Below are 144,179 nucleotides of genomic sequence, written 5' to 3'. Positions count from 1 at the left end.
CTCTAACTCTTCGTATTTCTATTCTCAGTTAGCGATTAAGCATAGACTTTGACTTCATAGATTACATAGCTTATACCTCACCTAACGGCTGAGGGTATAACAAGGTTATTGCCATCCAAATAAAGACTCAATTTGTTATAACCTACCTTTACACACATATGACGAAGATCATTTTCATCACCCACAAATTCTTAAATTAGCCTCCGGCACACATACCGAATGGATTTTAAATAGAGATAAAAAACACAATGAAATTTACTAAAAAGTAACAAAGAAATTGTTACAAAGGCAAAACATTAACGAACAAATTAATTCACGCTTTACACCAGCCACAGATTTAAAAATTGGAACATTTGTCCTAATACCTAACTTTAATACACAAAAGGAATCTCTAAAAAATTTTAACTCCTTCGAAAAGGACCATACCAAATAATTGCCAAACCCACTGACGTAAAGTATAAACTCACCGATTCGAATCAAAAGGAAATTGTTCAACATCGTAACAATCTATTGCCCTACTACCCAAAAGAGTACGCGCTACGCGAATTAATTCAATTATATTCTTTCACAGGTTTAAAAATTATTCAGAATCATTCACAAACAGAAAAAGAAATAGATGAACATCACAACGTTCATCACGAAAAACAAAATCCAAAACAAACCACAACTCAAAACAATACAAAAACGCCAGACCAAAAAATACCTCAAAAAAAAGAAAAAGTAGGAAAATGATAGAAAAAATTCTACCACAAGAACAAGTAGAAAAATCAGAACATAGAGAATCATCACGACTTAGAAATCAACCACGTAAAAACTACAAAACATTCATCATACAATCTAAAATACTAAAGAAAGTTGAATTTCAAAAACAACTTTAATTTTAAAATTAATAATCTTTGCACCTCTGAATTATTTTGAACTTTCATTTTTCAAAATAACAGGCTGACAAACACGCAACAATTCTAGTTCAGATTCAGTCAATAGGATTCACTTAAATTTGTCACCTTCTATAACTATAACACCAACTTATTAGACGAAAGATATTAAACTCCAGGCATATCTATAACTATGTTTTTACAACCTCCAGGTCAAAGCAACCCGCTAAAGCTTGACAACTAAAATAAATACCACCATAATATCATAACCCTCCCCTATCTAATAACTCAAAGATCAACAATATTTTCCCAACTCAGACCTCAAAAACCCTCCAACCAAAAATGGTAAATTAGCCTAAAGTAAAAAAGGACCATATTCATTTGGCCTAAAGTACAAATATCTCAAAAATACCCCAGTTCACCCAACAAATGAAAATACAGCAAAGAAGACCTCCCGAACACCATAAAATTAGCCCCCAACAACTTTTCATAAAACTCAACCCACTTGTCAAAAAATCAATAAATAACTCGACCACACTTGAATCTCGCCTCAAACAACAAAAAATATTCGACAAAGAAATCGTTTCTTAAATGCTCTTCTCTCGATCAGTCAATATCTTTAAAAGTACAATTTTAAACATTTTCATTAACTTTTTCATACTACTCAAACTTTTATTCATATTTCTATTTGATACTTTTGAAGCTTTTATAATAATTTTAATAATTTCTTGCAACATTTTTTTAATTTTCTACTCTCTATTCGAAATATATCTCCAACTTTCCTAAATCATTGACCACATTCACAGGTACGATAATCCAAAAGTTATTTAAATGATATGAACAATTTTTAACAGAACAGATATTTTTTTACTATTTATAATTTTCATTATATTTTTATCATCCCTAATATTGACAATGTGCAAATGTATAAAAAAGGTAATAATCACATTTGCTTTAGCAACAATCCTTTTATTTCTTTTTATTGAAGAATACTACAATAAACATAATTTTTTCCACTAGCAAAAATCAATCAGAATACTTTCAAAAATTGCTAACCAACAATCACAATATCAGTCTTCACCGACATCATCCCAAGAAAACCCGACAATACCTACAACTACCCAAAACCCCCACACATCCACACGAATTTCTTTCCAAGATAATCCATACACTTTTGAAGAACGACACGCCCGCTTATCCGAACCATTAGAACCAGTTCAGCGACAGGCACCCCTAAGTGAACCAACATATAATTTGTACCCAAAATTACCACAAGAATTAAATAGAATAAGAAACATTAGTCAAAACCAAAATACAGTCGAAATAAATAGACAATTTATACATCCACGACGAAACAGAAGTTTTCAAACCCCCAGAGTTCATTTTGATATACCCCAATCACCAACACCAACAACTTCAGAAAACCCAAATAGTATATTACCAGAAACTCCCCCACTTCTTTCACAACTTAGCACCTCAAGACCTCAAGTATACCCTCAGATTATTTAGGTTCAACAACAACATCTGAACAAATACGTGAAAATCCCTTTAACCACCCCCCCCCCCCCCCCCCAATCCCACAACACGACTACCATATTGGACAACGCACTCATATACACAAGGTGAACCAAACTTAGTAAACGACCCAATAGACATTTCTACAGATACAACAACATCATAATCACTACCAGAAACATTGTCACTACCGTCAACACCATCATTAAGCCAGATTTCACCAACGCTTTTCCCTTTAAATTTTCCAAATAACCTCGAAGCTAGATATCGAGAACAATCATCAACAAATATCCCTTTAAGATTAGATTGGAATACATTCGTAGCACCCCCACCATTATTTGGACAACATCAAGATAGTAACCGACTCCACAGTTGGGCACTCAATAGACTACAATATAGACAAAATATCCACGAAGATATTTGTGAACACAATATTCAAATACTCCAACAAAATAGTCTCCAATTGAAATTCGAAATCACGATCAAACTTAATAATATTGTTCAACATCCTTACCCATTAAATCCCCAAAATATAACAGCTCAATCGCTACCACCACCATTTATAACAACAGAAGTAATACATAAATACGATAGATATATCAAAAACACAATTGGCTATATAACATTTTATAACCCATATTCAGGATTATCATACACATGTATATTCTAAAAATATTAACATTTCAACACATCTTTTTTCTAATATTTTCCGACCAGAACACAAATCCTTCTCCTCGCACAGGACCCCAGGATTTATTAGTAACACACTACGATTGTGAAGAAAACGAACAAAAAACACTACACAAATATGCAATAAATCAAGTATCACTATGCGAAACAGAACCACAAGCTATAGAAACTACAAATGTAATAGCGACACTATTCAAAAACCCGAGCAACAACAGTCAAAGGAAATAAATTTACAGCAACATTTTCCGAAAATAAAGTACATTGTTCACAAGTTTCAAACGGAAATAAAAACCGACTCGATCACGAATCATTCTATCACAGTAATATAGAACGACTTCTACATCTAAATCCCGACGATTGTAAAAACGAACTACTCGGACTTAAGATCACAAGAAATAAAAACACAGACAGAAAAATAGTAAATTTTCAAGTCTTTGCCGATTCTGTACATCAAGCAGAACTTGAAAGATATCAAGGACATATAAGAGGAGACGAAAAATACCCATACAACGGCGCACACGGAAGATTAACTTATGACATACATGATAAAAACTGGATGCCACACATTGGAATTAATGACCCCTCAAACTGCAAAGCAGACACAAAAAATAAAGGATATCAAGAAATAATGTTCTTTGATTGGAAAATACAACTCGAAAAAGTACAAACTAACACGAGATTTATCTGATAACACAATGATCTATCAAGGAATTAGATTACCTTGCAAAAATGATCAAGGTTATTTTGACCCTACAACAAGGATCCAAGCAACAATTGCTTGGTTTCCCGAAGATACATGCACAACATTCCAAGTAGCAAAAATACACGCTCGAATGTTAAAATTTCATGAAAAATATTGAAAAGAATCAATTCCATACGAACAAGAAAATACATCCCGAAAACAAAGTAATGATTTTAGAAATATTCATGATGTAGAAAATAAATTAACACGTTTCCAAATCTATCAAGAAACAGAAATTGCAAGTAATTACAGAAATCCACAATACTCTGAAATAAGACACAAAACTCTGAAATACTTGTCGAATACAAAAAAAAATTCGACATGACCACTGGAAAAAAAATTTGACCCTTATGCCACAAGTCACCCTATAAAGGAAGGAACATCATACATTGCAGTTAACTTTCAAAAAAGCACAGGTCAACCTGGTGGAAAACTAAAGCCACATGACAGTAGAAGTACACGCTTACAAGAACTATCACTAATGAATAACACCTACTTTGGTAATATCCATTATGATATATTTACTTAGATATGAATATAGACTACACAGTTAGTCGAATTTTTCAAGAAATGTCACTCTCCGAATTAGAAACACTTCACCAATTATGCGAATTGGACAGGACACAAATCCTACAATCACTCGCACTAGCAGTATTAAAAATACCCTACGCAGGATACTTATTGTTAGGAAATAGATCAAATTTTCTAGACTACGAAGGAAATAGTTTATGGTTTTATACTTGTACCAAAAATGTATCACCACTATATGTTTTTGAAGATAAACGCTGTTATTAAAGAATCCCTATATTCTATAAAAATAAAGTACATTTTATCGACACACTTTCAAGACGAACATATTTTTGGGATACCGCAGTCCCATGTGGATCAGAAAATAGCCACAATAAAGTATAATTGAATCCTGATGAAGATAAATACTATCTCCTTACTCCATACCCTACGTTAATGCAATCGCTCAAAAAATTTTCACCCGAAAGCATCAGAGCTATTGCTCGAAATCCAAATATTGATTTACAATCAATTGGAATATATTCTAAATCAGATATCCAACATCACATTAGAACACAAAATTTTCAAGAATTATTAACACAAATGAACACTATACAAAGACAGTCAATTGACCAAAATTTAAGAAAACTTGCCGAAACCGCAGGATTTGCAGATATTTATACACAAGATTATAGCGGATATTTTAAAGACATTAAAGACTATATATATTTAAACGGTGAAAAATACAGACAACAGGATATTTCACCTATGAATATTTTCAATTTTGTCACCCAAAAAATGAAATTTTAGCTTTTCTAGGATGAGCCTATTACATCTTAGAAAAATTAACTAACTTATACGCAAGGCTTAACTTTATAGGATTTCTTTTCTCACTTTTAAAAGGAATCTATAAATCATGCGCTATACACACACAGGTAAACAGACAAGCAAGTGTAGCACGCATACTGTTTGCAGGATTTTTTGGAATTTTTTCATCATCAATAAACAAAATACTTCTAGACGCACAAATAAAAGAATATATCACGAAAATATCCACAAGACAGAACACTTACGACGAAGAACATAATAATATAGATATAACACCTACCGCACCACAGTTGCCACCCCTACCACAAAACCATCCATTATCATTAGTCCCACGTATTTTCCGAAACCTAGCAATCGCAAATAACCCAAATTCTAGACCAAATATACCACAAAGTCCCATCCAACATATAATGACACATCATTCACAAAATGATAATACATACGAACAAATTATAGAACAACCCCACACCACCACTTTTCAGTCTCAAAGTAGTCATTTTTTAGCCCACGATGAGCCGACAACTTGGAGCCCTACACCGCTCAAACTCCCACCCAGCCAACCTCCAAACTCCAATCCCAATAATCCCACTTTTTGCTTTCCCACCACCCGATTTTCCTATTATTAATATATCATCAAGCACGAATTCTGATACTAACTTAGATATTTCAGTTTTATGCTCTATCTCACAACTTAATAACCCTAATATAGAAACCCCTGACGAATTTGTAGACTCCGAACCATCTTCATCAAATAATTTTCAGACCAACTCCTCAATTTTTTCAAAACCCCTTTTTCAACCAATCCCATCAAATAATTCACTCCCATCCGTTTCCACTCCTTCTTATGCTTCGCAAGTGACCCCAACCTACTCTCCACTTCACTCCGACCGATTATATAATAATTCTCCAGATACTCCCCAAATTTCCCAGGAACTCGATAATTTTATTACCCTACAACAACAGTTAATACACCCTAACACCCTCACAAAACATCAATTTCATCCACAATAGAATCCTCAAACCCAGCTACTCCTACACCTTCCTCAGCTTACACTGCATCATTAACCCAATCATCCACATCCACCGAAACACCTAGTAGCACTAACCGAGCTTATCGCACTTTAAAAAGAAAATTCCCGAATCACCATTCCCGACCATACCCGGAACAGCCTGCGAATATATTAATCACCCGCAATACACCAACACGCCGAAAAATTTTCAAGCAATCACCTTACCCTCATTTCCACGATATACATTAAATACACCTAACGACACTAATGACACGCGTAGTTTCGTAGATGAACATGTTTTAATGCCCACACTTCATTGGACAGCTTATTATCATTTTACTAACCCCCTTTGCCTACCACTAACTAATACTCATGACGACATAGAAAAGAACAAAGACATGTTATATAGACTCACTACAACACTAACACCTAGACAATTTACTTACGTAGGATATAAAAAATTATTAAAAACATTCACTGCACCAAACATTCACTAACGAATTTACAATAGAAGATTACGACCATAATATCATCCGACCTAATCAAGACCAATTTTTGGATGAAGACCCCTTCGCTAACCCACAACTAACAGAAAAAAATTTCATCAAAACGTCATACGTATTCACACTTAATATTTTTGATAGAAAATATGATCACACCATTTCTGAAGCACTAGCTGATATTCAAGCTTACGAGAGTTTCCATGACAAGTTTCAGTTATTTTCACTAACTTTTCACTTTCTTGCACCACATGAACGCAATTTGCGCTTTTCCCACGACATTATGTTACGCACTAAACAAACTCACACACATACATACTATCGTTTCATACAAAATCATTTTGATTTGCATACCCCATCAAGACAACCACACCATCGTTTTCAGTTTCCTAACTCAAAATACACATCACCATTTTTCCTTAATTTCACATATTGCATCAAAGATAACAACCTCCACGGCATCCTTCGCAACTATGACCCACTAACCCAAATATATATATTTTGTCCCATCACGAAGACCTTTAACGCCGAAGAATCCAGACCCTTCCTTATCCCGCATGAATTTATCCAGCCTATAGAAATACCAATATTAGAATTCATTCACAAAACTAAATATAATCACAAAATATATAACCCCATTCAAAACACACCTTACGAGTTTGCAGTAGGCACCGAAGAACTAAAAACCATTAAAGCACTTCAATTGCTTTGGCCACTGCTCCAAACTAAAAACATCATTCGCATACTAGCCAAATTACTAACAACATCAGATATGGTACACGACATTTTCCCCCACGGCTTTTTCCCAGACGATTAACAGTTCAAAATACTCTTCATTAATAAATTTAAATTAGTACTAACCTTTTTTTATTAATGATTCACTTATATTTCTAGTCTTCACACCACAATCACCTACAAAACAGAAAAGAAAAATAAAAATACAAACTTGTTAAAATTCTCTTAAAATTCATTAATATCTTGCACTAAATAATGTAATAAAATTCATACCAAATGTAGTAAATTAATCTATAAATTATTTCCCCATGAAGCAGTAAAAATAATTACGATGAAAATTTATAATTTTAAATTTCCCCCAAACGCAGTAAAATTCAAATTCTATGTAATAAATTGATAAAATGAGAATGCAGTACTAACCTTTTGATATTTTCATTCAATCGCACAAGAAGTCTATCCAAACTCGCACAGCTCGCCCACGAAGAATTGTTTAAATAATGATTTTAAGTTTCAGACTCAAGTTTTCAGACTCAACAACTCTAACACACGATAACAAGTTTCAAACTTTCCTTTAACCCGGTTGGAAAGGAATTATATACTAAACAAAACTAACCAACGCATCTTACTAAACACCACAAATCACAATATAACAGCATGACTAAGAAAAGAAAACCAACGGTACCCAAACTGGATTAACCCAGTTTAAAACCGGATAATTTATTCTTTTGAAGACTATTATAAAGTCTAAGAAAGAAAAAATAAAACACAAAAAAGTCGCAAGACAAACCCATACCAAAAACAATTTGATTTTGAAAAAAGGACACGACCAAAGTAACATAAGAAAGACCAACATAAACCCAGCATAAAACGTTATCACATAACAGGACCTCTCAAAGAAACAGCACGAAATCATACTCCCACTCCTGGCCTAACCCACCAGAGAGGACGTCCTGAGCATGCTCTATAGCCGGCCAAACCCACCGCGCTACATCCACGTTTTGTGACCACACTTCTATTTTTAATAAGAGGTACTCAAGGGTGAGTAACTCTTCAAAATAACCAAACTAAAACAAAACGCTTTTGTGAAAACGATTAACTAAAATCATGATTAAAAAATTGGACTAACATAATTTTATAAAATGTAAATCATACTTTGATAGATCAATACACAACAACAAAGACGAACATCCAAAGACTAGATGATCCCATTGCACTCGAACAAAAGAATGGCTAAGCACAACCAATATGCCGGCCAGAATCACAACTCAAAGGATTTAGAGTACGACTTGACTTGGCAGAAAAGGACTTCATTGAACTAGACCAATGACCACCTCGATGTTCAAGTATACGTACAGATCCGAGTTACGAGGCATCCCTTCCACACACGATCTCCACGCCATTCCCAGACGAGGTTGAACACAAAACAAGTTCTCTACATAATACAGAAAAACCCGTCATCGCAAATCATTTTGAAATCAGATTGATTTCATTGGGGATCACAGTCGTTGTCAAAAGACGACGCAACGATTGTATGTCCCTAACTCCAGCGTCCTTGAACTTCTTCGACAAAGAGGAATCGGACTTGAATATGATGTTCGCCAAATACCAACGTTCATCATCCATCCTTCAAATTGCAGAAAGATAATTCTAAAAAGATCTGTAAAACCCGGATGGGTGGAACCTGATCTAAACTACATTTTATAATTGGATAAATTGGATATTTTACCACTGTAAAATATTTAATATTAACCAATCATAATCCATCTAACTAACAACCCACTTATTTGTAAGTGCTGAAATTACTTGTAATTTCAGCACCAGAGAGATTTGAATTTAACTTAAAAATTAGTTGCCTCTCCAAGAGAACTTCAGCAGCCGCAATAAACCAGTATACCCTACATCTATTGAGCCTAGCAGAGATTAGTTAAACACCCTGAGACTAGTAAGTATAAGAGTAAGATTAGGACCGGTATTAGACTAAGAAGTTGCACGAATCTATCCGGCCGAAAATAAGATAGCGTGACGAGCAGACGGTGTACCCTATCCAAAATTACTCTATGAGTTAGCCACATCGGCGATAACTCAACAAGATGAAAAAATTATAATCCACTATATTTGATTATAAACGAATAAAATGGATTTAATTGAATCGACCAAAAATTCAACATAAAAAAAACAATTTTTAATCGATTGTAATTTAATGATTTTTTTTTGACAATGAGTGACAAGTAGAACGCAATATAATTGAATATTATCCCCTAAAATCCAGTGCTGGGGGTTTATTAATTGATTATTCTGTTCTTTCAGCTTTCAAACTGTTTTCCGCTTATGCATCTTTTTCAAACAAAAATTTAAACTATTATTGTTTGCTCTCAAAACTAATTAAATTGATCTCCGAGGAGTTTTAAAATTGGTTGGGCTCAATGCATTGCATTAAGGGAATCAAATTTTTGAAAAAATCAACTATATCTTTAAGAAAATGTTCTATGTCAAGCATTTTATTGTAAAGAAGTCAGGATGAAATACTTTACCTCAGATAGCATGGTACAATCAGATCAATTTTTCGGCGAACAATTTTTCTGGTCTTCTTAAATTCATCTGAGTCCTATTTTTGATCTGTTTTCTGTTTTCTTCAGTTAAAAAAGCCTTTAACCATTTTTTTATTCGAGCACATCTCCAACTCATGCAATCTGCTTGCGATCGATTTTTTGGGCAGATGCTTGGGTGGTGAATTTTTTCTCCTGGAGGTTTTTATCGTTTTTGCGGTACAGCAAGAATAGATAAATGTACAGCAAATTTTTTAAAATGTTTGCATTTTTATCGAACAATTTATATCTATATATTGGTCCGTTTCAATATTTCAACAATCCTATTAAAAGAGTGTGATTGAAGTGTTCCTTAAAAATATACAAAGAAACAAGACTGCTCGTATCAGGGCGAAGTCCTGAATGTTCCGACTGCCTTTTAAGGTTTATGGAGCAGTTTTAACATTAAAAAAGTAAATGTAATTAAACAAAATGAAAAAAAAAATTTCTGAATTTTGATTTTTTTTGTCAAAATCATCCCCCCACACGCCATATAAACTATAAGATAGATTTTGCTCCTTGTAACAAATCAATGATGGCAAATAAGCTTCTTTCAACCAATTTGGAACGATTTCTAAGAGGGATTAAATCTCCGCTTACGCGTTAATAGCGCGAATTATATCGCGCGTTAACTGTCCCAAATTGGCCAAAATGGCAATCTTTCATCAACCCCCGTAACCTAACAAAAAATAATCACAGGTGAAATATCCTTTCAAATCTAAGCTCAGGACAACAATACCTTTTGAATGATATAAATAATTCCGTCGAAAATGGCTAGTTAAAAAGTCGAAATTTGTCTGAAGAAAAAAAGACCCACCCCGAGCAAAATTATTCCGCTACTTTCGTATCGAAAGTCGGATTAAAAAAACCCACCCCGAGCACAAATATTCCGTTACTTTCGTATCGAAAGTCGGAACAATAACTTTTGCAATGTTATCGAACAATTTATACCTATATTTTTGCCGTTTCAATATTTCAATAGTCCGATTGAAGTGTTCCCTAAATAGATACAAATTGTTGAAATCATGAATAATATTCGAAAGTAGTCAACACAGTTGATGTTAACCGAAATCATTATTCATTTTTAACCCTTAATAAAAGTTTTTTTTTCTTATCAACAAACACTGATTTCTTTTGGAGCTGATTGGCTAAATGTTATAACTTGAAACTATCGAATAGTATTGTCAACTTGTTAGTAACGTTGGAATTAAACGTCTGCCGTTTGTTATTCAATATTTTTTTGGTTTTCTAGGAAAACAATTGACATGCTTAGTTTTTAGGAGACTATCTAGGCTGCATTCTAACTGCATGAGTAGGAGAATTAAGGAGCAATGCTCCTTACTTCAAGGTTTATATGCTATTCTTACTTCAGATTATATAGGGGGAGGGGGATGAAACCTTAGGGGGGGGGGGGGGTGGTTAACTTAGGAGGGGATTAAATTGAGGGGGATGACGGAGGGTGTAGGGGAGAGGGATGGAAGCGTGTTTGTGTGGCCGGTGAGAAGTGGCGAGGTGGAGGGGATGGTAGTGTTCACCAGGATAAACATGTTCGTTCGGGTTCTTGTTTTGCAGAACTTTCGCAAAAAATAATCATTTTTCATGGTTTTAAGAACAAAAAAAATCGATTTTTTGAAATCAAAAATGGACTATATATAACGATCAAAAGCCACTAAAAATCCATTCTCATGGATAAAAGGGTCATAAAAATTGCTTATATTCTTTAAATTTTATGCCAATAAATCCATTAAAATCGCTTATTTCACAAGAAAATCTAGTCCGGAACATAATCAAACAAAAAAATTCATCATAGAAAAACAACATCGTAGAAAAAAATAAACGGTTTTATTGAGAACACAAACGGTCTGAAATTGATAATAAATAGTTTCATTGGCTTTTGATGATGAGAATTAAATTGACTAGTGACCAAGAATAAAAGTATTTGCTTTCATTTTATAAACTTCCACTAATAATTGATAACTTTGGGTTGAAGATGAAAAATCCATCTGTGTCTAAAACTGATGAGCAACATTTACAATTAAAATCAAATTACTTTTTGGCAAGACTATCCTCCCAATAAGCTCACAGGGGAAATGAAATGCGTATAAAACAGATATTTTTTCATGATTTTGGAAAAACATTAGATGATTCTTAACGAAGGATTTCCTTTTTTTTAAAAGAAAAATATGCAAGCTTAGCTACAAATCTTCACTTTGTTCATTCAACTGAAAACTTTGCAAAAGTTGCTGCTAGTTTTTGAATAAAATCAGCAACCGGATCAAAATTTGCAAATTACGTTTCGACAAAGGCAGCTCGTAAAGGCCAGTGTTCGACATTAGTTCTAGATCAAGAGGTTTTTATATCCGACTTAAAATCGACACATAAATTAATACACAAAATTGAAATAAAAGTTCGAGTCGAATGAAGCATAAAGACGAATTTACAGTCAAACAAGAGTGCTCATTCATCATAGTGAAGCCCTGAATGTTGCGTCTGCACTTTAAGGCCAACAAAAAAAATTGGTAAAAAAATTGACGGATAATTAAAACAAAAAAAGTTGCTTTTCCACCTTTTTTTTTATCCCCTTATACGCTATGTTAAATACAAAGGGTACGCTAAGCCTCTCGTATTCTTTTGATAGGACATTATTGCTGCCCCCAATTCAATTTGCAACGCAATAATTAGTCGCTAACGTGTGCTATAAGAATTCAATACATCACGCGTTAATTATCCCAATTTGGTAAAATTAGCAGCTTTACTCGCATAGGTAATTTTTTTGAGTTTAAGCTCAGGAAAACAATTTTGTTCAGATGGCATAAGATGTTCCGCCAAAAAGCGATAGTTAAAAAACCGAAAAATGACTGAATGAAATAAACCACCCCAAGCGTAAATAATCAGGACTTTATTTGAAAGTCGGAACAAAAATAACCGCACGCAGAGTCACAACACCGTCGACCTCAAAAAAGGGGCTATACAAAATCTTAGAAAAAATGAACAGGTTTGTTTAGCGGGAGAGTGGGAAATAAAACTTGCAAATTGGGTGCAAAACAAAACAAAACCAGACTGCTCATATTAGGGCGAAGTCCTGAATGCTCTGACTGCCTTACAAAGTATTTGGAGCAGTGATCGCCTAACAAAAAATGAATTGAAAAAAATTTAGCTCCTAGTGACGTAGAATTTATGACAAATAGCCTGCTTCAACGATATTTAAACGTTTTCTATGACGGGTTTAATCGCCGCATGCAATTCAATATTGCAAAATATATCACAAGTTAATTGTCCCAATTTGGCCAATTTAGCCGTATTTGAGCCCATATAATTTTACGAAAAGAGATCGCAGCTGAAGTTTCTTTTTTGATTTGAACTCAGGACTACAAAATCTTTCGGCTGATTTTAAAAAAACCTATCCAAATTATCTAGTTAAATGTCGAAATTTGACACTAAAAAAACACCCCAAGCATGGATATTCCGCATTATTTGGGAAGCGGAGGGAAAATAATCGCATTATGAATCACAACGCAGTCGAATTCAAGAAAAGGGCTGCACAAGATCTTAGAAAAGATGAGCAGGGTAATAATAAGAGGCAGAGTGGGAAAAAATGGGAGGTTTGCGCAAAACAAATCAAAACCCAACTCCTCGTATCAGGGCGAAGCCCTGAATGTTCCGACTGCCTTATAAGATCTATGAAGCAGTGTTCGCTCAAAAAAACACTGATGCATTAGAAAAATCTCAAGAAAAATTTGGAAAAATATTCATTTTTTTGATGCATCAGTTTTTTTTGAGCCAACACTGCTGCATAGATCTTATAAGGCAGTTGGAACATTCACAGCTTCGCCTTGATACGAGGAGTCGTGTTTTGGTGTTTTGATTTGTTTTGCACAAACCTCCCATTTTTTCCCACTTTGCTGCTAAATAATATCCTGTCCATCTTTTCTAAGATCTTGTGCAGCCCCTTTCTTGAATTCGACTGTGTTGTGATTCTCAAGGCGATTACTTTCCTTCCGAAGAAAATGCGGAATAATCAAGCTTGGGGTGTTTTTTTTAGTCAAATTTTGACTTTTAACTAGCTAAATTGGATAGATTTGTTTAAAAATCAGCCGAAAGGTTTTGTAGTCTTGAGTTCAAAAAAAAAATTTTGCTGCGAACTTTTTTGTAAAATTTATATGGGTTCAAGGGCGGCTAAATTGGCTAAATTGGAACAATTAACACGTGATATATTTCGCAATATTAACTTGCAAGCGACAATTAAATCCGTCTTAGAAATCGATTAAAAATGGTTGAAACAGGCTTTTTGGCATAATTGTTAATTTTCCGTGATGAGGAGCGAAATCTATCACTTTGTTTTGCTGATGGCGCGTAGGGGATGATTTTAGAAAAATCTGAAGGTTATGGAAAAATTTTTATTTTTAAAAAACTCATCCCCTACGTGCCATCAACAGTACAAAGTAGTTCGCTCCTCGTAACGGAATATTAGCAATTATGCCAAATAGCCTGTGTCAACCATGTTGAATCGATTTCTTAAACGGAATTAATTGTCGCTTGCAAGTTAATAACGCGAAATATATCACGCTATAATTGTCCCAAAATGACCAAATTGGCCATATTTAAACCCCTTTGTCTGGAGAAAAAAATTACTCCGAGCTCAAATATTCCGTCTTTTTCTTCAAAAGTCGGAACAATAAAGTGTATTTTGATCCTCTCTCTGATATTATTGGCTGCTTGAAAATTTTTAGCCATCGATTGGATAAACAGACAAACAAACTCGTCTATTTCAAAATATTCAACGACATTGCTCTGATTCTCTTGGAAAAACAAACCAGAGCCACACCCACAAGACTATGCACCGGGAGTGACCTTCAAATTAAATCTCTTTCCTTGGAAACAGCCGGGATACTTTTAACCAGTTTTCTTCTCTGTGTAACAAAAGATTTTGAAACAATAACTTAATGATTATTTATGACAGAATGTATTTGACTGTTTCAATGAAAAAATCTTACGCTATCGAATTTTTTGATATTCGTAACTGGTTTTGTTCTAAATGTTTTCTTTAAGTATAATATGCATAGGTTAAACAGTTTATTTTCAATTTGAAGTGGTTTTTTTATTTTGTAAGAAAAAATGCAAAGTTATTTCCTGGAAATCGCATTTGACAGTCTTATTTTTGACTGTTTCATTGTTCAGACACCTTTTTTGGTATAAACGTACTCAAATTGTCATTCTAACTATTTAGAAGGTCTCACAGATAAAAAAAAAAGAGGACATAAATGAAACCTTTCACAGTATTCCTAAAGATAGCTAGATATAACCAAACCATAATATGAGAAGCGCGCACTATGGGAGATAAAAGTTGAAACACCAGTTTTTATGAAAGATCGAAATCTGGAAAAAGTAATCCAGGAATGGGCCGTCATGAACCTGGCAACTCGACAACTCTACAACGTCCGCCCAAAACACTTCCAGATCGACTGCAAGAAGTGTATGTGAAGCAGGTGGAAATATCTGAGTGTGAGAAGATCTTCAGACAGGTGAACAATATCACACATGATATAGGCATCAATCAGATATGCGCAGTTGATCCAACTCTCAACAGAGGGGCGTTTTTAACCAATTCATCGGAAAAAGTCTATGTTACAAGAAATATAGTTCACTTTATCACAAGCTACACCCCCACCCCCCTAAAATTAAAATTAGACCAAATAAAAATAAACCTCAAAAAGAGGCCCCAAGTTTTAACTACAGATTTTTTCTATTTAGAATTTTTTTTACACATATCCAAAAAATTTTCTTTGTTATAACAGTGTGTGAAGTATGTCTTAATTTAACTTACTTGGCATATCTCAAAATTTAGTTAAGTTGCGTTATAATTTCCATTTATTCTTCTCGTTTTCTCATTCGAGACACTTTTTGAGTGTTGTGTTTTAGAACAAAACACAAAACTAAAAGGCGAAACACAAATTAAATTATTCTTACATATGGAAAAATTCTATCATAGATTTCCATAAAGGGAAAATAGCTGGTCATACAATTCCATAAATATGAAAAAAGCTAGTCACGCTTTTTTCATACATTTTTCTTCTAAGGATTGGTATGGCACTTTCTATTGATAAAAATTGTATGGCTTGCCCAGTTCAAACACTTTTTTCATTAGTTTTTTTTTCTGAACAAAGCATTTTTGAAGTCCTGTGGATTTCAGCTATAAAATTGTACATCACAGATAGCTGGCAAGTAATCTGAGCCATGTGTGGTGATTTATTGTAAGAAACACGCTGTCCTATTAATCTTTTGAAAAAATTGATTTGAAAAATAATTTAAATTCACTAAGTTCTATAAGTTTTAGAAAGTCAAACTTAACTATTGCTTAAAAATTTTAAAAACGTCTATAGGGGGTGTCTGTCATGGTGACAGCGGGTCGGGTTTGTTTTTCACATTTCTGGGCGGCTACGTTCTTTGTCTGTACGGCGTTACCTCAACTCAACCTGGTTTATGTGACACTGGCTACTCCGTCTTTTATAACGTCATGTTCTACAAAAGCTGGATTGAGAGTTACACCATTGGATGGTTTGAAGGTTACAGAGCTCCTGAGAGATCATTCTACGTGCACATTTTTATCAAAGCACAGAATGGTTCCTTAAGTCAGTGTAGTGGAACTTTGGTTGCTTTAAACTGGGTTTTAACTGCGGCAAGATGTTTTTCGTCATCTGGAGAAGTTGAGTGTTTTAAGTTTTTAGTTCTTTTCTGTTTTTATTGATCTAGGGTGTAGTTTTTTTTCAGGGTAATCACTTAAAAACTCAATTCGAGATCAAACGCAAAACAGTGATGCCAAAATTACTATTATTATACTTTGCCACTAGAATTATAAATCAAACCGAAATACTTCAAGCCTATATAAAAAAAGCTCTCCGGGACTTTCCTTTTATTGCTCCAAATTTTGAAAAAGGTGACAGAATAATTGCTTGGGATTGTTAAGGATTATTTCCCGTACGAGCGCCCATGGATCATAATCAAATATGTTGGCAAAATATGGTCAGTTTCCATAAAAAAATCAAATAATCGATTGTAAACCATTAAAAAAGGATTATAATCCTAGTATTTATTATGCCAATTTAATAACTTATAGTTGATTATAATCAACTATAATGGATTTTTTCGAGAGGTTAATCATGAAATTTACAAATTTTTTGAAGTTATCTCATTTCCTGTTTGGTTATCCAACGTAAGCTAAGTTGGTTCATGCTTTCTTACTAAAAAAAATAAATTCACAATTTGTCAAATTATCAAATTCAAAAACAGATCATTCTATATCAGCGGCAGAACACAGAAACACGCAAACAAAAACAATCGTTCCAGATGCAGCAGACAAGCGGTCGCTGCTGAGCAAACTACTCGTGCGCAAAGTACCGAATGCGTGAAATTTTACTCAAAAAACAGAGCTCAGTATTCAGGAAATTACAAAAAATAAGATTTTTTCAATCAGTTTTGAACAGTTTACACAGTGTTGATTTGTTGAAAGTTTTCGCGCATTTGTGCACGAGAAAAGCACCGTCGCTACTTGTCAATGCCGCTTTCAATGTTAGCTTTTTTTACTTTTTTTTTGCTTGGAGTCTGCTTATGGTGTGGTCTGGTCACCCTTTGTGTTAAATATAGCGTGTGGCAGGATGTTTTTTCAACTTTGAAAATTTTTTTGGATCTTGTTAACTATTTCCCCCCTTTTTCAATTTTCAGAAATTCAACTTTGGCGGCCATATTTTCAATTTTCAATTTTCTTAAAATAATTTTCAGAAAATTTATTTAAATAAAATTTTGTACGTGGGTATTATATAAATAGTGAGTAATACAAATACGAATGCACGAAAGTGAAAAGCAATTTTATTGTTGACATTTTTGAAATGCATATTTTACATAAAACTGTTTGTCAAAAATAAAACATGCATAAGGGGATAGTTTACAAGGTCCAAAAGGGGGAAAACAGTTAATAAAATCCGTTTTCTTTTATTTAATTGTGAAAACGTATTTTTTCTGGTTTTTTCATCAATTTTTTTTTCACAGTTAACACTAATCCCTAGTTTTTGCCAATTTTAAAATGTTTTCACTTATTTTCTAAAATTGTTTTAGATAGAATTTGGATACAGACATACAACCGGACTAGTATCATCGATTATTACTGGGCTAAATTGGTTCCTTTTGATAGGCAAGTAACTCACGGGATAATTTGGGAGAAATATATAACAATTAACCAACTCCCCTTCCTTCAATTCTTGATGCTGAAATTTTCCAAAAAATGTTTATTTGTTGGCACTATTTTTAGATATTGATTTTACTTCAACCAGCCTTGAATTTGTCCAAAGGCTCCTTTTTCGCCAATCTAAAACAAAATTGAGAATGTGGGGTTGGAGATGATTGCGTTGAAAAACTCAGTTTTTTGTCATAACCTTATAACAAGAACCCAATAATGTACTATTTAACCGTGTCCCATTATACTGACTTTTTTAAAATATTTTTTTTTCCAAAAAAAACTATCTCATTGTAAAAAAAACCCGAATATGCCACTGGCAAGATCAAAAAACTGACAGTTATGCTCAAAATCTCTAACTCGATCATTATAGCCTAATTATTAGGTGGATTTGAGAAAAGATTGATGTTAAAATTGCTTTGAATCAAAGTTGACGCGCTTTCAAAAACCCTAATGATTCAAATTATCTGGACGTAAAGCATGAAACTTGAAACTGAAAAAGCTGTGTTTCTTTTCTCAAAATGGGTTGACTTTAGTTAAAACATGATGAAAACATAACTTGCTTGGCAGAATTAATATGGTGCAATTTGTTATTCAAAACTCGAGCCTAAATTTTTATCCCACGAAGGGTGCAAACTCCAAAAACTGTATAACTTCAAATTGCTTTTGCTTCATAGCCAAAAAACGTCCTTTTCACTAAATAAAACACCAACCTTTAAGTTAAAGTTTTTTTTTGAACGTTTCCCACAGCTTTTTAAAAAAAGCACGTTTTTTTCTACTGGAATTTAACAGATTTCTGGAGATTGTACTTTCCTCAGGTTTTGTTGTTAAGAGATTCACATCGGCATAATTTTAGATTGACCGGGTACTTATAGCGTAATTTTTGTTTTACAATTATCCAGCAAGTTTTGTCTCCATCATTTTTCACCTAGTGTCAACCCGTAAGGCGTTTTAGTTTTCAAGTTTTTGCTTTTCGTCTGGATCACTTAACTCATCATTGTACTTTTTTTTCAAAACTTAAAAAGGGGACATCTCTGAAAGTTATGCGCCTCAGCGGCAAATTTTTCAAAAAAGCCGATGAACGTTTTTTCGACTTTCCAAAAGGTCGGGATGGTTTTTTTTTTCATTTTATTATCACAAAAAAAATTTTGTCAGGTTCAAATTTTTTTTCGGGTTGGACTTCTTTTTAAGTTCAGTTCATTTTGATAAAAAGGAGGCAAAATCCCTTATCAAACGTGATCGATTTTCTATTTTGAAAATTGAATTAAATTATCAGTTTTCCCAGCGAAACAGAAATTCTATCTATTGAACCAGTTTACTCAAATTGTTTAAATTTATTAAAAAGGTATCAATTATATGTTGCTCTCGAATTTTCAAAGAGTTTTAAGGCTATCTATTTTTTTTTCTTGAAAAATCAAAAAAAAGGAGATTTTTTTAGATATCAAGTCAGTATTTTTTGTTCCGATTTTTTAAGGGTGGTTTTGTGGACCGGTTGATTTTGTAAATACTTTTGCTCGAGTTAGTTTTTTTTCAAGACAAAATTTGAATTTTTAATAGCAATTTTTGGCGGAATTTTTTACAATATTCGAAAACTATTGTTGTACTGAGCTTACAATTGAAGTAGAAACATTTAATTGTGATCAATTACTAAGTCATGAAAGATTAAAGAGTACCAGATGGGCCAAGTTGCCAAGTTGCGACACCTAGCGGGCCATATAATTCGCAATATTAACACGTAATCGGAGATTTAATCCTTCTTAGAAATCGTTCGAAATTGGTCAAAGCAAGCTATTTGTCACAACTGCTACGTTAACACCAGTGGAATTTATCATGTTGTACTTATAAGGCGTGTGGGGAGATGATTTAAAAAATGTCGAAAACTTTTTAATATATTTTTGAAAAATTGACAATCACTTTCAAAAATTATCTTTTTTTTTAGAGCAAGCACTGCTCAATAGACCTTGAAAGGCAGTCGAAATATTCAGAGCTCCGCGCTGAAACAAGTAAACTTGTTTCCTTTTACTTGCGTTCGTTGACTATTTTCCAACTGTATCTTGGCTATGTTTTTTCTGCTGATCAAATGCAAAAACAGTTTACTTTCGAAATGGCTCGTTTCCCTAACTAGCAGAAAAAAGCAACTTATTTGACTATTTGAAAAGCGTATTCACCGATCAAAAGTCAAAACAGAGGTTTCAAGAGTAACATATAAACCAACTTTTAATTGACTGTTTTAGAAAAAACACCTCTCAAAAGTATATTTGCTTTTTATTTTAAAGAACTAATTAATAAGTGCACTGAATCTTCAAAAAAATTAAACAAAACCTGTCTCAGGATCTGATCGATAAAATTTTATTTTCCAACTACAAAGCATTTTTGCTAAATTCAATTTATAATTGAAATTAAATGTTTGATTTTGGCAAAATCCTTCATGATTCACTAAAAGCTGATTCACCAATTATAAAACAGTTTTTGCGTTTGCCTAAAAATACTCTTTGGCGATGTAATGACTGATATATTTGATTTTTCATAGAAATAATATCATCCAAGACACAGGTGCGGATCAAACGCTTCTCGAACACATTGCGCTTCTCGAATTAGACCAAAGAGTTGACTCTGCTAACCAAATCATTGAACCGTGCAGCTCCTTCTTTTCAACTTGCGCCCAACAATATAGTTTGAAGGCTGTTGGTAAAATAAACCACACTGATCCACAAAACCCGAGGCAGCGAGAAATTATATTTCGAGAATCCACTAATTGTGATTTTAATAACGATGCGTCAACTCAACAATCTTTCAAAGAACAATTTTGCAATTCTGACCTTGAGAAGATAAAATTATCTGGAAGTGATTATGGCACTGCACTTTTTGCAACAAATCAGAATGACAGAGCAGTTTGCATGTACGGATTGGCTATTGGGGCAGAGGATAATGGGAGTGAACATGGTCGAACGTACTTTCTCCGACTAACCAAACTTAGAAATTGGCTGGACAAGTTTTTGACCGAGTATTTCATCAGCATCTAGATCGCTGAGTATTTATTTGGTAATGGTTATTATGCAATTTTAAAAGACAATATTTTTCATTGTTATCTATTTTCTGGTGTGTGTTCTAACCTTTTCTAAACAGTGTCACTGATAAACAGTGTTACTGTGTTCAAAACAACTATTTCAGTTCACGAATTTTCTAGCAACTTGCAAAACATTATTTGTTGTTTTTTTTGCGAGACTAAATTTAAAAATAAAAATAATTTTTAATCATTTCCAGGCTTATAAGTTTTTGTATTGCAAAAGCAACGTGTGATAAAACTATCCCCATATTTTTGTAACTTATGAAACAGTAGGGAAAATTTCATGCTGTTTTGGCGATAAATGGTTGATGCAGATCATAATTTCTGCAGGCCAACGTACAAATCAAAAGATGAAACTTTTTTGTCAAAAAGTTTAAGCTGTATGCGAATGATTTCATGCTTATAAAACTGCGATAGATGGTTTTACAGAAAATGATCAGTCAAAATTCTGAGAAATCTATGAGCTTTTTTTGTTTGAGCGCGGAAAACTTTGGTTGATTCCTGGGCTAAATTGTTGCATACCACTTTCTGGAACATTAAGAAAGACGTTCTGCTGACGATGGGCGAAAGTAAAAGGGTGCACAACTTTGCGTGAAATTGCTTTTTACAACAATACGAAACTAAAATTGAATACTAAGAAGAACAAAAACGTGCATATATAATTCCGGAATCTGCCCTGCCCGTACTCATTAATTTCTGTGAGAAAGGTCTGGAATTTTTTTCCTGCACATGCTGTTTTTCAGACCTGAAAACTTTTTTTTTAATTTGAAACGTTTGTCTAACACAGTTCTGAAATTATATCTACAATTCTTGTAGTGAAAACATTTCCTTTTATATGAGTATAGTATCAAATAATATCAATTACAATAATAGCCTTTCAATCAATTTCTCAAATTTACATTTGGTGCTTTTTTCTACAAAAACCAACAAAAGATACATTAAATTAGAGGACTTGTTCGCCTCAAACCTTTGGTTTTAAGGGGGTTCCGCTAGTTCTAACTACTCATGGATTCTCGCGATAATGAAAAGTCAAAGACAGCTTTTTAAAGGCAATTTTTTTGAAGATCAACTTTTTTGCGCTAGTTTCTGAAGGAATCGACAAAAAATGAAAAATTTTACTGGAAACAATCAAATTCGTTTCCAAAATTTAGGTTTTTTAACTTCGCAAAAATATGAAAAATTAGTTTTTTCTAATAGCTTTTTTTTCAGGTCAGCTTAAAAGTTATTTGAAAATTTTACGTTTAGAACTTTTTTCAACTCACTCACACTTATTGAGAGTCAGACAAGTCAAGAAAACTTGTGTATGATCTGTAGTAAAAATTGTTTTGAAAATCATCTCAAAGTGCAAAAATTTTGCTTGCATAAACAAAATTTATCGACAAGATTAAATTCGATTTCTTTGGCTTCTAGTCAAAACCAATTTTAAAAATTTTGATAATGATAATTTAATTTCAAAAATGGTGTCTTGATTTCTTTTTAGTTATGAGTTGTATCGATCTTATCCTTTGTTTGATATTACGGATAGTGGGTTTCCCTATTCAATTTGAAAAATTTGGTAAAAGTTACTCACAGATTAACCCTTTAACAGTCTCAGCAAAATCGGAACCTCCATTGTGCCAGAGTGGGCAGTCTTTCGATAGACTTCAGAGTATTAATCAATTGCAGTTCTCATTACTTTCTTATTCTTTTTATTTAAGACTTTTTTTTCAAATTAAAAAGCTTCATTATTGAAAATTGCGATACTAATTGTCACATTACTTGACTTGATAGTTAAAAAAAATGCCGAGCGCGAATCAAAAATATAACCAACGCAGCAGTTTCCACGTAGAGATTTCATACTTATATGTGTTGCAATTTTCAAACTTGAAGCTCTAAAACTTTTATTGCGACTAGAATTATTTAGAAAACAAAAGTGCTTTTTTAAAATCATCTCTCGTTTCACAAATATTTGGATTAGTGATGTTTCTTACAGTTCGCAGCAGAAATTTTTTGATGATATAATTCAATAAATTTGATAGCTTTTTTTGACGCATTATTATCTCAATTTAAAGAATTTTTACTGAAATTTGTGCTGATTTAAAGCAACCGGATAAAATTAAAATGAATTTGTTGCCAGCTTTTTTATGGTGCAGTTTTTTGCAAAATTTTGAACCAAAATTACGCCCTTAAACGTACGTGTCAATTCTTTTGGTTAAAAACTAGGAATGTAAACAGGGTCGATCGATCTGACAATAACTTTATTTGACCCAGGTTACCTGATGAATTTTGAAACAATTGAATCTGCCATTGACACGTTTTAAGGGCAATATTTTAGTTCAAAATTTTTCAACAAATTTGCGCCCAAAAAAGCTGCCGCCTAATTTGTTTTTTTCCGCAAAAACGGTTTCTTTTTTTTACTTTCATCAAAAGTTTCAATTTTGTGAATTAAAAAATAAATTTGTGAGTTATATTTGATTCACTTCCTTAAAAAAATCCAAAATATAATTTTAAACAAAATCACCATCAAAAAAGACGGTCCTTAAATCACCTCGCGGAATAATCTAAGAAAAAACGTTATTAACGCTGAAACTAGAAGTGAACTGACTTTGCCACTTCTTGTTTGGTAATTTTTTTTGCCCAAAAGCTTGAATTATGTAAGCCTAACAACCATATCTCCTAACCATTACCATCAAAACTAATCATTCAATTTAGAATCTGTTTGTCAGACATTGAGGCTGAACATTGAGTTGAGTGTTGCGCTAAGAATGTTGTTGGGACATAATTTTTTTGGTTCACAAAAGTATTTCCGGAATTGTAATTTTTTGCATGTATTGACTTTTATTTGCTCGACAACTAATTTTTTTCACAAATTAAATCCATTATGAGGCCAAACTGAGCATTCTGTGCTTTGTAAGCGGATTCCGCAACATGCAACAATCTGATTTGTCGCGGAATCGGCAAGTTTGTTACTTTTCTGTGATCTTATTTGCTATTTTGGACTCCTCAAACAAAAACCGTAAAAACTCTACCACTCAAAATTGCTCCAAAAATAGGCGATTTTACGGAAATCGCAACCATTTTTTGGAATCCAGACCAGTTTGTGGAATCCACAAACTTATAATAAGACATTTGTATGAGTAAAATGAGCTGTTGCGGATCCCGCAACTGTAAGCTGAATCCGGAAATTGTAAGTGAAATCCGCAACTTGTAAGTGGAATCCGCAATATGTTTGCGAATTCCGTTTACATATATGTTTATGCCTAGTGTAGCATTTGAAATAATATTTTTCTTATTACTGGTCACGGACTCCATGGAAGCCTTGTAAGTGGAATCCACTTACATTTTGGAACATGTTTAAAGGTTTGTCTTTGGAATCCAGGAACATACAGACACAAAAATATGCGCTATCCAGTGCACAGTTTGTCCTCGTAATGTCGTGATTTTTTTAGAATCATTGAAGGGCTTCATTTTGATAAGAACTTTGTCGTGTTTGATGAGAAATGAATTTTTTTGAACACAGACAAAAATTTCTTAGTTGGGAGTTCTTGCGGGTAAAACCACAAATCGCTGTACTTTCTTACCAGCAAGCTGCTTGTTGCAGCTGTTAGACAACTCATTACGAGGCCAAATTGTGCACTGGATAGGCGCACAATTTTGTGTCTGTATGTTCCTGGATTCTAGAGACAAAGTTCCAAAGTTCCTCAAAAAAGTTCCAAAATTTAAGTGGATTCCACTTACAAAAGTTCGTAGATATCGCGTACAAATAGCTGTAACGTGGTTTTTGTCGGCACAATTACTTTGTTGCAGAATCCGCAACAAGCAAATATAGCTAGTTCTTCTGGATTCCGCAGCTGTAGGTCGATTCCGCAAAATGTAAATGGAATTCGCAAAATGTAAGTGGGATCCGCAACTTTAAGTGGAATCCGCAAACAAAAAGCGGATCTCACTTACAATTTGCGAATTCCATTCCGCTAACAATTTGCGGGTTCCGCTTACAGTTGCGGTTTCTGCAACAGCTCAATGTAACTCTACCGATGTCTTATTATTTGTTTGTGGATTTCACAAACTGCTCTGGATTCCGCCTATTTTTTGAGCAGTTTTGAGCGGTACAAGGTTTCATGTATTAGTCTATGGAATTCAAAACAGCAAAGAAGATCAAAGAAAAGTAGGTTTGTTGCGGATTCCGCAACAAATCTGATTTTGGCCAGGTTCGGAATCCCATCGCAAGGCACAGAATGTACAATTCTGCCTCAAAATGCTGGAATGGCTATTTCTTGGTATAAAGTTTGCTCCAAGAGTCCTAATCTTTTGAAAATTAAGAATTAATGTGAATTTCGGCATCATTATAGTTTTTGTTTGTGAGCTTTTTTCAGTGTGTTTTTTTAAAAAGTTTTTTGAATCTCAAAAAAAAATCAAATCATTCTTTTGTCGGTTTTTTTACGTATTATGTATGCAAAAAAACTGCGATTTCAAATTAATGATATTTTTTGTTGTTATGAAAAGTTGTCTTTTTGATATTGGTTTACAAAATCACAAGGAATAAACATAGGACACGAGGTTAATAAGCAACACCTCGTATAACTGCCTTGGATGGGCTGTGAAGCGAAAGTATAAAGTGTGTTAAGATAGGGAATAAAATTGGTAAGGTTTCAGTGTGATAGTAAAAGAATAGTAAGAAAAACAGTGTTTTTTTTTGGATTTTGTGAATAAAGGTCTAGTTTTTTCGGAAAAACTTCGGCGTGCGTTATCTTATTAGTACTCGATGAAACAAACATCATAACATCTACAATTAGAGGATTTAGAACCGTAAGCCATTGGTGCTCACATATGAGCAAACAAAGAAAGGACTATTTTTATCCAAAAAAGCACGTGCAAAATGATGGAATTCATACAAAACCCTTGCACTTATAAGAGCCGATGCAATGTCATAACTTTTTAAGAAATGATGCCATGTTATAAATATGTGTACGATGCAGTATTTTGTTGGTTTTAATAATAACTATTATTTAATAAAAAATAAATCATAATAATTATTATATTAATGCGGTAAACTTAAAATACGACGCGATGATTTCTTTTCTTTCTCTGTAATTAAATTTTTTTCCCACAGCTTGAAATTTTTTCTCGATGCAGATTTGAGCTAAGTCGATTATATGCATATTATATTAAACAAATCATAGCTTGAATTTGACCAAATATTATCGCGTTTTGAAGATTTTTAGAAAGAATTTCAATTTTTTTGATAAAATTTCTGAAATTTTTTGAAACTCTTAGCATTGACTGACCATGAACCAAAAAACATAATACGTTCATTTCACAACCTACACGTAATTAACCATTGATATTTACCAATTAGATAACACGCGCCGAAATTTTCCGAAAAAACTAGACTTTTTCACACAAAATCTAAAAAAAATACCAATTTTCTTACCATTCTCTTACCGTCACACTAAAACTTTACCAATTCTATTCCTTATCTTAATACATTGTAGACTCTAAACCCAATGTTAATACATAGTATGGCAGACCCGAAGTCTATAACGTCTCTTAAAACATGAAGTCTTAAAACAGCAGCCGCACCAGCTCTGAAGAAACAGCAAATACAAATACTGGAGAAAAATTCCTGGTCGACCAAGTTTCGACACCGAAAAGAAGCAGACGAAAAAAAGTCGAGCGAAACAAAAAGGCAGCAGAAATGCCGGACATAAAAGACACTTAACAGACGACGACCAGCAACCAGGACCGTGATCCAAACAGTTCTTTAAGGCAAGAACACCTAGTCCGATGTTAGAATTAGTTTCGTTCGACACCGGCATGGAGCCAAAACTAACTGGACGACAAAACTTGAACCTCTCAAAATAATATAAGCGAGTAAAAAAGGCAACAAACAGGCGGAGCCAACAATCTAATCCGGACATAGCACAAAAAACTAATTATTTAGCCCAAGTAATTTTTTGTAAAGTGGTCCAACTCTCTGAATTTTCTTTTGTGTCGTTAAATCTATTTGAAATTTCAAATGATCTAATTTATCTTTTTCACACTGAAGTCACTTTCTAATACACTAAATCTCTGCTTTATGCGACTAATGAAATGCTATCGCGAAAAGGCCACACCCTGCCTCGCCTTCGAATTTAGATGACGCTCTTTAAACACCTCGACACAAACGACTAAATTGAAATTAGATTTACACGAGACGGCGACCTGTAAAAAAAATTGCTAAACGTGTCGTTTTTTGGTACCATTTTTTGAATGCTTCACTCTTAGGCAAAAAAATGATATAGTCAAAAACTATGAGCAACAAACTGTTTACAACGTATGTTTAAAAATCAAATGATTTTCATCGGAGTGGAAAAAAAGAGCGAATTTTTTGCTGATCTTTCCCAAAATGCTGGAGTAAAATAAACAAAAAGATTCACTGAACTGACGGTCCTTTGTATATCAGTCTCTACTTCTTTGGTTATTGAGTTTTTGCGATGCAATCAGAGCTCGGTTCAAGCCACTATGGCTCGGTGCTGTGTCTGCCAACTACTTTTGTATCAAGTAACTTCAAGTTTGATTTATTCCAAAGTTTTGTGGCTTTAAATAATAGTAATGAAACTTATACGCAATAGGTAACCACACACTGATACGAAGATTTTTCTTACCGCTGGATAATGAATCAAAAGATTGAAAAATAGTGCTGTAACTGAGGAAAGTCCAGCATTTCAGATAACCCTTTGACTTCGATGAAAAATTTTCAATAACAAAATAGTTAAGCCAGGTGTGTTTTTGTTTTCCTTTTAAATTTTTGAATGCTATCTTCTTATTCCCCCATACGCCACATGATACGTCCTGTTACGGTTTCCTAAGAGTGAATTGCGCGCCTTAATTCATTTTTATTGATTCAAAACACCGCTGAAGCTTTATTTGGATATTAAGTCCCGCTTGTTAGTTTTCACAAAGTGGCCGTCTCATTAACTTACGAAAGATTGACGCAGGGAATTAATGACTTCCAGATGAAACCTCCGTCAGAACTGTGTTGTTCAAAAATCAAAACTAAGTTTGGAGAAAACAGACCGTAGTTTTTTTTAAAAAATCGAAGCCTTGAGGCAAGCTATTTGGCCCAAATAACGCTTCATTAAACTCAGAAGCGTATAAATTTGTATTTCGTGTGTATATATAAAAAAAAAAGAAATTTTCGAAAACCAAAATTTACTTCTCTTACCTCAGAGGCTGGTTAGAATTTTCAGGCGTTGTCTGAAGCGACCGCTGATTTTCATGTAAGAAACCGCGCAGAGAAGCTCAACAAATGTATCTAATCTAATTTCTGGTCAGAAATTCTTTTTGAAATGTTTTGATAAAGCAGTGATTTTCTTTAATTTCTTTTCTCATCTAAATTCTGATCAGATATTAGCTAAATCTAGGCTATTTCTAGCTAGAAAAAAGTCACCTGGTAGGGTTCGAACCCTTGGCCTTCAGTTTTCTACTGTCTTGTTGAAAGGCCTTCAGTCTCCTACTGCCTTGATGAAAAAACTACAGGCTTTGATGAAAGTTTATAGTTCTAGCAAAATGAGACCTGTTATAACAAGTGTTAGCTTGCATTGTTTTGCTACTGTTATTGTGTATACTCAAAGATGTTTATCTCGTTCCCGCACTGAAATTTCATGGATAATAATCGATTATATTGTATTTTTATTGTCAGTCTCTACAAAATAACAAAAATAATCGATTATAATCGGTTGAAAATGGATTATAATATTATTTTTTAAGCAATAAAATCCCAATATAATCGATTATAATCGATTATAATCGTATATTTTCAAAAAAAATTTCAAAAGAAAAATAATCTATTTTAATCGATTATAATGGATTATAATCGATTTATTCAAATCTTTTTGTGTGTTGTTTTCTTTTTTTTTAATAATTTTGTTGAACTTAAGTTAGTTATTTTGTTCTCTCGCTTAATTTCATTTTTTCCTATTTTCAATCGAGTTGAAAAATTACAAAAAGTTACCTATAGATCCCACACCAACTGCCCCCCCCCCCAACGTTGACGTGAGGTTGACGTGAGGAGCTAGTCAAAATGCTGTTTTTGGGCTTTTTTTTGGAAAAATACTACATATTGGTCCCCCTTGAATGAACGTGTTCGTTCGAGTTTTGCAGAAAGTTGCAGAAATTAGAGTCATTATTTACAAAATTTAATCAATTTCCATGGATTTTATGTACCAAAAATAATCCATTATATTGAAAACAAAAATGGATTATAATCGATTATAATGGATTATAATGGATTTAAATTTTTCCAAAATAATCGATTATAATCGATTAAAAATCCATTATGTGGTCTAAATTTGACATGATAATCGATTATATTGACAACATTTTAGTCAATAAAAATCCATTATAATCGATTATAATGGATTATAATGGATTTAAATTTTTCCAAAATAATCGATTATAAATGATTAAAAATCGATTACGTGGTCTAAATTTGACATGATAATCGATTATAGTGACAACATTTTAGTCAACGAAAATCCATTATAATTGATTATTACCCATGAAACTTCGGTGCGGGTTGTGGTTGAGCAGTGAATTGATTTCTGGTTATTTCTTTCGTGAAACTGTTTATTTCTAAACCAGAAAAAAAAAATAGATCACTTCTGGACAGAAAGTAACAGAAAATTAGGCTTGATAATCTATAAAAATTTTCTATCTAGAAAAACAGCCTCCGTTGGGTACAGGTCATTAATGTCATATCCTAAATCGATTGGCGGTTCTCTTTTGTTGTAATTCAAACTTTCATTATTCAAGGCTCCCAGTTCTGCAGCGTGCTCACCGAAAGCAGTGAAATTTTTAACTAACAAACAAATATTACCTCTATTCACAGTAAAATGACTAAATTTGCGCTTACGCATTGTTAGGACAATATAGATTGCGTGTTACTTAACTCAGTTTGAATTTCAGCGGTCAATGCAGTCCGAAAATCAGTCACTCATTATTATAGAACAAACAGTATAATTTTACTTCTGTGTTAATTGTTGGCATCAACAAGCTTAATCCATCAATTTATTCCATGGTGCTAAACATTCCGTCAAAATTGGCATGTAAGAAACTTAATTTTTTTTAAAAGAAAAAAGCACATCCTTCAGCGCAAAAATGCCTTCACTTTTTCTGAATTTCAGAACCTTAAAATAGGCTAGTAGTAGACTTTGCTTTTGTTAAGATTCATAATTATTTAGAGAAACTTTGGACAATGAACCAACAATCAGAGAAGCGCTTGAAATTGTGGCAAGAACGTTTAAATTGAAAGAGTCAGATTATTTTATCGGTTCCTGCTATTCTCTCACTTGACCTGTAGCTTCAGGCCTACCATGTTCTGATCGATTTCGGCTGCAATAGTGGTACACAAGATGTGAAAGTTCTTGACGCATAAAAGCAAATGAGTCGCAAAAAACTAAGCTTCACTGAACAAAAAACTTAATCTGCAACGTGGGGAATTAAGAAAAACGGACTCTACTGCTTAGACATACAGGGTAGCCTTCAATGAAACGATCTTCTTTGCATTGAAGCATCTCACAGTTTTACAATTATTAGGTACACCCTTCTTGAAAAAAGAAATAACTTACCAGGTATAACTAATCGGCCGGAATAAAATTGTTAAGGTGGAACTTAGAAAAAGAACTTAGAAAAAGACAAAGATGCGGGCCAAGCCTGAAGAAAAGCCGGAAAAAAACTACTCATGTACAGACTCCCCCATTGTACAGATTGGCCAGGTTGGCCTCTCCTCAGTATTCGTTTGCCCCCCACAATTGGTGAATACAATTTGAACTTTATACCAACATAAAGCTGATAAACCAGTGGGAATCTGCTGCATATGGTATTATTTAAATACTTTTAAAAATTTTGTCAAAAACTGGTAGTTACGCAAAACTATTTTAGAAAGTGTTGGGAAAAATTACAATTGAGATTAAAATTAACTCCAGAATAAAAAAAAGCGTCACAAAAACATTCACCTTGGGTCTGTTGGCATAGCCATACGTTGGCTAAGCGACTAAAACCTAAGCATCATCATTGCATCCTTAAACAATGAAACTTTTCAAAATTCAAAGTACACGCTTTTCTTCGTTTTTTTGAAGATTTCTTCTGCTTGGATTGTTGAGTAGATACAAAACGTTCGCTGGCTGGTAAAATCTTCAAACCGCTCATTTTTGTCGTAAAAATCAATTTTGAAATCAGTAGCATCAAATTTTACATCTAAATTGATGGCACCGTGCTTCAAAGACACACAAAACATGGTCTTTATATTATTGATTGTCATTTTCGAGTAGTTTTATTGATTTAAATACTTTTTAATGATTTTGTTCCAGTAGTTTGTTCCAGTAGTAATTTACGATACTCAACAAATCGCAGAAAACTTTTGCCAATTTTCAATTCCGTAAAAATTTCATTCAAGATTAACCATTGGAGATTGGAGAAACATAGAAAACGGCAAATGCGCCCGAGGGAGGGGGGGTGGTTTTTTGTGGGTGAAAATGTGGGGGCTTTAAGCCCGAGAGGGATGAATGTGAACGGGGGAGAAGGCAAAAATTAGAGTTAAACGGGCGTTATAAAAAATAGGTTTATAGATGATTATGGGTTAACCGAAACGGGCGTTAAGTTATCTTCTTATTTGCACGCTTGTCTACAGGTCTTCACTTCGCAAACGTCAGCAGCATACATATCCAACTGGGCTTTTTCAAGGCAAAACTAACTGACAGCTAGGAGCCCAGTTATGCATTTCTGGTCATTATCAGCTGAAGAAGAATTTTACACCGTCTATCCATTCCTAAGCTGGTCTATTTTCTTCCTCTATAGAAACAAACCGAGCATCATTCGTGTCAGGAGGAGGGGGGGTGGTTCGGGCGCCTTTCCCCTCAGGGGTTCGACCCGCTGCCGACCCAAAGGTCCCCCTTTGTGCTAATTTTAGACACCTTCAAAATTGTCCAAAAAGTAAATTGTCCAGAAATTGTCCAGAAAATTTGGCCAAAATAGGGTTTTTTACGTGCTTTGGGAGAGTTTGGAAAATCACCCATTCGCCTCAAATTTTTTTTGCTGGTTTTTCTACAATATGCAGATTGCGGTAAAAACAGAAAGTTTAATTTACCAACAGCTTCTTGAAGTCTGTGAGGAAAACTTGATACGGTATATAACTAACTTAGTTTTCAGTCGTGCAGTCTTACGACCTGTTGATTTTTACGAGTCAAGGGTTTATACACGCAAGCCTAATCATTATATTAGCAACCTTCCTAATTTACTCCTTTCAGGCACCCCATCACTCAGAAAGTTCGATTATAAAAATAAATATTTTCAAAGTGAGGGGAAAAAAGGATGACAGATTTGTATGGAGTATTTATAACGAAAATTACAATCTCAGTTACACTAATTTGTCATCACCAAAATACACGCCAATGAATCATTTTCTGAGTGTAGAAAAGTCCATCAATTGGAATTCCGAAATTCGTGGCAGGTAAAAATGAATAGATGTCCCTCACTTTTCACACCCGATTTGGGAAAACCCGGTTCTGAGACAAGTAGTAGTACTCCGCAATGACCAGAAAATTTACCCTTCAATCCGCTATATCGAAGTGCATTCAATCATGTTTGGTCAAAACACAACAAGTTACCCAAGTTTCAACAAAGGCGTTCCTTTTTTTGATATAGGGACCAGTTTTGAGTTTATGGAATGTTTATATAAGTTTTGATCTTCGGTCTGGGGGCCTGCTGCTGTGACCTTGCGATCGCTATCATCCGGCACAAGCTAAAACAAACAAGTGCAGTAAAACTAGGTTTCATACCATTCAGTTGCCTTATCTATTTAAACTTACTTCAACCTACGTTTTGGATCTTCAACATGGCGCAGCCAGATGAAAGAAAAGGAGGAGAAAAATTCTGCTAAATATATTATCGTTCTGGGACGCACGCACGCCGGAGCCTGCAAGCTATTGGGTATATTGGATCATAAAATTCTACTGGAAATTGATAAAGAAATATGATATCGATCCTGATGATTTTTATTTTGCTAACAATCTAGATGAAACGGCGATAGCAGCGTTACCGGGGGAAGTCAATTCGAGTCGATGCGAAGAAAAAGCTAAAATCAAATCTGTATCTCTGTTTTGGAAAAGAAGCGCAAAGGACATTTAAAACCCGAAAACCGGTGGTTAGTATCAAAACAGAGAGGTACCCACGAGTGCTAGACGAGATGCAAAACGTATTCAAACGAGAACGAAGCGTAACAGATTTGCGAGGACTATTTTAAAGGAGGAAGCAAAAGGAGAACGAAACTTTTGAGAAATTGCATGCGGAGTTAAGGGCTCTAGTCGGAAGGTGTGATTTTGCTAACGCGGCCGAGAAAATTCGTGATATTTTTATTATGATTATGCGTGCATCTGACTGTCAAAGAGATTGTCCCGGTCTACCAAGTTACCATTGGAGATATATAGGATAGCATTATTGTATGAGAGAGGTGAATGCGCTCATAAGTCCTATACTGGAAAACCGGCCGCGTCCGCGCCGCAGATAACCATAAAACAGGAGCCAGTTAGTAATACCAGAAGTTGACAAGGATATTTTAGAGGCCGAGAACGCGGGGGAAGCGGAGGATATACCCCAAGGCCTAGCTATGGGGGAGTTAATAACCGTAGGTGTTATAATTGTGACGCACCAAAATTTACATTGGACTATGTCGCAAGTTGTCCTACGAAAGGAGTAACGTGTAATGCGTGTCAAAAACTAGGGCACTTTGAATGCACATGTAGGGTTTTAGACGAGTAGCTAACCAGTGTCGAGGGACCAAAATGAGCACTACCAAAGCACACATAGTGTAGAAAATGCATCGGAAGATCAAGTGGTCTGGGTGAACCACCAAGGATGCGGGGAGAACAAATCAATGTCGTCGGGATCCGTTGATTATATGGTGATGTCAATAAAGAAGAAGAGGTGATGAAGTTGAAGATTCCAGAGGCCAGAGTTCAAGCTGTTAAAGTGTCAGGAAAGAAATGTGGCTTCGGGTGGATAGCGGATCTCCTGTGACAATTTTCAGCATGACGGACCTGAAAACAACATTAGGTAAAACTAATTATCAATTACAACCATCTCAAGAAGAATTTTTGAACTACAATAACAACAAAAATGGTTTAAAATCGACGGGAAAATTGACGGGAACATGTTGGTTTAAAAACAGATTTTACGGGCTCATATCAATGCTGGCGTAGTTTCAAAAAGTTATCGATAAGTAACTCAAGTAACTCCCCAGGCAAATGCTTTCATAGATGACATTCTGATTGCGTCAAAGAAAACCAGAATAGAACACATTGCATTAGTGGAGAAATGTTCGAAGAAACTGGACGTATCAAACGTTTCTAACATTACGAAAATGCGAGTTTGCGAAAACAGAGTGTGACTGGTTAGGTTACAGAATCAGAAAAGATGGCATCGCACCGTTCAAGCAGTAGAAGACTTAAAAACTCTGAAATCTAGGTAGCAACTAAAATCATTCAACGGTTCTTTGCGCAGCTTGCATAAATTTTTACCAAAACTCGCTGAAGTCAGTGCACCGCTACGACCTTTACTTAGTCAAAACAGTGAATTTGCTTGGACGCCAGAGTGCGAGAACGCCTTTCAACAACTGAAATCGCTAGTTAAAAACATAGTAAAACTTAGACACTTTTATTTTCACCGAGAGACTAGAATAGTATGTCATGCTAGCCACGAGGGCCTGGGGGCCATGTTAGAACAATTCGGTACCAACGGTTGCCATCCCATCTCATTTGCGTCACGCTATCCTAATTAAGCCGAGATAAAATATTCGACAAACAAATTGGAATAACTCGCGGTAGTGTGGGTGACGGAACATTTCCGAAACTATAATCGAGGACGTTATTTCACTGGTATATCGGATCACAAGGCGTTACTTACATTATCAAACTCATCACCAATAGAAAATAAAACATTTTTTAGAAGAGTGACTCGATGGTGCGATCGTTTATTACCGTATGTTTTCAAAGTTGAACATAGAGAAGTGTCAAAATGGGGATGGCAGACTATTTGTCTCGTTTTCCATCTGCAGCGGCACCCGAAACAAATTGAAGTTCTACAGTTGCGAAAAAAAACAAATGATAAACAGTGCATTAAAACCTACGGAACAGTTAAATCCTAGGGGTCAAAAAGTGAAACAAGTTTGAAAAAATCCGACGGTAGAGGGCGGACGATCATGCTCGTACTCAAAGAAGAATGTCGTATTCAATAAAATTCTAGGGAAATTAGCATATGCAAATAGCAACCATGAGCGCAAGCGCTCACTAGAGGGCGTGGTTACATGCAAATGATGGCTAGCCAATCAGAAACTAGATATCTGTATACCGAAGGAAATATGCAAATTACGATGCAAGAAAATCAGACGTCGTTGTTCTCAATTTGTCAAAACAAGTCGCATATTGAAAGAAAAGAAAATCAACAAAAAGTATGTCATCAACTAATAACTCTCCAAAAAAAATTAATACCCAGGCTGTTGTTGTAAATAATTCTACCCAATCCGGAAATGTAAATTTTAATGTCGTATCTTCTGTTGTTGTAAATAATTCTACCCAATCCGGAAATGTAAATTTTAATGTCGTATCGAATCGAGTCAAAAATCAGCCATCCAGTCTCAGTTCAGATTAAGACATAGAAATTATTTTACCAGAAGAAGTTGTACGTAAAAGAAATTCCTCGAAAAAAGTAAATACTGTCATTTAATTCCCCCATCAATTCCCTGGCCGGTCTAATCCCTTCAAAAATAGTGAGATATGTGTTTATTCAATTGACCCAACTGAAAGCAAAATAGTCAAGAATATCGTTTATCCTTAAATTCTCAACTTAAAGCGCGTGGAGACAATTAGAGACGCAATACGGGACAGGAATCCACGTGCAAAAGAAATCATTTCTAAGATCGGACAGTACTACGCTCAACATCAAAACGACTTTGCAGTGCGCGAGAATTGCTTGTGGATGGACGGCCGTTTGGCCATACCGCAGGATATGTCCACCTCAGTTTTGAACCGACTTCACCACAATCACCACGGTCGGGACAAAATGTTCGCGCCGGCGAAGGACGTCTGGATCCCGCTCATTCATCGGAATCTCGCGGCAACGGCAAAGTACAGCAAAAGTTGTTTAGAAGCAGGTAAAAACCTTAAGCTGGACATCCCTAAAAGTAATACTGGGACAACGTATGAACCCAAGGATTCTAATGACTTAGTCCAATTGGATTTCTGAGGTCCGGTAAAATCTGTACAGGGTCGGAAGAAATACGTTTTAGTAACAATAGATACTTTTTCACATTGGCCGTCGGCAAACGTTTGCTCAAGTAACAAACCGAAAAACGTACTCTAATTCCTAAGAAATTATATTGATACACATGGTCACCCAAGGAAATTACATATGGATCAAGCGGCCGGATTCTTTTCGAATGATTTCCAAAATTTCTGTAATTACGATGGCATTGAACTAAAAAAATCCCCAGTTATCGGGGACAGTCGAAAGAACCATCGGCTCGATAACAAACTACGTCCTAACATACCTACAGGAAAATAAGAACTATAAATTTGGATTGATGATATCACGAGCATTAAGCGCTTTTCGATTTGTGCCGCATTCTAAAACTAAACTGACGCCATTTGAGCTTATCACGGAAGAGGAGTTAATACCGCCCTTGGGAAACTAACGAAAAAACCATCGCTTAAAAATCTAACTTGCAAGAATGTAACTTACCAAAAAATACAATGCTTAGATGAAGCGAGTGGTCTACACGAAAAGGGAACTAAACCTCAATTGGGAGAAACGCAGCGACTTAGTGTATGATCCAGAAAAACTGAAAAACGCCTAGGGTCGTGGAAGAGCACGAGTTAGCTGAAGCCGAGGTGGAACTGACACATTCTAAGACACCGGAGTGACTAAAGCGCCACAAGATGAGCACTACAACTGCTTACCAACGCAGAGGGAAAACGGATCCGAAGGACCCAAGTAGGTATAAACGTTTACCATTAGAAATAGTAAAATTAACGCCACATACGGTGCAAATGAATAAAGGATCATTACTTAGGAGAAGTGGGGTTCGTTTAGATCAGCGGCTGAAGAAAGTAGAGTTGAAAAGGGGAACAACGCAAATACCCCGGTGCTGAGTAAACCGAGGGAACCTAAAAGTATTGCGGGGGACACTGAAAAAGGGAACTCATCAATGAAACGGGCGCAGACGAACAGTGAGGAGCGAAGGATAAAGAAAAGGCGAATATTAGAGAGCAGAGACGAAAAGAGCGACGAGGAGGATGAGAGCGAACGGACGAACGTGAGACGAGAATGCGAAGCAACAACAACTACAACGACGAAAAATCAGGGTAGCGGAGCGGACGAACCGTCGGGGACGGAAAAAGCGATAGTACCGAAAACCGTCGGCCATAAGAGAAAAATGAGTGGAGAAGCAACGCGCCGATTGACGCGACAACGAAAGGGAGTGGACAAAATGGATGGAGTGATGGTTCATCGTATCGAGTATAAATGAGTGAAAGAAGAAAAGGACCCAGGGAGAGGATTGGCAAGTGTGCCGAAAAACTCAAGTTAACGTTAAACTAGAATTTAAAATTTTTGTCATTAAAAAGAAAACTGCTGATTAAAACTACGGAGTGAATTATGAGTATAATAAATTTTCAATCTGAGATTTAAATTTTTTTTTTGTGGTTGCCCAAATGAAACAGGGACCAAATTTGAGTTTATGTAATGTTTATATAAGTTTTGATCTTCTGTCTGGGGACCTGCTGCTCTGACCTTGCGATCGCTATCGTCCGGCATAAGCTAAAACAACCAAGTGCAGTAAAATTAAGTTTTCATATCATTCAGTTGCCTTATCAATTCAAACTTTCCTTAACCTACGTTTTGGATCTTCAACATTTTCCTTAAACATGGTTGACATTTCATAGAAGAGTTCTGCTTCAAAAAGCTCCCAGCGCTTCGCAGCATTTCTCAATCATGTTAACAGCATCTTGTAAAATGGAATTTAGCAGCTCCAAATGAAGAAGCACGACAATTAATCGAAGCTCAAATGACTCAAAATCTTTTTTACAATCGAATTGACAAAATGTTGCAGATTATGTTTGTAATTATACAAGTTAACACACAGTAGAAGCTGAAAACAGTCCTCGAAACTAGAGAAAGGCGTATTTGGATTCACTTTTTATAAAATGCAAATTAGTAAACAATGAAATTTCAAGAAATTAAAAAGTCAATTTTTGCCATGAAAAAAACTTGAAAATTTCAGCTGCATATGAAAAAAATCATGGGATATAATTTGAGTCTTTATTTAGAACATCTTCCAAACAAAAACCGACATCGCCAAAGTTTTTGATAAAACCTTTGATTTTCTTGATATTCTGGAACAGTTCTTATTAGGTGTTCAGGCCTGGTTTTTCAAATTTTTCCTCTTTCTTAAAAAAATAGCGTTGTTTCGTTCATTTTTTCTACATGTATATACCAAGATGAAACGTCAAAAAGTTTCTAAAAACCATGAATTGCTGCCAAGGTTCCTAAACCATTCCTTCCAGGATCTCTAGGATTGCCGTGGACCCTTTAAAATTCTGGCAGAAAGTCTAAGGTTCTCCCCTGGTTAGTTAACCCGGGTGACCTAATAACAAAAAATATTTTAAAACCAAACTGAAACTTTGATGCACTCGCATTGGACTATTAACAAAAAAGTTAGCCATCAAAATAAAAAAAGCGTCAATAAACTCGAAACCAAAAAAGAGCTAATTTTTGTTTAAAAAAACATTTTCATACTGTCGAATTTCCTTAAGGATATTTAATGTTACAGAGGCGTTCATGGTTAACTTTTTTTAAATAAAACTAATCCAATTAGAAATAACTGGGTGAATAGGTAAGAAATAACTAGGTCAATAAGGAATAGGCTAGCAGCTGAGAAATTTGAGAGTTTAAGTGCGATTTCGAAACTAAGTTATCGATTATCAACTTTTTATACAAATACATTAAAAAAACCATGCGACCTTGATAATCTGGGAAAAATTGATGAAAAAAATTGATGGCTAAATAAATCTTTGACGTGACGCAACTTTTCGGCGTTTTTGCCGAAATCAGCAATACCTGTTCATGTTTGAATCTAAAAGTCAACTAGAAATAGGTATAGGTTCAACCTCGTAAGGCAATATGGGTCACAGAAAACAGAAAAATAATTTAGTCCAGCATATTGAAAAGTGAATTAATCGACAAATGAGATTTCTCAGCAAGAAATCAGTATTCTAACCAAAACATACTTTGAATTCACCAGTACAGAAACTATAGGTGGCACTCAACAGTGCCGAAGTACAACTGTGCCGAAAGGGGCGGGAAAGTTTCAAAATAATTTACACGCATTTTCTAAAGAGCGGGAAATTACTGGTGCTAATTATCAAAGAAAACCACTCCAACTTTGGCGCCAAATTGTCTGCAAACGCAAAATAAACAATTATTTTGGCGCCGAATGTCTAAATTTCAAATTTTTTCTCTCAAAATTTTTATGTGTCACTTAAGATTGCAAACGTTCGCAGTTTAATTTTTGATTGCGGCGCTGATTATGTTGAAATTTATTCATTTTTTCGGCACTGTTGAACAAAGTTTTCATTATTAGCACTGTTAAACTATTTTTTTTGGCACTGTTGTACTTCGGCACTGTTTAACTGCCCCAAACTATGTGAGCAAAAAAAGCAAAAACAATTTAAATTAGAATAAATTCTGTAAAAACCTAGAAAATCTGTTGGTGCCTTTTTGTATACATTAAACCTTTCAGACTTACAAAAAAAGTGATTTACAAAACTGTTATTTCCTAGAAACTTCTAGATCATCACAACAAAATACGAAAAATTGTAAGAAATACGTGATTGGCTTTCATTTTTGAAAAACTCAAAAGAACTTGAAACAAACAGCACGAAAAAACCAACTTCAATTAAAAAACTTTTTCAATCAGGATAACTCAAATCTTGAGTTTACTAGATAAATTAGGCATAGAATTAAAGACATTCAAACTGGCAACATACATTCGAAATGGTTTTTATACAAAAAGATACCTTTTTTTAAAAATAATTAGAAAAATTTTACAAGCTTGAACAACTTCTACTAGCCATTTGTTAATTTAAAGTCCTGACACTTAATATATTTTTAAAAAATTTTGGAGTCTTTTTCAAATTTCGGTTCTCGTTAGTAGCGTGAATCAGCGATTCGTAAAATGTTATGAAAAGTAGAAACAGAAGTTTGATTCCACCAGAACTTTTAATAAGCAGTTGAAATGGATTTGAAACATTAAACATTGTATACAGTAGACTTTTCATGTTGACACAACAGCTTAAATAGTTATTTGATGGCTTGTATGTTGCTAAAAATCCTGAGCACAAACGCCGAAAAAATTTTGAATTTCTTCGGCACAGCTATATGAAATCATTTGACGCCATTTTTTTTAGGTGAGTTTTTGTCTCTCCTCCGTTCATGTAATAATTTTTCAATATATTTTTTAACAAAAAAAAAACTGATTCATCTTTTAAAATTATTACAGTCAGTTTTTTTGTCATTTTCAATTAGACAAATTAATCAAATCTAGCTAGTTCAAACCTTGATTCAAACATATCTTTTAATTTAAATCGAATAGGTTCAAAATGTTTTTGCATAACTTCGAGTTGGTTTTTTTTGCAAACTGAAAACTTTTTTACATGAAGTTTTTCTTACATGAAAACCTCACTATAATGTGATTTGCCTTCACTTTTCAATAATCGATTTATCCTGTAGAAAAACTGAAAACCATTAGTTCAAAAGCATAGCTAAAATTTATCTGTTGTTACCCAAAGTTTCATTTAAAAAAAGCCATCAGACAGCGGTAAAAAACAAAAAAATGAATTATCATAAACTGCACGCGCGCTACCCCATTTGAAAAACAAGATCAATTAGATTTTTTATTATGCGGCAAGCAAAAATACAAATTAAAAATAATTTTGTTTCCCGCTGTGTGGAATTTTGTAAAGATTGAATTGTGTACCTTTTTGCAAATAAATTTGAATTTAAATTTCAAAGAAAAAAATGATTATCGAAAAGTCTAACTTAAACGTGAACAATCTGTAAAAAACTTGTCCGTGATAAACTATCGCAATTTTTTTAGCTGACACTTAATCAACTAAAGAAGTCTATTTCACGACAACAAATTCAGCCCTAATTGATACAGTTGTTACCGGAGAATACATTTTGTGTTTTTTAGCAAACAAAACTAAATAAAAAAAATTGAACAATCACAAACTTCAAAACTTTTTCCTTTTTATCCAATCAAAGAATACGTTTTTACCTAGCGAAGAAAAAGTATGCAGACTGAATTGAAACAATTTGTCATGATATTTAAACTTTGAGCGAATAAAACATCGATTATCATCGACAAAGCATAAAATCATTTCACAAAAATAATTCGCATTTCTATGAAACCTATTGTTATTTTATAGTGGAGAGTGGGGAACTGAGAACACAAAAAAAGTCGCAAATGTGTAGAATCTAAGATAAACTGATGCGACTGATCCCACTTAATCAAAAAAAAAGAAAAAACTTCATACGCCTGACAAAGTTTTATACGCTTGTCTTACACGCTTGTCGCTATAAAAAATAAGCGTCAAATCTACCTTAACAGCCTTCTGACGAGAGGCTAATAAGCTGACAATAATTTTTAACTTAAATTTTTTAGCTGTAAGATTTTGAATGTAGTTTTTCTGCCCCACCGCTCCTGAAATACAAAAAAGAAAACTATCAGAAACCTGTGTTACTCTTCAAACGACGCATATAAACCGATATAACAATAATCAAAATTTTTAAGCAGTTTACCACATGATTCATCGCTAGACCATATGAGAAAGGGTCCGGCCTCAAAACTTGACCAAAAAACTTTAAGCAAAACACAATTGCATATTATAAAGTTTCACAATGGTGCAGTAAGCAATCCAATTTTGAGTACTAACATCCATGGTTGAGGTGTTCGATTTATGTTTTGACTGAACTCGGTAGAGCACCCGGATTTTGCTCGACCCGAAACTCGTGGTCAAAAACAGCCTTTTGGTCCAACGCAAAATCGAAAGCAACTATGCCTTTTCGGCTCAACACAACTAAGTTTTGACCATATACAAAGTATGGTCAAAACATATTCAAACCCAAAAAGTGGTTGAATAATAATCGAGTAATTGTGCACATAGTGTTGTCGAAACAGAGTCAAACACAAAGAGGAATATAGAGTTTGATCGGAACATAACCAAACACAAACATAGTCGAACATAAAGAGTGGTCGAAGAATAATAGAACAGATAGCAAAGTCAAAACATAGTCAAACCCAAAAAGTGGTTGAATAATAATCGAGTAATTGTGCACATAGTGTTGTCGAAACAGAGTCAAACACAAAGAGGAATATAAAGTTTGATCGGAACATAACCAAACACAAATATAGTCGAACATAAAGAGTGGTCGAAGAATAATAGAACAGATAGCAAAGTCAAAACATAGTCAAACCCAAAAAGTGGTTGAATAATAATCGAGTAATTGTGCACATAGTGTTGTCGAAACAGAGTCAAACACAAAGAGGAATATAGAGTTTGATCGGAACATAACCAAACACAAACATAGTCGAACATAAAGAGTGGTCGAAGAATAATAGAACACATAGCAAAGTCGAAACATAGTCAAACACAATGTCGAGCACACAGTGTGGCCGAAACATAGTCGAAGGCAGATTCGAACGCGGTTTCGAAACATAGTCGAACTCAAAAAAAGGCTTCACTTGATCTTAGAAAAAATCCGAGTTGCGATGTTTCGCCGATAAAAAAACGACATAGGAAAATTTTAATGAACTGATTTTTTTTATTTTTGACAAGTCCAGACTCAAGATGAATTGAATTTTCTATTCAACATATTTTAATAGTTAATGCTGAAAAATATCAGTGTTGTTCCATTTTTGTGTTGCGTAAATAATAGCGAGTTTGGAAAAGTGTTTGGTCAAAAATATTAGGCATGGGTTGAGTCGATCGAAAGGTAGCATGCTCGGGCCGAACAGTGTCGAACGTAATTTTACTTGCGATCGTGTCGGTAGAAACATAGCCAAGTTTGGTTAAATTGGTCAAAACATAACACCAAAACGTCAACACGGGATGAACTGGTTTCCGGCCGTTTCTATGTCTTGTTCGCGTATTTCTCTTAATAGCCGTATTAGCGCACAGACAATTCGGCCAAAGACAATTCAGCCAATTTGAAATTCAGACAATTCAGCCAGAAATATAAAGTTAAATCAGCCTGAGACAATTCAGCCAGTTTTACAAAACGCTAGATTCGGAAGAAAAAAAATTGAAATTGGAGTTATTTCTCGGTTTAAGGTCGCCGGTGGGCGCGATACGCGCGCGTCGCCGCTTTGCGGCGATAACCGGCTCTAAATTTCGTATAGATTCCTACCCTTTGGTGGCAAGCTCGCAACACGTTGGCGCGACTGCGGCGGTCACAATTATTGGCTGAACTGTCTTTGGCTGAATTGTCTGCATAATTTTGGCTGAATTGTCTGAATTTCAAATCGGCTGAATTGTCTGTGGCCGAATTGTCTGGACGCGGCCGTATTATCTCTTCGCACTCTCATCGCTGAACAGTTTGGCAGCTGTGAACAGATTGGCTCCAGTTTACGCGGAGGCCCTACTACACATACTCATGGCTCTCCTAGCTAAAAACAAAACAAGACTGCTCGTATCAGGGTGAAACCCTGAGTGTTCCGACTGCCTTTTAAAGTTTATGGAGCAGTAATACTTTAAGAAATTCAATGAAATAAAACAAAAGAAAAATTCTTTTTCTTCTAAAATGTGAAAATTTTTATGAAAATCATCTCCCCACACGCCATATAAAGTACAAAAGGATAGATTTCGCTCCTATTATTATATCAATTATGGCATATAAGCTTTCTTGAACCAATTTGGAACGATTTCTAAGGCGGATTAAATCTCCCGCTTATGCGTTTATAGCTCGGAATATATCGCGCGTTAATTGTCCCAAATTGGCCAAAATGGCAATCCTTAAACCCCCGTAACTTTACGAAAAATGATCACAGGTGAAATATCTTTTCAAATTTGAGCTCAGGACAACAATACTTTTCGAATGATATAAAAAAATTCCGTCAAAAATGGCTAGTTAAAAAGTCGAAATTTGTCTGAAGAAAAAAAACCACCCCGAGCACAAATATTCCGTTACTTTCGTATCGAAAGTCGGAACAATAAAACTTTTCCAAATAAAACGGAAGCGGGTCGAAACGCATGTCAGATTTCGACCGAAAATCTACAGCGGATAAGTTTTTCCTCAATCAAACTTGCTCAAAATATTTTTTCTCGGTCGATCTTAGACAGCTTGGGTTGAGACGATTGAAGCATACCAATTTTTTGTCGAGTCGGTCGAAACATAAATCGCAAACGTCGACCCGGGAAATGGTATGGTAGTTCTTTCAGTAGCCGGTCGACATACGAAGCAGAAGTTCACATCAGAGAAACAAACGATCACATGTTACATTCAGCTATTTACCTTGCGAAAGACCAACAATTGAGCTGATAAGGGCTTCTCGGACGTTACACGTGCAGGATATTTTGCAAAAAAAACCTTATTTTTGTTTCATCTTGCAAGATTTTTGCAAGATTTTTTTGCCTTGCAAATATCTTGCAAGAATTGCATTCCCTCACAAAAGTTTTGCAATATTGCATTCCCTTGCGAGAATCTTGCAAGATTTGCATTACCTTGCAAGAATCTTGCAAATATTGCTTTTCCTTGCAAGAATCTTGCAAGATTTGCATTACCTTGCAAGAATGTTGCAAGATTTGCATTCCAAGTACACTAGGGAAGCGCGTAGTATGACTCAATGGCCATATATCGTATCTGAGACAAACTGTGTACGTAAGTCAATCAGATACAGATGCCTTGTCGTTCTGTTGCCATACAATCTCGCCATTCGGCTCATGAGGTGGCTATAGACTCATGAGTTAAAGGCAGAAAGCGCGAAAAAATTCAACCAATCAGCGTCTTTAGGAAACTCCATAACTGGCTTTTTTCCATTTGTTATTTCTCTCCGCTTTTTGAATAGTGCATTCTAATTGGCTGACATTGTTTTCGCTCTTTCGGTCCTTCACGCACGAGGGGTTTCCCCGTAGATGAATCTGTTTCAAATAGTGCTCTGCAAACTTCGTCTTCATTTCATATTCACAGCGCAGCGCCCCACTACGTCCTTATTGCCATTAGGGCAAGCTAGTTGTAGCTTCTACAATTACAAATAACAGTGATTTGGATGCTCTCAATTATTATTTATATCATATTTCATCAGTAAAAAAAGCCTTGACACCCAATTCGATAGATGAAAACACCTTATCTAAACTGAGCTGAAGTAAACCCTGCCTATTTTAGCGGATTGAAATTAAGATGGTTCCACAATCTTGCTTTTCACGGTCAATATAACTTATCTGGGCGAATAAAGGGGAACTCCTCTGGGGATTCGACCGATGGCCTCACCACCCAAAAGGTAATAATTTACAAGATCCACATTGACCAACCAACTTTTATTTAATGATTTCGAGTCGGGAACGCACACCAAAAATTAGTATCCAACTCACGCATTTTTGTTGGTCAAAACAGTTTTTGACCGGTTTTTCTCTAAAATTCTAAAAGTTTTCATTATAGAGACTTTATACTGTTTTTAGAGAGCTCAGCACTTCAATTTAGTCAAAATATGCTATGAAAAACATTCGCCATAATTCGGAAAAGACATAGTTTTCTTGAAATTTTTGATTTGCTATGGAACCCAACTTATGGTATTAAGTTTCTAGCCCCTCTGAAGGCATAGAAAAAAGCTCAGAAAAAGAGGATCTTCTTGACAATTGCCCCCTTCTAAATTATCTTTTTAAGAATTGCGACACCTATGAATAGAAGCAGCAATTCAGCACTAGATCTTTTTGTTTATAATTCAAATTTTGCTGCAATTTGAATATTCGAAAATCCGGTTAACTTTTTCTATTTAAGAATTACCCGAGATAATTGCTGAGTAGATCCAAAAACTTTAAACGTTTTTACCAATTCAATTGTCAAAACTTTTCAACTTGAATCACTTTTTAACTTGAATCACTGCACACCAAAGAAGGATAGAAGAGACAGTTACGCAGCAGTTCATAGACAACCGCATATCCATCCACCCCAAAAAGTATTGATGGCAAAATCAAGCAGTAAGGCTTATATGTACTATGCTCAAAAGTGATAATTTTTGATACAGTGCTGACTTAACTTACCCGGAAAAAACGAACAAAACTTGAATTTTCAAACAAGTTTTCTCAAATTGGATTAAGATTAGACAAAAAAGAAGGAAACAAAATTTGCTTAGAATTTCATCAAAATTTTTAAGGTGCAACTTTTTCTCCGAAATTCGCAACTAAAATTTTAACCCAAAAAAGGGTCATTTTGGCTTTTTTTCAAATAATCAAAAATTACGCTGAAACTACTTTGTTAATTGATGAGGAAGTTAAATCACAAGAAACCACTTACACAGTTCAACAAAGTTAAATATGCAGAAAAGTTAAATATGCAAAATTTGAGTAAAGGGTTTAAAATTAGTTTAAAGATAAGAATTTGGGTTTTAATAAGTAAAAATGACAGTTCTTGACAATCAAGCAGGAATATTTTCTCTTCGTCATGTTTTTTGTAGATTTAGCACTCTAGAACTTTGTTGGGCCGTGTAAGAGGCTTCTTGTGATATACTTTCCTCAACAATTAACAAAACAGTTTTATCATATATTTTGATTAATTGAAAAAAGCCAAAATGACCAATTTTTTGGGATAGATTTTTGGTTGAGAATTTCGGGAAAAAAATTACACTATTTTAATTCTGATGAAATTCTAAGCATTTATTGTTCTCGTCTTTTTTGTCTTTTCTTAACCCAATTTGAGAAAAACGTGTTGAAAAATTTAAGTTTTGTTCGTTTTGTCCGGATAATTTGAATCAGCACTGTATAGCGGAAGATTGTTTACTTGGTCCAAGTTGTCCACTTTTTGACCATACATCAGAATGAGAACAACCAATTATTGACTGGATTCTTTTGTCAGCAACAAAACCTCTGTTATAGTCTCATGAAGTCGTGGGATCTTTTAACCCACTACTCTCAAACCTCCTAATTTTCGATTTTTTGATGGTGGTGAAAAGTAAAAAGTACAAATATAGAAAATAGATAGCATTGAATAGTAATGGTCGACACAAATCCGTTTATTTTTAATTATTAGACAAGACCTATCAAGTTCAAATGTTAAGCGGATATGAAGGTTCTCTCTTTTTTGGGTGTGCGCAAAACTCTGCAGCTTATTTGAGATGAAATTGAATAATGCTTTTGAGATGTTGCTAAAAATTAATTAAATGTTTTTTTCCCATCAGATTTGACCCTCGAAAAAGCTCAAAAATAGAAGATCTACTTGCCTCCTTCTAAATTATCTCTTTAAGAATTGCCCTATAACTAAGAGTAGTAAATTAGCATTAGAGCTTTTTTTTATAATTTGAATTTTGCTGCAATCTGAATGGTCGAGATTTCGACTAGCTTTATCTACCTTGAATTACCTCCTTGATTGAAAAAGGGTAAATATTTGGTAGATCCAAAATTTATACCGAATTTGAACCAATTGAATTATGAAAATTTTTGCTGTTCATTTTGCATCATTGTACGACAATCATCAACAGAATATTTTGTTATGAAGCATTATGTAGGCAACCGCGTTTCGATACGCGTCCGTTAATATACAAACTTGAAATTACCCAATCAGAATCCAGACAAGGAAAAAAGTAATAATTATTATTCATTCACTTCGTAAGTTTGCTTGCTCATCTCGATTTTGATTAGCTAAAATAGTATTTGCCCACTTACTAGCGAGTATGAAACAGAAATTGTCGGCTCTCGGCTCATATGAAAAGTCCCCCCAATCGACCAAGTGAATTTATCTTGACCTAAAATAAAATGGCAAACTCAAGCAGTAAGGCTGCTAAATTATTATTGTCTGAAAAACAATAATTTTAACCAAGTAAACAATATTCCACCTTAATTAGAATAGATGGAAATTTTTCAATCAGTACAAAATGTACTTTTTTTTACCACATTTCAGGAAAAAAATCAACTAAAGTATTGAAAAAACAAAATCAATGATTTTTTGGCGGAATAAATAAAAATACCCAAATTCTGTGTAGCAGCTATAAATATGCATGCTTTTGACCATTCTTGGAAATAGACACATCGAACGCAATTTACGTTAATAGACGTCTGGATATTTGAGGGGTGTCTGCAACTCTTTAACAAATTAAAACTAGAAATATATACATTTTTTTTCAATTCAACACCATTTAGCTATGTGAAAAAGAGGTTTTCTTTAGGATTAACCGCTCTTATGTGGCTGCTTAAGAATTGCATGTTTTTTTGTTTTTTTTTTTGGAAAAAAAACTGATGTTTTTTTTTCAACCTGGCAGTCATGGATTTGAGCCGCTTGACTGCCACTCATCAAAAACTCGGAAGAAAATATTTAACAGCTACTTAAGTTATAAAAATGGCCAAAAATTTTGTTAGTTAGCTTCAAAATTTTTTTAACATCCATTGGATGTTATACTTGAGACACGCAGTTCGTGATGTTTAAGATAGATAACTTGGCCTGTAAGCAACACACTTGACCTGAAGTTTAAAGAAATGCTACGATTCTAATAAACTCGACTTGATCTACACTTTTCAGAGCAAGCGAACCGCCCTGCAGCCCAGTTCAACCAAAAATACAATTTTTCTGGTAACCGCGTGTGTTCCAGTATCTAGTGAACTTTAAGGGGTGCGCGTGCCAAATAAACACAATTGTTTAGTCAAAACAGCCCAAAAAATTTTTTAAAATGTCAGCTATGGTCTGTTGTGGCAGAAATGAGTCTGCCACACAGAAAAATTTGCCGAGATAATTTCTTAATAATGTGTTGGCAGAGCTTGTAAATCAATGTGGACGACTTATAAAAATTGTCGATAAATTAAACTAGGTTAAGACCATTATCCACGATTGAACAGACCACCATACGAGTTGTACAGCTCATCACGGCAAACATGTCCGTTGGAGAAGGTGACCTTCTGTGTTCGTTGTAGACCAGAGGCTTGATGATGGATAAGTGTTGCACATCACTGACGAAGTAGGGCACTTAATTTAAGAATAACTTCGGCCTTGATTTAATGTCGAAAAAATGAAGCTGCCAATGTCTTCACTAGCACATACTAGATCCTCTTCCAATTCCACCCCGTTATCAACATTTTATTCGTCTCTCTATTTCGACAGTAAGGTTCTCGAAGAGCGCTGAAAACTGTGAGTTTTCCATTTGTTAGATATTGAAGACTTTCCAATAAAATACTATTACGAGGCCAAACTGTGTATTCTGTGCATTGTAAGCGGACACCGCAACAGGCCAAAACCAGATTTGTCGCGGAATCCGCAACCTTGTTACTTTTCTTTGATCTTCTTTGCTGTTTTGAATGCCACAAACAAATACCTAAATCATTGTACAGCCTAAAATTGTTCCAAAATTAGGTGGATTTGTCAATTCCGCGTTTGCGGAATCCAGACGAAACAGGAAAACCCCAAACAAGTAATAAACTTGTGTATAGTTAAATTGAGCTGTTGCGGAATCCGCAACTGTAAGTGGAAGCGGCAAATTGTAAGTAGAATCCGCAAATTTTAAGTGGAATCCGCATATTGTAAGTGGAGTTCTGAAATTCTTCAATAATTTTGAGCAAGGTATTCGGGAAGATGCAGCATCATATCTTCAAACAAAAAATACCCCAAGGGTTTGATTTCACTTTCGACTTATCTCAAAAACTACCTTCATGAATTAGCTAGAATCGTAATCTTCTACATCATTATTTGGGGTTGATAGAATCCCTAATAATGATCAGTATTTGGGTTTCAGATTGATGCAATCCCAAATACTGACCTAATTTGGCGGTATGATGTTCGTTGTGTTTCCAAAACACAATTTGTTCTGTGTTGTATTTATTCGGTGTTGTGTTTCCAAAACTAGTATTTGAGATTGATGTGATCCCAAATACTGACCTAATTTGGCGATATGCTGTGCGATGTCTTTCCAAACACTCTCAATCCAATTACTCCAAATTTTGAATTTATTCGTTGGGTTTCCAGAATACTGAAAGGTGACATTCACCGATTTAGTTTACAAATGTTTTGAGATTCGCTCGTGGATTCCGCTGGCAATGTTTAAGTCCTTACTTTTAAATCCCGCGTTGCGATAGATAAGACTTCCAGCTCTAGCTTTTTATATGCAGGGTCAGTATTAAACAAAATTCGGAATCTACTAAGTTTGTGGAAACCGTCTAAAAATTATGCGGATTGCACTTTCATTTGCCGATTCCACTTACATTTTATTGAATCCGCTTACAGTTGCGGAATCCTGAACAGCTATCTATACACACAACAAATTTGGCGACAAAATTGCGTTACAAGTTTTAGTTAGCGGACTCCACGGAAGTTTTGTAAGTGGAATCCGCTCACATTTTGGAACATGTTTAAAGATTTGTCGCTGCAACCCAGGAATATTTAGACACAAATTTGTGCGCCTCAGTGCAAAGTTTGGCCTCGTAATGAAAAGTTTTCTAAAACCTAGAATTTAAAAATAGCTGTTTGGGTGAAAACTTCAGCGCTATATCTATGATATCAATAGCATTTTTTTCTCCTTTTTTGATAGCTTTTTTCCAAAGTTAATTCAACCGGCACAATTTGGAAGTGTCGATACGTAATGATAGTGATCGACAATACGGAGATCCTTCTCCATTGAAAACTGTCAAGTCTATGTCCAGAAGATTCCAATTCATAGCTTACAGCCCAATGCGGTTGATGAAGGAATCATCGATCTCGTCCAAAAACATGAACAAAAAAGGTAAAGGTATATCTAAAACTTGGCAACTACTAGTCTACTTTTTTTAGGGTTGTTTTTTATTCATATGAAAGTTTGGGGGTGGGAGAAATGTATTTTTTTTGGAGGGGGAGAGGCAAGCTAAGAAAAATAAATGTTGTGGTCTGAAATGTGGTTGTTTAAAATGAGGAGAGGCGTGTGGGTTATGATAGGTCAAGTTTGACCTGTCAAATTCTTTTTACAACTTTCTTTTTCTGACGTAGAAAATATCAATGATTTCTTCATAAAAAGCTTTTCTTTCACAAGTCACTCAGTTTTCAGAAAAGAAAACAAATTAGAAAATGAAAAACAAGACAAAGCTAAAGAAACTAAATTCAGAGTAAGAATTGTTTCGCTTCGAAAATAAATTTAGACTATGGATTTCGTCACCTGATACTGAAGTTCAACCTCACAGCCGAGTGAACAAAAGCGCTCCTATTTGATTAAAAGAGTAGGTTGGTTACTTGAACTTGTGTGACTCGAGGGCTTTTAAAAGATCGGCATTAAAAGTACCTGTAATGGAAAAAGCTTCGACCTGCTATTGGTTGGGCGGTTTAAGCAGTAACTCGAACATTCTGATAAAATGCTACCAAATAAAATCAACACAAAGCTAAAATTTAATTTAAAAATTAAACGTAGTCTTCAACAAAAAAACTCAAAAGAGACGTGAAATTTTTTTTCTATATAGCAAAGTTTACCCAGCAAATCAACAAAAATTTTAAAAAATGAAATTCAGTTCCACAAGTTTTCAGCCTGCGCAGAAAAAAAGAATGAATTCATCTCTCATGTGAGTATTGATAAGTTTTTTTTTCAAATAGAGTTTGTTTGCTATTCGATTTCCTAAGTTGGAGGATTTCACCAATTGATCAAAAGTGCGCCAGCTGCAAAAGTCCTGGTCGAATTTGAATGTTGGTTTCTGGACTTCGTTGTCTTCGTTGTCCGTTGGATTGAAGCTTGGAAGTCAAAAATTATGCATGCTCCGGTTGAATGTGCGATTTTATCCAAAAAAGAACCTGTCCATAAAAACTAGAGATACTTATAAGTCATTTTTAGCTTAGAAATTAAGCTTTCAGCGGTTGAATGAAACTATCTTAATGTTGTTTTTGAGATTTTTCAGTACTGATGCAGTGCTGTTACAGTCCTGATTTAACTCTGATCAGTGATAAATTGACGCTGGCGAGTTCTGAAGCAGTACTGTTTTTATTTACTGTAACAGAACGGCAGTAGCACTGATTTTCTCGCAAGATCAATCCTCCTAAGAATGAACAAGTGAAGAGCTTTCCGCAATTAAGATTCGCTTAAATTCCTCGGCGCTCTGTGTAGTTGTCGATTTCACTTATTAAAAAAAACTGATTTTCCTTTCATTACAAATTTTTTTGTTAAAATTTGGGGGTCTGAAAACCCACAGATTTTAAACTTTGTAAGTCGCACTTGATTTTCAATCAGAACAAAATGGTAAAAGTTAGGGGCGAATTGTAAGCAAAAACAAAACAGCACTTTATTGAGGCTAATTTTAGCAATCAAAATCATCGCCTTCAAATGAAAATTTTTTAAAACTTCCAATGAAGTTGTCTCCTATTCAGATAAATCGAAAAACTACCCACAATCTTTTATAAATAAAATTCTACATAATTGAAAATAGCCAATTTGCCTATTTTTGCACTATTTCAAGCACGCTTCGAAGTATTTGTCCATATTACTTTTGACTATCAGTGCAAAACGCTGAGTGTTACGATTAATCCTAGCTAATCTCAGACTGGTGAGCGAATAGTTGTTCGCAAAATTTGAGGCGTAAAGGGTATTTTATATAACCAGTTACCTAGCGGGATAACTTTTTGAGTGCGTGATAGATTGTCTCGCTTGAATTTGTTGCACTAAACTTTCAGCAGCATAGATTAATCTTCAAAGCTTGCATAAAGTAGTTCAGAACAACAACAAATAGAAAGTTTTTGTTCCGACTTTCGATACGAAAGTAACGGAATAATTGTGCTCGGTGTGGTTTTTTCTTCAGACTAGCCGTTTTTGACGGAACTTTTTTTAATATCCTTCAAAAGGTATTGTTGTCTTGAGTTCAAATTTGAAAAGTGAGTTAGGACTGGAGTGTGTAACTCATAGAGTAATTTCGGATAGGGTACACCGTCTGCTCGTCACGCTATCTTATTTTCGGCCGGATAGATTCGTGCAACTTCTTAGTCTAATACCGATCCTAATCTTACTCTTATACTATCTAGTCTCAGGTTGTTTAACTAGTCTCTGCTAGGCTCAATAGATCTAGGGTATACTGGTTTATTGCGGCTGCTGAAGTACTCGGGAGAGTCCAACTAATTTCTAAGTTAAATTCAAATCTCTCTGGTGCTGAAATTACAAGTAACTTCAGCACTTACAAATAAGTGGGTTGTTAGTTAGATGGATCATGATTGGTTAATATTAAATACTTTACATTGGTAAAACATTTAATTTAGCCAATCATAAAATATAGTTTAGATCAGGTTCCACCCATCCGGGTTTTACAGAGTTTTTTTTAGAATAGTTCTTCTGCAATTCGAAGGATGGATGATGGACGTTGGTATTTGGCGAACATCATATTTCTTCTGTTTCCTTTTTGTTAAGGAAGTTCCAGGAAGCTGGAGTTAGAGACATTAGACGTTGTGTTCTTCTTGTGACAACGACTAAGTCTTTGCAACAAACTCAAATCTGATTTCAGAATGGTTTGCTATGTCAGGTTTTTCTGTTCTGCGTGGAGAACTTCTTTTGTGTCTGATCTAGTTTGGGAATGGCGTGGAGATTGTGCGTGGAGGGGATGCCTGGTTACTCGGATCTGTACGTATACTTGAACATCGAGGTGGTCATTGGTCTAGTTCAATGAAGTCCTTTTCTGCGAAGTCAAGTCGTACTCTAAATCCTTTGAGTTGTGATTGTGAGCGGCATATCGATTGTAGTTGGTTATTCTCTCTCGAGTGTAGTGGGGTCGTCTTGTCTTTTGATGTTCGTCCTTGGTGTTGTATTCTGATCTGTATATTGCATCATGTGATTTTACATTTTATAAAACTTTTATTAGTTTAATATTTTTTAATAATGATTTTAGTTAGTTGTTTTCACAAAAGCTTTTTGTTTTAGTTCGGTTATTTTGAAGAGTTACTCACCCTTGAGTAGCTCTTATTAAAAATAAAGGTGTGGTCACAAAGCGTGGATGTAGCGCGGTGGGTTAGGCCGGCTATAGAGCATGCTCAGGACGTCCTTCCTGGTGGGTTAGGCCAGGAGTGGGAGTATAATTTCATGCGGTTTTTGTGAGGGGTCCTGTTATGTGACAACGTTTTATGTTGGGTTTGTTGTGGTCTTACTTATGTCTTGTTGGTTATGTACTTTTTCCAAAAAGCAAATTGTGTGTGGTATGGGTTTGTCTTTCGACTTTTTTGTGTTTTATTATTTCTTTCTAAGACTTTGTAATAGTCTTCAAAAGAATAAATTATCCAGTTTTAAACTGGGTTAATCCGGTTTGGGTACCGTTGGTTTCCTTTTCTTAGTCATGCTGTTATTCTATGATTTGTGGTATTTAGTGAGCTGCGTTGGTTAGTTTTGTTTAGTATATGATTCCTTTCCAACCGGGTTAAAGGAAAGATTGAAACTTGTTATCGTGTGTTAGAGTTGTTGAGTGTGAAAGCTTGAAACTGAAATTCATTATTTTAAACAATTCTTCGTGGGCGAGCTGTGCGAGTGTGGATAGAATTTTTGTGCGAATGAATGAAAATATCAAAAGGTTAGTACTGCATTTGCATTTATTTAATTTACTACATAGAATTTAGAAATTTACTGCTAGTCATGGGGGAACATTAAGATACAAATTTTCATCATGATTAGATTTACTGCTTTGGGGGAAAATATTATAGATGAATTTACTGCATTGATATTAAATTTAGAAATTTATAAGTGTAAGAGATTAATAGAATTTTAAAATTGTTTGATGAAATTTGCGATTTTTATTGTTTCTTTTGTGGTTTTTTGTAGGTGATTGTCGGATGAAAGCTAAAAATCTAAGGAAAACATGAATAAAGAATGGTGAGTTTTTTAATACTGTAATTAGTTAGTAATATTTACTTAATTCATACTTACCTGTTAGTCGTCGGGGAAAAAACCGTGGGGGAAGATGTCGTGAATTATTTCTGAAGTTGTTAGTAGTTTAGCTAAAATGCGGATGATATTTTTAGTCTGAAGCAGTGGTCAAAGCAATTGAAGTGCCTTAATAGTGGTTAGTTCTTCAGTGCCTACTGCAAACTCATAAGGTGTGTTTTGGATTAAGTTATATAATTTGTGATTAAATTTAGTGTTGTGGATGAATTCTAAAATTGGGATTTCTATAGGCTGTACAAACTCGTGCGGGATAAGGAAGGGTCGGGATTCTTCGGCGTTGAAGGTCTTGGTGATGGGGCAGAAAATGTACATTTGGGTTATGGGGTCATAGTTACGAAGAATACCATGGAGGTTAGTGTCTTTAATACAATATGTGAAATTTAGGAAATACGGTGAAGTGTATTTTGAATTGATGAATTGAAAACGATGGTGTGGTTGTCTAGAGGGTGTGTGGAGGTCAAAGTGATTTTGGATGAAACGATAGTAACTGTATGTATGTGTTTGTTTAGTGCGCAACATAATATCATGTGAGCAGTGCAAATCTCTTTCGTGTGGTGCAAGGAAATGAAAGGTTAGTGAAAGGATTTGGAAGCGTTCTTTAAAACTTTCGTATGCTTGTGTGTTTGTTAGTGCTTCTGAAATAATGTGATCAAACTTTCGGTCGAAGATGTTTAGTGTAAATACATATGGTGTCTTGATGAAAAATTTCTCGGTGATTTGTGGATTTGCGAAGCGATCGTCGTCTAAGAATTGATCTTGGTTAGCTCTGATGATATTGTGATCGTAGTATTCTAGTGTGTATTCGTTAGCTCTTGGTGCAGTGTGTATTTTTAGTGATTTTTTATATCCAACGTAAGTAAATTGTCTAGCAGTTAGTGGTGTAGTTAGTCGATATAGCATGTCTTTGTTTCGTTCTATATCGATGGAAGTGTTGGATAAAGGTAAGCAAAGAGGGTTAGTGAAATGATAGTATGAGGTCCAAGAGAGAGTGGGCATTAAAACGTATTCATCTACATAGTTGCGTGTTTCGTTAGCGTCGTGAGGGGTGTTTAAGGTGTATTGTGGAAATGAGGGTAAAGTGATAGCTAAAAATTCTTTAGTGTTAGTATGCTGGGGGTGGTTGATGTATTCACGGGCTGTTCCTGGTTTTGTTGGGAAAGGATTGTTGGGGAACTTTCTTTTAAAAGTGCGGTAAGCTCTATTAGTGTTGAGTGAAGATATAGTGGATGTGGATGATGGTGTTAATGATTCAGTATAATTTGAAGAGGGTGTAGGGGGATTGGAGGAATTTGTAATGGAGGAGATTTGGTTTATGGTCGGGGTGTTAAGGTGGTAGGATTGTTGTTGGAGGGTAATAAAATTATCTAGCTCTGGGGAGATTCGGGGTGTGTCTGGAGAATGAGAGGATTGGTCAGAATGGTATGATGAGTAGGTTGGGGTAACTTGGGAAGCATAAGAGGGTGTGGGAGTGATTGGGTCAGGGTTATTTGACAATATGGGTTGAAAAGGAGGTTGAGAAAAATTAGAAGGGTTATGAAAATTATTGGATGGTGAGGGTTCTGAGTCGGCAAATTCATCGGGGGTTTCAATATTCGGGTTATTTAGCTGTGAGATGGAGTATAAAACTGAAATATGTGAGTTAGTGTCGGAATTCATGCCTGATGTTACATTGCTAGGTGGAAAATCGGGTGGCGGAAAAGCAAAAAGTGGTATGATTGGGATTGGGGAGGTAAGGTTGGTTGGATGGGAATTTGATCGGTGTAGTGATCCAAGTTGGCGGCTCATCGTGGGCTAAAAAAATTATTATTTTGAGATTGAAAAGCGGTGGTATGGGGCTGTTCAATAATTTGTTCATAAGTATTATCATCTTGTGATTGATGTGTCATTATATGTTGGACGGGACTTTGCGATGCATTGAGTCGAAAATTTGGATTATGTGTGATTGCCAAATTTCGAAAATTTCGTGGGACTAGGGATAGTGGATGGTTATGTGGTAGGGGTGGTAATTGTGGTGCCGTTGGCTGTGTGTCGACATTGTTATGTTCTTCATCGTAGGTATTTTGTCGTGTTGCTATTTTTGTGTTATATTCTTTGATTTGTGCGTCTAAAAGAATTTTGTTTATAGATGTGGAAAAAATTCCAAAAAATCCTGCAAAGAGTATGCGTGCTACGCTTGCTTGTCTGTTTACTTGTGTGTGTATAGCACATGTGTTGTAGATTCCTTTCAAAAGTGAGAAAAGAAATCCAATAAAGTTAAACATTGCGTATAAAATAGTCAATTTTTCTAAGATGTAGTAGGGCCATCCTAGAAAATCGAGGATCTCATTTTTGAGTGTAACAAAGCTAAAAATGTTGATTGGTGATATATCTTGGGGACGGTATTTTTCGCCGTTTAGATATATATAATCTTTAATGTCTTTAAAATATCCGCTATAGTCTTGCGTGTAGATATCGGCAAATCCTGCGGTTTCTGCAAGTTTGCGTAAATTTTGGTCAATTGATTGTCTTTGTATAGTGTCCATTTGTGTTAACAATTCTTGGAATTGTTGTGTTCTAATGTGATGTCGGATATCTGATTTTGAGTATATTCCTATTGATTGTAAGTCTATATTTGGGTTTCGGGCAATAGCGCGAATGCTTTCTGGTGAAAATTTTTTGAGTGATTGCATTAATGTGTGATATGGAGTGAGAAGATAATATTTATTTTCATCAGGATTTAGTTGTACTACATTGTGGCTATTTTCTGATCCACATGGGACTGCGGTATCCCAAAAATAGGTTCTTCGTGAAAGTGTATCCACGAAATGTACTTTATTCTTATAAAAGATAGGGATTCTTTTATAACAACGTTTATCTTCAAAAACGTATAGTGGTGATACTTTTTTGGTGCAAGTATAAAACCATAAGATGTTTCCTTCGTAGTCTAGAAAATTTGATCTATTTCCTGATAATAGATATCCTGCGTAGGGTATTTTTAATACTGCTAGTGCAAGTGATTGTAATATTTGTGTTCTTTCTAATTCGCATAGTTGGTGTAGTGTTTCTAATTCGGAAAGTGACATTTCTTGAAAAATTCGGCTAATTGTATAATCTAGTTTCATATCTAAATGAATATCATAGTGGATATTACCGAAATATGTAGTATTCATTAGTGATAATTCTTGTAAGCGTGTGCTTCTGGTGTCATAAGGCTTTAGATGTCCACCAGGTTGTCCGTTGCTTTTTTCAAAATTAACTGGTATATAGGATGTTCCTTCGTTTAGAGGATGACCTGTGGCATATGGGTCGATTTTTATTTTTCCAGTGGTCATGTCGAATCCTTTTTCGTATTCAACTAATATTTCAGAGTATTGTGTTTTGTGAAGTGGATTCCTGTATTTACATGCAAGTTCTGTTTCTTGATATATTTGAAAACGTGTCAATTTATTTTCTATATCGTCTATGTTTCTAAAATTAGAACTTCGTTTTCGTGATGGATGGACTTGTTCATAAGGAATTGATTGTATGAAATATTTTTCGTGAAATTTTATCATACGAGCGTGTATTTTTGCTACTTGAAATGTTGTACATGTATCTTCGGGGAACCAAACAATTGTTGCTTGTGTTCTTGTTGTAGGGTCGCAATATCCTTGATCATTTTTACAAGGTAGTCGGATTCCTTGATAGATCATTGTATTATCAGATAAATCTCGTGTGAGTTGTATTTTTTCGAGTTGTATTTTCCAATCGAAAAACATTATTTCTTGGTATCCTTTATTTTTTGTGTCTGCTTTGCAGTTTGATGGGTTATTTATACCAATGTGTGGTATCCAATGTTTATCATGTAGGTCATAGGTTAATCGTCCGTGTGCGCCGTTATACGGGTATTTGTCGTCTAGTTTTATATGTCCTTGGTGTCTTTCAAGTTGTGATTGATGTACGGAGTCTGAAAAAACTTGAAAGTTAACTAACTTTCTTGCGGAGTTTTTATTTTGTGTGATGTTTAGTCTAAGTAATTCATTCTTGCAATCGTCGGGATTGAGATGTAAAAGACGTTCTATATTACTTTGATAGAATGATTCATGGTCAAGTCGGTTTTTGTTGCCGTTGGAGACTTGTGAACAATGTACTTTCTTTTCGGAAAATGTCGCTGTGAATTTATAACCTGTAACTGTTGTTGCTCGGGCTTTTGAATAGAGTGTTGCTATTACATTTGTAGTTTCTATAGCTTGTGGTTCTGTTTCACATTGTGATACTTGATTTATTGCATATTTGTGTAGTGTTTTTTGTTCATTTTCTTCGCAATCGTAATGTGTTACTAATAAATCTTGTGGTCCTGTACGGGGGGAAGGGTTTATGTGTTGATTTGAGGTTACTAGAAAAAGGAGTTGGAAAAAATTGAATAATTTTAGAATATACATGTGTATGATAATCCTGAGTATGGGTTATAAAATGTAATGTAACCAATTGTGTTTTTGGTATATCTGTCGTATTTATATATTACTTCAGTAGTTATAAACGGTGGTGGTAGTGATTGAGCTGTTATGTTAGGTGGGTTTAATGGGTAGGGATGTTGTGTAATATTGTTTAATTTAACTGTGATTTCAAACTTTAATTGTAAACTGTTTTGTTGGAGTATTTGAATATTGTGATCACGGATATCGTTGTGAATATCTTGGCGATATTGTAATCTATTAAGTGCCCAGTTATGAAGGCGGTTACTTTCTTGATGTTGTCCAAATAATGGTGGAGGTGCTGTGAATGTATTCCAATCTAATCTTAAAGGGATATTTGTTAATGATTGTTCTCGGTATCTTGCGTCGAGGTTGTTTGGAAAAGTTAAGTTAAAAGGTGTCGGTGAGATTTGACTAATCGATGGTGTTGATGGGAGTGATAATGTTTCGGGTAGTGATGAAGATGTTGTATCTGTAGAGATGTCTATGGGGTCATTGACTAAATTCGGTTCACCTTGTGTGAATGAATGTGTAGTCCAATATGGCAGTCGTGATGTGAGGTTTGGGGGATTAAAAGGATTTTCTCGTGCTTGTTCAGATGTTGGTGTTGAACCTAAGTAATCTGAGGGTAGACTTGAAGTGCTTCGTTGTGAGAGAAGTGTAGGAGTTTCTGGTGTGATACCAGTGGTGTTTTCTGGAGTGGTTTGTGATGGTGATTGAGGTATTTCGAAATGAACTCGGGGAGTTTGAAAATTTCTATTTCGTCGAGGATGTATAATTTGTCTATTTATTTCTGTTGTGTTTTGGTTTTGACTAAGGTTTCGTATTCTACTTAGTTCTTGTGGTAGTGTTGGGTAAAGATTATATGTTGGTTCACTTAGAGATGCTTGTCGTTGAACTGGTTCTAGTGGTTCAGATAAACGAGCGTGCCGTTCTTCAAAAGTGTATGGATTATCTTGAAAAGAAATTCGTGTAGATGTTTGAGGATTTTGAGTAGTTGAAGGTGGTGTTGGGTTATCTTGGGATGAAGTCGGTGAAGACTGACTTTGTGACTGTTGGGTAGCAATTTTTGATAGTTTTTTGAATTATTACTTTAGTGAGAAGATTTGTGTTTATTATAATATTCTTCCGAAAAAATAATTAGGAAAATTGTTGCTAGGGCAAATGTGATGATTGCTTTCTTTATACATTTACATATGGTCAAAATGAGGGATGATAAAAATGTTATGAAAATTACAAACAATAAAAAAATATCAGTTCTACTGAAAATTGTTCGTATCATTTAGAGAAGTTGTTGAAATCGTACCTGTGGATATATTCAAGGGTTTTGGAAAGTTGGAGGAATAGTTCAAGAGTAGTGTAGAAAATCAAAAAAATGTTACAAAAAATGATTAGGATTATTAGAAAAGATTCAAGTATATCAAAAAGAAATATTATAAAGGCTTCAAGTATTGAAAAAAAATGTTTAAAATTTATAAGTATTCGAGTAACTGTTTGAGAGAAGAGCATTTAAGAAATGATCTCTTGGTCGATTATTTTTTGCTGTTTGAGGCGATTTTCTAGTGTGGTCGGATTATTTATTAGTTTTTTGACAAGTGGGTTGAAATTTGTAAAAAATTGTTGGGGGCAATTTTCATGGTGATCGGGAGGTCGTCTTTTTCTTTATTTTTGTTTGTCAAATGATCCGGGGTATGGTGAGATTTTTATGCTTTAGGCTAATTAAAATCTTCATTTTGTTATTTTAGGCTAAGTTATCAAATTTGTTTGGGGGGTATTCGTGGTCTGAGTTGGGGAAATATTGTTGATCTTTGGGTTATTAGATAAGGGAGGGGTACGGTATTATGGTGATATTTATTTTAGTTGTCAAGTTGGAGTGGTTTGCTTATGTTTGACCTGGAGGTTGTAAAGTTATAGTTAGAGATGTGCCTGGAGTTTTAGATTATTCGTCTAATTGATCTTAGTTTGAGTTAGAGAAAGTGGCGGATTGGATGAATCCTATTGGTCTATTTTGAACTAGAATTATTGCGTACTTGTGAGCATGTTATTTTGAAAAATGGAAATGAAAAATGTTACGGAGGTTTCAAGATTGTGAAGTATAAAGTCTTAAAATTACTTTTTAAATTCTACTTTCTTTAATATTTTAGATTGGGGGATGAACATTTTGTAGTTTTTACGTGGTTGATTTCGGAGTCTTGTTGTTTTTCTATGTTCTGATTTGTCTATTTCTTCTTGGGGTATTATTTGTTCTGTCATTTTTCTATTTTTCCTTTGCTTTTGGGATTCTTTATGGTCTAGATTTTTTGTAGCGTTTTTGGTAGCTGTTGGTTTTGTGTTTTGATTTTCGGTGGGGGTATCATTTTGTTCTGTATTTTTCAGATGTGGTTCGTTTTGAACTATTTTTAATCCTGTGAAGGAATATAATTGGGTTAGTTCGCGGAGTGCGTATTCTTTTGGGTAGTAAGGTAATAGGTTGCTTCTATGCTGAACGATTTCTTTTTTATTGGGGTCGGTAAGTTTATATGTGACATCAGTGGGTTTTGCAATTATTTGGTAGGGTCCTTTTCGGAGGGGTTGTAATTTTTTAGAAATTCCTTTTTGAGTATTAAAATTAGGTATAAGAACAAATGTTCCAATTTTTAAATCGGAAGCTGGTGTAAAACGTGAATTGATTTGTTCATTTATGTTTTGTCTTTGTAATAACTTTTTCGTTATTTTTTGGTAAATTTCATTGTGTTTCTTATCTCTATTTAAAATCCATTCGGTATGTGTACCGGAGGCTAATTTAAGAATTTGTGGGTGATGAAAATGATCTTCATCGTGTGTATGTAAAGGTAGGTTGTAGCAAATTGAGTCTTTATTTGGTTGACAATAACCTTGTGCGTTTTTATGGGAATTTGCTGTAAACATTATTGGTTTGCGTGGCTTTTGGTTAAAAACCATTTCGTATGGTGACATTCCTAGTGTTGTCGTGATTTGTGAGTTATATGCTAAGGGAAATAATTTTACATCTGCTGACCATTCGGTATATTTTGTATCATTTCCGTTGATGATACATCTAAGATATTCTTGTAGTGAACGGTTCATACCTTCGACTAAGCCGTTTGTCCAAGGTGCATGAGATGTACGTGGTTTGTGTTTAATGTTGTATAAATGACATAGTGTTATTATTTCATTATTTATGAATTCTGTACCGTTGTCTGTGACTAAAATTTCTGGTAGTCCAAATTTTGCTATCCAGTGTTCATAAAGTGTTGTATATGCGTAGTAAGCATTACAATGTGGTACTGGGTTAAGTGCTACATAGTGTGTGAATGCGTCAACAATTACCATAATGTAGGAGTTTCCTTCTGATGAGGGTGAAATTGGGCCTTTAGTATCAAATGAGATACGGTGATTAAAGTACAAACTTTGTCCTTTAAAATCTTGTTTTTGTGCTATTTGTTTTTGATTTGGGTAAGGTTTATTTAGTTGACATACTATACAATCATTGCATAGTACTTTTATCCAGATTGGTGCATTTGGGAAGTAAAAATTTTGTATAAAATTTGAATATGTTTTTTCTGATCCAGAGTGTCCTTTAATATTTTGTGTATGTGAAATATTAAAAGCGATGAGAATCATACTTAAAGGGAGACAGGGAACTGTAGATTCATTCAGGTTATACTCTAAAAGGTCTGTATTTTCGTTAATTGTTGTGTTGTTAAATTTACGAAAGTAACGGAGGAGTGTTTTGTTTCCTAGAATGGTTGAATCTGCTTTGACAGGTTTAGTTTTATATTTGTGCCATGATTTTAGTTGTCGAATTATTGGGTCAAGATTTTGATATTTTTTCAGTGTTGAAATTGTAATTGTTTCCGTTGGAGGGAGAAAAATGTTTTCAATTTCGAATTTAGATAAGGGTATTGTATCTAATGGGTCATGAAGGTCAAAAACTTGATTTATTGTGTATTTCGAATCAGTTGTTGGTGGTCCTGATAAATTTATTTTATCAGTTAAATTTTCTTTTTCTATTAGTGGAAAATGGTCTTTTTTAGTTTGGTGTTGTTTTGTTCGTTTTTGTTGGGTGTTATTTTTTATCCATTGGGAATATGGAATTGGTTTAAAAGTTGATGTTCCAAGTAGGTCAACTTCATAATGATTATTTTGACAATCTAAATAAAGTGGGAAATGTTGTAAATTATTTATTTGTGACTGTTCAATATCAGTTTTTACTGCATAATTGCATTCTAATCGGGGTGATGTTTCGTTTTCTGCAAGGTAGAATTTTATGTTTTTGGGTATTTCAACTGTTGTTTTTCGTGTAAGTAATTCAGGTGGTGTATTTCGACTTAAGGTGTCTGGTAATGCAAGATTTTTTCCTGCAATCCAAACTATATGTAAGTTTGGAAATTTCATTAGAATTAATTGAAATCTGTAAACTCGGTGGTTTGGATTAGACTTTTGTGTAAAAAGAAAAATGATTGGTTTGTGGTCTGTGAATAAGACTGTTGGATGTTTTGATCCAAGTATCAGAAATTCATATTCTGTCAGTGTATATATTATGGCTGTACATTCTCTCATTAGAGTTGAGAGTCGTAGCTCTGCTTGAGTGAATAATCGGGAATTTGCTGATATCAGGTTCATTTTATTTGTACCATTATGTGATTGCAATAGTGCTGCGCCGATGCCAAAGTTCGAAGCATCGCACATTGCATAAAATGGTTGATCAGGGTCTGGAATTGTGTTTGAAATTTGTTCAGTTAAAAGTTTCTTTATTTCTTCGAATCGTGCTTGATGTTCTGTATTCCATTCAAAATTATTTTGTTGTCTAAGGATGTTGTAAAATGGTCGTAGATATAATTGCATTTTATAAACATATTTACTTAAAAAGTTTAACATTCCAAGGAATTCTTGGATTTTCTTTTTATTTGTTGGTGGTTGAAGTTTTTGAATAGCGTCAATGCGTGATTTCAGTGGAGTAATTGTTTTTCTTTCTATATTATGTCCTAAGAATTTAACTCTTGTCAAAAAGAAGTGTGATTTATCGGGTGCTGCCTTCAGATTTTCGTTCTGAAGTATTTGGTGATATTTTTCTAAAACATTGAACATTTCGTCTTTTGTTTGTGATTGCATAAAAACATCGTCTAGATAGGTGATTGCGTTTTTCTTGAGTATTAGTGGTCTAAAAATTTTGCTCATAAAAGCTGAAAATGCTGCTGGTCCTATGGATATTCCATAGAATAAGCGGTTAAATTCATATTGTTGGTTTCCGATAACAAATTGTGTTAAACGTCGTGATTGTTCATCTAGTGGCATTTGATTGTATGCACTATTCATGTCGGCGGTTGTGAAGTATTTGCCGTTTATTTTTGTTAAGATAACCTGTATTGGTTCAATGGGCCAATTACATTTTGATTCATCTATGAGTGAATTGAGGTATCTAGCGTCGAGAACGATTTTTAATGATTCTCCTTTAGCTAGAATGATAACGGGGTTGACGAATGTGTTGCCTTTTGGTTGTTCTTCTTTATTAACTGGTGATATAATATTGTACTGTTCTAAAATATCGAGTAATCTGTTTACTTTATCATGTAAGTGAATTGGTACTTTGCTTGCTCTCTGTTTTTTGAAAACTGCGTCTGGTTTTAATGGGAGATGTAGTGATGAACTGATTTTGCCAACATCGAATTTTGATGTTGCATAGACTGATGAATATTTAATTAGCTGTTTGGCTAACTTTTCGAATTCGTCTTGTGTTATTTGTGAATGTTGAAAATTAAACATTGTTAAAAATTTCTGTTGATCCTCTGTGTAGTTACTTATGTTGAATGTAGGTTTGAAATATGGAGTTTTTGTGAAATAATCCGTATTTCTGTTTTCGTTACTTATTATATTATTTATAGATAATTCTTCATTAAGAATTGTAGATTGGCAAATATCCAGTAATTGGAGTATATTGTTTACGCGGTAGGCTTTTTCGTGTATTGGTGATATTGTAGCGTTGGTTTCACAATATCCTAAAAGTCCTAAAGGTAATGTTACTTGGTAAGGTGTGTTGTTATAAACATGTAAGGAAATAATATCTGAATTCGAATTTTTCAAATATTTTATTGAAGAGATTGTGATTTTGAAAAATTTATGAATAGGTTTGAATTCAAAATCTGACATATAAAATTTTTGTTTGTTTTGTTCTTTATCATATTGGTGAACTTGTTTGATTGAAAAATTATAGATATTTCCTGATAGTGGTTTCAGGTGTTTTCTTTGTTGGTTAAATATCGGGTAGAATTTTGAAAAGAATGGTGGTTGTTTATTTAATCTTTGAAAAAATGTTAAGGATGTTTCTTTTGTTTTTGTATATTTATCCTTGATTAATATTTTACTATTTAGGATGTTAATTGTTGGTATATACTTCGAAATGAATGGTATTCCAATGATATTATATTTAATATCAGTGATATGGAATATTTGTTTAAATGGCTTATTTAAAATTTTACTTTGCTCCATTGTTCTGGTAGGGAGGAGAAATAATTGGATTTTTCCGTAGTTTATCAATGTTGATCCTTGTGCTGTTGCTAGCTTACTAGAAGTTTCAAGAGGCGTTAGTTTTGGGTGTAAAGTTTTTATTTCATTCCATGTGGGAATGTTTATTATGTTTGATTCTGCTCCTGAATCAATTAAAAAATCTATTTCAAGATCTGGTGGTTGAAAGTCTTTGTTTCTTGGGCTTTCTAAGAGAAATGGTATTGTCCAGATTTTTTCTTTGGGTTGTTCTTTTTGTATATTTTGGTAGATATGGTTTGTATTCAAGCATTTTGTTTTGACATTTTGATTGGGTTGTTTTGTAGTATTTTTTGCATTTGTTTCTTGCGCTGTTGGTGTGGAATTTATGGGTGTAATGTAATCATTTTGAAGAAATTCTGATTGATTTTCATATATGTGTGATGATAAAGGTTCTTCATATATGACAGATTCATAGTCATTTTCGATTTTTATCATATTGATAGAAAGAGTGTTTTCTGTATCACTTTCTGAATCTGATGATGTACAATTTATTTGATTGAGTTGTAACGTATCAGTTATTGTGTCATCAATACCTGGGGGGTCTGATGTTGTTTCTGGATTGGATTGTACTTGATTAATTTGTCTTTGATGTTTAGGTGTACTGCTTCTATGACGATTATTAGAGTTATTATAGTGATTATTATTCCGGTGTGGTGATTGGGAATAATTTCTATAACGGTTATTATAACTTGAATGTCGGTTTTGTGAATTATTTCGCGATCTATTTTGATAATTGCTGTTTGGTCTGTTATAATTCGATCTATTATATGAGTTATTCCTTGATCGATTGTTCGGGTAATTCTGGTTTCGGTTGTTTGAATAACTTCTATTTCGATTATAGGAGTAGTTTCTATTCCTATTGTTTGATGAATTTCGTGATTGGTTGTTTGGATAGTAATTATTTCTTGATTGGGAATTAGATCTAGAAACAAATCGTTGTGTATTTGAATTTGATCTGGAGTAGTTATTTCTACTATTTGGTCTATTATAGTGATTTTGTGATGAATTTTGCGTGTTTCTTCGTTCTGGTGATCTTCCTCTATAACTTGAGTTATATGGTGATTGATTTCTTGTATAATTTGTATTGTTCGGGAGTGGTTTTCCTGAACTGTTGTTGCTGTAGACTGTTTTGTTCGGTAGATTTTGATCTTTTTTCATATATTGATAGAATGATTTATTTGGTTCTTTGTATTTTTGAGGTTTATTTTGACTATCTTGCTGTTTTTGTTTACATTCGGAAATACTATGTCCGTATCGTCGGCAATAATTACACCATTTTTTGAAAGATGGTTTGCCTTTAAAGTTTGGGTTCTTTTCGTAAATATTGAGTATTTCAGTGATTTTTTCGACGAGGTCTGTATCTGATTCCTGTATATTGTTTATATTAGTGGAAGTTGTTTCAATTCTGTTAACGTATTGTAATTTCAGATTTTCCGTTTCTTCTAGTTTCATCGTGATTTCTGCTTGTTCTAGTTTGTCTACTAGTTTTCTAAAATCTAAATCGGGTTCTCGAATTGAAGAAGGATGGGATGCTCTCTTTTTTATTGCTATTTTCCTTAATTGTGGTGTTAAGGTCATCATTAAGATTTCTGTCATCTTTGTGTTTTTATAGTCGTGTGTATTTAGTGAATATGCTTTTCGAACTAGTGTTTCGATTCTTACTGCTAACTGTTTGATAGTTTCGTTTGGTAATCTGCGAATTTCATTACATAAAACTCTTTGTTGTTGTTTGTTTCTTTCGGAGTCAAACATTTTTGAAAATTCTTGTGTAAATCTTTTCCAGTTTGATTTTATTTCTAGAGGTAGTACTGAAAACCATTTTTGGGCTGCGCCATCTAAGGTTGTTTGTATTAACGCTGTGCGTCGATGTATCCAATTTTGATGTAATGGCGTATTAATTGGTTCAGGTCCAATGTTTAAAATCAGGTTTGCTGTTACTGCATTTAAATAATCTTCTACAGAGTATTCAGGGTCTGTTCCTGTGAAAACCATTAAGGGTTTGTTTGATGTTATTGATGATCCACCCATTAGGTATGGATTCATTGTCATTTGTAATGATTCAGCTGCATTTGGCATTTGAGAAAAATTTGAAAGTTGGTTTCTTGTTATTTCATGTTGTTGGAGATAATATGGGAGTGGTATTTCATTTTGCATTTGTGATGGTTGATACGAGTGTGCAGTCATTGGATTTTGTTGTTGGATTGGTTGAAAAGATTGTGTATTAATTAGATTTTGTTGTTGAATTGGTTGTTGATGTTGTGCATCTATTGGTTGTGGAGAAAAATTTCCATGATTTGTACGTGTTCTCTGTATTCCTTGTCTACGATATTCTTGAGTATTTGGTGCAAATATATCTGGTTGTAAGAAATCATCATCTGAGGATAAATAATCCATTTGATAAGATGTCTGTTTTTTATTTTTATTTTGTTGAAAAAATGGGTAATTTTCACTGCGATCCTGTGGAGGATTTAGTTGAAAATTTTTGGAATTATATTGGGCCGTTGGGTTATCCCAGTTTCGAGGTTTTGTATATTGATTAAAATTTCTTTGTGGTTGATAATTTGTTTTTGACGGATGTGTATAATTATAATTATGTTCTGCAAAGTTGTTTCTAGTGAATGTTTTGCGTGTTTTTGATGGTATTGTCATGGGTCTATATGTTTGGTAATCCATATGTGAATATTTTGGAGCAACCGAAGGTTTAACGGTTGATTGTAAGGTTACCTGTGTTTGTGAAGGGTTTGTATTTCTTGGTGTTGTTAAATTCGGGCGTATTGGTGAAATACTTTGTTGTGTAGTTGTTGTGTGTACAATTTCTTCTCTTATGAAGTGTGATGGTGTCTGTATATCTTGTTGAGTAAGATTCCTAGTTCCATTGAGGTTTTCGTTGTGTATGACTGTGGAGTTTAAGCTATTATTTTGTGTATCGGGTAAAAATGTATTATAATTTAATGGTGTCGCATCAATTATTAATGGTATTACTCTTACATAATCTCTTATGTAAGATATTGTACCTATTGCTTGACTTGAGATTGATTGTGGAAAGTCTATAAATGCGGGATGAGACCATTCGGGGTCCCAAACATAATCTGATTGTTCTGTGATAGCGGTATCATCGTTCGAATTTTGGGGTCTAAAATTTTTTCTTGCTTGTGCAATTAAATCAATATTGTGTGTGAAATAATCTATTATGAACCATGCCAAAATTTTTTGTAAATCGTGTTTGGTATGTTGTGAAACGTCGTGTTTCGTGAAATTTTCTTTAATGATATTTAAATAACTAGAGAGTAGTGTGATTTCATGTCGTACTCTTAAATGTTTAGATGTTTCTGTCGGTGAGACATTTGTCAATGGGAGTTCATTTTCTAATATCGAAATATAACTATATATTATTGCGAAAACTTCATTGGTGAAAATGGAGTTTGCTCTTTGTGAGTTATGGTATTGGATGCTTTTTATATATTCTGAAAAAACTTTTGAAAATTCTAAGTCAAGATCGTCTGTTTGAATAGTATATGTTCTATTATTATGGTTTGGGGAAGTGAATTCTATAGAGTAGATTCCATACTGTTGTGTTATGTTGCATATATCTTTTAGATAGTGATCTATGATTTGTCTTTTGATTTTTACATCGGGGAACTCTGTTTTACATGGACTGATTCCGGGTTCAAATAAATTTACGAGTAAATTTTGACAAAATATGTGTTGTCCTCTATCAGTATCTGCATCTACTATAAAAGGAAAGATTTCATCATCATCTGGAGTTTCGTCACCTGGGGTGTGCGTTGAACTCATTTTTCCGTTCGATGACCGTTAATATGTAATTATTAATGTGTCGAATTGGTTGATTCCAATTGTATAAATGTACTGGTTTGTGTTTGTACTGTTTTTTTATTCTTCTTTTTCCTCTTTGTGATGAATTTGATGTTGTTTCTGAGTCAGAAAAATATAATTGATCGTGAAGTGGGCAATTTTTATCTATTGATTCTTTTAGTTTGTAAAGTTCGTCTAAACTGTTGGTTTCTGATTCTGAAAATGCGTTTCGATTTTTTGAAAATCTTTTTCGTGTTATTTGTCTTTGTTTAGTTATTATTTTCCTCTTTAGTGTTTGTCGTTTTGTGCGAATGTATCCAACTGTTTGTGTATGAGGTGTGATTACGAGGTCGTATTTTTTGTTATCTATTTCACAGTTGTGTAAAACGATTGTTTGTTTATTTCCTAGGTTTTTAAATGACATAAGGTTTAGGATGACGGATGCAAAAAGTTGTTAAGTGAATTCTAATTACTTAAACTGTTAGTCCTTACGATTTTTTGGTTAGCTTAACCTGGGTCTATTTGTTCAGGGTTGGAGAGAAAAGTATATCAATTCCGAAGAATGATTTTTACTTTCTCGTGACTAGTATAAGCTAAGGTGTTAACTTACTTAATCTTACTTAGGGGTAGTGATTGTGTTCAAGGGTTGGAGAATAGTAAATCGATCCACAAGGTTCAGGTATAATTAGAACGCGAGTATTTCGTTAGATACTATTTTAAACCTACTAAGTCTAAGATTTATCCTGGGTGTGGTAAGAGGGGGGGTCAAGTGAAGGATGAATAACCGAAGTTCTTCACTGTTTATCCTAATTCGAATGATTAGTTTTGTTTAAAAATTTCTATTAGTCCTGGGTTTTGAGAAAGGGTTGGATAGTGAATCGACGTTTGAGGTCGTTAGACACTAATTAAGTGGGTGGGGGAGAACAAAGTTGTTCTGTTTGATCCAAGGATAAGCCTTGATGATCAAGTTTGAAATTTAATTAAGTAGAAAATGATTTAAGATCCAAGGATAAGCCTTGATGATCTGATTTTAATTAAGTGACTTTAAGTTTTAATAAAGTTTTAAATTTGTGTAAAGGAAAGATTTAGTATTTTGATGATATTAGTGGGTTTATGATTGCTGTTATGTTTTAGGTGATGAAGCTGGAACAACAGGATGATTTATGATTACTAACCATTTATTGTCATGCTACTAATTTTTATTTTCATTTTCCAATAAAATATTTTTCAAACTTGTTTTGTATAATACTGCAGAGTTTTAGGAAAACGATCTTAGATCTTTTTATCAATCGTTATTGTATAATAATAATTTTGTTTAGCGCCTGAAATGATTTTGAAGAGTAACTTCAAGGTTTTATGTTTGCGAATGGAAATCTAAATTCATTGCAAGTAATATTCGAAATATAAAAGTTTGTTCTGGCTTTTGCCGAACTATCATATAACTATACGGCAAGTTTCTACTTTGTCGTATGTCGTCTTTGGTTCGATGTCTTCTTCCAATTCCGGGTAGTTCTGTTATGGTTCGGAATATTGGCTCTGATCTATTGAGTCGGAGAGACATTTCAATTAAATTATTGTCGTATAACATTTTGTAAATGTTTTTGTCTAATTTCTAATCTATTTTGGTTAATTCTAATCTAGTAAGGTCTTGTTCGAGACTTATGGTCGCACCAGATGAGTTAGGACTGGAGTGTGTAACTCATAGAGTAATTTCGGATAGGGTACACCGTCTGCTCGTCACGCTATCTTATTTTCGGCCGGATAGATTCGTGCAACTTCTTAGTCTAATACCGATCCTAATCTTACTCTTATACTATCTAGTCTCAGGTTGTTTAACTAGTCTCTGCTAGGCTCAATAGATCTAGGGTATACTGGTTTATTGCGGCTGCTGAAGTACTCGGGAGAGTCCAACTAATTTCTAAGTTAAATTCAAATCTCTCTGGTGCTGAAATTACAAGTAACTTCAGCACTTACAAATAAGTGGGTTGTTAGTTAGATGGATCATGATTGGTTAATATTAAATACTTTACATTGGTAAAACATTTAATTTATCCAATCATAAAATATAGTTTAGATCAGGTTCCAAAAGATATAAAGATATTTCACTTGTGATCATTTATTGTGAAGTTATGGGGATTTAAAGATTGCCATTTTGACAAATTTGTGACGATTAACGCGCGATATATTTTGCGCTATTAACGCGTAAGCCGAGATCTAATCCGTCTTAAAATAGTTCCAATTTGGTTGAAAGAAGCTTATTTGCCATAATTGATTTGTTACAAGGAGCGAAATCTATCCTTTTGTACTTTGTATGGCGTGTGGGGGATCATTTTCTTTAAAAGTTTCAAATTTTAGAAAAAACTTCATTTTACCTTATTACATTTATTTTTTTAATGTCATTACTGCTCCATAAAACCTTAAAAGGCAGTCGGAACATTCAAGGTTTCGCCCTGATACGAGCTTTGTTTACGCCCTGATTAAAAACTTGCAGAACAGGTTTTATCATGGCACATTTTTATTCCGCCTTCCGAATGAAGTAAAGAAATGTTTGTGATTGTATTGAGAAAAGTACTAATTTCCAGACTGCAGCGAACAAATATCGTACTTTCATACTTTGTAATTACCCAAAAACCTTACCTAGACTAAGAAACTTTTGACATGTGATTGAATTTGGGTAGCCTTTCATTGTGTGGACAGACCTGGGCACTGACTTTTCAGTGCAAATTGCAAATGACACGAAATTTTATAGGGTTTTTCCGTTATAGCCACGTCACAGTAAATATAGACCCCCGAAAAAATAAAATCACAGTTTGGAGATTATTTTTTGTTACTAGGCTAGACGTTTTTTATGGGAAAGACCCGATTCATTTACTCTGGATTCCTGAAATTTTTGAAATGTGGAATATTGCAAGACTCTTACAAACATTTTGTTCAAGATTACATAGACCTTGATTTTTGCACATTTTCCTTCAAATTTCAGGGCAGAAGATTGATTTGCCACCTTTTGTATTTTGAAACCTAAGAAAGTATAGCTTGCTCAAAAAACATCTTACTTGGTTTTTGTTTTGAGGGCGAAAGGACAATAAATTGATTATGAATAAAAAATTTCATGAAAAGGCTTCGATGTTTTTTCGTTCTGTAAGTTTCAAAAAAAAATCGTTTTCTGTTTTGTAATTGAAGAGCATTTTTAACAGAAATAAACAAGCCAAATTATTCTTTTTGCTACTTAGTCTCAACTCGACTTACTGAAATATGTGCGTATCATGATGTATCAATATGACAAATGATATACCAAGACATTTCAACGCCTTTTAATGCTTTCGTCTTTGAAGTTCAGTTTGAAGAAAAATCGATTCTTGAAAGAATTTCGTCACGTGGTGAAGAGGAAATCAACGTGAACAAAATGGATTTTAAATATCAATTTGATATTCTTTTAAAATAATTTTAATGAACAATAAGCTCAGCATATATTATAAGCTTGACATTGTAGTCGAGTTTTGCATTTTTAGAGCAAATACTCGAGAGAATACCGATTTCAACTTGAAATCTATTTTGATTGAATAACGTCACAATTCAAATTTTTCAGGGGTAATTTTCAAAGGTCTGATTTTTTTAAAAGAGATTGTTGAAAAAGCATTTATAATTAATTGTATTATATATTTTTTAAAAAGGTAAGAATCTTGGAGACAAAAAGAAATCGATATATTTCACATTTGTTTTTTTATTATTTGAGACATAAAAAAGCAAATCCGCTTTCTTGCTGAATTTAAAAACTTGGCTAGTGAGCTAAAGTAATTTTTCAATTCAATTCAATTTTAAAAATTAAAATGTGACCGAAATAGTGCAGCAAGAAGTTGACTCAAAAAAGTTATTGTTTCCTACTCGAGGTACCAAAGCGGTCAATATATTTATTTTGGTCAAAAAAGCCTCATTAAACCAAGCCAGAGATAAACTTTAGGGTAAAAATGATTTTTTGTAGTCCAAATTGACATTCAGAAACTTTTCTATGCCTTGAAAACTTAAAAATGCTATTTGGTATCCTGAAAACACATCTGGTCATAAAATATTACTTGAGGCTGCGTCAAAATGACAGTTGAAAGAGTATATTTTTAGATTGATTTTTTCCTCTTATTTACATAATTTATCCTATATCCAATTCGATTCTAGAAGGTGCCCTGCTCATACGCATAACACCATGGGAAGTGGCAGCGTGAACTACAGCAGACTACAACTTTTGCCCTCCTTTTGCTTCTTGGCTCTCCTGTGCCTCCTTTTCCTTGCTTGTCAGGGCCCAACTGTCAGTGCTATGTATTCAGGTGAGCCCCAAACAATTCATTTTTTGCCTCCTAAGCCAACCCGGCTCTAGGTTTTTGGTTGGAGCACGGATGATGGTGTGCCTCGAACATCCGACCTCTCAATAGAGAGGCCGAGACGTAACCACTCAGTCACCGCACCTCAACTGGTAGCTTTTTGTCCATTTTTCGTCTTTTTGAAATTTTGGCTTACATCTCCAAGCTCTACCCACACATAAGTTTCTTGGACAAAAATCTATTATAATGTATTTTGTTGGCTAAAATCTTGTTTTTGTAATCGAAAATTTAGACAATGTAATGGATGTTTAATCCATTATAATCGATTATTTTCAAAACATAAAAATCCATTAAAATCTATTATAGTCCATTATAATCGAATTTTGTTTTCAATATAATTGATTGTTTTTTGTACATGTTCATCTCATTTTCCAATACTCAGTACCCCAACTCCACGTCCCAAAGCCACCCCCTACCCGCCACCACCGCTATGCAGTTCCCCCACCGCACCACGGTACGCAGCCCCCCGGTCTTCCTAATTCCCTCAGAACACCCAAGTCTATCCCTCCTCCTCCTTATTTAATCCTCCTCTATCGCGTTTAAATCCCCGATGCGTTTAACCCCCATTCCACGCGTAACGCACACCCCAAAACTACCAATTCGAGTGGGGGGAAAGGTAAGGGTGGGGATTTAAACGCGAAAGAAGAGGTTAAAACAATGGGAGGAGGGGTAGACTTGGGGGTTTTGGTGGGAGGGGGCATACTAGAAAGACTGAAGGTTGATTTCGGGAGAATGACAAAACTGCATGCGATTGAAGTTGAGAAAAAATTGAACATTAGCGAGAGTACAAAAACTCATCTTAAGTTTAGCATTTTTAGTAATGAATGAAAGAAAACACAGATTTAAAAGTTTGATTATTTTCCATTATAATTGATTAAATTGCATTTTTGCTTCTTTCGATAAGCATTTTCGAAAAAAGTTAATTAGAATCAATTATAAATGAAAACTTATGAGAAAAGATTAAGAATAGATAAATTGCTTTGGAAAATATTGACAATATAATCCATTTCTAATCCATAATCGAGTGTTTTCGAATTTTAGGGAGACAGGCAACAAACATGCAATTGAATCGATTATTATCCATGAAAGTTCGGCTAATCGCAAATTACAACTACATTCCGCTCATTTCATGACTTCCTTTCGCACTATTTATAGCCAAATTTTTTTAACCAACCGACCCTATTTATTGAAAAGTGAATTTGACTTCAAAAATCCATCTGCGATTCCGAAGTTCTGAGCACGAAAAGGATTTATAAAGTTTTATATGGAAAACTCAGGAAATGAACTTAGTCAACCTAATCAAAAATGATGTTTTTTTTCTACATTAAAATACGTTTGCATTGAAAAACCGTTAGCAATTTTTTCTGGGCTTTGATTAATGTTTTTTTGTTACTTGTTTTACTTTTTTTTGTTTCTGTTGCTTTTATTTGAGTTTTTGATTTGAAATGAGCGCTTTCACTTTTCAATAAGTTGTTCTCTAAGAAGCCAAAAAAAATTGCTGAAAAGATATAATTAAGTTTTTTTGTTGTTTTTATGCAGCTTTCGTTTTTTGCTTAAATCAATCAATTATATTATAGAAAACAAGAGAACGTTAACACAGCTGGCTTGAAGTATGATGCACTTTTGCATATTGCCAAACTGATAGGGTAAACTTTTTAACAGGCGACAATTGTTAACAGGCGAAAATTCGTAACAAGGCATTGGCAAGTAGAATACGCTTGCTCCGCTTCGCTCCGCTGCGCTTACATCCGGCACGAGAGGAGCAGTGCGTATAAATTCAAGTTTGCAGCTTAAAATATTGTTACGAATTGTCGCCTGGAACAAATTGTCGCCTCACGGCCAAATTGAGGTAAGAACTAACGAAGTCTCTTCTACAATTGGTTTTCACATTAGAGAAAAATTGTCATCACAAATCAGCCAAATTACACCTCCAATCTTTTTTGTAGAATCTGAAAGAGCAGGAAAATAAACAGCACAAACAATTTAATAAAAAAGTTTTTCTATTTTTCAACCTCCTTGAACCCATGTGCACACGAAACCATCTTTACAATCACCGTAGTTTTTTGACATTACGGAGAAATACTGGCCATATCTTTGGTAAACTAAATTTTTCAGCCTGAACTTTTTCATAATTTAGGGGTTAATTTTTCTTGAGTTTTTTTGGGCCGATGGTTTGAAACTCTGTTTTAACTTTGCTTACGTAAAAGCAAAAAATAAAGCTGAATCAATGTAGGTGTAAGAAAACAATACAAAAAGCTAACTGAACCTAATTCTCAAATTAGGCTTTTCTTGAACTTGTTTTAATTAGTTTTTGACAGACCTAATTTAAGAATTCAGTTCAAGTAATTTCAATTCCGGCATTGTTACCCTAAAAAATAACAAATTGCAAACAATTCTAAGCTTTGAGACAAACCAGATCGAAAAACTGTCCGTTGAAGGCTAATTTCGTGCAAGTACGCAATCAAAAAGGTGTTGAGAGAAGGTTTTTTTCTACCTGGAAAACAAGTCGTTTTTGAAACTTCAATAAGCGCTTTCTTGACAAAACAAAATGCTCAAAAGTTATGAAAAAGCTGAAAAGTTTTTTGAACGCATTTTTTTATTCTTTGTTTTATGATTCATTTTTAAAGAGAACTTCAATGAAGTTGTCTTCAAAAAATTTCTTTCAGTTTTCATTTATGAGGTTGTTTTTGATCATTGATATTTTCACGACAACTTCAATATTCGATGCTGTCTAATTTAGTCAAATTCGGTTTTTTTTATTTAGAGCGTCACATCATGTGACGCATAAAAAAGCTATTTCATTTTGAAAGTAAGAAAAAAATCCAAGTTTTCTATTGAAGTTGTCGCAATTTTCTAGATGACTCTCAGAGCAGCTAAGCAATTTTTCTAATTAAATTTTTATAAAATACGATAATGCTCGGAGTTGCTGGGAATAAAGACAATTTACAAGCATAAACCCATTATATACTTTTTAAAAATGGGTTTTTTGATTTATTTAATAAAGAAATGGGACGTTAGTAGTAATTTGTTCTTTTGATGAAAAAGTTGGTTTGATGATTGGTTGTTTATATTTTTTCCGTTTTTATGTTTGAGGCCGTGCTACCATGAAAAAAGATATTGATCGCATTTTTTATGCTTTATCAACGTTTTAGCTCGCTATAATGGTAGATTTTATTAACTCTTTACTAGAAATATGGGAGTTGTTAAACTATTTAAAGTGATGCTAATATGCAAGAAAGTCAAACATAACTTAAAAGAGTTGTACGTAGCTACTTTTCAGCCTCGCAATCAGTCCCTCGATATGTCTTCTCTACCGAAAACTGATCAAATTTTAAGAAACTACTAACTAATTTTTGCTTTCGTCTTTACCTCGGAATTTCGTTTTTGATCTCAAGAGGCAAAACCCGGCTGAATTTTTGTTTCAAACTGATTTGAGTCAAGCTATTTAGTTTTATTGGTATAATTTAATTCGTTTTTTTTTGGAAGTTCCAACAATGTTAAAAAGAAAAAATAATTATTTATTGGAGTGTTTAGACGTTAAAATGCTTATCAATGCAAAAAAGCTTGGAAAAATAACACGTCAAACAATTCCCATACTATTTTCAAAAAAGTTTCATTAAAATTTTTAGTACTTTGAATGATCTTGCAGCTTTTGGTAGAAAAAATTACCACTTTGGAACAAAAATTTAATTCTACCGGAATTGCCTGATAATCACTTTATGATCAGTTCATCAAGCTTTATGACTGGAGAAAAACTTCAAAATATATAATTTTTGTTCATTATAGGAGCGGAGCAGGTGTGAATTTAAATTTCATACATTCCTGAATTTTATGCGTATGAAGGGCTTTTAAAATTTTTGCCCAAAGGCGGCGGGGTCGTTTGTGGGGGCAGTCGTTTGTAAGTTTTATCAAAGGCGGCGGCGGGGTCGTTTGTGGGGGCAGGGGTTGGGGCGTATGCTTTCTTCTCCCCCTCATGGATTCGACACCCTGACAGCCCAAAGGGTCCCTCTTTTGGTACCATATAAAGCTATCCATTTTTGGGGCAACCGTTCCTTAAAGTTTTAGAAGAAAAATTTGGAAAAATATTACGTCATACAAAATTCATACTCGTTTCAAAATAAACTCAACAAAATTGGTACGTTGAACAATCTTGCAGCTGTTGCTAGAGAAGAGATTTGCTTTTGGACGAATATTTGAAAACAATGGTTTTGTTGAAATCTACCAAAATTGCTAATAAACATTTATCCTACGTTCATTAAGCACTACGACTGGAGAAAACCTTAAAAAACAATAGCTTTGTTCATTAATTGTGATTACGACATGTCCACAAAATTCATCCTTTAAAAAACTATCTTAGAATAACTAAAAATTAACAGCACGGAAAACTGATTTTCATGTCTTTAAGTTAACTTCTGAGACGTATCCAATCATTACTACATGGCCGCCCAGATACTTTGAATAAAATGATCATGATTTCATTACAAGGATGACGGGACAACAACAACTAACCCGGATAGTTCTTTCAAAGCACACCAGTTCTGTTCAGTTGAACTTCAGGAAAAATAGAGTAGTGTCATAGAGAACCGATCAAGATCAGGTGTCGCAATACTGTTACAGTACTTCAAAATCGATAAAAAGTTGCCGATTTTTGCGATCTCAGAGAAAATTTTAGATAAACTTGAGACAATTTAACAAGAGACATGGTAAAAAAGTGCGTAGAGTCGAAGTGTTGAACAAAAATTCTAGTCATACAATTCCTAATTATGAAAAAACGCTAGTCTTGTACCTTCCATGCAATTCTATATGTACAGAAAATTGCATGAAAGGTCTATATGAGTCTATGACTAGCATTTATTTATTTATGGGATTTAAGACATTATAACTTTTTTAAATATGAAAATTTCATGACAATCATTCTTTAACAATTGGAAATCCAGCAAAATGAGGCAGAAACTACTTTAAATCCAATCTTATCAGTTCTTTTTCTTTTCCTATGAGGAATCCATACCAAGCGGTACTGCCTGAGGTGAAAAACTTAAGCTGAAAAAAAACCTGTTTGCTGAGTATTCCAAAAACCAGAAACTGTCCACCAAAACTGGCAATTATCCGGCTATTCGAGCAAAAATACTATTGGATTCTTGTCTTCCAATCCTATCTGACATCAACATATAAAAAATTTCTTTATAAAATAAAATTCACACATAAGTTAGAAACAAACAAACAAACATCAACGACAGTTATGTAAATCCTAAGTTTTGCCTACGCGAAAATTATCAACTTGCTGTAATCCAAATAACGAGTAACGAGTTTTCCAGCTTTTTATTTCATTGTTCAGGGCGTGTTTTTCTTAAAACTATTTGAAAAATGCTAATTATGCAATTTCCATTTATGGAATTTGTATTATTAGCTTTTTTATATCAAATTTTTCTTTTTTACCAGATAGGAGCGTTTTTAGCCCCAAAATTGATCATGTTTAGCTTGTTTAATCAATCAAAACTTCCGCAAAAACTTTTGGGTTATTTTCCACAAAATTTTTTTAAAATGAGTTTCCGAAAATTTGCGCAAAAAGTTTGCTAAAACTTTTTTGCTCAATCTTGTTTGCGGGGTCCGGATTATTTAAATAAGCACTAAATGCTTCCGTTAAATTGTCAGAATTTTATAACGTTACATTATATCATAACTAACAAAAAATTGGTGCAGATTTTCTTTTTAGTGCAGGTTGAAACCATTGACATTATAGAGTTTAAGTTTCTTTTAAATATCTTAAATACTTCCTTTAAATTTATGCATAAGTGGAATCATTGGTCTTGAAGCATTTTTGAAGTTCGGGGAAAAAGTTCTATTTTGGCAATATATTCTGGCCCCATGCTTGCAAGAAGCCCAGTACGATCCATACACGTTAACTGCGGCAAAACTAACGAAAAAAGAAAGGTTTTTTGAATACAGACTGAGATCAAACATCAAGAATTAGGTATTAATCACTTTGAAGAGATGGAAAAATTTGGAAAATTGAACATGAAGCGACATCTAATTTTCTCATTAAATGATCTACTTGAAATAGATATTAGCGATTTTATTGCAGATTGCATCATCTAACTAAAAAACAATTTGCTGAGCAGAGTGGTAGTCTTTTCAAATTTTAGTTTAGCCTGTGCCTAAGTATTTTTCGCTCAAGAGGTGTCGAAACAATTTTTGAAAGCCAAGTTTGACAGCTAGTACCAGTTATCGGGTAGATCATAGTTTTTTGTTTTAGCTCATGTCAGTCATACAGATTCTGGCCTAAATGAACTCTCAGGCGAAACCCAAGAAAACCCAGTTTGGACAAAATACACCTTAGAGTACATCAAAATGCAGCCAAGCTCCAAAACTTCGTCTCCATTAAACGATCTGAAGAGTGTGTTCAAACGCAGCGAGGCGACGAAAAAGGGAGGAAACAAAATTCCATCAAGCAGAGTGGTGTTTTTTCCCCGATACAGACGTATCAACGACCATTGAACTTACAGATTTACACCAGTCTAAATTCCAAAAAATCAGTTTAAAAAATGTAGTTTTTCAAGCATTCGTTGCAAATATTTATTTTCACAGTGGTGCTCCAAAAGTGAATATACATTGAAGCTTCACTTTTTTCCGTTCCGATTGTAAGGTTTTGACCGAATAATTGCAATAAACAAGAGTAATTAAAAAAAATGAAAAAAAAGCAACTTTCAGTAGAGACATCTTAAAATGAATTTTTTTTCCAGAAAGTTCAAGTAAATAGTTTCGAACAAAACATTGAGCCTATAGAATGAACCGAAAAATGATTAAGTAATTATTTTATAACTAACAAAATTGTCAATCAGCAAATTAAATATCTTTTTTTTTGTATAACTAAACCGGGTTGACCTGCATAAACGAAAAATACTAATCCTACAATTCCATAAGCAGGTATGTACGTAGAAAGACGCTTATAATAACATTTTCTTCACAACAAAAATGTATGATAAGCAATTTTACGCTGCCGCAAAAAATATATCCAAAACAACAAACCGTTTCTTTTCGAGGGACTTTTTTTGATTTTTAGTCGCAATCTCAATTTTTTGCTCAGATTCAGAAATCAGTTTTCGACAAGAAATGCATCCCAATTTTTGTCTGATCCAGGCTGAATTTCTCATGCAAATAAGTTAAGAGTGATAACAATTTTCTGTGCAAATCCAAAACATTTGTTGTTTGCTTTTGTATAGTAAAAAAAAGTTAATCTGTAAAAAAATTAGGCCACAATTTTTTGACTAGTAATATTTTTGTCTAAAAATTTTCAGGCTATAAAAGAAAATTCTATCATACAAAAAAATATACAATAGCCGATCATTGTTTTCTTCATCAGTTTTCTTCCTCTCGATCAATAGGTTCTCTTATGATAGATAATTCTTGATTATGAAGTTTTCGGAAAAACCACAAAACTATTTGGCCAAAATAAAAAACTAGTAAAATTTTTTGATTTATATAAATAATGCTCATCATCTTCATGCTTTTGTTTGTGGAGTTTTCCTAAAAGAGATGTCATGTCATATAGTTTTCCCGACGTATGAATATGTATGACAAGAAGTGTTTTCAAATATGGAAATTGTTTGATTAGAATTTTTGCTCAATCAGGGAAATGTGGTTAAATCAAGAGAAACTTCATATTTATGGAATTAACTCAAGTACAAATTTTGGGTACTTGCTTTATTCCGCAAAGCTCAAAATATTGTTTTAATTATGCCTGACTTGTGTCCTAAAAAACTTCAAAATCAAAAACAAAAAAACCTAAGTTGGTGATGATTTCTTTCAAACGTTTTTGTCAATTTTGTGACAGTCAAATGTTTTTTTACTGAAAGAAAATTCAGTCAAATTGGTTCTGATACAGCGCATTCAAGTTTAAGAGGTCAGTCGAGTCAGCTCAAAAAAATTGGCTAGAAATTGTTTTTCAAACTATTAGCATGCACGAGGCATTGGAAAGGTGAACTTAATTGTCTATCCGAGTTTTCTCGATTCTTTTGTCTATGATTTATCTCGGGGTGTTTTTTCTCATTCTTTAGCTAGAAATTTTAGACAGAGCTTTCAAAAAGTATAAAAGATCAAAATGTTGAGCTAGACGTTGGAGAAAAACATTTAAAAAGAAAAGAAAAGATAATACAGTTTTTATCTTTTTTTCAAGAAAAAGTTATGGGGGCTGAAATTGCACCCATTTTAGTCAAGTTGAGATAGCTATAGCGCTTTTTACCGGTTGTTACGAATTGTCGCCTGTTACGATTGGTCGCCCTAACGAAAAAACTATAACGAGTTCGCTTAAAATTTTTTTGTTTCAACCACCACGCGTTATGTAATAAACAAAATGAGACTGTTTGCGTTTGACTAACGCGTACAAGGCAAATGAAATCACTCCAGGTTGAAAATCAGACTCGTTGAGTGGACAAAAACACTGCTTATCTTTTTTAAACATTAAACTCATGAGCGCTTCTCTCAAACGGGGCTGACATTAGACAGTAAACACTCGCATGAAAAGTTGTCCAATTTTCGGAGAACCATACAAAACTCACTATAACAAATCAAACTTAAGCATAAAAACCAGTTGCTGTGCAAAACTTCCGACTGGTAGGGCGACAACTCATATCAGGTAACAATTCGTAGCAAGCGACAATTCGTAACAATGATCGGCTGCGCTTCCATCAGAAACAAAAGCAACACTGCGAGTGAATTAGTGCTCCCCGCTTAACCTACTGTTACGAATTTTCGCCTATTACGAATTGTCGCCCACTACGTATTTTTGCCTCACGGTTCTGACCACAAGATGAAAAAAAAACTCACTTTTTGAGTTTTTACTTGATTATGTACTCAAATTTAGATATTTTTGATTGCAATCTAAATTTTAGACAGAGCTTTCATAAAGTATAAAAGATCAAAATGTTGAGCTAGACGTTGGAGAAAAACATTTAAAGAGAAAAGAAAAGATAATACAGTTTTTATATTTTTTTCAAGAAAAAGTTATGGGGCTGAAATTGCACCCATTTCAGTCAAGTTGAGATAGCTATAGCGCTTTTTACCGGTTTTTATTAACGGCTAGGAAGAAATAAAATTGGTCGTAAAATGCACAGTCTTGAGTATTTCGAATGCCACCAATAGTCGAATAAAAACATTCAGTTGAAAAAATTCGTGAAGCGACTATTAGTTACAGGCGACAATTTTTAACAGGCGACAATTCATAACAGGCGACAAATCGTTACAGGTGACAATTTGCAACAGGCGACAATTCATAACAGGCGACAAATCGTAACAGGTGACAATTCGCAACAGGCGACAATTCGTAACAGGCGACAAATCGTAACAGGTGACAATTCGCAACAGGCGACAATTCATAACAGGCGACAAATCGCAACAGGTGACAATTCGCAACAGGCGTCATTTCGTAACAGGTGACAATTTGCAACAGGCGACAATTCATACTAGGCGACAAATCGTAACAGGTGACAATTCGCAACAGGCGACAATTCATAACAGGCGACAAATCGTAACAGGTGACAATTCGCAACAGGCGACAATTCATAACAGGCGACAAATCGTAACAGGTGACAATTCGCAACAAGCGTCATTTCGTAACAGGTGACAATTTGCAACAGGCGACAATTCAAAACAGGCGACAAATCGTAACAGGTGACAATTTGCAACAGGCGACAATTCATAACAGGCGACAATTCATAACAGGCGACAACTCATATCAGGTAACAATTCGTAGCAAGCGACAATTCGTAACAATGATCGGCTGCGCTTCCATCAGAAACAAAAGCAACACTGCGAGTGAATTAGTGCTCCCCGCTTAACCTACTGTTACGAATTGTCGCCTATTACGAATTGTCGCCTACTACGTACTTTTGCCTCACGGTTCTGACCACAAGATGAAAAAAAAAACTCACTTTTTGAGTTTTTACTTGATTATGTACTCAAATTTAGATATTTTTGATTGCAATCTAAATTTTAGACAGAGCTTTCAAAAAGTATAAAAGATCAAAATGTTGAGCTAGACGTTGGAGAAAAACATTTAAAGAGAAAAGAAAAGATAATACAGTTTTTATATTTTTTTCAAGAAAAAGTTATGGGGCTGAAATTGCACCCATTTCAGTCAAGTTGAGATAGCTATAGCGCTTTTTACCGGTTTTTATTAACGGCTAGGAAGAAATAAAATTGGTCGTAAAATGCACAGTCTTGAGTATTTCGAATGCCATCAATAGTCGAATAAAAACATTCAGTTGAAAAAATTCGTGAAGCGACTATTAGTTACAGGCGACAATTTTTAACAGGCGACAATTCATAACAGGCGACAAATCGTTACAGGTGACAATTTGCAACAGGCGACAATTCATAACAGGCGACAAATCGTAACAGGTGACAATTCTCAACAGGCGACAATTCGTAACAGGCGACAAATCGTAACAGGTGACAATTCGCAACAGGCGACAATTCATAACAGGCGACAAATCGCAACAGGTGACGATTCGCAACAGGCGTCATTTCGTAACAGGTGACAATTTGCAACAGGCGACAATTCATACTAGGCGACAAATCGTAACAGGTGACAATTCGCAACAGGCGACAATTCATAACAGGCGACAAATCGTAACAGGTGACAATTCGCAACAAGCGTCATTTCGTAACAGGTGACAATTTGCAACAGGCGACAATTCAAAACAGGCGACAAATCGTAACAGGTGACAATTTGCAACAGGCGACAATTCATAACAGGCGACAATTCATAACAGGCGACAAATCGTAACAGGTGACAATTCGCAACAGGCGTCATTTCGTAACAGGTAACAATTTGCAACAGGCGACAATTCAAAACAGGCGACAAATCGTAACAGGTGACAATTTGCAACAGGCGACAATTCATAACAGGCGACAAATCGTAACAGGTGACAATTCGCAACAGGCGAAAATTCATAACAAGCGACAAATCGTAACAGGTGACAATTCGCAACAGGCATCATTTCGTAACAGGCGACTTTTCATGACAGGAGATTTTCGTTAATATAATTTAAGCGGCAAACACTACTTTATGCGCAACATTTCTCTCCTGCCGGATGTAAGCGAAGCGGAGCAAGCGTATTCTACTTGCCAATGCTTGTTACGAACTGTCGCTTGTTACGAATTGTCGCCTGCTACGATTGGTCGCCCTAACGAAAAAACTATAACGAGTTCGCTTAAAATTTTTTGTTTCAACCACCACGCGTTATGTAATAAACAAAATGAGACTGTTTGCGTTTGACTAACGCGTACGAGGCAAATGAAATCATTCCAGGTTGAAAATCAGACTCATTGAGTGGACAGAAACACTGCTTATCTTTTTTAAACATTAAACTCATGAGCGCTTTTCTCAAACGGGGCTGACATTAGACAGTAAACACTCGCATCAAAAGTTGTCCAATTTTCGGAGAACCATACAAAACTCACTATAACAAATCAAACTTAAGCATAAAAACCAGTTGCTGTGCAAAACTTCCGACTGGTAGGGCGAAACTCGTATCAGGTAACAATTCGTAGCAAGCGACAATTCGTAACGATGATCGGCTGCGCTTCCATCAGAAACAAAAGGAACACTGCGAGTGAATTAGTGCTCCCCGCTTAACCTACTGTTACGAATTGTCGCCTACTACGTATTTTTGCCTCACGGTTCTGACCACAAGATGAAAAAAAAAACTCACTTTTTGAGTTTTTACTTGATTATGTACTCAAATTGAGATACTTTTGATTGCAATCTAAATAAAATATATTTAACATCAATTATCCTCGAAAAAAAAATAGAGAATTGTTTTTTTTTTTGTTCTGAAGAAATGATATATAAAATCCAACAAAACTGTAAAAACGTACGCCGGAGAAATAGTCTTTCCCATTTTCAGTTGTCGGGCAAAAACTATAATGATGTCTAATCAACTTTTTTCGGCTGCTTAAGTTTATATTGGAAAAATGTAGGATTTTCTCGGTGAGGCAAATGATCAAAACAAACCCAGCATATAATTGTGGCGGTGAAGTCAAAGAGACCAAGAAAAAACGATTGACAAAATTTCTTAAAGTTTTACAATCGAATTTTGCTAAATTTTATCACTTGAAATATCTTTGAACATTCGGAATTTATTTGATTATCTTTTTTGAAAAAACTGCCTCGTTTTGAGAACAGACAGTTACAAATTGACAATGAGCTTGTTGGAACCGTAACAAAGTGATTGAGATGCAAGTTTTGAACAAAAATTCAATTTGCAAACATTGGGTCCAATGCTTGCGCCATTAGGTCTTAAGTTTGGATGGGCTGAGTTCCCGTTTATCAGATTAAAAAGTTTAAGAGAAACTATTTGATCAAATTCAAAAAATCTCTTGTTTAACACAGCAATTTTGATTAAGGGCACAATTTAGAAAATGTTAGGCCAACAGTTTGCAAAAAAAATGGTGTCACATTAGCTTTGGAAAAAAAACTAGACTTTTTTGTTCAAATCAAACTTTTCCTAAGTTCAACCTTAGAAACTTTCGTCAAGGTTGACTGGTTCAACTGTAACAAATTGACAAAATCACCCGAGAAAAAAACCCGAATAAACAATACTGTTTTTTTATCCCGATTTAGCTGACATACGTGCATTGTGTCTAGTTAAATTATACGCTGTAAAACATTGAAAGTTTTTTGAATTCACCTGATGTCTTCGAGTGTAATTTATTTTTTTTTCTGCAAAAAATTAGGCACCACATAAAATCCTTGGACTGGGTTGTGTGATTTATCACGTCCTTATAGCAGTGGTTCCAATGATACTCCAAAGTATTCAAAACCTTTTTCCAGTTCGTTCAGATCCTCCCATCACCCCAAGAATAAACGTTAAAACTCACACAATTTGGAAACGAAATCATTTCTCATTTAATTAATTCATTATTTTGGTCGCCTCGGCTAGCCTGATAAAAATTTTAGAGTTTTTGCGTGACTTTATTGATTTGAAGTTCAATTTATTTTTATGATTAATTTTCCAAGAAAAAAAAAGTTTTTTTTGTACGAAATGATTTGTTCTACTTCAGAAAACTTTGTTTTCAGTGAGCAGTTACAGTGAGCAGTTTAAAGTAAATTTTGTTTTCCATCTGAAAGATATCAAAATCTTTAGCTAAAAATCCATTAGTTAATATCCTGGAAAAGTTCTTTTTTATGTTGTGCGGTTTTGAAATTTGCCATTTTTGGTTATTGTAGAAAATTAACGGAATCTTCGGTAGTGATATATAAATATCGGCTGAAAATGAGAGTGCCAGCACTTTTATTAAAGTCTAACTTAAGAAAAAAGAAGTATCGAAGTGTGGCATTCTGGCGCTACGAAAGTGATGATACCCAGCTATCATAAGATTGCTGGTTCAAATCGCTTGTGCGCTGCACTTTGCAAGATGGACTCTTCCAAGTAAGTCATGCTTCAAATGGATGCGGGTTAAAACGCATTGTCATCCTAAATAATTAACCTCCGAAATAGGCCTTCGGTCTGGTTGATTTAAAAGATTATTATATGAAGCTTTTCACGCTACAGCAACCAGAAAATTCGAGACTTTAGTTGAGCAGCTCTCGAATCACAATTAGATGAAAACTAATTGTGATCTAGAATTTTCTCGAGGAAACTCTGCTTTTCAATTAAAAAAAAATTTCAAGTGTTAATTTAAGTCGACCAAATAGATACTCTGAGCACTCCCAGAACACTGTATAGACCCTATGTTGACTTAAAATTTTTGCGCCGCAGGCAGTTTTTTTGATCAAATCTTATCAAATAAAAAACAGGTCTAAAATGATGTTTTCAGGCTTTTTTGGAAAATTTTGACTAGAGGGCGCCTCTAGAACAATTTTAAGGTTGGTCGGCCTAAAATGGATGTCACAACTAATACCAAAGGGGGCATTTTTGGTTGGTGAAGGGTCGAATCACTGAAACCTCAAAAAATTTACTCATCTTTGTCAGCAAAATTTTTAACATAGTGAAAATTAATTGTGCAATACAAATTCCAATAGATACGTTACAAAGTCTGCACTGAAAAGACTAAACACAACAAGCGGTTTGGTTGAACAAAACATCATTAATTAATTTGAGTTTTAAATGTGACTCAGAACCTTCACTGGGCAATCGATCGCGCTTTTATACCGAGAAGATGGTCCAAATTGCAGTTCTCGAAGCATTGATGAAATTTAAAGGGGTATAGTATAAAGAAATTAGTTTTCATTACTAATCCGACTTTCGATGAAAGTGACGGAATATTTGTGCTCGGGTGGTTTTCTTTTCTTCAGACAAGTTTTTTCTTTTTAACTATTGCTTTTTTGACAGAATTTTTTATGTATCAGCGAAAGATTTTGTTTCTTTGAGCTCCAATACAAAAAGATATTCAACCTGTGAACATTTTTGGTAAATTTATAAATAGTTCTTCGCAAGTAACAGAAAATTAATTTGGGTTACAATCAGGGGCAGATCTAGAATTTTCTCGAGGGGCGCGGATTTTTAAAAAATTTTCGAAAATTTTGTCGAATTTTTTTTTATAAATGGTCGACCAACCACCCGATTTGGTTTTAGAAAATTTCGAAAAAACAGGCCAATTATAAATTTTATAGGCCCGCAACCAAATATGGATATCTCAAAATAGTCCAAAGGGGGGACTCTTCGGGTCAGGAGAGGGTCGAATCCCCGAAAAAAGGCGTCCGCCTCCCCTGCCTCCCCCCCAAATCCGACCCTGATTACAATTTTTTTGAGTAGTCTTATCTAAGATTGTTTGAATTTCTTTCTTATATTTCAGTATTAGGTTTCAAACATGATATCAAAACGAGTAAGTTTGTCGCAATTATTATTTTCTGATCAAATACCATTCCCATTCATTAAATCAGCTCAATTTCAACATTTTTTTGTTAAGAGAAGCACTGATTATTATGCTTAAGAGAGGTATTATTTTTGATAGATGAAACAACTTGATACAAAGAACTTCACAATTTTTTGAAGCGGATGAAAAATGTGTATTGGTAAAAATGCTTATAAGCAGATAGTTTTTTATTCACTGAGACACTTAGGAAAATGATCAAAAGCTAAGAGATAAAAAAAGAAAATGGATTATTCAGAAAAACAATTAAAACTCACAATCTCAACATACTGAATCCACCCGCACTGTACTTCAGCTGATATAAAGCAACTTTGATTTCTGTCTCAGCAAAAGCCTCAAGGAGTCAATTGTATATGATTAATTATCTTTTATAATGTTAAACAAGACTGCTCAAATACTGAGGCAAAGTCTTGAATGTTCCAATTGCCGTTGAAGCTGAGTAAAAACATTTTGCATTACAAATTCATTAAAAAAATAATGAAAAAAATAAACAAATGATTTTTTTGTTTCAATTTTGTCTGTTTTTCTTCCAAACACTCTATTTGAAACAAAATTAGGTGAACTTATCGTCTCGATTTGTATCAAGAACACCAAAACGCTGGCACCAATTCAAATGGAAATGATTTATTAAAAGGCAACTTGTCGCTCGTTAATTGTTCCAAACTGGCCAAATTCGCAAATTTCAAACTCCTATAACCAAAAAATGATCACAGGATTTGTTGTAAACAAATTGAGCTCAAGACTATGAGATGTTTCAGATGGTATAAAAATTCGGTCAAAAACGACGAATGTTTAACACGTCAAAATTTAACTGAATAAAAAAACTACTTCAAGTATAAATATTCCGGCACTTTCTTCGAAGTTCGAAACAAAAATTAAGAGACTGTAAATGGCAGAAGAATCAGTTAGAATGAAAATAACAGGGGAAAACTTGCATTGCTTAAACAACTAGTAAAAAATATATATTTTTTAGCTTAAAAATTCCAATGGATCTTCCCCGGTTGGCAAACTGCTTATATTAAAAAAATAGTAATAAAACTGCACGATAAAAAGTTTATTCATAGTATGAAATTCAAGAAAGCATTTTTGCCAAATTTTGCAATGGAATAACAAGCTGTCTGCCACACTTTTTAAGGTATTTTATGAAAATAACAAAAAAAAAATTTTTTTGCACTTAACTTTTTTTCCATACTAAGAAAATGCATGATAAGCCTTTTTCTATATAGGAAAATACAAAAAAATGGTTTGAAACTTTTATCCGAAAAACACTGGCCGAATTTCCAATTAACTGGCAGTTACCACGCTGATAAACGGCATTTAGTGATTTTAGCCATGGAAGTTAATGTCAATCTTTTCTCACTGAATCGAATATCGAAAACCTAATTTTGCATATGGTTAGAAAGAATTTTATTTAGAAAAATTCGGTGGTTGAGAAAACAGGCTGTTTTTTTAATTCATGTTAATCTTAGCATTGGCGAATAAAAGAATTAACTCATGTTTTTCTTATCTGAGACGAACAAAACAAATTGTGGTAATTAATCGACTATTTGTTTGTAGTTTTTGGATTTCTTGGGTAAAAAACTCAACCTGGACTGCATTATATACACAAAAAATTCAATTTGTTTCATTTTTTTTCATTAAATTGTCAACAAAAACAAGTTTCAAACAAAAATAAACAAAATTTTCAATGATAATGTAATAAAAATGGATTACAAAACAAACAAAAAGAAATCAATATAATCCATTATAATGGGTGTTAATGAAGTATTTAGGATTATAACGGATTAAAATGGATTTTAATCGAAAACCCTGACAGTAAATTCTTAAAATTTGAACATTGCAATTGCTGAATTGGGTTTTGCATTTGGCTACAGCAAAAAATTGAATTGTTTTCTTCTTGTTTTTTTCCTGCTTTTCTCACCCTCCCCCGAAATATTTACACTAACTCTTATCATTTTAACTTCTTTCTTTTATGACAACCTCCACTCATCAGTCACTTACCCTTACAACGCCACACACACATACACACACACACACAAACACATTGCCCCCCTACAGACATTTACGCCCCAAAACTTACGGGAGCGGGTGCCAAGTAGTTTTGGGAGAGGGAGGGTACGTGTGTGTGTGTGTGTGTGTGTGTGTGTGTGTCTGTGTGTGTGTGTGTGTGTGTGGTGGGCAGAATATGTGAATCGGGTAGGCTGTGGGTAACCCAGAAAAAGTCGCAAATTTTGACAAAAAAAATTGGTAAAAGGTTCAAAATCTAATATAATCCTTTTTGAAGGATTTAAGTGGATCATAATCGATGTAATTTCTCCAAAAACAAAAGGTGGTAATGGTTTATTTCAGATTATTGTAAAATATTACGGGTTTTAATTTTAAAAGCCTAGAATTTCCAAAACTTTGTAAGAAATTTTTCGATTTTGAACATTGCAATAGCAAAATTGTGTTCTGCATTTGGCTACAGCAGAATGCTGTATTGTTTTCTCTTTGTTTTTTTAGGCTTTTCTCACCCTCCCCCGAATTACTTACGCTAACTCCCATAAGTCTGTTTACTTTCTTCTAATACAACCTCCACTCATATCCTTCACTTACATTTGCAACGCCACACACACACATACACACACACACACACATACACACACAAAAACACTGCCCCCCTTCCACAGTCCTTTACTCCCCCAAACTTACGTGTGTGGGGTAGCTGTGGGGGTAGAGCAGGTGAGGGTTGTGGGGGTGCGGTAGGACGGGTTGAGGTAGGTGGGATTGAAGTAGGTTGGGCGTGGGTGGATAGTTGGAGATGGTGTAGGTGTGCTAGGTGTAAAGCTAGGTGGGGGATAGGTGTGAGTTTGGGCGTGTTCAACATGTGTGTTAAAATGTGAAGACCTGTGTTTAAAGTGTGAGCAATATCGTTCTGCAAAACCTGGTTGTTTTTTAATTGTTTGTGAGCAAATTTAGAAATCGAGGAGGCTGTGTGTTGCAAAGCGAATTTGCGAGAGTATAATTGCATAAAAGTAACTACGCATGAGAACAGATGGACAAGCGAATGTACCTTCGAATGTACAGAATACCAGCAGACTTTTCCGGCGTAGGTGTGATTCCCCCAGCGGCCCATGTATTAATATACCGAAAAAGTGGGTTACAGCTTAGTTAAACAGTTGTTCGCTCTAATTTGATTCAGCCTTGATAAAAGGCTGACCGTCGAAAGAGCAATTTGTCTCAAAGACAATCACCGGTTGTTCTGGCTAGTTTGCACCAATGTATCATTCAAGTTTGTACCGAAAAACAAACACTGTTAAGAATGCGTTTTATAGCAGAATTTGATTTTGTTTATGGATTACGACACTAACCGTTTGAATTACCGGATATACGAATAAAATTTTATGGTTTGAAAAAATTTAACTTGCTCAAAGGAGACTGAGCGCACATTTTGGCGCCCAACATAATTCAGAAAAATTTGCCAAATTTGCAGAAAAATTTGGTAGATATCAATAAGGATCACAGTCCATTTTATTCTTTTAAGATGGAAGTCAATGAATTATATACGATTTAATTTCACCAAAAAACAATTAAATTTGGTGAAATATAATAGATTATCATCGATTGCGTGGTCCCAAATTGTAATTATAATCGATTGTAATGGCCAAACTTCTGACCACGATTATAATTGAATGTTATCCACGGAACCTCACTGTGGGAGATGACTTTCGCGAAAAAAAATCGAGTTGGAAAATGCTAGTCATAGAAATTTTGTTTATGAAAATTGTATGGCAATCAATTTTTTTCATAGACTCCATATATTAAAATGTATGATAGATATTTTTCTTGTTTGGACGTCAACACGGGTTCTCATGTAACTTACATATGGCTTTTCGTTACTTAACTGTTCCGTACATAATCTTGATGCTTCAAACTTCCGCCATTTGCAACCCGTACCTACTCAACAAAAGCTTGAAATCTGGATTAAATTTTTATATAGATAATCTAACCTAATTTTTTGTGTTTTCTGTATAGAATTTTTTTTATCATCCAACATTAGATATAAACAAGTTCTGGAAATAAAAACCATAAACAGTTCAATGATCAACCAAAGCGAGCCAAACATGCTTCGAGTATGCATATTAGCCGTGGCAAAACAATGTGACTTAACAAGTGCTATAACAATTATAACAATATGTTATTGGATTGTTAAAACTGTTCGTTGGTTTAAGATCATGTGGCCTTGCGGATAGTACAACCGTCTAGCCAACGTTATGTTGGGATTTTAGTCTAACCAGCTGATTTTTTCAAGCTAGATTTAACGTAGGTTAGCTAATTTCCGATTAAAATTAGATAAAAAATACAAAAAGCTGTACATTACGAAGCCAAATTGAGAACTAGATAGGCGCACAATTTTGTGTCTGTATGTTCTTGGATTCCAGAGACAAGTCTTCAAACATGTTGTGGTTTTGTCTGAACGATCAAAAAAATTGAAAGAAAAAAAGAAGAGCAAAGGGAGCATCTTGTAGCAGGCTCCGCTTATAATTCACAAAATACACATTTTGACCTCGTAATATAAGAAAGTCCTTGCTTTATTTAAACATTTCAAGAATTTTTGGCCGAATATTTAGATTACAAATTAATTATTTCTCGTTAGAATTAAAAACAATTTTCGGTACTGGATGTAATCTAAGGCAAAATTTCAAGCTTGTTAACTTAGTGAATTTTAGTTAATAGGACAGATTCAATTCTTTTTCATCAATTTCTGAAATAAAAAAAAACAGATCGATTGATACTTGAAAATTCAAAATTCATCTATCGCTTTCAATGTTAGTCATGAAAAATTCCCATGTCCGCAAAGGAAACATTGAACTGATAGAGTTGTTTTGCCTTTTTTCCTCCTTCACAAGGTTAATTGAGCAATTCTAGAGTTTGTAGGTTATGTCTTCAGCATATAGTATGTTTGCCATTGTACAAAAAATGAATTATGATGGTTGAACCGATTGGGCGGAAGAAAAAATAACCACTCTGCACTGCCCACATTTACAACCACACCCACCGACACGCACAATTAGCGAAGACATTTCGTTGACATTTTGACAAACATATTTCGTTTAGCAATCACAATTTGTTGAGATTTGTTGTTATTTCAATCCATTCTAATCGACTTTCTTTCACTTTAATTAGGAAATGCGGGTATAAAACACTCAATTAGCAGATTAATTGAAAAATGTCATGAATATTATTGGCAGCGCTTAAGTGCAATTTGTGCTTCGGCCAATTTTTTTTACCGCTCATCGACTTATACCCATTAAATGATGTAGCTGCGTACTGACGCAATCCGAGTTGACCAAAAATGTTTATCATACAGTTTTATACAATTAGAATGCTGATCATGCAATTCTTCCACACACGAGAGTTTAAAAAAATTATCATAGAACTTCAATATAAGAAAAGTTTGCGATAAATGATTTTCACAAGGCGGCAAAAAAGTTTTAAAATAAAGTCGGAAAATCACTTTTATGCTCAAATTAGCTTTTTTCAAAAAAAATTTTTTTTGTTAAAATTTTGTTACTTTTGTCTATAATGTACGCTGCTCTGATTTTTTTATGACTATGAGTATAAACACCCTAATTTTTTTTATTTTTTATATGGTAAGTTAAACATGATTCTATCAAAGGCAGACCTCAATTCTCAATTACCCATATACAAAAAATAACATATACAAAACATGAAATTTAATTTCAGAAATACAATCTACAAACGCCTAGATTTCTTTCTCTTTTACAATTTTCCCCTTAACAAGTGGTTCTTTTTGTTTTAGAAAAACTTATCAAACACGATACATTGCAAAACTCGAAAAAAAAATGTTTCGATCCATGAAAAAAAAGCTAGTCATGCAATTTTCCTTTAAGATTTGGAAATATAATAAGATTTTTCTCGTACGATTTCATAGTTTCTCTAGATTTCATAATTTTTCTCTTTCAAAGATTTTTTCACAGAACTGCATTTTGTGCTGAACTGAAAACTACGAGAGAGAAAGAAACATTTTCTTGTTGAATCAACTTGTGCAGCTATGAAACTGATTGTGGGTGGAACAAGTGTACAGTTTTACTAAGAACAAAAAAAAAACATTTTATCAGTCACCAATTATACTAGAATTTAACTAACTGACCTTAGCAGTTGAAGTTTTTTGGAATATATCTCTCGACACGAGGAAAAAGGAGAGCAGAATTGTTCTAAAATTTGAAAAAAAAACTATTCAATTGTGAAGTTTTTTCTGCAACCTGATGACATCATCGGAAAATTATTTTTGAACTGATTCATTTTGTGCTTGAAGCACATTTCTCCGTCACTGATGCTCGAATGCAGAACAAAATCGAATGTGGCAATTTTTGCAGTTATATAACTGATTGTGGGTGGAACAAATGCATATTTTTATTAAAATTGAGAATTCAAAAAAACTTTTTATCAGTCACGGAACATACTAATACTTACTAACTAACCTTATCAATTAAATTTTCATGGAAAAATTTTCTCCACACGAGGAAAAGGGAGAGCAACATTATTCTAAACTTTTTTTACCCCTTTGGAGTTTTTTTCTGCAACCTGACAACAATGTCGGAAAATTATGTTTGAACCTGATCAATTTGTACTTGATGCATGTTTCTCTCTCATTGATGCCAGAATTCAGAACAAAATCGAAGGTGTCAATTTCGCACAATCTAAAAGTTTTTCGTTGTCTCCGTGCTGTGTGAGAGTAACTCGGTAAAGCATTAAGCCAACTAATGAGTTAGTTCAGTACAAAGTTCATTCTTGTAATACTCGATGTTATTAAAACCAAACCTAAATAAAAATTCAAAAAGCTTAACTATGTGTATCATCAAAGTTTGCCTCCTCTTTGCTGCTTTTTGAAAGAGAAACGGAAAAAAGATTTGCTCCCTGCTGTTCTGTAAACATCAGTTTTTCAAAAGAGTCAAACCAATTTTTTCTAACCGACTAATTGTTCAATTTTTGCAGTGTTCACAACGTAGCAGGTACTTCACGCCATTTTTGGAGTAGGTTGCACTTAAATCACTATTGTCATTAGCATGCAGCTCCTGTTTCATGTTTCTTCGTTTTGTTTTCAAATTTTTGACCTGAAAAACTGATGGATTATTTGCTCAAAAGATTTACTTTTTAAAAATTTGGTTGAGGATAAAAAAATAGTTTTAGTCTGTGCTGTGTTGTGCAAGTAGCACAAAATATTCCAACCAAAATAAGGTATAAAAATGTAAAACGACAAAAAAGTAATAAAAGAACAAGTAATTATGTTCAAGTAAAAATGTTATTTTTTTGCAAATAATTAGGTTCAAAAATTTTTTTTATTCTAGAGCAAGAAAAAAAAACAAAATGCTAGAAAAATTGTTAATTGGAATTAAATTAAAATTACAATAAGGAGGTTAGTCTCCCAACAATTTTATTGTAGTTTAGTCTGGAAAGCTATTTAAAAAATCAAATTTGTTTTTCTCAGATTAAGATTATGACCATTTATCCACGGGGGAAAGGTTCAACACAAACACAAGAGCTGTACACCTCATCACGGCGGGCAGCTTTTGTGCCCCTGTTTTAGAACTACATGCAATAGAAAGCCGGAGACGTAACCAGCTCACCACCGCTCCCCAAACTCTGAGAGAATTCTTTTGAAGCTTTTTAGAATCCAAAATGACTATCAAAAGAACTTCGATTTGATACCCTACTTGGCACCGTTCAATTCTTCAGTGAGGTAATCAAAATTGAAAACTGACAGAAAAAAACAGACCCTAATCCAAAATTCTTTTCCATTGTTCGAGTGAACGGAACAAAAATACAAAATAGCCTAAGATACCAATAACAATTGCCTGACACAATAAATTTTTCACGAATCTCAAGTTCAAAAAACTGTTTCTTCAGTTTTCATAAAGTTCAGAAAGATAAAAATTGAAAATTTCAAAGGCATAAATTTTTCGGGCAAGATTGTTTTCTGCTAACAGAAAAAAAATCCATGGTTTAGTGAGATTTTGTGTTTTTTTTGTTAACGAAAATAAACTGAGTTTAAATACGTAATTTGAGAAACATTTAGATAACAAGTGCACAAATATAAACTTTTACGCTTGATTTAACTGTTTTGAGAAGCAAAAAGTCAGTCTTTTAACTAACTCAAGTCTCATATCAGCTTTCATATCGTGTTTTTCACTGACTCTGCATCGAACGCTTACAATAAACTTTATAGTTTATTTATAATATCACCTGGTGATAAATATTGATTTGTTTTTGTATTTCTTGAACAATGTGTGAAATTGGAGTTTTCGATCTGATCAAACATTGTCATCCATCGACCATTCATTTTCTGCTAAGGAGACCAGATAGCAATTTCGACATTGGGGTCAGGAATAGTTTTGGTCAGAATGCACTGATAGTGGCGGCTACCAGAAAGGGGTCAGTGGCCGAGAAGATCATCGAACACTTACTTGGTGAGCAAAGAAGCTTCAAAAACTGAATTATCTGGGAGTTTTGAGGAATACTCGGAGCCAGGGGCGGGTCTAGTATTTTCTCGAGGATATATTCGGAAATTTTGTCGACTTTTTTCAGTTCGACCAAATTGATGTTCCGAGCTCTCCCAGAGCAATAAAGAGACCGTTTTGGCCTAGTTTTCAGCGCCTCAAGCAAGATTTTGAGAGAATAGGCCAAAAAGGGGTTTTTAGGCACTTTTTCGAAAACTGTGACCAAAAAAATTGCTTCTCCCTCAAAACTAGTCAACTTAGGCGCGAAGGTGCCTTAAGAAAGTCCGTCAGCCAAAGATTGATGTCTCAAATTAGTACAAAGGGGCCCTTTGGGTCGGCAGGTGGACAAATCCCAGAGAGAAGGAACGTCCTTCCCCTCCCCTTCCCCTAAATCCGCTGGTGCTCGGATCTGTATTGTTTCTTCTAAACTGAAAAATGGGAAGCAGAAATGAAAAGTTTTGTTTTTGTTTGCGACTAAAGAAAACAATTGAAGGCGACGCTCCGCTTCAAAAATCATGGGTTGTTGGAGCTTCAAAGCTCATTGTTATCTGCGCGCCTCGATTAAGGTTATATCGTAATAAGGTTCCAGAAAAACTGTCATTAAATTGTTTAAGACCAATTTACCTTTTTTCCCAGGGGCGGATCTGAGATTTTCTCGAGGGCGGCTGATTTAAAAAAAATCAAAAGTTTTGTAGAATTTTTTCATATCGGCCAAACAGATTTTCCGAGCTCTTTTGAAATAAAAAACATTTTTCTGAATACAAACCAAAAAACGCTTTTGAAGGTTTTTTGGATAGCTGAAAATTTGATTTATAAATTGTGCTTTTTCGGCGCACGTTTCACCCTCAAATTTTCTATATACTGGCCCCAAAAGCGCCCTTAGAAAAATTTAGGGTCGGTCATCCTGAGAGTCGAATCCCCCAGGGTCGAATACCCCACCCCCTGAATTCGCCCCTGCTTTTACCCAGTGGCGGGATTCGACACCCTGACCGCCTCTAGGGACCCCTTTGATACAGTCTTTAGACATCCATTTTTGGATGACCGGTTCTAAAATTTTGTAAAAGGTACCCTCCGTGCCAGTAAATACTAATTTTGAGGTGGAACCGCGCTTCGAAAAAAAGCGATTTTTTGGCCAGCATCTTTGAGAAAGTACTGAAAAAAACTCTTTCTAGGCCTGTTTATCAATCAATTGCCTGCGAATAGGATAATTTGGTTAAAATGGGTTCTTGAGAGTGAATTAGCAGAGCTCGGAAAACCATTTTGGACGACCTAGAAAAAAAAACAATTTTGTTTGGCCTGAAATTTTTAAACCCAACCTCCCCCCTCCAAAAACAACCCCTCTTCGATAGAATCTTAGATCTGTCCTTGATTTTTTCTGTTTGCATTAACTTGCCTTCAAAACTAGAAGACTCTTTGCTTTCAGATTTTGGGTGCGACTACACACAACGAGATATTTTTGGTCGTGACCTCCTGTTCTACAGTGTCATATTTGGACTGGACGCTTTAGCCTGTCAGTTGATATCTTCTGGGGAGTTTGACCTATTCCATCGGGATAAAGAAGGTCAATGGCAAAGTTCAAGCTGGAACGTAGAGAAAAAATATCAGCAAATAACATAGACATTTTTAATTAGCCTGCTGTGTTTTAACAATGGACAACAGCAAATTATCATGAGCCTTTTAAACGAATAGGATCTAACTTAGATCATATCTTATGAAAAAAAAACATTTTTATCAACCAAATCTACAAGACATGGATATGATATACAGTTTGGATATGAAAAAAAAACTTTAGAAATTCTCAAAAACCTTGTTCCTTGGTCAAAACATGAAAAATTACAAAACACAAGAAATTGGTCGGCTTCTTTGATTACGCTAACTCTTTTCATTGAAGGTATCAAACTTAAAAATATCTAATTTTTTTGAGCTTGAAACTTGCTTTTGATGAAGGTCGGACTGTTCTGTTTCATGCTGTTTGCAACAACAGCATCAAAATTGTGCGACATCTGTGCTCTCTCATGTCAAGACATAGAATGTTTAAGAGACTGTTGTCAATAACTGACAACTGCGGAAACCATCCGATTGGCCAAGCGTTTTCACTCGGTCATCGAGAATGCTACGAGCTGCTTAGAAAACGCCAAAACGGTGACCAGAAATTTAGTTTTTTCTCTACTTTTGAGAAAGATTAGTTAAGACTTCATAACTTTTTGGAAAAGATATCAAGTCTGATTTCCTGTCAATTTTATTTTGCCGTGAAAGTGCTTCTTTATTCGTAAGTCCGGTTTCAAAATATTTTATCACCTGGTTTTATTCCCCTATCAATATAACACCCTCTTTATATTATTTGTAAGGCCAAAAAACGCTCGTTTTACTTGTGACACCATAGCAAAATGAATGGTATTTTACTTGACTTAAAAGTTCGATTTACTACAAAAAGACCAAAATCTGTGTATTTCCGAAAGGTTATTTTTGCAGACCTTAGCGATGAAAATTTGAAGACGTCAAAATCATCATCGCAGAGTTACTCAATTCAGCTGCCACAAATTATGAAGAAACCAGTTGGAGGATTGAATTTAAGTTCACCCCTAACCAAGCAAGAGGAAACACCCGAGTCAGAGCGAGAGATTTTCGCACGAAAGGGAAGATTTCGTCCAGGGGAGCTTTCTTACTTTAATGGGCCAGATGACGTGAAAAGAAGTTTGAGCTTGCTGCTAAACTTGCAGGTATTTAGGAACACTTAATTGCCATTAATGCAGCTATCTGTTTCTGAGCTGACATTAATAAACTAAAACAACGAAAAATGGTGTCGTAATTTTTCAAAATTAGGATTTTAGGGTTACTTTTCCTTGTTCTGTGAGCTTTTTTGTCCGCTTTGTCTAATTGTTACAAAAATTATTATACCCACTTATTAGGATACGAAAACATACTTGATATCCATACTTAACCGTAAAATCTCTCGTTACGTCATAAAACTGATGCTCTTATGTGTTGTTTTGGGCTATTTTTAGTTATTCTTGTTTCCCATTGGCTAATTGACTATCCTCATTTTCAAAGTTATGCTAAGTTTCGTTTGTTCGGTTTTTTTCCAATTCACTGTTGATGCCAGTGTGTTATACGCAAAAGGCCCTTTTTTCACCTCAATTTGTTGTTTAAGGCACTCAATACATTGCCTATGATTGTGCCTCAAGTGTCTGCCGAGTATAGCGATCCATCAAGGAAATCGAAAGACGATTTCGATGCCTACGAGATCACTTTGAGACGGTTCAAAGAGGAGGAAGTCCGGAGGCGCAAAATGTTGATGAATTCTGGGGAGCTGTCGAAGAGCTACGCCAGCAGCAGACGAGACAGCAGAGCGACAACTTCCCGGTCGACGAGAAGGAAGGTCTCCACCGCGTCTAAGAATTGACTTCAATTGCAAATTGTAGAATAATGTTACTTAAAAATAACGTCTGTTTTCAACATACTTTCATAGTACTTTTTGGTTTGAAAACCGAAGCAGAGGTTGGCCTTGCTTTTTAACATTCACTAAGAAACTTGACGTGTTATAGATCTTCTAGACCCTTAGCTAACTTGAATTAAAGAACCCGCAGCTAATGCGAAGTAAAGAAAATCAAAAAACTATCTCAGAAAGTATATGTTTGAGTAGTATTGTATCGTTTCCGAGAGTTTAAAACGAGAGGGGGGAAAAGGGGGAAGGGGGAAGAAACGTAGCGCAAGTTGGTGTTTAGAAGGTTTGCTTTTAAAATGAACTTCTCTACCCAGCGCAGTCACGAAAAAAATTGTTATATCGAGAATGCTGAAACCTATCTCAAACAAACAGTTTGACGGCTTAAATTATTTTGGGGCTTTAACAAATTTGAATTGTGTTTTATGATTAAAGAATTTTATTTCATTAAAAGAATTAAAAAAGAGTCCATCATTTGAAACTTTATATAACTTTTTTAACCGCAATAATCTTTAAAGTTACAAAAGATAATAGATAAATCGATGAATACAAAAGAGTAGAGTTCTATCATGTCCACTCTAAAGGTCTTCAAGAGGTTTTTAGAGTCAAATGAATAGAGTGCCTAACAAGAATTTGCGCATTTTTGACGAAAAAATTTCTCAATCTTTTAACGACAATTTAAGACAAATCTCAATATTTTACAGACGATTTTGATCTAGGTGTGAACTAAAATGAGTTCTCAATGAATTCCCAATCTTGAATTCTCAACTTTAAAATTTTTTTTTAAAGAATTCAATGATTTCTCAAACTTTTAAAGACGATTCTGACCTGGGTGACAACTAAAAAATTGCTGTATCCTCGAAAAGCTCAAATTCGCCCATCTGAAAGAAGTCGAATAGTTCCAACACAGCGTCGTGCGTTTTCTATCTCAAAGTGGACCGCATGAAGAGAAAATGTAAGACAAACAGAACTCTGTGCTGCTTGAACTGCAACGCATATGTGAACCCAATTCGATTGTATCATAAATAGAGGTGTGAATAGTAATAAAGCCTGTGCTGGGTTGTCATCCGGTACGGATAGATAAACTCATTATCGTTATTATGTATTAATTTGAGTAACATATTTATTTATATATTGTCTGGTCAAATGACCTTGATACGGCTGCATGCCAACTGAAGTCCATGAGCAAGTCTCAGACGATAATTTATTTTTCTGAACAACAGCTGTTTTATTCAAAATCATACAAAGACTACGCATATCGATCCGTTCGGATTCATTCTATTCACGCTCATACTCTGGGGTATGACATGGAGCAGCGAGCAGGATACTCAAAAAACCGTTGAATATCAACCCATTTTGAGAGAAAGCCTCAAGCGAGCCACCACTGGAATGGTCGAAGTGGGCAGCGATATTTGAGATGGCAGTATTTGCCAAAGACGGGATTGAGGTAAGAAATCTTCAGAGAAAAAGACCTCCACTCGTCGAGCCCACAGAACCGATATATGAGGTCGAAATAAAAGGAGAAACAGACGCTCAAAGGAAAAACCGGGAGGTTCGCAATCAAGAGAAGAGAGTTGGTTGGGAAAACCACGTGGTAAAAGCCCGAGAAAAGAGAGTCCTATGTAATTTGTTCCGATGGGATGAAACCGACGCTAAAGTAAGAAGTTACATTTTTCTTTGCCTGGGAGCCGAGGGCCAGCGTCAAATTCAGCAAAAACGTCCGGGTCTTGTACTACACGCGGTGACAACAAGAGAGTTAATTACGACACTAGAAGACATATTCGTAACAACCAGAATTGTCGCGTTCGAAAGATACAACTTTATCTGCAGAAAACAGAAGAAAACGGAAAACCTGGAACAATTTCACGCTGATCTGGTCGAGTTAGCTTCCAGATCCAATTACGGGGACAGAGGCGACGAGTGGGTGCGAGACATGTTTACGGCACACATGAACGTTGAAAAAAAATAGTCGAAGAACTACTCGCACAAACAAGGACCCCACAAGACGCGTATGAGTATGCAATACACAGAGAAAAGGGGATCGAACACAGTCGTACAATGAAAACGAATCCTTTCGGAAACCAAAAAGCAACAACAAAACAAGAACCAATGCACTATATCAACACACGGAAACGAGGTAATTTCACAAACAATCAAGTACCTCAAAGAGGCCGCGGAAATTTTCGAGGACGCCCATATCCTCGAGGTCAACAAAAAGCACGAGGTCAGTTCCAATAACAAAAAAACCATTATTCTAGCACTCAAAAGCAATGCTACAAATGTGGTAACCAATTCGGACAAAACCACTTACAATCAAGTCCCGCAAAGGATAAAATTTGTTCTAAATGAGCAAAACGGGGCAATTGTCGCTAAAGTGTGTCGATCAGGAAATGTTAATTATCTGGGAGACTGTAACAATGAAAAAGAACAAGATGACACTGAATCAGAGAGTCAAGGAACCGAACTGCGTCCAGTCGCGTTTGCTGATTTTACGTCAAAAAATGGTTGGGAGGAGTACCACGTCGATAAATTTTAAGTAATGGCAATATCAGAAGCATTCAAAATAAAGCAGGCAACAAATTTGTCAGTAGAGGATTCAAATGGACACTTCATTAAATTGAAAACAAAAACAGAAGATTTATTTGCCATCGCTGACTCCGGGAGTTCAATGTCGTTTCTAAACGGAAAAACCGCCCGGCGGTTACAAGAAAATGACAACTCCGTGATACTGAAACAAATTCCACCGGAAGACACGGCTCGGAACTTAGCATGTTACAATGGCAAAACCATTGTCCCAGAGGGAAGGCTGATAGTTACGAATCAGGAGGCTGGAAAATAAAAGCTGCCCCATTCATCATTGTAGATAACCAAAAAGCAAACATCATAGGCAGAATCATCCTCCCACAAGTTGGAATAAGATTAATACAGGAAAAATCAAAACAAGGGAACGTACTGAATATAAGTGAACAGGAACAATCAAACCCAGAAATCAAACGATGGGTAAAAGATAACTATCCACAATTACGCATTCGTGTTGGAAAGTCAAAAAGTAACGTAATGCGGACTCAGTTCAATAAAGAATTTATTCCGGTACAACAGAAAGTACGCCGTGTCCCGGTGCACTTACAAGAACGAGTAGAAAAAGAATTCAACGAGCTCTTGGATCAAAAACACATAATAAAACTGGATACTCATTCCGACCGACAATTAATTAGTCCAATCGTGATTACAGTAAGAAAAGACCAGACGGTGAAATTAGCGTTGGACTCAAAGATTATAAACAAATTTATTCATAAGAATAAATACCAAACGCCTAACATCGATCTACTGTTAGACAATGTAGCACAAGTAGTTAAATCAAACGACAATCAACAAACTCTATTCTCAACACTGGATTTGCGCTACGCGTTTTCACAAATCCCGTTAGACAAATCAACTCAGGAGCAATGCAACTTCAGTTTAATCGGAGGCATTGCTACAGGAACATACCAATTTCAAACTGGATTTTACGGCCTCACGGACATGCCGGCCGAACTTCAAAAGGTCATCGATCTCACACTTACAAATTGCTCAAACTTTTACGCATATTTAGATTACATTTTGATTTTGACCAAGCGGTCAATCGTTATACACAAGCAAAAACTACAAACATTTCTGGAAAAATTAGATGGTGAAAATCTCGCCATATTATTGGAGAAATGTAAGTTTGCGTGTAAATAAGTTGAGTGGCTAGGGTACACCATTAATAGCGAGGGCACTACACCTCTAATAAGATAAACAGAGGCAATTGAGAAGCTCTTCCCTCCAAAAACATCCAAACAACTTGAAAATTTTTATGGGGTCTATACACCACCTCACCAGGTATATCCCAAACTTAGCACAAACAGCAGCAGCATTGAGGCCACTATTGAAAAACATCCTGAAAAATAAACCGATTAACTGGAAACCGGAACACAATACATCATTTGAGAACATTATAATATTAGTATCTGAAATAACCCAAAACAAAAATTTTAACCAACATTTAGAAACACGTATAGTAACTGATGCCTCTACATCAGTATTAGGGGTATCACTCGAACAATATTCAGCAAAAGGTTGGGTGGCAATTGCTTATGCTTCAGGATTTTGAGTTCCCTCGAGGAAAAGTACTCAGTCAACGAACTAGAATTACTCGGTATAGTGTTGGCAATTGAACACTACAAATATTATCTGTACGGGAAACATTTCACCGTCATCACAGACCACCAAGCTTTAATCAGCGCTTTAAACGCAAGCGAAAGATCAAAAACCAGTCAAAGTAGATTAACCAGATGGATTGATCGACTAATCCCATTTCATTTTGATATCAAACACTTAGCCAGTAACAAAATGGCGCTAATTGACTATATGTCACGAAATCCGGTTGGATTGGCAATACCGCCAAGCGAGTATGATGAGGAATTTGTTGTTGCATCAATTAATACATTCATAAATAACTTGGAGGTGATTGACAACGTCATTCTTAATGAGTTAGCCAATCAAAATGTTGCACCGTGTCAGCTGACCAAAAAGCGCGCGGAATATAAAAGGACAATAATCACCACTTCAAAACTTGGTTTGAGTCAACATTCTATAAAAAATTCCACAAACGGTCACCTGGAAACACTGAAACTAAATCAGTTCTGCTCAAATCAATCTGCAAATTGGTCAGCTTTGTCGCAAAGGACAAATTCAAGACAAACTTTACCAGATTATTTCAAATTCACAAACAGAAAAACAGTGCATCCCCAAAATGAAGACTACAGTAGCAATACAGACGGACAACAATAAAGTGTTGGTGGGAACCCAAACAGAACAAAGGGAGGAACATCCGGAGACAAACGAAGTGTTCGTGAGTAGAATAAATTCGATATCGCAAGCCAGGAGGAATGCACCCCAAATAAAGAACCGCTAACGATGTCAGGAACACAATCTAAAGCACCACAGCTAGAAGCTAGACACCACGAAATAACAGAAGACATAGTGACAACTGTCAATCAAACAACAATGATGGAAGCAGAGTAGGACACACCGCTGTTCCGACAGCGACTGCAAAAGGTTCTGGGGTCAAATTCACCCCGCAGCTACCAAAAAGGACAGGAACCTCAGACCACTCATGAATTTTGTAAAAAATCGAGATTGGGAAGCAATAAAATCCGCCTACGGACAATATTGTTTTAATGTCCGAAACAGACTACATGTGCGGGAGGACTGTCTGCCGATTGACGAACGCAAAGGTTGTTTCAAATACTTCAACAGATATTGCCAGAAAATTTATGCAAAGGTATATTTCGAATAACGGAGTACCCCGTCGGCTAAGATGCAATCAAGTCAAACATTTAGAGCGAAAAAATTCCAACCGTTTTGTAACACCAATAATATTAAGTTACTTTTTGCGCCGGTCGACGATCATAGAGCCATAGGGGTGGTAGAAAGAGTGATACAAACATTAAAACATCGTCTAGGAGTTATGAGAAGAGATCCAGCAAATACACCATACGAATTAGCTTCGCACGTTGCCGAAAAAATTAAAACTTTACGCATAACACCACATGGTGTAACCAAAAATTCACCTTTTGAAGCACACATGGGCAGAAAGCTAAATACTCCTCTTTCAAACTTGGCAACAACTAGTTCAACCACCAATCTTAACTAGGAAAAAACAAAAAATGCATGTTTAGATCATAAGAACCTCACAAAGCCGCCTCTGCGAGCCGAAATAATGCATGACTTGCAACATTGGTCAGAGGATGAAGTTTCGATCAATAAACGACAGACACTACAAACACAACCGATTGGAGCAGGCAAGACATCAAATCAAACACCAGGTGCGAAACGCAAACGTAACATAACAATAAATATAGATAAATTAAAGAATAGGTATAAGGGAATAAACACTCACGGACAAAAACGTTAGCAAACGCTTAGAGCAAGTGGCAAGAAAGACAATCCGAGTGGCAACTTAAGAAAAAGATCCCAAAACTTTCCAACAAAATACAAAACAATCGACAGAAGATTTTAACATACCCACCACATACAGCATGGGTACAGGATTTTGGGAAACAACCTAGATTTTTAAGGAATAGTTGGGTTGCTTTTGTACCTAATCCTTTAATCTACGGACCGTGTCGACCATCACGGTTGAGTGACTACGTAGCTTACAAATCGGCACGAAGATCAGGGCCTTGTCTTTGTTTTTTAGACATCGAGGACCCAACAGCACCTCAGCATAGTATATTCCGGGAAGATGAAGAAACAGAGCTGACAAGAAAGTTGACAAGAAAGGAGCAAACAACATTAAAGGAGCAGAGTAACATACAAAACAGCCCAACCAAACGGCGGCGCAAACCAACGGGAATGAGGACGGGTGGACGTCCAAGCGACAAGCCGCGAGGAATGATTCCTTCTTCTCTGGAGAAAATCACAAAAACCCAAGCCCCGACCACGGAAACAATCACCCATAGTGACACAGAAAGCAACAAATCTTCAAACTCGGAAGCGGCCGAACCATCGCCAAAGAGGATAAACCAAAAGAAAACACCTCCAGCAACCACGTCAACGTCAGCAAACATGGCACCATCGACACGCTCCAGTCGCCATCTTCATTCAACCTTGGCTAAAGCTTTTGGAGACCCTATCCCGATCAATACCATCGATGAGTCAGACACACGCAAAAAGCCGGTGAACTTCAACATTGATTCACCATCGGATCGAATATACCCATCGGCGAAACCTAGCCTCAAATCGCTCATCCAAGAAATGGGCTTCTTGGAAAAATCACCAGAAAACAAAGCGTGTATGAATTTCCTGGAGGCAATCAGTCCGAAGAATAAGGCAAAACAAATGGAAATTATCGTCAGATGAAAGCCCAAACAAGATGGACATCTTATATATCGACAACAAGACAAGCAGCAACGTAACGGACATTAGGGCATACAAGGAGGCCCCACAAGAGGAGCACGAAAAACTCGAAGCCGATAACGACAATCAAGAAGTAGATGAACCAATGAAATAGTGCACAATAGACAAGAGGGAGAAAATGCATATGAGTCCTCAAGGGACTATAGAACTCAAAAGATCAAGACTTAAAATTTCTAGAGAAGAGGGAGTTTCATCCGGTACGGATAGATCAACTCATTATCGTTGTTATCTATTTATTTGAATAACTTATTTATTTATATATTGTCTGGTCAATTGACCTTGATACGGCTGCATGCCAACTGAAGTCCATGAGCAAGTCTCAGACGATAATTTATGTTTCTGAACAACAGCTGTTTCATTCAAATTCATACAAAGATTACGTTTATCGATCCGATAGGATTCCTTATATCCACGCTGATACTCTGAGGTATGACATGGGTAATGCATTAGTATTATGTGGGATTGAATTCAAACAAATAAAGCGTACCGAGCCTCGGAAGTTTTCGCAAAATTTCACCTTGATTGGACACGGTTAACAAAACTTCGAAAGCTGCCGTATGACTTTGTTTTTGCCAGTGCTTTCAAATGATACCAAAGAAAAGTATGAAAGCCCTTAGTTCTATATACGATTATGTCATCAACGTCCGGTATGTCACCAACGTCCGTTCCCGGGTTGTCCTCCATTGACCGAAAATGCTAGTCATACAAATTTCATACATTTTTGCAAAATGAGTTTAATCGAATTTCAAAGGTATTTTATTGTTGTTTTGGTATCGAAAATGGTATCTCTTCATAAAAAAAGGAAAAAAATGGTATGAAAAAATGCTAATCATACAATTTCCATATATGGAAATTGTATGATTAGCATTTAAAAAAAAAGTTCAAAAAAAAGCTTCGAACAATCAATTCAACTGCTGGCAAAACATTTAAGCGTTTTTTGGGCTGCTACAACAGAAAACTTTGACTTTTTTTCATTTTTGTTTTCCGAAAAAAAACACTAGTCATACAATTTCCATATATGGAAATTGTATGACTAGCATTTTTTTGATAGCGACGACAAAACTTTTTCAAAGTATTTTTGAAATTGCCCTCAAAAATTTTTTTGTGTTTTTTTTTCAATCGCAGACTGATTTTCGTATTCAAACAAACACTTTTGTGTTTCTGAACAATACACAAAGTTATACACACAAAGTTTAATTTTTTGTGTGTATAACGTAGTCCTGGATATACTAATATTGGATTTTTTTCTTTTTCTCTTCATAACTTTTTTCAAAAACGCGTAACACTCCTCTTTCTTTTGTATGACAAGTTTTTGTATGCCTTGATCAATGTCTGGTGATTTAAAAATTCAAATTTTAAAAATAATCATCTTTGAAAATTATTGCCAAAATTTGAAAGTTCATTACTTTCGTTATATTATTTGTGTGAGACAGAAGTAACACATATCAGGCTGTTTCCAATGCATTTTTAATGCGAGATGGCCAAACTTTTGGTTACTACGTTTGAGTAATCAAGGTTTATGTCATTTGTGTTCGGTTACGAACACAACCAAAAAAAATTTGAGAAATTGAAATGTAAAAAATCAAAATTTTTTGTTTATGGAAAAATGCTAGTCATACAATTTCCATATATGAAAAAAATACTAATCATAGACCTTTCATGCAATTTTCTGTACGTATGGAATTGCATGGAAAGTGTATGATTAGCATTTTTCCTTATATGGAAATTGTATGACTAGTATTTTTGGTTATCTCGGGTTTCTGTAGCTCCGACGCTCTGTTGACTTTTTTTCTTTCAATATTCCTTACAGTCGTTAATTATCATGATTATTTGATCATAATCAAAGTCATTGTGAAAAGTTTTACTAAAAATTTCATTATAATTTAGTGAGCGGTTGAAAAAGATTCTGTACGATATCAAAGACCATACTTCAGAATATACATAAGACTATGATACATCAGAATCAGTTAAAAAAGCCATCCTACAGTATATCCAATATAGCCAACAGCTGGAAAAGGTCAATGAAAGCAAGAATGCAGAAAAAAAAGACTGACTTATTTTTTAAAAAGATCTTAATTTTTGAACTTCAAAGAAAAAAAAGATGGCCTAAAAGCACTTTGAGTTTCAAAAAAATTTTACGTTTGACACTTTTTTTGCCAAAACATAATTCAAATTGAAAGAAACTGGATCGATAGGGAATGTTTTGATTTCGCTGGGAAATTAGAAAAAAAATTTAATTCCACTTTCGAAACTAGATTTCGATCACGTTTTCGATCACAGGAAGGGAAACTTCACTATCGATCAGAGAAACAGTAAAATTCACGAAAAACGTGAATTTTACTTTTTCTCTGATCGATAGTGAAGTTTCCCTTCCTGTCAACAAGGAAATGAACTAAACGTGAAAAAAGTCATGCGTCATACCGCGAAAAAGCAAATTTGAGCCTGAACAAGTTTAAAGATATAAAGGTTTTCCCAAAAAAAACCAAAAAAAAATCATCGCGACCTATATAAGGGTCTGAGCTTCGTTCATCGACTCTTAAATGTTTTAATGAGAAAAGGACTGTTGTAAAAAATGGAGAAAATTGAGGGACATTATCGGGCGAGAGACAAAATTTATCCATTAACAAAACTAAAACTTTTTGATTTTCAAAAAGTTTAAAGCTGGGTGAGGTAAAAAAAGTTTAATAACGAGTTGAAAACAAGAGAATTGATAATCGTCACTTTTGCAAACAAAAAACGCTTGCAAAAGTGGTCTGCGAAATTACTCATTAATCCTAGACTTTTAGTTGAATATAGATTGTTCATATTTCAGAGACGCGAAGTAACTAAAACTTTTAAGCTGGATATGAATAAGTACTGAGAAAAACTAGTATTCACAATCTTAGTTATCTTAGTTCGAACAATGGTTTCCAATCAGTGTACCAAATTGTTAAGAGAGTGAGTTTCTTTCTACCAGGTAATGTCTTTCCACACCTGCCTATTCATTCGGAACAATCGAGGGTTTCGTTTAATCTTCAACGTCTTTTTCATCTTCCTTAGAACCTATCGGTTAAATACACAAAGCTTATTGATACATCATTTTTTGCTGGAGATTTACGAAGTTGAAGTTGGGTCATGATTAAAGTTAATTGCACTCGATATGCCGATTTTTTGAGATGATAAGTTTTGAAAATTAATGGTTAAAACATTTGAGAAAATTAATGACTCCAAAGAGCTAAGAAAAATGCCTACGAAGTAAACTTCTCAAAAAGGTTTATAATCAGGGAAAAATCTTGAAATCTAGTTGAATCACCATCAATCTCAGAGGCGCCTGAAAACGGGCTGCATGATTCCACGGCGTTCTCGCAGTGAGATTTCGTTTGGTTCTTAATGTAGTAACTTTTACAATGAATGGAATCTAATTTGCAAACAATTTATTATGATTATTATCAGGAAAAAGTTAGAAAATCAAATAATTACTCCGGCGGTTTCTCTTCATGTTATTTTTGATCCAATCCAAGTATCCAGCTACACGCGTGAACGTAGAATAGCTATCACAGCGAGGGGAACCGCTCGACACTATTCCATACAGACAAACTGCTCCGCCATTTTTTCTTTTCAGGGGGAAAAGTGGACCCCCGCTATCACCCTTACATCCACTCTGGCCTTTCCCAGGTTGCGAGATCATACAGATTTGTTTCGATGGGTTGAAGTTTTCTTTACATTGCGATGGTGTTGTTGTTTCAACTAAATTCGCTTCTTGAAGAACGCCGGCGGATTGTTGAGGTTTGACTTGAGTTAGACCTAGTCCACAAACTGCGATCGGATAGCCCCAGTTCATGTACGATTTTTGACACAGCGGTATAGCTAACAAAGAACTTGTTCTTACCTCCAGTTTCAATAGAGCTATATCATTTTCCTGGTTTTTGGGATTGTAACTGAAACGACAACTCAACCTTCATAATCCAAAAAAGTACAACTTGAGCTATTTTTTAAAATGTTTTTGGTTGTAGAGAAAATTTTTTATCAGCAGTTCTTAGTAATTCTATGAATGTCCAGCCGAGAATAACGGAGTACATTGTTATACTCGGGAATACATGAAGCTTTACAGGAGTTTTCTTGCATAATCAACAAATTCACATTTGGTCAGGTTAATTAGGCAAATAAACTGGGATTCGAAATAATGATTTTTTTTTCACAATAGTCATTTTCATATATGTAAATACTCATGGCTCTTTTACACTCTCCTCCCACATTTCATATTTTCAGTTTTCTCATTTGTCAAACGTGGTTTTTTGACTGAATGTGTGATGTAACGATGTAAGGTATTATTATAGAGCAAATTTATATTACAAGACTCTTAAGGAAAAGTTTTGGATAGAGTTTGCCATTTACTATCGGGAAGCAAACTCCAAACAGCAGATATAATGTTGAAAAACTTAGTCTATCAAAACCTTTACAGAGCTTCCAAAATGCTCGAAAAAAATTCTTCGAGATCTTAGCCGAAAAAAAATTAGCTTTTGAAAACTTGTAGTTTCAACAAAAAAACAGGTCCCGACTGGAAGCGAGTTTGTGGGATTTGTCGTCGCAAACAGGGATGCTACCCCTGCACCAAACGCACGAAACATTCATGACATCATAGAAAAAGTTACTTCCAAAAAAATTTTTAATACTGAAAAAATACTGACTAGTATGAAAACAAAAACTTTTTTAAAAGAAAAAAAAAACTTCTGGGAACACAATTAGTTGCTGAAAACCAAATTACGTTGAAGTTTTCTATACTTTGAGTTAACAGTACCCAAAATTTGGTTTTATTTGGTGCTGTCTCAACTAAGCCAACAAAAAAAAGCAGATAGACAGAAGTAAGGCAAAGATTTTTGACGCGCGGAGTTTTTTCAGATAACAAAAAAGGTACTGGCCAGATTCAAACCATTGAAGTGTGTCTTTATCTGCAGATGCGTTAGCTCTTCGCGACATGTGCAAACTCACGTCTGACTTTTGATTTCGAAAAAATTGAAGGTTAACTGTTTCAAGCGATTTTGTTACACTAGTTGTGTACCGGGAACAATTTTGTATTCCTGTTTCATAACCCTTGCAATTTGCAAGCGTGATTAGGTTTCAAAAAAAGCTGTGATGATATGAGAAATTATAAAAAGAAAAAGAACAAATTTATAAACTTAACCGATCTGTTGAAACGTTTTAAATTGGTTCAGAAACGATTCTATGTTTTTTGACGTCTCTTTATTATCATTTGAGTTTAACCAACTGTCACATTGTGTCAAACAAGATAGTTTCTGATATTATTAAGCAACAAAATCTATGAATGCGATGTTCCATAGCTCAAATGAATTTTTCTCCCGAATGACATAATTTTAGTATTCTTTTCCCAATGATAACAACTATAATTACCAATTAGTTTTTAAGTAAATTATCATCAACAACACTCTCAAACAAAAGTATTCCTATCAACTTTTTTGTTTTGCATCGATCCGCATCAATGATGTCTAGACTGGAAACTTGAAATAAACAGCCCTAGTATTCATAAGATCTTGAAGAGGTAATGGCTTAGCTGATTGCTCTCGTTAGGAGAGCACGACCAGAAAAAAACTGTTAAGGCTAGAGCCGGATTGAAGCCCGCAGACCTTCAAAGAACGCATGTATTCCTCAAACAATGTGGAGTCAAGCAATCATAAAGTTGCGGAGTCTCGTTCCATAAAACAACCTCAGCGGGATGATGTTCTGAGAAATATACGTTATGATACGAAAAGATTGCAGACCTCTAGAACGTGTGGTCGTCGTTGAGCGAGCCAAGTTCCAATAGACAGTTCAGAATCAAAGAGAGTGAGACAAAAAAAACTTAAAATTTTTTTTTTCAGGACTCAGTGAAGCTATTGCTATTGCGCTGATGCAGAAGACGAGATCATACGAATAACATTCATCTTGAAACTAAAATCAGCAGACTCTAAGCTCAAGTTACTTGAGGCAAGTAGAGTTAAAAGAGGCATTAGTCTCACTGTTATGCAAACTGTTTTACAGTTTAGCGATCAGGTACAGCCTTTCATTGGCACCCCAAAGGTTAATATTAGAAAAGAAATTGCATACAATTTCAAGTCAACCTGCAAAAAACCAGGAAATGTTGAGAAAGCTTATAGTGGCAATAAATCGAAATGTCCAAATTTTTAATAAATAAGTCCTGTCCTTCATTGGGTAAGAAAACTATCTCCTGTAGTAAGATCGGACCCTTTGCAATAAAGGGTCGAATTAAATTCAGCAACAAAAACAAAAAGTATTAAAATTTTTTAGAGAGCAAACTCTCATGCTGCTGATGGTCAATTTTCACAGGTGAAACTAGAAAGCTCTGAGAACGGCACTAAAGTAGGATTGTTTTTTTTTCTCATCAAATTTAATCGGAATGGCCGCCGCATTCGAAAATTGGAAATGCAAGTGGACACAGGTGTTGAGACGACAGTGATATTGACGAGTGTCTTGGAGAAGCCTGGACGACCTTCTCTAGATGGAACTTCTCGGACTCTAGAAGCGTACGATGGACCCAAGTTCTACTTCAAAGGAACAGCATTCTGTTCGAAGTGGAGTGGTCGAATCCTAGCAAAGCTACCTCTGGTAAATGTGCGATTGAGCAAGGATTTCGTATTCAAAGCATGCGACCTCTTACCAACCTAGGACTACATACATGGTCTTTCAGGGCAATGCCGACAATCAAAGGTTACACGACCCAGATGAAACTGAAGCTGGAGCCCAACCACTTTTCTGCAAACCACGCAGCAAAATTCCGTTAACGATGCAAGAGGCAATAAAAAAGATATAAGACATGGTCAGGCAAGAATTTCTCTAGCCAATACTGCCCGGAGGAGTTACCAAGGCAACACTAGTCGTGTGGCAGTGAAAAACAAAGTAATGGATGACGAAAACCCATTACCCGACATGGAGCCAAGTTCATCGAACAATTTCGCCTCTCAGACGCTTGCCATCAAACCGAACTTGGTGATGAAGCAAATAAATGAGCACATCAACACCCAACATGGGCTGTTCAAGATGTCTCGACTACCTCAAGGATTGAAAAACTCTTCCTCGATCTTTCAAAACTGCATCGAGAAAACACTCAATGAAATCAAACTCAAGATTATCTTTTGAAACGACCTGATTATCCACGGAATATCACGCGAGCAATACGAAAAAAGCATATGACGGCAGTCAATGGACGACTAGAGAAAAAAATTGCTATAAAAAACCAGGTCAAGCTCAAAACGACTCACAATTATTTCGTTTCTAGGCTATTCAACCGATTTCGAACTTTGTCACCAAGATGCTTCCACTCAATGACTTACTGAATCAAGACTTCGAATTGACAGACTGACACAACAAGCGCTTTCAGAGTATCACACAAGAACTCTACTCAAAACAAAGAACTGACTGCGACCACCGATGTTTCAGAACAAGCAGTCGGCAGAGTTCTCTAACAAGAAGGATATCCAGTAAATCTACGTTTCAAGAAAGCTTTAATCAGCTGAGCGCAACTACTCCAACAATGAACGAGTCGCTTTAGCAATCGTGTTTGTGGTCACACGACTGAAGTAGTTCTAACTAGAGCGCACGTTCACTCTACAAACAGATCACAATCTCATGCAGTACTTTTTTGCGCCAGACGGAGAGATTCCGAAGACAGCATAAGCTAGAATAACCAGATGGGCTAGTTCATTGATGGAATTCCACTACAATTAAAAACCTGTGCTAAGAGAGCATATCCAAAGTGCGAACGCTCTGAGAAGGCTGCGTTGCAACGACCAAGCAACAGAGAAAAATCTTTTTTTTTCAGTATGGCATCTTCTTCACAGACAAGCAGACAATCAAGAAGAAAGAAATCAAAAGCGACCTCCAATGGAATCGAATATTTCAAGATGTTTTTAAAGGGATACAGAGCGGTGACTGGAGTCATTGCTCAATTGCTGAATCACGCTTCGAGAAGGAAGCTGAAACACATCCAGGAAAACAAGCAACAGAAATGGCTTTGAGAATGGTTACTTGGTGGCCTGGAATGTGACAAGGTGTGAAAAGACTTGTATCAAGTCACGATATCTGTCAAAAGAACAGACCCTTGCTCGGAAAACATACCAAGTGGCTAGAAGCATATGTATGGAAACCAATCCACTTGGACTTGGCCCACATCACAGAGCAAGGAAAAAGATTGCTTATTGACGATGCAGTAAGCGGCTGGATCGAGCCATTCAGGGCCAATGACAGAACTACTTTAACTGTCATGAAATGTCGTTGAACAGTCTTTGCAAGATTTGTAGTACTGGAAAATGTAGTTGCTGTCAACAAGCCCGAACTTGTTAGAAATGACTTCAAAACGTGGTGCAAGTCCTAGGGAGCTCATATAATGAAATCAGTAGTCTACCACTTAAGAGCAAATGGACTAGTAGAAATAGCAGTCCAGACAATTAATCATGCCATGAAGGCTTGGGGAAAAAACTTATCAGATCAGTCAACTTCTTTGCGTTTCTCCGGTGAGTACTAATTACTCATAGAAACAATTCGAAAGCGAAAAAAAAACACCAGTCTCAGTTGTCCCTGGACGATGAATCAGTTAATCAGTTTTCCTACCATCATAGATTTTGATCTGTGTGAAAAACTATCTTCAAGCAGAACAAAAACACGGAAGCACAGTCAGCAATTTTCATCATATGACGTGAAACCAACATATTGTTGATCCAACACAATCATTCAGAACGGACTGTTTTTGTACGCGACAACCAGATTGCGATATACAGTCAAGAGACCAGTAACACAGATCGAACGAGTGATTGTCGATGATGAAAACAGTGCAACACGAAAACGAAGAACAACTTTCACCAGCTTTCATCAACAAAACACTACGAAGATCCTATACCGATAGATGTTCTTGGAAAAAAAGGGAGGATGTGATGTTTGAGAAATCGACAAAATTAATTTTTTTATCTGCAACTTTATGAGAAAGAACATATAACCTTACCCAATCTGTTGAAGCGTAATAAGTTAATTCAGAACTGATTATATTCTTATTGATGCCTCTTCATTATCAGTTGAGTTTAACCAACTGTCACATTGTGTTAAACTTGATAGATTCTGACGTTATTAACAACAAAATCTATATATGCGATGTTATATATCAATTATTTTTGGTAATAATTTTCAAGAAATGAGAACACGTGAACTGAAAAAATTTTTCTCCCCAATGACATATTTTAAGTATACTTTTCTCTATGATAACAACTATAATTACCAATTAATTTTTAAGTAAACTATCATCAACATCAACCTCAAACAAAAATATTCCCTTAAAGGTATTTATCAACCCCTCCATGAGTGCGATGCTGTATATGTCGAATGTTGTTTTTGATAAAACGTTGTAGAAAAAGTGAACCAGAACAATACAATTATAAAAACCAACTTAATTTATCTCGGATGTGACAAAATTACAATACCGGCAGAAGACTCTTTGTCTCTTTTACAGTTTCCTTAACCCCCCTCGTAAAATTACAAAATCAAACCAATCAAAAGTTGTCCACACAGCTTTTTGCTTGTAATAATACTGTACAAGTTTGTTCACCTGTTCACGCTGACATGTTTTAACTTAGTTTATAATTCATTCTAAATAGAGTTTCATATATTGAATTTCAGAAAATATTAAAAGTGGGGGCAAAAATGGAAAAGAGCCGATTTTTTTTGAAAACAGAAGTTTATATCTTACCCGTCATGCAGCATAGTCTTCGTTACTCTGGTTTTTGTGGCTGTTATTTTCCAGTCAAGACGGGTACTGTCGCGTACTAACACATAGTAAGGCCCTGGAACAAACAGTGAATTTCGTTTTCTTATTTGAAACAGGTGAAGCTTTATTAAAAGCCGATTATCTGTTGACATATAATATATCAAGCAGAAAATAGCCGTTTGCTGTGGAAGTAGCAAAAAATGTTCAGACCACACTAAAAAACTACCTAGAAGCTGTTTCATGTTTTTTTTTAAATTAGTGTTGATTTTTTTGAGTCGTGTGATAAAAGGATCTGACAAAACTATAGATATTAGGCATAATAAACAGTCACAGCAAAAAGTGACAGTATCTGACCCCGTACCCAGTAACTGTTCTCATTCAGATCTGAGGTAAACTGTTTCAAATTTAAATTTCAGATGTAAAATAGGTTTTGAAATGAAAAAGTAACGCTTGGGTACTCGAAGTATAGATTATTTCATTTCTTATTTCAGATCTAAAATTTTGTTTTTATTGGTTATTGCAGCTCTGACAAAATTCGATTTCTGATCAAATTTTAGACCTAAAATTTGTTTTTCAAGATTATTTCAGATCTAAAAAATCAATAATATTGACACAATTTCAGCTAGTCTTCTGTTTTTATAGCTTCTGCTAACTGCCAACAAGTTCTCAACGAAGCCTCCAGTCGGGCATTGCTGGAAAAATTTCCCCAAAGCATAACATACACATTGGATAAGCATAAGTAGCGCACGAAACTCAAAAATTGACAATTCTTCTTATATTTCTTGAAAACTTTTACAACAGTTTAACAAAAATTCAGATTACAAAACAGTGAAATAAACTTTTCTATTATTGGGCCTATTCTGCTCTTAGACCAATCTGCTTAATGACTGACCACCCGTTTTTGTATAGTTTTTCAGTTTTAAACTATTTAGCTTGGTGAACTGTGGCTTAATGCGTGGATCAGAGCAATAATTTTTGTTATGATTTTCAAAATACGATTTTGTGATTACTGTACAAAAAAATTTATCCTTGAAATAAATAATTATATAAGTTTATAAGAAATTTAAAACGTTAATTCAAACGTTTTCGCACACTTTGTGCATCATCAGGAATAAAATTTTATTTACAAAAATTAAAAAACGATCAAAGATCTGAAAAATGATAATTATGTCTGAAAATGCTGTAAAAAATTTTTGACCAAGCAACTTTAGTCAACTGGAATTACATAATCAATTACGTAATCGTTAATAAAATTTTCCTGTAAATTTTTGACGTTTTTTAGTTTTCTGTTTTTTCATGGTTATAAATAATCGATTTGGGAATAATTTTGATTCTGTTATGTCAGTTTTTCAATTTCTAGCCATGTTATCCATAGACTATAATTTTAGTGTTAAATCCCGGCTCCTGAATTCATCGCGTGTGTTGATCCTCGGCCTCCCCTCCAAATATGCCAAGCTTCTACTGTGAGAAGCTTATGAGTGTTGGCTGTTTGGTCTACAAAATCTGACTTCAGCTCAGCATTACCGCCTACCTCCTTACTCCTTATTACATTCTAGTGTTGCCTTACTGGGGAGTCCCCTTTCCGGTGTTCATCGACCCTCCTGCCTAATTGTCGGACAGTCTGGCTGACATTGGTGGAGTTACATCCATTACAAGTAGCTTATACACCACTTTGTATCTCAATTCACGAGCAAAGGAAAGTTTTAGGGATGGCAAGCATGTTTTTAAATTTCTTATTGTATAAAATTATTTGTGCCCGGGATATTGCCGAACCTGTGCAGCTAAGAGTTGAGATGGATTGCCTCAATATTGCATTGTAAAAAAGGGGGGGTGAGTATTTTAACCATTTTTCATTTCTCGGTTCTGAAGCTTTCACCTCTAAACTTTTCTTTCCCTCAAGGATCTTGTTAATAGTTTCAAACACAACCCTGTCGACAAATTTTTCGGATATTGATTTTCAATCCATTGTTTCCGGACTTTTTCCAATGCCTGGTGATTTTTTCCCATGTTGAGGTACTTCTGAAAAACCCTGTGAACCGTCCCTTCAATAACGTTTCTTTTGTACTGCAAAGGTGCGCAACCTCTGAAATTTAGAATGGTGCCAGTATCAGTGGTTTTTGGTACAACCCTCATGTGACCTTTTTTCCGGAGTTCACGTTGACATTTAAATCCAAAAAAGGCAAATTACCGTTACTATCAAGTTGTTCTATGGTGAACTGCAAGTTTGGATGCAACTTATTGGCAGCCTCGAGAACTACCCCAGGATCGCTCTTGACAGTTCTAACTATGTCGTCCTTATATCTTTGAAAAACTTCAACACCATTTTCAGTCCGATCTGCTTGATTTTGTTTCTTGCAATTTACACAATACCACACTGTTTCAGCGAGGTCTGCGTATTCGGATTCCGATATGTTACCCCATCCTAAGTGGTACCAATTCAAACAAGCTTCGCTTTCCACCCCTTCAGTCCGATATGTCACACTTTTCTGATATCCTGGTCAGTCTTCCTTGTTACCCTCATTTAGCACAGTCAATTTTGGTACTTCTTTCCTTAATGCAGGTTCGTAATCTTTGAGCCACAAATTGGCCAGTACTACTGCAAGGGAGGCGCCCATTGCTAAACCGTCTTTTTGTATATACCACAAACCATTGCATTTAAAGTGTACCTTACTAACTGCCAAATTCAGTAGTTTTTTCATAGTCTTACGAGTTGTTTCCGGAGGGTTGACTTGCTCATATAATCTTTTCAGGGCTGTTTCAACCGCTTCCTTAAGCGGGACATTAGTGTACAAACTCTTTACATCAAGGGAGATTAAACTCTCATCAGAGGCCAATTCAGTTTTCTCTAAGATCTCCCTGGCCACTTGAGTGTTCGTTTCTATGTTTTCGCCCTCAATTTCATCAAAGTACTTTGCCAATGTTTTATTGAGGTTGTCATATGAGCTACCAGGTAAAGAATAGACGTGACGAAGTGGTGTGCCTTGTTTCTGTACCTTTGCTAATCCATATAGCCTAGCCGACTGCGCCCCCGTTGATCTTAACCTCGTACATAATGCTTCGCTAATCTCGCCCTTCTTTATCATGGCGAGTAATTCTTTTTTTTTGTCTTTTTCAATTTCTATGATCACGCTGTTTGTCAGATTCTTCCTCTCACTGAATTGTTCAGCCTGTAAATAATCTTTCAGTTACTTCTCCTATGTTTCCTTGTTCATTACACACTTATATAAGTTTAGTAAACTTAAGCTGTTGCGGAGTCCGCAACTTTAAGTTAAATCCAAAAATTGTGAGCGGATTCCGCAAAACGTAAGCGGAACCAGCAAATTGTAAGCGGAACCAGCAAATTGTAAGCGGAACCCGCAATTTTGCGGAATCCACTTACATTTGCGGAATCCACTTACATTTGCGTAATCCGGAACAACTACCTATATTCGCGCGTAGCGGAATCCGCAACAAATTCATTGTGTGTGACATTCGACCAGAATTGCGCCAAATTCTATGGTGTTTTTGAACTTTTAATGTGACCATAAACTGGGAAAATTGACAGTTTTAGCAGTTAAGCAGTATTAATCTGACGATTTAACGCATTGGGAATGCCAATTCGGCGTGACGTAATAAATTTTTTAAATTCGTTCTAAAAAAAAGACAGGTCACGACCTTGAAATTTCACGACAGCTGAAGATGAGAAAAAAAAAGAAAAACAATATTCATTGAAAAAGACGAGGTGAACGACAATCGTACGATAAAAATTGAAATTGCAACTGAAATTATTTATGGTAATGATGATTTTTATCTACTGAACAAAAACAATAGTAATAGAATAAATAAGTAGCAGCCCTGTTTTTAGGAGTGACCTCGTAGTCTGGGGATACTGAGACCTAGCCATGAGCTCTCTATTTTGCCTGTAACTAAGTTAATATGAGCGTTCTGACCCAATTCCAAACCGGAAACGAATTTTTCGACCCGATGTTAAAAGGACCAAGCAAAGAACTTGCTTTGGTAGAGACGGTTAAAAGCATGTAGAGCTGTGTTTAGACGCTAGCCAGTCGTTTTACAACCTAGCTTTATTTTTCTTCGATATGTATTTCCCAGCGAATGTTACATATATGTTTTTACGGCGCTCCTGGGTAGTATTCTTTTAAAGATCATGACCGGCAGAACAGTTAACGAGCACTCCGCGCCAACCAGATGCTCCAATAAAGGCCCTTAGCACAGGGGCGGAAGAGTAGTTCGGAACGCGGAAGCCTTCCGGATTTACGGATTTAGTTTTTAACCTAGTTAAGACCAAAAATTCACGTAACGTGAAGGGTGGAGGGATAGTCTGGAGGGTTCCCTGAGCGGTATATGACCAAAAAATTTAAAGATATACAAGAAGCCAAACAAAACGTAGTATAGTACTCAAGAAAAAACCAAACACATAAAAAATAACCAAAAAAATAAAAAACAGTAAAAAACATATAAAATTACTAGAAATCATCACCCCAGACGAGATGTGATCCGACCCTCCTGTTTTTTGTTGTTAGATATATTATTGTCCAATGTATTTATATCAAACCATATCGTTACAATCGAATTTGAGGTCCTTTTTCTGGTGCCTATAAAGTAGGATTAGGATAACGTATTTAATCAAGCTAATGCTAAGTTGGGCTCAAACTGGAAGAGTCACGTGATAAGAGTTAAAGAATTTAAGATATCAACCTGTAGGGTGCTCGACAGTGACTGCACTGAAGTGACCCTCCATCGAGTTGCGAAATTCCGAGTTAAGCACCTTATTTGGGATATTGAGCAAATCCGGAGGGATATAGTTTTATTAGTATTACTCTTAATACTGCCGGTATTAATACTCCTATATCGTTTTTCAGTGAAAAACATAGTAAACAGACCGGTTTTTAGGGTCAAAATAGTGATATTTTGATCCCCCAACAAAACGCGATTTTTGAGATATCGATTTTTTTGAAACGGAAAAAAGCGCTAAACTAGTGAGATACACCGTAACTGCACTAGTACAATAAGTGGAAGCGGTTCATTTTAGTTTGGACCTGGTTGAAACTAACTGGATACCGAAAACCAAAGTTTCCTGATTTTTGAAAAAAAACGAAACGCTACAAAATAAAAAAAATTTTGAAACTTTTGCGTTAGTGCAAAAAAAAATGTTGTTCGGTCAAAAGTCACTAGTGAACCGACAGGTTTTAAAACCCGTTTGCCAATAACCTTCCGGGCTCAGTGAAAGCGAACTTAATGTGGGTTCGTCAATCCGGAAGGGTCCAAAAAGCATTGTTTTTGGCAAAATTTTTCAACTGGAACGTTTTAAACCGTTTTTTTTTCGCGTTGAAGTACAAGAGTATAGGCCTTCTGAGCTCGGATCATTAATTTTTAAGTCAATAAGACAAGAATTTCGAAAAAGATGTCTAGAACCTAAAAAATAGAAAACTTTTTGACTTTGAAAAAAAGACGTTTTGGTTAATAACTTCTGAACTACTGGACACATCCAGTTAAAACTGGTACCATTAGATCAGAAATTAGGTGAAATTACTCAAAAAAATCATTTTTTATTGAGAAAAGTAAGTGAGGAAAAGTTTTCAGATTTTTTTCAGCAAAATTACACATTTGTGAAGGTAGACCCTTCACGTTTTGTGATTTTTTTTCGGAAAGCCCCTATACCCCTACCAAAGGATAGTAACGGTTATATAAAGCAATTTTACGCTGTTCTCGACAAAAAGGGAGGGTTAATGAACCCAGAAAACGATAGTCTAGTTAAAACTAAGCTAGTTATAAAATCCTTCACAGTTAAAGAGAATTGTCAAATAAGCAGCTTAGCTTGAGTCCGAGAGGGTATAGGGCCAGAATACACCCTTCCAAGTTAGTTCTCGGAAACCGTATCAGTAAGGTCTCAGGTGTGATTGTTAAACTCCCCGGAAAAGCTATTTTTACAAACCCGGAGGTGTCCCAAAACGGAGGGGTCCTAATTTTGCCAATCCTGGAATGTCACAAGGTGTGAAAAGGTGGCCTGGAATGTCACAAGGTGTGAAACGACTTGTATCAAGTCACGATATCTGTCAAAAGAACAGAGCATTGCTTGGAAAACATACCAAATGGCTAGAAGCATATGTATGGAAACGAATCCACATGGACTTGGCCCATATCACAGAGCAAGGAAAAAGATTGCTTGTTGACGATGCAGGAAGCGGCTGGATCGAGCCATTCAGGACCAATGACAGAACTACTTTAACTGTCATGAAATGTCGTTGAACAGTCTTTGCAAGATTTGTAGTACTGGAAAATCTAGTCGCTGACAATGAGTCCGAACTTGTTAGAAATGACTTCAAAACGTGGTGCAAGTCCTAGGGAGCTCATATAATGAAATCAGCAGTCTACCACTTAGGAGCAAATGGACTAGTAGAAATAGCAGTCCAGACAATTCATCATGCCATGAAGGCTTGGGGAAAAAACTTATCAGATCAGTCAACTTCTTTGCGTTTCTCCAGTGAGTACTAATTAGTCATAGAAACAATTCGAAAGCAAAAAAAAACACCAGTCTCACTTGTCCCTAGACGATAAATCAGTTAATCAGTTTTCCTACCATCATAGATTTTGATGTATGTGAAAAAATATACTCAAGCAGAGCAAAAACACGGAAGCACAGCCAGCAATTTTCATCATATGACGTGGAACCAACATATTGTTGATCCAACACAATCATTCAGAACGGACTGTTTTTGTACGCGACAACCAGATTGCGATATACAGTCAAGAGACCAATAACACAGATCGAACGAGTGATTGTCGATGATGAAAACAGTGCAACATGAAAACGAAAAACAACTTTCACCAGCTTTCACCAACAAAACACTACAAAGATCCTATACCGATAGATGTTCTTAGAAAAAGAGGGAGGATGTGATGTCTGAGAAATCATCACAAGTATTTTTTTTTAGTCTGCAACTTAATGAGAAAGAACATATAATCTTACCCAATCTGTTGAAGGGTAATAAGTTAATTCAGAACTATTTATATTTTTATTGCTGCCTCTTTTTTATCAGTTGAGTTTAACCAACTGTCTCATTGTGTTAAACTTGATAGATTCTGAAGTTATTAACAACAAAATCTATTTATGCGATGTTATATATCTATTATTTTTGGTAATAATTTTCAAGAAATGGGAACACGTGAACTGAAAAGATTTTTCTCCCTAATGACATATTTTAAGTATACTTTTCTCAATGATAACAACTATAATTACCAATTAGTTATTAAGTAAACTATCATCAACATCAACCTCAAACAAAAATATTCCCATAAAGATATTAATCAGCCCCTCCATGAGTGCGATGCTGTATATGTCGAATGTTGTTTTTGGTAAAATGTTGTAGAAAACGTGAACCAGAACGATACAATTATAAAAACCAACTAAATTTAACTATTTTATGATTTTAATCGCTCTCAATAAACTCCTCATAAACAATTTTTTTGCCGACTTTTTTCCAGTTCCCCCCTTTCAAAATACCGAGTTTTTTGTTTGTTTTACGTGTTATTACGGCTAAATTCGTGATGTTACGCTGTAACATCACGAATTTTTCATCGCATTACGACATCTTTAATTAGACTTTTCAAAAGTGAATTTGAAAGAAAGGGAAACTGGAAAATAGCCTTTTTGCCTTGCCTTGATCAACAAAATCGGGAAAAAGGAATTTTTTTAAAAAAGTTTGTTATGAGGACCTTATATAATGTTTGAAGCCTAATTAGTCTGCATGACAAATTGGGGAAAAAGAATTGTGCTAAAATCTTATTTTTGTTTTTGTAAACTGAATGGTTGCAGTGTAAAGTTGATTTTTATCTCGGATGTGACAAAATTACAATACCGGCAGAAGACTCTTTGTCTCTTTTACAGTTTCCTTAACCCCCCTCGTAAAATTACAAAATCAAACCAATCAAAAGTTGTCCACACAGCTTTTTGCTTGTAATAATACTGTACAAGTTTGTTCACCTGTTCACGCTGACTTGTTTTAACTTAGTTTATAATTCATTCTAAATAGACTTTCATATATTGAATTTCAGAAAATATCAAAGGTGGTGGCGAAAACGGAAAAGTGCCGATTTTTTCTTTGAAACCAGAAGTTTAGATCTTACCCGTCATGCAGCATAGTCTTCGTTACTCTTCTTTTTGTGGCTGTTAACTTCCAGTCAAGACGGGCACTGTTGCCTACTAACACATAGTAAGGCCCTGGAACAAACAGTGAATTTCGTTATCTTATTTGAAACAGGCGAAACTTCATTAAATGCCGATTATCTGTTGACATATATTATATCAAGCAGCAAATAGCCGTTTGCTGCGGAAGTAGAAAAAAATGTTCAGACCACACTAAAAAACTACCTAGAAGCTGTTTCATGTTTTTTTTAAATTAGTGTTGATTTTTTTGAGTCGTGTGATAAAAGGATCTGATAAAATTATAGAAATTAGTCATAATCGATAGTCACAGCAAAAAGTGACAGTATCTGCCCCCGTACCCAGTAACTGTTCTCATTCAGATCTGAGGTAACCTGTTTCAAATTTAAATTTCAGATGTAAAATAGGTTGTGAAATGAAAAAATAACGCTTGGGTACTCGAAGTATAGATTATTTCAGTTCTAATTTCAGAACTAAAATTTTGTTTTTATTGGTTATTGCAGCTCTGACAAAATTCTATTTCAGATTAAATTTTAGACCTTAAAAATTTGTTTTTCAAGATTATTTCAGATCTAAAAAATCAATAATTTTGACACAATATTAGTCTTCTGTTTTTATAACTTCTGCTAACTGCTAACAGGTTCTCAACAAAGCCTCCAGACGGAGATTGCTGGAAAAATTTCCCCAAAGCATAACATACACATTGGATGAGCATAAGTAGCGCATGAAACTCAAAAATTGGTAATTCTTCTTATATTTCTTGAAAACTTTTCTAACAGTTGAACAAAAATTCAGATTACAGAACAGTGAAATAAACTTTTCTTTTTCTTGGGCCAATTCTGCTCTTAGACCATTCTGCTTAATGACTGACCACCCGTTTTTGTATAGTTTTTCAGTTTTAAACTATTTAGCTTGGTGAACTGTGGCTTAATGCGTGGATCAGAGCAATAATTTTTGTTATGATTTTCAAAATACGATTTTGTGATTACTGTACAAAAAAATTTATTACAATTTTTTTGATTTATGATTAAATTTTAAAATAAAGAATAGTATGTGGATCAAAGCTGTGCCTAATTGTCATTGTTTTGAATTTGCAAAACTCATTGCCTTATGACATAACAACTATTAAAATACAGAACACAGACATGTCTTTGAAGCAGAAAGAAGCCAAAAAAATGCTTGTATCAATTTTGTAAGGATCAAGTCGAGCGCGATGAAATAGCAGTTACGGCTCTTTTCCTCCCGCAAAATTTTATAAATAAAGTAACCATTACGAGACCAAATTGTGCATTTAGTGAATTGTAAGCGGATTCCGCAACAAGCAAAAATCCGATTTGTCGCGGAATCTGCAACAATGCTATTTTCCTTTGATCTTCTCTGCTTTTTTGGGTTCCTTGGATAAATAGCTAAAACACTCTGTTGCTCAAAACCTCTCCAAAAGCAAAGCAATTTTGCGGAATCCGCAACAAAATGTGTGGAATCCGGAATCAGTTTGTGGAATCCTTGAAACAAATAATTATATAAGTTTATAAGAAATTTAAAACGTTAATTCAAACGTTTTCGCACACTTTGTGCATCATCAGGAATAAAATTTTATTTACAAAAATTAAAAAACGATCAAAGATCTGAAAAATAAGAATTATGTCTGAAAATGCTGTAAAAAATTTTTGACCAATCAAATTGAATCAACTGGAATTAGATAATCAATTACGTAGTCATTAATAACATTTTCCTTTAAGTTTTTGAGGTTTTCTAGTTTTTTGTTTTTTCATGATTATAAAATTTCGATTTGGGAATAATTTTGATTCTTACATGTCAGTTTTTCAACTTTTAGCCATGTTATACATAGACTATAATTTTAGTGTTAAATCGCGGCTCCTGAGTTCATCGCGTGTCTTGATCCTCGACCTCCCCTCCAAATATGCCAAGCCTCTACTGTGAGAAGCTTATGAGTGTTGGCTGTTTGGTCTACAAAACCTGACTTCAGCTCAGCATTACCGCCCTTTCCGGTGTTCATCGACCCTCGTGGCTAAATGTCAGACAGTCTGGCTGACATTGGTGGAGTTACTTCCACTACAAGTAAGCTTATACACCACTTGGTATCTCAATTCAAGAGCAAAGTAAGTTTTGAAGGATGGCAAGCATGTTTTCAAAATTCTTGTTGTATAAAATTATTTGTGCCCCGGATATTGCCGAACCTTTGCAGCTAACAGTTGAGATGGATTGCCTATATATTGCATTGCGAAAAAGGGGGGTGAGTCTTTTAACCATTTTTCATTTCTCGGTTCTGATGCTTTCACCTCTAAATTTTTCTTTCCCTCAAGGATCTTGTTAAGAGTTTCAAACACAAACCTGTCGACGAATTTTTCGGATATTGATTTTCAATCCATTGTTTCCGGTTTTTTCCAGTGCATGGCCAAACTTTCCCATGTTGAGGTATTTCTGAAAAACCCTGGGAACCGTCCCTTCAATAACGTTTCTTTTGTACTGCAAAGGTGCGCAACCTGTGAAAATTAGAATGGTGCCGGTATCAGTGGTTTTTTGTACCACCCACATGTGACCTTTTTTCCTGAGTTCAAAAAGGCCAAATTACCGTTACTATCAAGTTGTTCTATGGTGAACTGCAAGTTTGGATGCAGCTCATTGGCAGCCTCGAGAACTACCCCAGGATCGCTCTCGACAGTTCTAACTATGTCGTCCTTATATCTTTGAAAAACTTCAACATCATTCTCAGTCCGATCTGCTTGCTGTTGTTTCTTGCACGTAACACAATACCACAATATTTCAGCGAGGTCTGCGCATTCGGATACCGATATGTTACCCCATCCTAAGTAGTACCAGTTCAAACAAGCTTCGCTTTCTATCCTTTCAGTCCGATATGTCACGCTTTTCTGACATCCAGGTCAGTCTTCCTTGTTACCCTCATTTAGCACAGTCAATTTTGGTACTTCTTTCCTAAACGCAGGTTCGTATTCTTTGAGCCACAAATTTGCCAGTACTACTGCAAGGGAGGCGCCCATTGCTAAACCGTCTTTTTGTATATACCACAAACCATTGCATTTAAAGTGTACCTTACTCACTGCCAAATTCAGTAGTTTTTTCATAGTCTTGCGAGATGTTTCCGGAGTGTTGACTTGCTCATATAATCTTTTCAGGGCTATTTCAACCGCTTCTTTAAGCGGGATATTAGTGTGCAAAATCTTTACATCAAGGGAGATTAAACTCTCATCAGAGTCCAATTCAGTTTTCTCCAAGATCTCCCTGGCTACTTGAGTGTTCGTTTATATGTTTTTGCCCTCAATTTCATCAAAGTACTTTGCCAATGTTTCATTGAGGTTGTCATATGAGCTACCAGGTAAAGAATAGACGGGACGAAGTGGTGTGCCTTGTTTCTGTACCTTTGCTATTTCATACAGCCTAGACGGCTGCGCCCCCGTTGATCTTAACCTCGTATATAATGCTTCGCTATTCTCAACCTTTTTTTTTTTTTTTTTTCAATTTTTATGATCACGCTGTTTGTCAGATTCTTCCTCTCACTGAATTGTTTAGCCTGAAAAAATCTTTCAGTTTCTTCTCCTATGTTTACTTATTCATTACACACCTATAAGAATTTAGTAAACTTAAGCTGTTGCGGAGTCCGCAACTGTAAGTTAAATCCGAAACTTGTGAGCGGATTCCGCGAAACGTAAATGGAACCCGCAAATTGTAAGCGGAACCCGCAATTTTGCGGAATCCACTTACATTTGCGGAATCCGGAACAACTACCTACATTAGCTCGTAGCGGAATCCGCAACAAATTCAATGTGTGTGACATTCGACCAGAATGGCGCCAAAATGCATGGTGACTTCGAATTTCTAATGTGACCATAAACTGGGAAAATTGACAGTTTTAGCAGCTTAGCAGTATTATTCTGACAATTTAACGAATCGGGAATGGTCAATTTGGCGTGCCGTAATAAATTTTTTAAATTCGTTCTAAAATAAAGACACGTCACGACCTTGAAACTTCGCGACAAGTGAAGATGAGAAAAAACAGAACAACAATATTCGTTGAAAAAGACGAGGTGAACGACAATCGTACGATACAAATTGAAATTGCAACTGAGATTATTTATGGGAATGTTGATTTTTGTCTACTGAACAAAAACAATAGTAATATAACAAATAAGTAGCAGCCCTGTTTTTAGGATTGACCTCGTGGTCTGGGGATACTGAGACCCAGCCATGAGCTCACTATTTTTGCCTGTAACTAAGTTAATCTGAGCGTTCTAACCGAAGCCCAAAACAGAAACGAGTTTGTCGACCCGATGTTAAAAGGACCACGCAAAGAACTTGCGTTGGTAGAGACGGTTAAAAGCATGTAGAGCTGTGTTTAGACGCTAGACAGTCGTTTTACAACCTAGCTTTATTTTCCGTCGACAGGTACTTCCGAGCGAATGTTACTTATATGTTTTTATGGCGCTCCTGGTTGGTGTTCTTTTTAAGATCATGACCGGCAGAACAGTTAACGAGCAGTCCGCGCCAAGCGGATGCTCCAATAAAGGCCCTTAGCACAGGGGCAGAAGGGTAGTTCGGTACGCGGAAGCCTTCCGGATTCACGGATTTAGTTTTTAACCTAATTAAGACCGAAAATTCACGTAACGTGAAGGGTGGGGGGATCGGCCGTCTCGTCGTTCCCTGAGCGGTATATGACCAAAAACCTTAAAGATATACAAGAAGCCAAACAAAAAGTATTATAGTACTCAAGAAAAAACCAAACACATAGAAATTAACCGAAAAAATCAAAAACAGTAAAAAAAATAAAAAATCACTAGAAATCATCCCCCCAGACGAGATTTGATCCAACCCTCCTGTTTTTTGTTGTTAGATATTTTTTTGTTGCAGGCGGTTGATGATTTGGTGTTCTTTTTAAGATCATGACCGGCAGAACAGTTAACGAGCAGTCCGCGCCAAGCGGATGCTCCAATAAAGGCCCTTAGCACAGTTATGATCGGAGTTGTGGCTCGTTCTGGTGATTGTACTGCAGGGTAGTTTGAGTACTTAAACACTTTAATTCAAATTTGCGCTCAATCCGGATGGGTCTTGGGGTTAGAGCGGAGGACTGATCCGGCAAGCAGTGCAAGGAGCAGCAGGAAGGGTCTCATGGACAACAATCGCATGGACAACAATCGAAGTTGGTATCGTTAACAAGTCTTGTTTCCCTTTTGGTACAAAAATTAGGATATCAGTCTGTGGGGTGCTCGACAGTGACTGCACTGAAGTGACCCTCCACCGAGTTGCGAATTTTCGAGTTAAATACCTTAATTCGGATATTGAACAAATCCGGAGGGATATAATTTTATTAGTATTACTCTTTATACTGCCGGTATTAAGACTCCTATATCGGTTTTCAGTGAAAAACATAGTTAACAGACCGGCTTCTAGGGTCAAAATAGTGATATTTTGATCCCCCAACAAAACGCGATTTTTGAGATATCGATACTTTTGAAACGGAAAAAAGCGCTAAACTAGTGAGATACACCGTAACTGCACTAGTACAATAAGTGGAACCGGTTAAAATTAGTTCGGAACTGGTTGGAACTAATTGGGTACCGAAAACCAAATTTTCGTGATTTTTGAAAAAACGAAACGCTACAAAAAAAAGTTTAAAATTTTTGCGTTAGGGCAATAAAAAAGGTTGTTCGGTCAAAATTCACTAGTGAATCGACAGGTTTTAAAACCCGTTTGTCAATAACGTTCCGGGCCCCTGTGAAATCGAACTTAATGTGTTTGATTTAGTGGATTCGTCAATCTGGAAGGGTTACAAATAGCATTGGTTTTGGCAAACTTTTTCAACTGGAACGTTTTAAACCGTTTTTTTTCGCGTTGAACTAGAAAAATATAGGCCTTTTGAGCTCGGATCATTAATTTTTAAGTCAATAAGACATAAATTTCGAAAAAGTTGTCAAGAACCTAAAAAATAGAAGATTTTTGACTCTGAAAAAAAGACGTTTTGGTTAATAACTTTTGAACTACTGGACACATCCAGTTAAATTGCTACCATTAGATCAGAAATTAGGTGAAATTACTCAAAAAATCTTTGTTTATTGAGAAAAGTAAGCAAAGAAAATATTTTCAAGATTATTTTTAGCAGAATTACTCATTTGTGAAGGTAGACCCTTCACGTTTTGTAATTTTTTTTCGGAAAGCTTTATACCCTTACCAAAGATTAGTAACGGTTATATATAAAGCAATTTTACGCTGTTGTCGACAAAAGGGAAGGCTAATGAACCCAGAAAACGATAGTCGACTTAAAACTAAGCTAGTTATAAAATCCTTCACAGTTAGGGAGAAGTGTCAAATGAGCAGCTTAGCTTCAGTCCGAGAGGGTCTAGGGCCAGAATACACCCTTCCAAGTTAGTTCATATAGCATATTAGACTCGGAGACCGTATCAGTGAGGTCTCGGGTGTGACTGTTGAACGCCCCGGAAAAGCTATTTTTACAAACCAGTTTCGGAGGGGTCATAATTTTGCCAATCCGGAAGGGTCCTTATTTGCCAATCCGGAAGGGTCCCAATCCGGAAGGGTCCTATTTTTGCCAATACGGAACGGTCCCAAGACGGAAGGGTCCTACTTTTGCCAATCTGGAAGGGTCCTATTTTTCTTCAATCCGAAGGGTCCCAGAAATATCAATTTTAATAAATATTTATAACGGACGTGGTTAGAGGGACCCTAAAACGTAAGTAGACGAAAGATAGACAAATAGTGAAAGTGATTAGGATATTAGGAGTCAGGCTAGAAACCAGTGACTGCACTGGTAACTTGCTTTTAAATAAATTTAAAAAGACCATAGTAAAATAAAACATGTCTAAACCGGAGATTCGCGACTCTAATTCTAATTGAAAACAAAGTTCGGCACTAATTTGTGTGGAGTAAAATCCAAATTATCTTTCGGAAAAGTGGTTGCTTTGAGGATTTAGTAGGTCTGGCTCGCGCAATCCGAAGGCAGATAGGTAACACAGAACTCGCTGGTTGCAATAGACGCCCACTTGAGAAAAAAACTCTCTTCAAATTTTATCATTTTAGTGCCTCACTAAACAGGGAAAGCTATTTCTTTAGAAACAAGTTCGACAATTGACTGACTAAATTATAAAACACATTCAATTTTTAGAAATATATATATATATATATATATATATATATATATATATATATACTATATATATAATATAATCTTTCTTCGTTTTAGCTTTCAAATCCTCAATAATTGTTATGAGTACACTATCTTTGAGATATTTTGATATCATCAATCTGTGCTAGCTTCATATGTAATAATCAATAATCAATGTTGTGAATAAAATAAATACACGCTGTACTGTGGAAACCTATAAGGATTCGTGGTCACTATTTAGGTGAAACTTTTGGTATTCATTGTGTGCTGTTATTGTTATCAGTACTCAGACAATAGAAACCAAAATAAAAGAACTGAGTAAATAAGCGGTAAGACGTGATAAATCGAAAATGAGTCCAGAAAATTCGAGGATACCTAAACTAAGTGATAGCTCTAGGAATTTCATACCAAGGAAACAAAAAATCAAAGAACGACCCTTTTGTGGAAAAGATTGCACGGACCCGCAACACCAAAATGGGGAAAATTTCAGGCGTAATGTTTGAAACCAGGAGTCGAAAGTCCTCCGAAGGCTAAAAGGCAATGTTAGAGGTAGAGATCCAGCTAGATGAGAATCGGGCGGGACGTGGAACGGAAGGGAATGAGAACAGAAGATCGGCAAGTGATTCTACTCCGTTAAACAAGCTCAAAATTTTGCCACTTCCGTCGGGACTCCAGATCGAGAGGAGATGTCGGACATGTCCGACATCTCGACTCAAAATGAAGCAACAAAAAAATCACCCACTGAGAAAATCATTATGCTTGGTGTGACCGAGAAAACGGCAACGTCCTCCTCGTTTTCAGAACGAATGAAGAACACTTTGGGAAACTTCCTCCGATTTACTATGGGAACGTGTACAGGCGATGAGGTAGAAACCCAGGAAGAGGAGGAGGACTATGGCGAACAAGATGACTTCGGATCTCAACTAAGCCTCAACAGTTCCACTCATGAAAATGGAATACCCACCAACAGGGAGACTGGCTCCTCGGACCGATTTGGTGTAGTCAGGACAATAAACAAGGCCATAGAAGGATCCGAGCAGCCAAGAGAGTTTGTGACCATGACAAATTCGGAAATGCGACCTGGAAACAACAGGGACACAGGGCCAAGTAACCCACCAACGGAACCAGAAGCGGATCATGAAGAAGCATCGAGACAGAGAGGTACGACTCGGGTCTCGACTAGCACTAAACTGTCTGGAACTAATAGGGTGACACCACCACTAGTGACGCCATTAGTGGACGAAAGGGCATCAATCGAAGATTTCATGAGAAGATCATTTGCGAATATCGGCTCCAGGTGTTTCTTTTGTAACTTGGAGGGTCATTTTAAATCGGATTTTCAACGACTTTGGGAAGCTGTGGCAGTCATCAAGCATCCAAGGCACGAGGAAGCTTTATTGGGTGTTAAAGCCAGCAAGGCACGCCTGTTGAGTGACGTGGAGGCCCGCAGGAAAAAGAAACCGCAAGAGGCTACGAAGAAATTGCAGGCAGTGACGGAGAAAAATGCTTGAGCTGGAACATGAGCGGCAGACGATTTCAATATCGACTATAGGGCAGCAGCGAGAGATGCCTCAAACGGAAACCAACAGGACTTGGTGACAAAAGTGATAGAACAAAAAGTCAAGCTCGAACTAGAAAGGCACGAGCAAGCTGCGGAGGTGGAGAGGCTTAACGCCTTTGAAGCATCGGAGGTGGAAGAAACGAAAGCACCAAGCAGTTTGAGCATGAAACTAAATGTGATCTCCGGACAGACGTTCGGTATGGCGCCACAAGGAAGCAAAACACCAAAAAACAGTCATTAATCTCAGTGGCGAACATCAGGTTTTCAGGAACCTAAGTGAACCTTCAGAATTCACTTTGATGCATTTGGATACATATGCGGATTATGTGAGACAGGTAGAGCCACGCACTGAGTCAAGAGCTGTGCGAGTGTTTTTAACAACGGGTGGCCCTCGAATAGAGAAACTTCACGGGCGCTACGTGGACGTCTATGGACCATACCAAGTGATTTTGAATGTAGACGGGATCAGTATCTATACTAGGACCTACATCACAACACTGTGACCAAATAGGGCAGATCTATTTGGGTCAAGAATAACTTAAAGTCCGTCGAATCGGCTATAACACCATGATGGAGCCAGATGCGGTACCCATAGGATACGAAGCAGTTGTGACTGCACATCTGCTAGACACCAATGTGAAGAAAATTGGAGTAACAAGAATTCTAGATACAGGAGCAATGATAAGCGTTATGCCAGTAAAGACTTGAGAAAGAATGGGCTTCACGAGAAAGACTTAACTCCGGAGAATCTCAGATTGGCAGCAGCCAACCGCGGAGCAATCTGCGTAGCCGGAAGAACACCAATAACAGTCCTCCACATGGGAGGATGGGACCTTTGGATGAGCTTCCCGGTAGTAGAGAATCTGGACGACTCAGACCAATTCATCTTGGGCCGTGACTTCGTCAGGAACTTCGATGTGATGATTGACTTGAACAACGGACTAAAAAGGATTAGGAACCCGGACTGGAAGTATGTTAAGCGACCGATTAATATAATAATAATGGATGAGTATGATGTGGCAATTTTTTTAAACAGAAAAAAAACTACAGTCGGGACAGGCTGTAGTAGCGATTTTTAGGATGAGACGTTTAAACTCATAAAGTGATAGTAAACAGGTTTGCTTGGTACTCAACCCAAATAGTCAAATCTCAGTGATTTTAGCTTTTCAGTAGCACGAAACGGACTGTGTGCCAGTGTGTTATTGAACATACTGGATACCACGGTTTCAATCCAGCGTGGAAAGAAACTTAGCTACGCTTTGCCGATGAGGACCACTATGAGGAGACACCAAACTCGAAATGACATAATGTGAAAGATTGCCCCAATCATTCATGCCAATAAAGATATGATTATTTTAAATAGAAATAATGAATTGAAATCTTTTAATAAACCGTTTTCAATGAAATCCGAAACGGATGATGGCTTTTCGAGCTGCTCGAACTCTCCGGAACAGTTCACGCCATGTGAACTAGAACGCGACAAACCTGTTTTGCCGGAGATAGACCACTTGAAAGGTAAGATAGGTAAAGGAGAATTAGAATCAATAAGGGCGGTTTTAAATCTGACAGCGGACGTTTTTTCAAAACATAAGGCGGATATCGGTTGTTGCAATTTTGTCGAATATAAAATAGAATTAGAAGAAGGCGCCATTCTTCATAGGGCAGGTTCAAGGCGCATGACGCCTCACAAATAGGATGCGCGCAGAGCGGAAATTAGAATGTTGCTCGAATACGAATTGATAGAACCCTCAAATTCGCCTTGGGCTTGTGGGGTTGTCATGGCGATAAAAAAAGGGTGCAACTTAGGTTTTGTTGCAATTTTCGTTACTTGAACGCAGTAAGAAAAAAATGCCTTCCCGATACCGCGGAATGATGAGAGCCTTTCGAAACTTGGCGATGCCAAGTTCTTCACCACCCTGGACCTGGATTCTGCCTTCTGGCAGGTCCCTCTGCGGAAGAAGGACAGAGAAAAGATTGGATTCGCCGTTGATTTGGGGTTATACCAGTGGAAGAGGATGCCCATTGGCCTGTGCAACGTCACAGCGACCTTTCAAAGACTGATGGCTCAGGCTTTGACCAGAGTAACGAAGAAGTATGGGAATCTTGTGATGTGCTCCGTGGATGACGTGGTCATAGCAACACCCACCTTGGCAGACCACATTGACAAACTCGATGAGGTCTTTGGTTCATGAAAAGAGCGAGCTTGAAATGCAAACCATCGAAATGTGAAATCCCTAGGGGTTCAATCGAGTCCCTGGGGAGAATGGTAGACAGGCATGGCGTGAGGCCGGACCCAGAAGCAGTGGAAGCCGTGTTGACACGAAGGCCCCCAGAACGGACACACAGCTCATGAGCTTCCTGGAATTTGCCAATTACTACCGTGAGTTCTTAAAAGGATACGCAGACAAGATGTACCCCATGCAAAAAAACTCAAGTAGTTTTCGAGAATATAAAGCGGGAACTGTGCGAGGCGCCAACGCATCAGGAGCAGGAATGGAATGGGAGAGCAGTTCTCCGCCCCATTGCATATGACAGTCAAGTGTCGAGTGACACTGAAATGAAATATGGTGCACCGAATGCAGAAATGTTTGCAGTAGTCACATTCGTGGTAAGGTACCGCGCAAACTTGCGGAGCGCTCCCATTAAGTTACGCGTGGACGACAGAGCGCTATCCTGGTTGAAGACGTACTCGATGGACCAGAGCTATATTGGTCGGTGGACAGTCAGGTTAGATAGCTACCACATGATAATCGAGCATAAGATGCGCGACTAACACCAAAAAACTGACAGCTTCAGCAAAAAGACTGAGTTTTACGAGAGACTAAATGAAAAGCAAGCCAATCAGGCGGAAATCAAAGAAGGGTTCTCGTTTCTGAATAAACAAACTTATGAAGCGCTTCCCTTGACGAGATGGTTGGACAAACCTGGATATCCAATTCCGAGACACCCCGAGTTAGCGGTGTAGGAGGCAGCAGAAATAAAGTGCCTTTGGATCTGTTGCTACGCTCGAACCTGGTCAAACAGGAACTCTCTTGTAAGAACTCAAACAGCCTCTCATTGCTGGAGAGTTTAGATGGATAAGCAGAACGTACAGGTAGGAACCTGCCGTGGAGACGTGATCCGTGGCAGATTCACGCGTTGAAAACAACTCGAGTATCTGAAAAGTCGACACCTATTCAGACCGGAACTCGAGCACAGAATCAGAATTGTCAGAAATGGCCATCCACACATTGTTAGTAGAGACTCTATCTAGAGACTTAGACAGGGAAGTATATCAGGACCCTGACAGTAACCGCTACCTGGTAACCAGTGAAAGAGTCTTTGACAACGCAGCGGATGATCTGGAAACATTAGCGATATCGAAAGGTTCGATGAGCTTGTTACTGCAGAAGGAAGCAGTCAGGACTGACCTTCAACCGTTCAAGCAAGATACAGAGCCATTGGCGAAAATATGGTGCGCGAAGATGGAGGATGACGCACTTCAGCCCGATGAGCTGAGTAGTCAATTGAGGGTCATGAAGACATACTTGAAAGCGAGATACATACTCTCGGACCTACTAAGAGTGCAAAGAAATGACCGCGTGACGAGCTACTTGAAGAGGTGGCTCGAGAATGGGGCACCAAATAAAGGTGATCTTGAAGAAGACAGTTATCGTATTCTGAGACAGTACTTTATGCAGAAAGAGGGAAGGTTATACCTGAACAAGGACGCAATCGTGGCTTGTAAGAAAAGAGATGAGGACAAAATCCTGCACAAATATAATGCGATAGTTTTGCCGCAACTCTATCAGACAGAACTTTTTTCAGGTCACATGATCAAATGAGCCACCAGGGCATTGATGAAGTTTACCAAAGAATCCTGAAACGCTTTGAATGGCCCGGGATGAAGAAGGCATGTGAGAAGTGGGTAACAGCAATTCTGTCATGTCAACAAGTGAAAGATCCACAGAAATTGCGATTTCCATGGCAGTCGATTGGGTCATCTGAATTCAATGAGGTGGTACAGCTTGACCTTCAGAAGATATGTATGACAGACAGTGGCTACAATCAGGTCCTGCTGATAATCAATCACTTCACGAAATTTGCAGAGGCCGTGCCCTGCATAAATGGCTCAGCAGAAGAGACATGCGATCATCTAATCAAAACATGGATAGTGAGGCACGGATGTCCAATGACGTTTCAATCGGACAAGGGAACAGCCTTCGTAGGAGAACTTACTGAAGAGCTCATGAGACGTTTTCAAGTGGCTCAAGCTTATTCTACGACGTATCATCCCCAGACAAACGGCTTAATGGAGAGGCAAACTCGGACTCTAGTGTCGATGTTGAGGGTGTATTCTTCCAGATACATGATTGATTGGGACAGATACCTTCAACAAGTGATGGGAGCAACACGCAACACTCCACCACGGGAAATATTCCACACATGATGTTGACTGGACACGAGAAGTCTTTGCCTTGACTTTCTTTTACCCAGAGTATGAAAAAAAGAAAACATCACCACAAGTTTATGTAAGGGATGTGATTAGACGCATATAAGAACTGAACGACTTGTGCAAACGAAATACTCAGCTAGCACAGGCAAGGCAGAGGAAAAGTTTTGAATAAAAAAGCAGCTGGCGCAAAAGCTTACTCAGGAGACTACGTATGGATATTTCGAAACGTTATGCCGCCTAAAGAGACTAAGAAGCTCTTAAAAAAGTGGATGGGACCGTTCATGATAACGGAGGTGCAGAGGAGGGACGTTTTTACAGACTGAATACCGTCCGAGCCGCTTTGGAAACATTAAGCCACACAACTCATCTACAAAGGGTTGGTGTATACCTGAAGACATGGAAGAAGGTGATTATCTGATGATGGACCCTGCCTGCGAAGTTAATGAAAAGGGTACCATGGGAAAGAATGATGGGAATGAAGTCAAAGAAGAAGGAACGAGTCCACCACTGGACCTGGATCCCAACGAGATAATTGAAGCAGATGAAGAAATCTCACCCTATGCAGAAGAGGACTGAACAGATAGAGGTTCCCAGGAATCTTGGCCTGTAAGAAGAGAGATGAGGACAAAGTCCTGTACAAATTTATTGCGATAGTAATGCCGCAACTCTATCAGACAGAACTTTTATTCGGGTCATATAATCAAATGGGCCACCAGGGTACTGATAAAGTTTACCAAAGAATCCTGAAACGCCTGAAACGTTATACCACCTAAAGAGACTAGGAAGCGCCTAAAAAAGTGGAGTAACCGTTCATGAAGTCAATGAAAAGGGTACCAAGGAAAAGAATGATGGGAATGAAGTCGAAGAAGAAGGAACGAGTCCACCACTGGACCTGGATCGCAACGAGATAATTGAAGTAAATGAATAAATCTCACCCTAACAGATGAGGACTGGCAAGAACCCGAACAGATAGAGGTTCCCAAGAACTTGGAACCAGACCTACCGTTTGCGATACAGACACGACAGAGTGACAGGACAAGACTCACGGAGAAGTATAACTTTTACGACTTTGTAGTGGACAGGATAATTCTAAAAAAGATAATGGAAGAATTGGTGGGTCTGGAAGAAATACTTGCGTCACAAGACATAGACATAGTCGACGACGAAGACGAGGAGTGGGTCGATGGCCGTTCTAAGCCTGAGGTAGAATTCGATGACGAGCAACAGCAATCATGCGAACAAGAATTGACGAACCTGCGCGTCCTGGAGTGGCTGAATTAAATAACATCGGACCCAAAGGAGACCAGTGTCACGATTCAGGACGTAGATCGTGAGCGCCTGAAATACAAAAAAACGACAGGAACGTAGGACTTACACACACTCAAAAAAATTTCATTAAAAAAGTTAAAAATAGCAAGAGAAACAGGTGATCTAGAAGCAGAATCAGGCGAGGATCATAAGGAACCGGACTTGAGGAGAGCAGTAGATTCATATTTCAACTTGCCAAATGATAAATCAAGCACCATACTAACAGTTAGCAATGTTATACTCACAAATAGGACATGTGCAATAGCGATCCCAGCGGATATGAGTTTTAGGACAGCGTTAGCAGCAGATTTTAGGAGAAAAAAAAGATAGAATTTCTGTTGAAGCAATGACCATGAATAGGAGGGGTAGCAGCCTTGCCTCCGGCGGCTTCGCAAACACCAGGAAAGTAACTACTTGGTGACGAGGGCGACAGAGAGGCAGCATGTTGATCCTGAAGACTTTTTCTTGTCCTTGACGAGACTGAGAGACTTCATTGTGTAGAGGGAGGTGAAGAAGCTCTCGCTTACAGTATACGACCCAAACCGAGGACGACTGGAGTTGTATGCACTAATACACGAAATCTTTTCTGATACTAACATACAAGTAAACTATTTGAGTATAGGCTGAGTGTAAGTTGAGCGTAGGATGTGTTATGCTATTAACACCTTGGGTGCGTAAAGGTTAGATACCACGAATGACCGAACGATAATCGAAGAAACAGACCCAAAGTTTGGACTGTCCATTTTTGAATCGAATTCCAAAACTTTAGCAAGGAACTGATTTTAATTTATTTCAAGATCAAAATCTTTCTACCTGATTGTTTTAACTTAATTTCAACACGAATCTGGAGTAATGTTGACAAATGTGATACTCGTGACCTCTTTTCTAGATCCTCATTGATCGTTTATTCTTCATCAGATTTCAATTGCACGAACTGATAATCAAAAACGAATAAAAAATGGAAACTTCGACTTGAATGAACTGATGGACCTAGCGGGGGCTTATATAGGACCAACCTGAACCGTTTCTCTTGAAGGTGTGGTTGGAAAACACTGGACATCCAAATCGGGGACACACCGAGTAATCGATGGATGAGGTAGCAGAAATGAAAATCTTATCAAAGAAAGAACCGGTGACTTTGGATCTGTTGCCAAGCTCGAACCTGGAACTCTCTCGTACGAACACAAACAGCCTCTCAAGGGTGCGGATGCTGGGTGGATTGCTGGAGAGAAAAGTGGCCAGAGATGATCCCGAATGGGCAGCAGCCATGGCATCGCTGACAGTCAGCGAGAAAGTAAAGATCATGCCACCAACACTAGAAAGACGAAAGAAATTGTAGGACGGTATTTTAGCAACTGGTATCCTCGATTCCTCAGAGCGCTTTGTGGTCATCATATAAACAAAAAAATTAGGAGATCGGAAAACCAAGGAAGAGTGTCACCTTTGAGAATCCCGATCAGAAATGGGGAGAAGTTGAAGAAAACCCGGAACAGGAAAGTTTGTCCGGGAAGAAGAAAGTCCAAGAAAGTTGTCTAGTCAATAAACAAAACTCGGAACAAAAAAATTTGTCCGTGGAGTCGGGGGTTGAAGGAAAGTATCATGTAGAGGGACAAGATCTGGAGGATAAAAGTTTGTCCGGAGAGTTTAGATGGATAAGCAGAACGTACAGGTAGGAACCTGCCGTGGAGACGTGATCCGTGGCAGATTCACGCCTTGAAAACAACTCGAGTATCTGAAAGGTCGACATCTATTCAGACAGGAACTCGAGCACAGGATCGGAATTGTCAGAATTGGCGATCCACATATTGTTAGTAGAGACTCTATCTAGAGACTTAGACAGGGAAGTATATCAGGACCCTGACAGTAACCGCTACCTGGTTCCCAGTGAAATAGTCTTTGACAACGCAGCGGGTGATCTGTAAACAATAGCCGTATCGAAACGTTCGATGAGCTTGTTACCGCAGAAGGAAGCAGTCAGGTTTGATCTTCAACCGTTCAAAAAAGATACAGAGCCATTGGCGAAAATATGGTGCGTGAAGATGGAGGATGACTCACATCAGCCTGATGAGCTGAGTAGTCAATTGAGGGTCATGAAGACATACTTGAAGGCAAGATACCGACTCTCGGACCTACTAAGAGCGCAAAGAAATGACCGCGTGACGAGCAACTTGAAGAGGTGGATCGAGAATGGGGCACCAGATGAAGGTGATCTGGAATAAGACAGTTATCATATTCTGATAGAGTTTCTTTATGTACAGAAGGAGGGAAAGTTATACCTGAACAAGGACGGAATCGTGGCTTGTAAGAAGAGAGATGAGGACAAAGTCCTGTACAAATATATTGCGATAGTGTTGCCGCAACTCTATCAGACAGAACTTTTATTCGGGTCAAATAATCAAATGGGCCACCAGGGTACTGATAAAGGTTACCAAAGAATCCTGAAACGCCTGAAACGTTATACCACCTAAAGAGACTAGGAAGCGCCTAAAAAAGTGGAGTGGACCGTTCATGAAGTCAATGAAAAGGGTACCAAGGAAAAGAATGATGAGAATGAAGTCAAAGAAGAAGGAACGAGTCCACCACTGGACCTGGATCCCAACGAGATAATTGAAGTAGATGAAGAAACCTCACCCTAAGAGATGAGGACTGGCAAGAACCCGAACAGATAGAGGTTCCCACGAACTTGGAACAAGACCTAACCTACCGTTTGCGATACAGACACCACAGAGTGATAGGACAAGACTCACGAAGAAGTACAACCTTTACGGAGACGACTTCGTAGTGGACAGGATATCAGGATATATCTAAAGAAGATAAGGGAAGAATTGGTGGGTCTGGAAGACATACCCGCGTCACAGGACATAGACATAGTCGACGACCGAGACGAGGATTGGGTCGATGGCCGGTCTAAGCCTGAGGTAGAATTCGATGACGAGCAACAGCAATCATGCGAACAAGAATTGACGAACCTGCGCGTCCTGGAGTGGCTGAATTAAATAACATCGGACCCAAAGGAGACCAGTGTCACGATTCAGGACGTAGATCGAGAGAGCCTGAAATACAAAAAAAACGACAGGAATGATCATTCCTGGGCGGCCCCGGAAGGGCAATTAATCATTCCTGCGTCCAATCTTAACTTAATATCCGGTATGCGATCGACGGGGACGTCGATGGATATTTTCGTCCGGGGAGTGGGGGTAAAACTTACCCACACTGAAAAATTATCATTAAAAAAGTTTAAAATAGCAAGAGAAACAGGTGACATAGAAGCAGAATTAGGTGAGGATCATAAGGAACCGGACTTAGGGAGAGTAGTTGCTTCATATTTTAACTTGCCAAATAATTACTCAAGCAGCATAATAATAACAGATAGCGCTTTTATACTTACAAATAGGACACGTGCGATAGCAATCACAGCGGAAATGAGTTTTAGGACATCGTTAGCAGCAGATTTTAAGAGAGAATAAAAATAGATAGAATTTCTGTGGAAGCAAAGA

The 144,179-nt window shown here is 35.8% G+C and overlaps 1 protein-coding gene and 1 long non-coding RNA gene across 3 annotated transcripts; both read left to right on the top strand.

Moving 5' to 3' along the window:
• The first annotated feature begins 45,737 nt into the window (after positions 1-45,737).
• On the top strand, positions 45,738-81,176 carry LOC134853252 (uncharacterized). Of its 2 annotated transcripts, none has more exons than XR_010164328.1 (3): positions 45,738-45,846; positions 74,361-74,509; positions 80,817-81,176. It is a non-coding gene; the product is annotated as an uncharacterized LOC134853252 (long non-coding RNA). The 2 variants fall into 2 exon arrangements; XR_010164327.1 differs by lacking the exon at positions 45,738-45,846 and adding an exon at positions 51,842-52,063.
• Positions 81,177-97,581: 16,405 nt separating this feature from the next.
• LOC134853094 (uncharacterized) lies at positions 97,582-101,571 on the top strand. The gene is made up of 5 exons (XM_063869029.1): positions 97,582-97,908; positions 99,362-99,499; positions 99,886-100,080; positions 100,411-100,658; positions 101,090-101,571. The coding sequence occupies exons 1-5, from the start codon at positions 97,725-97,727 to the stop codon at positions 101,339-101,341; spliced, it is 1,017 nt and encodes a 338-aa protein (XP_063725099.1). The 5' UTR covers positions 97,582-97,724; the 3' UTR covers positions 101,342-101,571.
• The last annotated feature ends 42,608 nt before the right edge of the window (positions 101,572-144,179 follow it).

This window comes from Symsagittifera roscoffensis, chromosome 8 (genome assembly GCF_963678635.1).
Source record: "Symsagittifera roscoffensis chromosome 8, txSymRosc1.1, whole genome shotgun sequence".
In the NCBI taxonomy this organism is placed as follows: domain Eukaryota; kingdom Metazoa; phylum Xenacoelomorpha; order Acoela; family Convolutidae; genus Symsagittifera; species Symsagittifera roscoffensis.
The sequence above is the reverse complement of the archived record's forward strand: the minus strand, read 5'-3'. Positions and strand labels throughout refer to the sequence as shown.

Bases quoted from the DNA above. Each gene is read 5' to 3' on its own strand.
- LOC134853094 (XM_063869029.1), top strand. From the start codon at position 97,725: ATGTGTGAAATTGGAGTTTTCGATCTGATCAAACATTGTCATCCATCG. The intron at 99,500-99,885 runs GTCAATGGCAAA...CTTTTGATGAAG, and splicing joins ATTCCATCGGGATAAAGAAG to GTCGGACTGTTCTGTTTCAT. The intron at 100,081-100,410 runs GTGACCAGAAAT...TTATTTTTGCAG, and splicing joins GCTTAGAAAACGCCAAAACG to ACCTTAGCGATGAAAATTTG.